The 130,172-nt window shown below is 50.0% G+C and overlaps 4 protein-coding genes across 23 annotated transcripts; 1 reads left to right on the plus strand and 3 right to left on the minus strand.

Annotated features, from left to right (window-relative positions):
- Nucleotides 1-12,453: 12,453 nt before the first annotated feature.
- LOC147341133 (uncharacterized) lies at nucleotides 12,454-24,216 on the minus strand. Its single transcript, XM_086387155.1, has 10 exons — nucleotides 24,190-24,216; nucleotides 22,912-23,064; nucleotides 22,221-22,403; nucleotides 21,601-21,655; nucleotides 21,418-21,482; nucleotides 20,733-20,787; nucleotides 20,316-20,474; nucleotides 20,000-20,114; nucleotides 17,659-19,652; nucleotides 12,454-13,363 (listed from the first exon to the last, which is right to left on the minus strand). The coding sequence occupies exons 1-7, from the start codon at nucleotides 24,214-24,216 to the stop codon at nucleotides 20,398-20,400; spliced, it is 615 nt and encodes a 204-aa protein (XP_086243281.1). The 3' UTR covers nucleotides 12,454-13,363; nucleotides 17,659-19,652; nucleotides 20,000-20,114; nucleotides 20,316-20,397.
- Nucleotides 22,498-32,006, plus strand: LOC147341134 (protein EOLA1-like). Of its 3 annotated transcripts, none has more exons than XM_086385942.1 (3): nucleotides 22,498-22,632; nucleotides 26,563-26,843; nucleotides 27,543-32,006. In XM_086385942.1, exons 2-3 carry the CDS (start codon nucleotides 26,591-26,593, stop codon nucleotides 27,788-27,790), a joined length of 501 nt encoding a protein of 166 aa, XP_086242068.1. In that variant the 5' UTR covers nucleotides 22,498-22,632; nucleotides 26,563-26,590; the 3' UTR covers nucleotides 27,791-32,006. The 3 variants fall into 3 exon arrangements, with proteins under 3 accessions (XP_086242068.1, XP_086242066.1, XP_086242067.1); XM_086385940.1 differs by lacking the exon at nucleotides 22,498-22,632 and adding an exon at nucleotides 22,814-23,084; XM_086385941.1 differs by lacking the exon at nucleotides 22,498-22,632 and adding an exon at nucleotides 23,109-23,402.
- A 9,627-nt stretch (nucleotides 32,007-41,633) lies between these two features.
- PNMA5 (PNMA family member 5) lies at nucleotides 41,634-43,715 on the minus strand (the record flags this gene model as incomplete). Its single annotated transcript, XM_086387156.1, is given in 1 exon segment — nucleotides 41,634-43,715. A coding segment is annotated over 1 exon segment (1,392 nt), but the record flags the coding sequence as incomplete, so codon positions are not given.
- Nucleotides 43,716-52,762: 9,047 nt separating this feature from the next.
- On the minus strand, nucleotides 52,763-120,062 carry ZNF185 (zinc finger protein 185 with LIM domain). 18 transcript variants are annotated; one of them, XM_086385947.1, is made up of 25 exons: nucleotides 120,001-120,062; nucleotides 118,872-118,935; nucleotides 99,508-99,586; nucleotides 99,243-99,366; nucleotides 98,963-99,028; nucleotides 97,183-97,224; nucleotides 97,003-97,080; nucleotides 96,404-96,493; nucleotides 95,484-95,570; nucleotides 94,705-94,788; nucleotides 94,424-94,465; nucleotides 93,099-93,173; nucleotides 87,856-87,942; nucleotides 84,604-84,708; nucleotides 82,809-82,907; nucleotides 80,349-80,444; nucleotides 79,471-79,560; nucleotides 73,101-73,295; nucleotides 67,823-68,017; nucleotides 65,317-65,427; nucleotides 64,220-64,300; nucleotides 62,143-62,214; nucleotides 61,022-61,124; nucleotides 56,230-56,328; nucleotides 52,763-55,300 (listed from the first exon to the last, which is right to left on the minus strand). In XM_086385947.1, exons 3-24 carry the CDS (start codon nucleotides 99,548-99,550, stop codon nucleotides 56,230-56,232), a joined length of 2,064 nt encoding a protein of 687 aa, XP_086242073.1. In that variant the 5' UTR covers nucleotides 99,551-99,586; nucleotides 118,872-118,935; nucleotides 120,001-120,062; the 3' UTR covers nucleotides 52,763-55,300. The 18 variants fall into 18 exon arrangements, with proteins under 18 accessions (XP_086242073.1, XP_086242071.1, XP_086242076.1 ...); XM_086385945.1 differs by lacking the exon at nucleotides 120,001-120,062 and having other exon boundaries at nucleotides 118,872-119,122; XM_086385950.1 differs by lacking the exons at nucleotides 118,872-118,935; nucleotides 120,001-120,062 and adding an exon at nucleotides 111,513-111,674 and having other exon boundaries at nucleotides 94,424-94,462; nucleotides 97,183-97,221.
- Nucleotides 120,063-130,172: the final 10,110 nt, after the last annotated feature.

Raw genomic sequence — 130,172 nt, forward strand, 5'->3', positions numbered from 1 at the left:
ACATCCTTAGCGTTGTTCTGAGTAGTCACTGAGAGGACCTCAACCTCTGACATGCTCAACAGCAGGCTGAAAGTAATGAGAAAGGGCTTAGGGTCAGCGGGCTTAGCAGAAGCTTTACTGCACACCGAGGGCAGCTTGCCTTGTTCCTCAGAAAGCTGTCTCTCTCATAGTCGCTTGGACTCCTATTCAGAAGTAACCCCCAACTGCACCCCCATGGACCATGAAAACTTCACAGCAGGTATTAGAGCAGCCCCATAAGGAAACATGCGGCTCAGGCACAAGACAACTTATTAAAACCGCTCCACCCTGATGCAAACACACCTACCCATCATGGAGATGTGATGCAAGAGTGCAGGCTAAGCAAAACCAATAATGACATGGTGGGAGGAGAGGAGGGAAAAGGTGAGATGCATGGAGAGAGTAACAAAGAAATTTACAATACCACATGTAAAACAGATAGCCAATGGGAATTTGCTGTATGACTCAGGGAACTCAAACAGGGGCTTTGCAGCAGACTGAAGGATGAAATGAGGAAGGAGATGGGAGGGAGGTCTGGGAGTGAGGAGACATGGGTGTACCTATGGCTGATTCTTGTTGATGTATGACAGAAAACCACAAAATTCTATAAAGCAATTATCCTTCATTTTTAAGTTTTTTCCAAAAAGCCAATAAGTACTGAAAAGATTGGGCTTTGGTGTTTATAGAAGAAAAAATGCAGCATAGTTGATTTGATGCCAAGGCATTTCCACAAGGTAGGACTTTAGAATACCCTTTCCTGCAGTGAGAGGCTCCAGGGTTCACCAGTCGATGAACCATTTACCACCTTACCACAGAAAGAATTGGATGCAGTGTTGTTGTTTAGTCACTAAGTCATGTCTGACTCTTTTGCAACCCCATCGACTGTAGCCAACCAGGCTCCTCTATCCATGGAATTCTCCAGGCAAGAATAATGGAGTGGGTTGCTATTACATTTTCCAGGTGATCTTCCTGACCTAGGGACTGAACCCGAGTCTCCTGCATTGGCAGTCAGATTCTTTACCATTGAGCCATAGAGAAAGCCCCAATGCAGTATATCATCTTGTTAAATTAGAAACCACAGCAGCATCTTGAAATATGGACATTTCACATCCACACAGAGGTGGCTAAAAGGCAGGTGGGCCTAGTTTTGTTTCCCCAAGAATCACACCCTAAAATAAGAATTCTATAGCAAGTAGTTTCCTTGGGAGATGTGCTTTGCAGAGGAAGGATGGAGACCTTCCATAGAGATAGGAAGGGAGCCAAGAAAAGGTGCATTTCAAGAAAGATTAGGGGAGCTTAATCCTGCTGGAGAACTCTGCAAGCCTCTGGAGAGTTATCTGAGTTATCATGTTTGAGGATGAGGGAGCTGGGTTATTTATACTCCAGTTCATATGGGTCATGAAGCATCAATTCAGTGACATTTTCAATCTGCCCGAAGCACTGACAAAGTAGGTTTCAGGCATGAGGAAATAACCTCCACAGCACTGACGAGATGCTGGCAGTTTAATGTCTGGCTGGTGTGTGCCACAGTCATGAGGCAGAGGGGACATGGGCAGGATCTGCCACACAGGTCTTCCTCAGAAAATCTCCCAAATATTAGGCCATGAGACAGAGTTTTTAGGCAAACATGCTGTTTCTCCCAAAGTTTATTTTTCTCCCATTTCCTTCAAGCAGATCCCCATTTCCCTTTTTCTATAGTTACATCAGTAGGAAGAGACAAAGGTCCAAAAGAAGAAGCAGGTATTAGATTGCCAGGGCTGCCAGAACAATGTGTCACAGACTGGGTACCATGCACAAGAGGAATTCATTTTCTTTTTTAAAAAATAATTTCATTTTATTTTTTTCTTACTGTTCTGGGTCTTTGTTGCTGCACAGGCTTTTCTGTAGTTGTGGTGAGCAGCGGTTACTCTCTAGCTGTGGTGCACAAGCTTCTCATTGTGGTGGCTTCTCTTGCTGCAGAGTATTGGTTCTAGGGCACACAACTTACAACAGTTTTGCCTCCCAGGTTCTACAGCACAGGCTCAACAGTTGTGGTGCAGAGGGTAGTTGCTTCGTGGCATGTAGGATCTTCTTAGATCAGGGATCGAACCTTTGTCTTCTGCATTAGCAGGCAGGTTTTGTACTACTGAGCTACCAGGAAAGCCCCAGAAATTCATTTTCTGACAGTTCTGAAGCTGGAAGTCCAAGATTAAGGTGTCAGCAGGTCAGGTTTATCCTGAAGCCTCTCTCCTTGGCTTGTAGATGGTGGTCTCCATCCTGAATCTTCAGATGGCACCTTCTCAGTGCATGCCTAACCCTGTGTGACTTTATGTCTCCAAACTTCCTCTTCTTATAAGAACCACATTCAGAATGAATTAGGGCCTACTCATATGACCTCATAACAAACACCCTCTTCCAACAACACAAGAGAAGACTCTATACATGGACATCAACAGATGGTCAACACCGAATCAGATTGATTATATTTTTTGCAGCCAAAGATGGAGAAGCTCTATACAGTCAGCAAAAACAAGACCAGGAGCTAACTGTGGCTCAGACCATGAACTCCTTATTGCCAAATTCAGACTTAATTTGAAGAAAGCAGGGAAAACCATTAGACCATTCAGGTATGACCTAAATCAAATCCCTTATGATTATACAGTGGAAGTGAGAAATAGATTTAAGGGCCTAGATCTGATAGATAGAGTGCCTGATGAACTATGGAATGAGGTTCGTGACATTGTACAGGAGACAGGGACCAAGACCGTTCCCATAGAAAAAAAATGCAAAAAAAGCAAAATGGCTGTCTGGGGAGGCCTTACAAATAGCTGTGAAAAGAAGAGAAGCGAAAAGCAAAGGAGAAAAGGAAAGATATAAACATCAAGAAGAGATGGCAAGAATACACAGAAGAACTGTACAAAAAAGATCTTCATGACCCAGATAATCACGATGGTGTGATCACTGACCTAGAGCCAGACATCGTGGAATGTGAAGTCAACGGGGCCTTAGAAAGCATCACTATGAACAAAGCTAGTGGAGGTGACGGAATTCCAGTTGAGCTATTCCAAATCCTGAAAGATGATGCTGTGAAAGTGCTGCACTCAGTATGCCAGCAAATTTGGAAAACTCAGCAGTGGCCACAGGACTGGAAAAGGTCAGTTTTCATTCCAATCCCAAAGAAAGGCAATGCCAAAGAATGCTCAAACTACTGCACAATTGCACTCATCTCACACGCTAGTGAAGTAATGCTCAAAATTCTCCAAGCCAGGCTTCAGCAATATGTGAACCGTGAACTTCCTGAAGTTCAAGCTGGTTTTAGAAAAGGCAGAGGAACCAGAGATCAAATTGCCAACATCCGCTGGATCATAGAAAAAGCAAGAGAGTTCCAGAAAAACATCTATTTCTGCTTTATTGACTATGCCAAAGCCTTTGACTGTGTGGATCACAATAAACTGTGGAAAATTCTGAAAGAGATGGGAATACCAGACCACCTGATCTGCCTCTTGAGAAACTTGTATGCAGGTCAGGAAGGAACAGTTAGAACTGGACATGGAACAACAGACTAGTTACAAATAGGAAAAGGTCTTTGTCAAGGCTGTATATTGTCACCCTGTTTATTTAACTTATATGCAGAGTACATCATGAGAAACGCTGGACTGGAAGAAACACAAGCTGGAATCAAGATTGCCAGGAGAAATATCAATAACCTCAGATATGCAGATGACACCACCCTTATGGCAGAAAGTGAAGAGGAACTCAAAAGCCTCTTGATGAAAGTGAAAGTGGAGAGTGAAAAAGTTGGCTTAAAGCTCAACATTCAGAAAATGAAGATCATGGCATCCAGTCCCACCACTTCATGGGAAATAGATGGGGAAACAGTGGAAACAGTGTCAGACTTTATTTTTCCGGGTTCCAAAATCACTGCAGATGGTGACTGCAGCCATGAAATTAAAAGATGCTTACTCCTTGGAAGGAAAGTTATGACCAACCTAGATAGCATGTTCAAAAGCAGAGACATTACTTTGCCAACAAAGGTTCGTCTAGTCAAGGCTATGGTTTTTCCTGTGGTCATGTATGGATGTGAGAGTCAGACTGTGAAGAAGGCTGAGCGCCGAAGAATTGATGCTTTTGAACTGTGATGTTGGAGAAGACTCTTGAGAGTCCCTTGGACTGCAAGGAGGTCCAACCAGTCCATTCCAAAGATCAGCCCTGGGATTTCTTTGGAAGGAATGATGCTAAAGCTGAAACTCCAATACTTTGGCCACCTCATGTGAAGAGTTGACTCAATGGAAAAGACTCTGATGCTGGGAGGGATTGAGGGCAAGAGGAGAAGGGGACGACAGAGGATGAGATGGCTGGATGGCATCACTGACTCAATGGATGTGAGTCTCAGTGAACTCCAGGAGTTGGTGATGGACAGGGAGGCCTGGCGTGCTGCGGTTTATGGGGTCGCAAAGAGTCGGACACGACTGAGTGACTGATCTGATCTGATCTGATCCCTGATTACCTTTTAAAGACCCTATCTTCAAGCAGAAGCACATTCTGAAATGCTGCAGTTAGGGCCTCAGAATGTGAATTTGGAGAGGTGCAGAAAATTCAGCCTATGACAGAGAATAATGAGTATATTCATCACTTAGATTTGTAAAATTTCTGTTAAGAAGGAAAGCAGTGTTTTAACCATGCTCAAGCAAATCATTACAGGCAAAAAATGAATAGGTGGAACGTTAACCGCTGTTTTAATTTGGAAGAGACATTTCATGAATTCCTTGGGATCTCAGTTCAGGATGTGAGGATCACCTGCAGTAAGATCAGCCTTGACTTTCAGTATATCTTAGCTCTATTGTATTAAATCCTGAAATGCAGAAATGGCAAGGACCTAACAGAAGCAGAAGAGATTAAGAAGAGTTGGCAAGAATACACAGAAGAACTATACAAAAAGGGTCTTCATGACCCAGATAATCACGATGGTGTGATCACTCACCTAAAGTCAGACATCGTGGAATTTGAAGTGAAGTGGGCCTTAGGAAGCATCACTACAAACAAAGCTAGTGGAGGTGACGGAATTCCAGCGGAGTTATTTCAATCTTAAAAAATAATGCTTTGAAAGTGCTGCACTCAATATGCCAGCAGATGTGAAAAACTCAGCAGTGGCTACAAGACTGGAAAAGGTCAGTTTTCATTCCAATCCCAAAGAAGGGCAATGCCAAAGAATGTTCAAACTACTGCACAATTGCACTCATCTCACAGGCTAGCAAAGTAATGCTCAAAATTCTCAGAATCCTTCAAGCTAGGCTTCAACAGTATGTGAACTGAGAACTTCCATATGTTCAAGCTGGATTCAGAAAAGTCTGGAATCAGAGATCAAATGGCCAACACTTGCTGGATCATAGAAAAAGCAAGAGAATTCCAGACAAAAACATTTACTTCTGCTTCACAGACCATGTTATAAAGCCTTTGACTGTGTGGATCACAACAACTGTGGAAAATTCTTAAAGAGATGGGACTACCTGACCACCTTCTTTGCTTCCTGAGAAACCTGGATGCAGGTCAAGAAGCAACAGTTAGAATTCAACATTGAACAAGACTGGTTCAAAATTGGGAAAGGAGTATATCAAGGCTGTATATTGTCACCCTGCTTATTTAACTTCTGTGGAGTGTACATCATGTGAAATACTGGGCTGGATGAAGCAAGAGCTTAAATCAAGATTGCCAGGGGAAATATCAATAACCTCAGATATGCAGATGATACCACCCTTGTGGCAGAATTCGGGGCAAGACCAATCGAGGGAGGGAGCAAAATGAAAGGGAGAGGGCTGGTGCTTGAGGAACCCACAGGCCATGGGAAGCTCTAAGTCTTTGCACTGCAGGCCACAGGGACAGAGCAGAGGGCCCCAGCAGGGAGCCTGTGGGCATTAGGTCTACAAGTGATTCACCAGCAGTGAGGTGCTGCTGTGGGGCCTCACCCCTGGGACTCAGGGGACTTGCTCAGGCCCGGCTGCAGGCAGTGGGGATGGGGAACCCAGGTTGGATGCTTTCCTGCCTCTCATGGTCTCTGCCAGGCACACACACATACGTACACACACAGAGACAAGTGCCACGTGCAGGCCTGGACCCGCCTCTGCCTCTCAGAGCACAAATGGAGACTGAGGCCCAGAGTGATGGTCAGGCACCTTGGGCCACAATCTCCCAGCCCAGGGACCCTCACTATCCCTCTGAAGAAACCTCAGCATCACCCCCCCTCCAACCCCTGCAGCAACTGGTTCAACAGAAAACAAAGGAGCACAACCCAGCTAAATTCCAGGGCAGCACGAGGGGCCATGCAGGCAACACGGGGCAGGACGTCATTTGCACGAGATCACTCCGTGGCCGAAATTTTCCCCATCCTGCAGCCAAACCTGGATCTGGGTGGGGCTCAACTGCAGCCTCTGCTCCAGCAGCTCCCATCAGGCCACGTCCTCCCAGTTCCAGTGCCTGATGTGGACAGCTAGGGTACAGTGCCAGGTCCGCATATCACTGGCAGCCACAGCATCTCCAGGGTCTTGACACCATTTAAGACGAAACCCGTGTAAGGCTGTGGTAAGGACAGACAGCCTAACTTCATCTCCCAGGGCTCCTTGGGCCTCACGTGGCTGCAGAAACACAGAACCACAAAGATCAGGAGCCTGACACAGAGGCCTCCAAGCTCACAGTCCTGTGCCAGAGCTCAGCACAAAATGCCTGAGCATCTTCCAAGCCTGCTGACACAGAATGATGGGTGGTCACAGAGGCCTGGCTCTTTCCATCCGTCTCCATGCAGTCCACTGACAGGGGGGTAGTGACCCAGAGGACCCGTCCATCACATGGAGTTTGTGGGGAGGTCAGCAAGGAGGGCAGGACAGCAGGAGGCAGGAGGTGAGATGCAAGACAGAGGGCACTGAAACCCGGGGTGCACTGAGGAGGGAGAGTGGGTCCCCTGGCTTCACAGTGCAGTGGCCAGGTTCTGGTCCTCTCCAAGCACACACAGGCACAGTCCTGGGCTTGGCTTCCCCCACCCCTGGCCCCCACTCCACCCCTCAACTCCCGGGCGTCTTCCCTGCCCATGCTCTGCAGATCCCCAGTCTTAGCCCTGGGCTGCTGAGGGCAGATCCATGCTAACCAATCTGGCCTCGGCCCTGGGGCTGCCCTAGACCTCACACGGCCCTGCCAGGTGTCTTCTCCACGCCGTTGGGAGCCCCCTTCCTCCCAGCCCTTCCCACACCATGGCCTCCACTGTCAGCAGATGCCCCGCCTCTGCCCAGAGCCTAGAGAAAGAACAAAGGAGAGCAGGAAACTCTAGGATGGGCATGCTCCTGTCTTCACCAGGGTCTGGGACAGCACCATGCCGGGATCCCAGAATTCAAACCTCAAATAACCCGCTAAGTTATTGTCACCTCGTTCAATTGCCAAGGAGGCGCCGAGGCATAGAGAGATAGCCCATGACTGCAGGGAACCTGACCACAACCACCCCATCCTCACTTCTTTCCTTGTACCTAGAGGGGGGTCCCTGTTCACTGGAGGGGGTTGGAGGTGGAGGAGCAGAACCACGGGCCTGAACCTCAGCAGGGTCTCAGCACCTCGCAGGGAGCCTCCGTTTCCACATGGCTGTGAGGACAGGGACACGGTCCCAGAGGTGCCCAGCACAGAGCTTCTCGGGCCTTCCCTTCCCCGAGCACAGTAAAGCCATGGTTCTCACAGGCGCACAAGGCTCCATGTTATCTCACTCCTACCCTGGAGGCCTGCTCTCCTTGCCCGTGGATTCACCTCCAGTAGCCATGACGGCCATCCTTCCATCCTTGGAACATTCCAGTCTGTTCCTACCTCAGAGCCTTTGTAGGGTGTGAGGAGGCACATCACATCCCCTCGGATTCAGGTGCTGGAGACTCAATCCCAAGTAACCTTACAGTCAATGGAAGGGTCTTCACAGAGCTGATGGAGGTCAAGTGAGCTCATTAGGATGGACCCTCCTCTAACAGGATGGCTGTCCCCATACAAAGGACACAGTTAGAGACAGACAGGGACATAGGAGAACTCAGGTGAAGAGGAAGACAGAGCTCTCTCCAAGCCCAGGCATGCCCACCATGGCCAGCAACGCCCTGAAAGTGAGGGGGAAGAGATGGGACAGACTCTCCCCACAGCCCTCACGAGAGGCAATGTCAGCTGACACCTTGACCTCAGCTACCAGGCTCCTGAACCAACACGGTTCATAGGTTGAGTCACCCAGCCTGTGGGGCCCTGACACGACTGCTGGAAAATGAAGACAGAGGGTCAGCCCTGTCTGGACATCTCTCCGCAGGGGCAAGGGGGTGTGGGGGGATGACTTCTCCATTCCCAGCACCTGGGCACTCTCCTCCACGTCTTCACATCTTCATGCGTCTGTTTATACCCTTATATGGTGTCTGTTTACACCTCCCAGTGTCGGGGGTCCCACAAGTTACTGAGGCTTCACTCCTGATGGAAAGGAAAGGAAAGGAAAACTCATTCTGCCAATACAGCCACTCAACGTGACCAGAACTCACTGACTGAAGAACCATGCAGGAGGAGGCCTGGGGCACAGGGCAGACACTTGAAGTGCTGACACACACCAGCAAACAGCGTTCTGCAAAGGCTCCCCTGTGTCCACTCCCCCAACCACAGGCAAGGGCGCCATTTTCGCACACACTGGCTGCCCCCAAACACCATCATCCGACTGAACTTCTGTTCACCTGCTGGGTGACAAAGGGTCACCCTCTTCACTGGGTGAACACAGCACTATGTTCACTTCAGCCTCTCACCTCTTGTCTTCATACCGCGCAGAGGCATGGTAAATTTGAGTATTCCTGGAAGCTATTGCAATACAGGATGGCTAGGAATAACTTGAATGTATATAGAATTGGTTGGGAGCCCCTAAAATATGTTTCCCCAAATCCAAACTACCTTATCCTGATTTAATCTCCCCTTAGCCAGATTCCCAATATGCCCATGGTCACTGTATAGCCACCCAATACAAGAGCAAGAGGGATGGAGGCACCAGAATGGACACAGAGATGCCCTGAGCCAACTGTGGCTAAACCACCTTTCGATGATTTTACAAACCAGACGACTGGCATATACCATAATGCTAGGGCCGCTTCCAGACCTGGGAACGCCAATGACTCTGAAGCTTAAACTTAAACTTCATTAGCTTTGCTGTTCATCTCTGTCTTATCCAGAGACTTGCAGAAGGGAAACAAAACACTGAGAAAACCCTTGGGACTCAGATAACAAGGCAGAAGGCAGGAAGGTACCTAACCAGAAGCAAGGATAAGGCAATCAGGACAAATTCCAGATAACCAGAATGCAAAAGTAAGTGGGAGTGTGGGTCTTCTCTGGTGGTCTAGTGGTTAAGACTCCTCGCTTCCACTGCAGTGGACATGGGTTCAATTTCTGGCCAGGGAACTAAGTTTCCACATGTCTCACAGAAGGGCCAAAAGAAATAAGTAAAAATTGAAAAGACATCTACATTTACTGAGGGCTCAAAAAATAAAAAAATAAAAAGTACCTGGGAGTGAGTGACTAGCATGTGACCTAAGGAATGGAAAGACAGCCTGAGCTGGGACAACACACAAGGACCCAATGTATGGAGCTGTTTTTCTTCCATGGCTGAGGTGAGAAACCTGGCATGACGTTGGATCAACACTGAGTGGTAGGAAGAGGAAGCAGTTCAGGGGAGGCGGGTTTTTTGAACCAGCATCAGAGAAGAACCATGCCAGGCCAGCACAGCATCGAGTCAAGTAAGGCAGAAACCAAAGACAACCCTCTGAGTCTGTCAACACTGAATTCCCGGGTGGTACAGTCATAGAAACTAATGTGTGCTGAGCTTGAAAGGACCTCCTATGTCCCATGTTCCAGGCCCCACCATCTATGGGGACAGGGAGCAGGTCACAAGTGCTAGAGTCAGGACTGGCCCCTTGGGGGTGGACTCCTATCTCGCTACCATCCACACCCCACCCACTCTGCAGTGTGCCACTCAGAGCCCGCCTCCCTCTTCTCACAGGGAGAGGCATCCTAGAACTTCAGATGTTTCTACAGAGAGTGGTCCTGCATCCAATGAGATTACTGACATACTTGCCTTGCTTACCTGCCTCACACGCACTGATGCCTGGGCAGGGCCCATCTCATCACCTGCCGAATCCACAGTGGTACAGCAGAGTTGATGAGTGTTAAGTGACTCGAAGCCAACAGCCAGCACCTAGTAAGTGCCTGCTCTGCAGAGGCAGCTCTGGAGAAAGTACCAAGGTAAACTGGATGGGGTCTTTATCCTCAGAGGGTTTGTGGTGTAGCTGGGGTAAAAGTTCATGGACACACGTGCGTGCATGCACACACACACACACACACAGAGAAACCACCCAAGGTAAACTTTCACAAAAAGAATACTGTAGAGAGGGTTCTGGAAGGTTGTGGGGAGGAAGGAATGGTCCTGAAGTCAGCCTCGGAGGCTTCAGGAGGACACAGGAAGTGAGCAGGGAGGGATCTTCTGTGAGCAGCAGTGTGGAGTGCTGGGTACCTGGAGAGTCAGGCTGTGGGAGTGGAGGCACAGCCATGACCATTGAGGAGGCAGGGGGAAGTGCTGCTGCAAGAAAGGGAGGAAGGCCTGCAGTGGGGGTCAGAGCCCCAAGAAGCATGGAGGGCAAAGGCTGATCCTGGGCCCAGAACTGTTTTCATTGACCTCATTTGACAGACAGGCAAGATGATGCCAGAGAGTTGCAGGCACTCAAACACGAAGTTGTGGGAGTCAGGGGTTGGTTCCGGGAAACCTGTGTTTTAGGATTTATGGTTATGCTACTAGGGTGGCCTGGGTGGCAGGGGCTTGAGAGGGATTAGAAATCTGCCTGTGTCATGCCACCAAGGGCTCTGGGTTTAAGAGAGCTCAAGAAGCACTGGGCAAGCAGGATATTCTTCCAGAAACTTCTTAAGGATTCTATCTGAGACTCCTCTACTCCTAACTGAAGATTTTAAGCCAGGGGGAACTAAGTGGGAGAGGGGTGGCTGGGAAAAGAGACTCTCATGCTTCATTGAAGGCGTACAAGGAAGGTTCAGGCACAGGCCCTCCACATGTACCTGAGGTGACCCAAACGCTCTGGGGATGTCATTGGAAGGCAAAGCACTCTAGATTGGTACCATAGACACACACTGAGCTCCATGGCCCCCACGCCACCATCCCTGGCATCCCTCCTCAGAGATTCCAGATTCTAGGAGTTGAGCCTTTCTTAAGGCCCCTTGTGTGGTCTGCCTGTCTGGGGCTTGTCAAAAAGTTCCCCATATTCTCCACCCTTGTAGACCCAATGCCAGGCACCAAAGAGGTGCTCACACACCAGACAATGAGGGGATTATTGAAGGAAAGAAGGTGACCGGTGGCCACTGACAGAGCTATTGATGGACCAGTCGCCATACTGTCAGCGTCTGGAGGAGGGGGTGGTTGGGCACACTCCATCTGGGCTTCCCAGGTGCCTGATGCTAAAGAAGCCCATTGACAAGTCCTGGGAACACACATCCCCTAGACTGTTCTCTTCACTGACTGACCACCAAAAGAACACCTCTGTGTTTAGATCCAGCCTCCCTGGTGTTCAGTCTCACCTTGCTTCCTCAGATGGTGCACATGCCACCTCCACCCTCATGGGAAAGTGGTCATCCTTCTTAATCAAGGGCTCAGGCAAAGCCACTGAGCACACACTGTTCTCCTGCCATATTCCACAAAGGATACCTGACATTTCAACACACTGGCTACTCTAGCAACTGGGCTTTTGTCTCCTTGCTAAAGTGAGTTCTCCACCTTAGCCATGAAGTTACTGAATTGAAACAAAGATTGACAAGCTAAGCATGATGGTCTGTCAAAGCAGCCGGTCTTCTGGATACACACCAGAGGAGTCCCAACAGAGTGCAGAAGACAGAACACTCTACCAACTCTGAACCTGGAGCACTCAACTAAGCAATGGACAGAAAGAATGAAGGCCACTTACATGAAGGTATCTTTCTAGATGCCACATCATTAAGATTATCAAGAAAGCAGATGCCAGACACACCAACAGCTATCCACAATTCTGAACCTTCACTTAGACATACAGTGTGGAGACAGGCCTCAGCCAGAGTCTGAAAGCAAGTCACTTGTTTCTGTCAAAAATTCCCTTAGAAGTGTCCATTAGCTTACCTTGTGGCTCAGATGGTAAAGAATCTGCCTGCAATGCAGAAGACCCAGGTTCTGTCCCTGGGTCAGGAAGATCCCCTGGAGAAAGGAATGGCTACCCACTCCAGTATTCTTGCCTGGGAAATTCCATGGACAGAGAAGCCTGGCAGATTGCACTCCATGGGGTTGCAGAGAGTGGACACGACTCATCAACTAACACTTTTGCTATGATCCAGACTACAACCAAACCAAAGTGCAACTCTTCTTAACAAAGTGCAACAGCTTCTTAACCCAAACTGTGTTCTTCAGAAAATATTTTACAGATATTTCAGACACTCACAGATCAGATCAGATCAGATAAGTCACTCAGTCGTGTCCGACTCTTTGCGACCCCATGAATCGCAGCACGTCAGGCCTCCCTGTCCATCACCAACTCCCGGAGTTCACTCAGACTCACGTCCATCGAGTCAGAGATGCCATCCAGCCATCTCATCCTCTGTCGTCCCCTTCTCCTCCTGCCCTCAATCCCTCCCAGCATCAGAGTCTTTTCCAATGAGTCAACTCTTCGCATGAGCTGGCCAAAGTATTGGAGTTTCAGCTTTAGCATCATTCCTTCCAAAGAAATCCCAGGGCTGATCTCCTTTGGAATGGACTGGCTGGACCTCCTTGCAGTCCAAGGGGCTCTCAAGAGTCTTCTCCAACACCACAGTTCAAAAGCATCAATTCTTCAGCACTCAGCCTTCTTCACAGTCCAACTCTCAGATCCATACATGACCACTGGAAAAACCATAGCCTTGACTAGACGAACTTTTGTTGGCAAAGTAATGGCTCTGTTTTTGAATATGCTGTCTAGGTTGGTCATAACTTTCCTTCCAAGGAGTAAGCATCTTTTAATTTCATGGCTGCAGTCACCATCTGCAGTGATTTTGGAACCCAGAAAAATAAAGTCTGACACTGTTTCCACTGTTTCCCCATCTATTTCCCATGAAGTGGTGGGACCAGATGCCATGATCTTCGTTTTCTGAATGTTGAGCTTTAAGCCAACTTTTTCACTCTCCTCTTTCACTTTCATCAAGAGGCTTTTGAGTTCCTCTTCACTTTCTGCCATAAGGGTGCTGTCATCTGCATATCTGAGGTTACTGATATTTCTCCCGGCAATCTTGATTCCAGCTTGTGTTTCTTCCAGTCCAGCGTTTCTCATGATGTACTCTGCATATAAGTTAAATAAACAGGGTGACAATATACAGACACTCACAGTTGAGAAACAAATACTTTCTGTCTCTTTCCTATCCCAGGTCAATTTTCACATCTGTATAGTTGAGGATTTTGCCCTTAATAGAAACATTCCTGCAACAGATTTTTTTTTTTAAGACACAATCAGAATAACAGTAAGAACTCCAAATCAAAGGATGTGAAAGGTCAAAGGCAGTCTGTGATCAGACCCTTGCTTTTCAAAATGCTATCCCTGGACCAGACACTTAGGCATCAATTGGGATCTGATCAGAAGCACAGAATCTCAGGTCCACCTCAGAACATGTGAATCATAAGCCACATTTGACAAGATCACTGAGGGATCTGAATGCACACTGAAATCTGAGATCTATGTCACTGGTTTTCAAACTGTGTTCTGTGGAACACTTTGGGGGGCCTCTATGAGGAGTGGGCCAGGAAGAGATTAGGAAGAAGGGGGACAGACCCTGAGCCCCAGTGGTAGACATCATGATGTCCAAGGTTGTGCCCTGGAAAAGCCCTGTGACATGAGTGGCATTTTGTGCTACCTGGTTTTCAACAGAGGAGAGACACACCCAGAGATAGCAAGTGCCAAGGCTATGCAATAAAAGAAGAACTGACATCCAAACCCAGGTCCCTGGATCCCAAAGCCCAGGCTCTGGATCATGTCATTCGCATCATGAGCACAAACAGGCAGCCCCTCTGTGTGCCCTATGCACTGGCCCAGCCTATGAGCTACATGGACACACATCCACTCACAAAAGGAGCAATCCACCCTCACAGACTGGTGAGATACAAATAATTGGCTTCTGTGCCAATGCCTGAGCTCGTCCTATAAGCTCAAGGCATGGAACTTGCAAATTCGGTTGCTATATCTTTATGGTAATGACACTTAAGAATTCATTTTAATATCCATTGCAATGTATCTGACATCTCCATGCCTTGGGAAAGTTAGAAAGATTAAGAAGGCAGAAATGGTCAGAGGAGGAACAGGAAAAGATACACTTTATAATATATTGACACATTAGGTTTGGCACCTCATTTTTATATTCATACCCTCCAAGCACTGCCTGGAGCTTTCTGCCATGGAAACTCTTATTACTAACGACCTTTAATTAAAACTGGAGCTTAAAAAAAAAAAAAGAAAAGAAAAGACAATCCAATCAAAAAATGGTCAGAACACCTGAATAGACATTTCTTCAAAGAAGACACAGATGGCCAAAAGGTACATGAAAGATGCTCAACATTCTTAATTATTAGACAAATACAAATCAAAACTCCAATGAAGTATCACCTTACACTGGAAAGAATGGCCACCATCACAAAATCTATGAAGAATAAATTCTGGAGATGATGCAGAGAAAAGGGAACCCTTGTACACTGTTGATGGAAAAGTAAATTGGTACACTCAATATGAAGAACAGTATGGAGGGTCCTAAAACAACTACAAACAACTACCATATGACCCAGCAATCCCACTCCTGAATATATACCTGGAAAAGACAAAAACTCTAGTTTGAAAAGATACATGCATCCCAGTGTTCATTGCAGCACTATTTACAATAGCCAATATATGGAAGCAATGTAAATGTCCCTCAACAGATAAATGGATAAAGAAGATGTGGTATACACACACACACAAGACTACTACTCAGCTACGAAATATAATGAAGTAATACCATTTGTGGAACATGGGTGGACCGAGAGATTATCATACTAAATGGAGTATGTCAGAAAGAGAAAGACAGATATTCTATGACATCACTTATCGATGGAATCTAAAAAGATGATACAAATGAAATTAGTTGCAAGGCAGTAACAGACTCTTTGGAGAAGGCAATGGCACCCCACTCTAGTACTCTCGCCTGGAAAATACCATGGGTGGAGGAGCCTGGTAGGCTGCAGTCCATGTGGTCGCTAAGAGTCGGACATGACTGAGCGACTTCACTTTCACTTTTCACTTTCATGCATTGGAGAAGGAAATGGCAACCCACTCCAGTGCTCTTGCTTGGAGAATCTCAGGGATGGGGGAGCCTTGTGGGCTGCCATCTATGGGGTTGCACAGAGTCGGACACGACTGAAGCGATTTAGCAGTAGCAGCAGCAGCAGCAACAGACTCATTAAATAAACTTTTGGTTACCAGAGGGAAAAAGAAGGGGAAGGGATAAATTAGGAGTTTGGAATTAATAGATACACACTACTGTGTATAAAATAGTACTACTGTCATGCTGGAGAAGACTCTTGAGAGTCCCGTGGACAGCAAGGAGACCAAGCCAGTCAATTCTACAGAAATCAAGCCTGAATATTCATTGGAAGGACTGATGCTAAAGCTGAAGCTCCAATATTTTGACCACCTGATGTGAAGAGGCAACTTACTGGAAAAGACCCTGATGCTGGGAAAGACTGAAGACAGAAGAGGGTGCTAGAGAATGAGAGGATTGGATGGCATCACCAACACAATGGACGTGAGTTTGAGCAAACTCTGGGGGAGAGTGAAAGACAGGGAAACCTGGTGTGCTGCAGTCCATGGGGTCACAAAGTTGGACACGACTGAGCAACTGAACAACAATGTATAAAATGCATAAATAAGGTCCTACTGTATAGAACAGGGAACTATACTCAATATCTGCAATAATCTATAATGGAAAAGAACCCAGAAGTGTTATGTATATCAGAAACAGACACTACATTGTTAATCCACTATGTGAAAGTGAAGTCACTCAGTCGTGTCCAATTCTTTGCGACCCCATGAACTATGCAGTATACAGTTCATGGAATTCTCCAGGCCAGAATACGGAGTGGGTAGCCCTTTCCTTCTCCAGGGGAAGATCTCCAGGGGATCTTCCCCACCAAGGAAGTGAACTTGGGTCTCCTGCATTGCAGGCAGATTCTTAACTGAGCTATGACGAAAGCCCTAACTATACATCAATTAAAAAAAAAAAAAAGTAAAGTTGGAAAGTGGGCCAGCAGATAGCACAACGAGCAAGCAGCACATTACTGTCAAGCCCTATTGTCATTTCAGACACAAAGCTGGCCCCTTTCCTAAAGCCTCCTCCAAGTGCCATTTGGGAACACTAGTTGGGTAATACAACAAACCAAGGCCAGCTTCCCATCTCATCTTGTCTTCACTGCCTGCACTACTTCTTCAAAGGCAGTAAGTGAGGGGCCCACATGGCTAAACTCCCCCCACCCCCAGTGGTTGAAGCTGCCACAGCTCAGGACATTAGGGAGTTGGTCTGGGCAAACCTGCACCACGTCTTCCTTCTCTGAACAATGCATCAGCAGCAGCCACTCTGCTCAGCCTGGGGGACACTAGGTGCCACAGGGGGTAAATCAACCTTCTGCTGGGGGCCAGGAATATCTGGGCCCAACACCCTCACCTCTGTGTGTGTTCATTTGCTAAGTCGTGTCCGACTCTGTGTCCCCATGGACCGCAGCATGCTAGGCTTCCCTGTCCTTCACCATCTCCCAGAGTTTGCTCAAATTCACATTCATTGAGTTGGTGATGATATCTAACCATCTCATCCTGTATTTGAGCAATAACTCTCAGAACATAAAGACCTAATGTCATCTCTCTCAATCTCTTTCTGGAGTCAGGAACAAGATTTGGAAACCTCCACACAAGCCAGGAGGTCAGCCTGCAGAAGACGGTGCCTGTGTCCAGTTCAGAGAGGACAGGTAGCAGCTGCCAGAGCCACTCATCCTGGAAAGAGCCATGCTGGTCATTGCCTGACTCACCTGTATGTCCCTCTTGTCTACCTGCTGCCTGACCCTGTCTGTGGGAGGCACACAAAGTTTTGTCCAATCACTGACTAACCAAATGACTGAATCAATGGATTCTTCTCAGGGAGAGAAGTGATGGCTTGCCTTTTAAACTACAAGTGAGAGCACTGATTAACTGTACGCAGGGTACAGGCCAGATGCCTTAGAGTTGCCTCTGAGTTGGACCCAGTCCAGCATCCCAGCCCCTTTCCCATGACCTTGATCCAGCTACAGACCTGAGCTCAGTTCCCTCCATGGGTCTGACCCTTCTGGGGGCCCTTCCACCATTTCCCAGCCAAGGAGACCCTCTTCATTACAAGACCCAGTCCAGATGGCCCTCCCAACTAAAAAGCCCTCCCTGGTCCCTTGCTGTGAGTCAGTGGTTGCTTGGGAACACTTCACGCTCCCCAATCTCTGCCTCATTGCAGGTTCTGTTCTTTACAGGTCTGTCTAGAAGATGCACTCTAGCCTCCCCACCCCCAGCCCTGAGTGATGCAGGGGTGAGTGGACACCTGATTTCCTGCACGGTGGAGGAGTTTCTTGAAGAATGGGTATCCTTGGATTTGAATGCACTTTGCCTTGTGAGGTCAGGCACCCAGACCTGCCCTCTCCCATCAGGCTGTGCTAGCAGATGTCTGGGTGGCCAGCGCACTGGAAGCAGTTCTCCTCTCCAACCCAGCAGCTGTCTGATGCAAAAGACACCAAGAGCCCCTCCCACCAAGCTGTGTGCAGGGCAGAGTATGCTGCCACCCAAGCAGAGTCACTTGGCGTCCTGTGTGTACACACAGCCACCACTCAGGCACCAATTCCTGGTGTCAATTCTCCCATTTTGTCAACAGCAATCATGAGGCCTCAGGCACTGTGAGGGCCTGACAACTGGGGCCCACTGTGGACACCTCCAATGCCTGTCTGTGCTCTGCACCTCCCAACGGGCTGGCAGGAACTGTCAGATCAGCATCACATGTGAAGGGATGCCCTGCCCGACCCTGCCTGCCCCGTCCCCCTGGTGGCCCTGGAGATGTCTGAGGAGAGGTGGCGACATGGGGCCTTGGTACAGGGTTCACATCCCCTGCCCCACTGGTTATGAGGACCCATCCTAGGGGTAGTCTGTGCGCACTCAGCCCTGAGCTCAAGGCCACAGCTCAGCTCCTAGAACTTTTGCTGGGCTGGCAGGGGGAGCGGAATTCCCTGGCAAGTGAGAAGATCCAGGCGTGTGGAACGTGGGAGGAATAGAGTGAAGTAACTTCTTTGCTTTGCTCTCTACAGGCAGATGACCAGCTCAGGGTGAAGAACAGTGAGAGCCAAGGGGGGTGGCAGGGTCTCCCCAGTAGCTGACAAAGCTTTAGGCAGTGGACAAACATCAGCCCAGGATTCGACAGGAGTGGCTGAACCTCAAAGAGACTGAATGTTCCGCCAAGGCAGGCCTGAACCGCTGGCATTGGAGGTCCTCTTGGGAAAACCTGCATCCCTGACACGAGGGCCAGGGAGACCAGGAGGCAGGGTGCAGAAGACTGGGACATCCCAGATTTCTGAACTTCTGAGGCTGCAGCAGCAGCCCACCTCCTACACTCCATTAAGAGCTGGTGTCCCCCCCGCCACCCCCAAGGGAACAAACAGGACCAGAGTCCTCCCCCACATGTGCCCTCCGTCCCAGGAAGCACAGGAGCTGGCCACTCCAATCTGCGGCAGGACCCAGAGCACTACCAGCATGAGAACCAAGGAACCATGGGAATAGCTAGTCACCTACTGCCTGGCCACCAAGCAGAGCGAAGTCACTGTGCAACACAGGCCAGGCTCAACGGGCCTCGTGGTGGAGGAGACGGACGACACCCTCCACCCTCCCGTCACCACTACCCAGGAGCTGCAGCAGAGGTCACGCAGTCACTCTGAGCAGCCAGGACCCAGGGACCATGACAAGGTCTGCCACCACCCAGGAGGCCGGACCCACAGAGCAGGGCAGGTGGTTAGTAAAATGTGGCCTCCCGGAGGTTCAAGAGGTGGGCAACTGACCAAGGTACAGTCCAAAACTACACTGAGGCCAAGGGCAGCTGCCCCAGTAAACAGGTCAAGATCCCTCGTCCAGGTTCAGGCCCTGAGCCAGTTCTCAGGTCGCACTGAGGAACAGGGACAGGGTAGGCCCCTGGTGTATGGATGCTGCTGCACCACAGCAAACAGACACAGGGATGACCCCAGCCCCTTCCAAAGGGACGTCGGGCTCTGTGTCGGTGACCCCACGTGGGGTGGTGGAACCACCAGAGGGGTGGAGGTTGCTAGACAGGGTCAACTTGACACTGACGTGACAGACACGGTTAACTCTGACTCTGCGACCACTTTGGAAGGACCCATTGTGCTGGGGTTTCTGGGCACAGGGGCTCAAGCGGTAAGGGACACAGGGCCAGTCCCGAGGATTTGTCAGTCAGTCTTGAGCTGGGAGAGCCTGGAATGCAGTATCCCCAGAGCCAGGTGCAGGGCTTAGTGAGACGTCTGTCGAGGACTCCTTCAGAACCTGGGGGAACATGTGATGTGAGGAAAAGATGGTAAGGCTGAACAGAACTCCATTGACTGAACTCCATTAAGTAAAATAGAAATGCACAGAAAATGGGCAGGGGGGTGGGGTGGGTGGGATACATGCCCCACTCATGAACTGGAAAACCTTCTCACTTCTGGTGGCACCTCACGGGTGTTCTCTGCTCCTAACTCCTCACACCCTCTCTGTGCTTGGCCAAGTTGCCACGGTGGGCACATAAGTACTCAAAGGGTAGCCAGACGGGGCTCCCACCCAGAGCTCAAGAGTCCACTCATGGAAGTCCTCTCACCATGGGTATGGGATGGCAATGCACACTCCAGTCTTACCTTCCTACTCCTTGATCTCACAAACTAAACAGTTGGATCCATTCAGTGTGCTGCAGCCTGCTGTCTGGAAGCCTCTTCCAGTGCTGGGCAGTCCAGCATTTGGGTTGTGGCCAACCTGCCCAGACAGAGGACAGTGAAGAGCACATAGACCCCAGAACTCAGGAATGATGGACACGCATAAACCAGCATCTCCCACCCGTGTGTCAAACGTGATATAAAGGCCTGTGATGTGAATGTGAGTGGGGCAGTGCCAGAGGCTCACAGAAGGTCCCCCTGGGCACTGCCCCAGCCCTTTGGCATACAGCACCCTGAGTACCGGCAGCAGAGTGGCCACCCGTGTCCACAGGTCCCATGTGTGCCGTGTCCTCTCAAAGAACTGCAGCAGAACTGAGATGAAATCAGAAACACGTCCAGTTCTCAGGCTGGCCCCTCCATTTGGGTGGTATAGAGAGGGGTGCGGACAACAGGACCTGCCCTGGGAACAGAGAGGAAATAGGTCTGGCTGACCTCCCAGAGCTACATGGCTGCCCCTGGGCTTGTCCCACGTGCAGGAGTCCAAGGCCCAGGACTAAAGCCAGGCAGGGACCAAGGGACTGACACGAATGTGAAGGAGCCCTCTCTCACGGGCAGAGTGCTGGATGCCAGGGCAGCATCACCTTGGGGACTGCTCGGCCCAGGTATGAGGGGGTGGATGGTGGCCCCCAGCAGGAGGGCCTGACAGACAAGCACTGACCTGTGGGGCACTTACGGCTCCAAGAGACCAGGTGAATACTGAGTTCATTGCTAGCCTGAAAACAGAAGAGAACGAATCTACAATACAAACACCAGGGCGGGATGAGTGCCCAGACCCCGAAAAAAGTGCCCACAACTTGGCACAGAAAGGACACATGGCTCAGCAGAGAGATGAACAACATGCATTTCAGAGAAGAAAACACATCGGCCAAGGAGGACATGAGGAAAACCGAGAATCTAGGTCGAGCCTGTCCCAGGTCAGGGTCAGTGTTGCCTGTAAACGCACAGCAGGAGGAAAGTGGAACCCTCACCAAGCCTCAGAGACCCAGGTGGGGTGGGAGGCAGCACTCCCCGTGGCTCAGTCCTCACATGTGGGCATGTGAGGAGAGCTGGGGCCAGCAGCAGGGAAGGGACAGGTGTGGAGAAACGCCACGGAGCAAGGCCTCACAGCTGCCCCCATCAGCAGCCACACTTCATAGGTGTCCAGTTCACTGGGCAAGGTCTAGTTCAAAACCAGGATTCGGGAGGATCAGCAGGATCCCACCCACCATTCACAGGACCCTCCCTAACAATCTGAAACCACTACCAGGAGGTTCTGGGGTTTCTGGAGGCAGCTGGTAACCACTTTCAGGGCGAGGAGCAGGGCACCAGCATGAGGGAGGTGGATGTGGTGATCACTCAGGTACCTGCAGTGCTGAGGCCTCAAATCCAGGAGGCAGCCTCTGCCCCTCAACTCGTGGCTGGCAGGCTTCTGTGAGGAGAGAGCAGGCTGCACACTGGAAGAGAAAGCACTGCTCCAACTCAACATTCCCATGGCAGCAGTTGTGTGGGTGCCCGGCTAATGGGAACCAGGTAGACACCAACCATACCTTCCTGGGACTTGGCGACGCTCAGGGGTCCAGACTCGTGCCCAGCAGCCACCGCCTGGGAAGAAGAGGGGGGCAAAGGTGGGCAGCAGGAAGATGTAGGGCGCCCAAAAACTCCCAGATGAGAGCGGCTGACACTCGGGCAGACAGAGAAAGGAATGTTACAGTCATGCCTGGAAGGAGGACAATAGGTTGTCAGGACAAGAGGAGCCAGTAGTCAGTCAAGGGGCAGAACTGCATGAGAAAGTGTGGGGTCCCGGATGAGCTTTGCACAGAGTGTAGGACCAGCACAGCCACCCAGAGTGCTGGGTGAGGAGGAAGGAGACCTCAGACCACCGGAAGTCCCCCAGGGCACCATGGACGGGTTGAAGCTTAAACAGGAGAGGGCTCAGCTGCACTTTCAACCCGGGACTGACAAGGATAGATGTGTGTGCTCTGTGACACAGAACCGATAGTGTGTGTAACTCCAGCTGGAGGAGGAGAGACAGCAGGGGTCCAGGAGAGTGCGGGGGCGGGGGTGAGGGGTGGGGGTTAGGCTGACAGAACTGGCCCCAGGCCGTGAAGCCTGAACTCAGCTAGTAGCAGTGGGGACAGGAAGAGGATCCTTTACTCTGATCAGGCACCTGGGAGGCTGGGGCACAGCAGGGAGAGCGGCGGTCAGGAGCAGAGTCAGGGGGCTGCCCTGGGTGGGCTGAGCCCTCAGACAAGAGGAAGAGGACAGGAAACTGTTTTGAAAGCGAAGCTTCTTTTCTATGGGACATCTCAGGTCCCAGGGGCAGCAGGAAACTGAGGATTTTCCTTCGCATCTGCAAAAAGACAGACTGTTGCTCAGCACTGGGCCAGCAGCCCCAGGGTCACTTGGAGGGGAGCCAGCCTGGGCTTTCAGCCTAGAGTTGGGGAATTCCGCCCAAAGGCTGCGCCTCTTCCCGCTTCCCTGGCCCCTGGGGTCCACCCTGAAGCTCGGATGCAGTCGCTGAGGACACTGGGTCGCGGTCACTTTGACTCTCGCCGAATCTCGCGGACTGGACGCTTATGGTACGGACTCAAAAGGGCACAGTCTGGGCTCCGCCATGGAGCTGGACAAGCCCAACCTCCGTGGGCTCCCCAGGCCCACAGCTCCATTACTGTACGCCCTGCTCCGCTCTCCCGGTGGCTCCACCCCGCTCCGCTCCGCCTCGCCCCGCCCCGCCTCGTTCTCCAGAAGCGCCTCCTTCTCCAGAAGCGCCTCCTCACCCAGGTGAGGAGGAGCTTCAGCCCCAGACTCCTCTCCCTGCTCCTCCCATCTCCCCTCCTCTTTTCCGCCCGACCGCTCACTTCCTGGTCCTCCCTCGGGTCCCGCTCCAGGCCGCAAGTCTCGAGGCTCCTCTCGGCCTGACCTTCCAGGCACCTCAGAGCGTGGCGGCTCCTATTCTGTCTCCTAGCAGACAAGGCCAGCGAGGGAAAGCGCCTTTGTTCGTACGTGCGTGTCTACGTAACTGCGTGCTTACGTGAGTACGGAAGCCATACACACCGGAAATCAGGGGCTTCAGTGTTTGTTGGCGCGACGGGACTAAGGCCAACTGGCGCCGTCCCCTGACAGCGGTCCTGGTGGCGGACTACTGTCCTGCCTGGTGGCCGCTGCCTGGCCATCCCAAAAAAGCGCCCGCGACTCGCTCTACTTGCAGGAAGGTGGGACCTGCCTCGTGTGCAGACGGTACCTCCGGGCGGGGGTTTCCAGACTCTGGGACCAGGAGCCCCTGCCAGGGGGCCGAACCGGACCTTCCGGTCCCCTTCACGGCCACAGTCCCCGCCTGCTTTCCTTCCACGTACGTGTCCTGGCGATGCCCCGGGACTCATGCGAAGATGCCAGCAGACCTGCCCTCCAGCCTCCTGCTCCTCCCCCCGGACTGTGACCTCACACGAGCCCCCCCACCCCGCCCCCTGTGAGCTCCCCACACCGGGCCCTGACCTGAATAGCTCAGCTGCTTGTACGCGTTCCCCTCCTGGTGGGGCCCAACCAGGAGTCCATGTAGGGCGGCCGACTGACTGTGCCGGCCTCCGGATCCTTCCAGAGTGGCAGTGTTAGGGGAGGAATCATTTTCTCTTCGTAGTTGCCCCAGTCTCCTGAGCTGTAAATCACCGTCACTGCTGGGGGATGGATTTCTGTGCTGACCCTTGAGGCACTGTGGGGTCCCTGTCCCAGTCACATGACAGGCCAGCTGCTGTGATGAGCAGAACCTACCCTGAGGGAACCTGCATGTGTGTTTCTCATCAGTTGGGCCTTCCTGGATCCCTGTGGTCTGAGGCCCCTGCCAAGGAGAAGAACATAGTGTCTTGTTGTCCAACATTGCTGTCTTCTCACTGGTGATTTTTTCCCTGTTCCTCTGGTCCTTGCGCAGGTGAAGACACACAGACAAGCAGGCGGAAGAGTGTTTTCACCTCTGGCCACCAAGTGGGCACCCTTTGCATCGAGTGGTGGGAAAGCTTGAGCCCCTTCTTGCTCAGGGATTCCACCCACACAGATGAGATTCAGAGGTGCCCAGGAGGAAGGGGGTGGGTTGGCTGAGACACTGAGTGGCGGAAACTGGGCAAGCCTGGGATCCAATCACATACCCCAGTACAAGACATAGCAATGGCCATGCCCCAGGGGCCAGCCAGGCTCCCTGGTAACCAAGCCAGACCCAGTGAAGAGGGTGACCCTCTGTCACCCAGCACGTCAACAGAAGTTCAGCGGGATGATGCTGCTCAGCGCTAGCCAGTGGGTGAGGACATGGCACCCTTGCCTGTGGTTGGTGAAGTGGACACAGGGGAGCCTTTGTGAAAGACCATTTGCTAGTGTGTGTCAGCACCTCAGGTGTGTGCCCTGTTCCCTGGGCCACCTCCTGCATGACTCTTCAGTCAGTGTGTGGTCATGTTGAGTGGCTGTATTGGCAGAATGAGTTTTCCCTACCCTTCCGTCAGGAGGGAAGCATCAGTAACTTGTGGGACCCCCAACACTGGGAGGTGTAAACAGACACCATATAAGGGTGAAAACAAACGCATGAAAATAGATGTGCAGACGTGGAGGAGTGTGCCCAAGGTGCTGGGAGTGGAGAAGCCATCCCCCTTGCCTCTGCAGAGAGATTCCAGACAACTGACCCTCTGGCTTAATTTGCTGGCAGTTATGTTAGGGTCACACAGGCCGGCTGGCTCAAATACGAACCGTGTTGGTTCAGGAGGCCAGCAGCCGAGGTCGAGGTGTCAGCGGAGGTTGGCTCTTGTGAGGGCTGTAGAGAGAGTCTGTCCCATCCACCCCCTCACTTCTGGGCATTGCTGGCCATGGTGGGTGTGTCTGGCCTTGAAGATCTCCGCCTTCCTCTTCACCCCAGTTCTCCTGTGTGCCTGTCTGCCTCTAAATGTGCCCTTTGTATGGGGACAGCCATCCTGTTAGAGGAGGGTCCATCCTAATGAGCTCACTTGACCTCCATCAGCTCTGTGAAGACCTTTCCTTTGTCTGTAAGGTCCTGCCAAGGTACTTGGGATTGGGACTCCAGCACCTGAATTTGAGGGGACACAATGTGACACCTCACACCCTACAAAGTCTCTGAGGTAGGAACTGACTGGAGTGTTCCAAGGATGGAAGGATGGCCTTCATGGCTACCGGGGGTGAATCCAGGGGCAAGGAGAGCAGGCCATCAGGCTACGAACCAGATCACATGGTTCCTCATGGGCCTGGGAGAATTGTGGCTCTCCTATGCTAGGGGAAGGAAAGGCCCAGAATGCCCTGGGCTGGGTGCCTCTAGGACCTTGTCCCCATCCTCATACTACTACTACTACCACTACTACTAAGTCGCTTCAGTCGTGTCCGACTCTGTGCGACCCCACAGATGGCAGCCCACCAGGCTCCACCGTCCCTGGGATTCTCCAGGCAAGAACACTGGAGTGGGTTGCCATTGCCTTCTCCAATGCATGAAAGTGAAAAGTGAAAGGGAAGTTGCTCATAGCCATGTGGAAATGGAAGCTCCCTCGGAGGTGCTGAGACTACTGAGGTTCAGGCCCATGGCTCTGATCCTCCACCTCCACTCCCCTACAGTGAACAGGGACCCCCCGCCAGGTACAAGGAAAGAAGTGAGGTTGGAGGTACGTGTAGTCAGGTCCCCTGCAGTCATGGGCTGTGACTCTGTGCCTCGGCTCCTCCTCAGGTGTCGAACAAGGTGACAGTAACATAGCAGGTAATTTGGGGTTTGAATTCTGTGATCCCTGCATGATGCCATCCCAGGCCCTGGCAAGGACAGGAAGCATGCCATTCCCAGTAGTTTCTGCTCTCCGTTCTTTCTCTAGGCTCTGGGCAAGGGCTGGGGCATCTGATGACAGTGGAGGCAGTGATGTGGGAAGGACTGGGAGGAATGTGGCTGCCAAAGGTGTGGGGAAGATACCTGGCAGGGCTGTCTGAGCTCCAGGGCACCCTAGGGCCGAGGCCAGATTGGTTAGCATGGATCTGCCCTCAGCAGCCCTGGCCTAAGATGGAGATCTCCAGAGCATGGGCAGGGATGGGGCCGGGAGCTAAGGGGTGGGGTGGTGGCTGGGGGTAGGGGAAGCTAAGCCCAAGACAGTGCCTGTCCGTGCTTTGAGAAGATTAGAGCCCAGCCACTGGGCTGTGAAACCAGGGGGCTTGCCCTCCCTCCTCGGTGCTCCCAGGGTTTCCAGTCCCTCTGTCTTGGAACTCACCACGTGCCTTTCACCATGTACCTCTCTTCCACTGCCCTGCCCTCCTTCCTGACCGCCCCACAAACTCCATATGATAGACGGGTCCTCTGGGTCACCACCGCCCTATCTGTGGACCATGTGGAGATGGATGGAAAGAGCCAGCCCTCTCTAACCCCCCAGATTCTGTGTCAGCAGGCTTGGAGGATGCTCGGGCACATGGGGCTGAGGTCCAGCCCAGGGCTGTGAGATTGCAGGCCACTGTGTCAGGCTCCTGACCTTGGTGGTTCTGTGTTTCCACAGCCACATGAGGCCCTAGGAGCCCTGGGAGATGAAGTTCGGCTGTCTGTCCTTCAGACAGCCTTATGCAGGTTTCATCTTAAACGGTGTCAAGACCCTGGAGACGCGGTGGCGGCCCGTGCTACGCGGCCACCAGCACTGTACCCTGGCAGTCCACATCGCTCGCCGGGACTGGGAAGATGCAGCTTGGCGGGAGCTGCTGGAGCAGAGGCTGGGAATGAGCCCCGCCCAGATCCAGGCCTTGCTGCGGGATGGGGACAAGTTCGGCCGCGGAGTGATTGCGGGCAAGTGACACCCTGCCCCACGCTGTCTGCATGGCCCCAATGCTGCCCTACATTGTTTTCTGTTGAACCAGCTGGTAAGCGGGGAGGGGGGAGCTGAGGTTTCTTCAGAGGAGCAGCAAGGGTCCCTTGGCTGGGAGACGATGGCCCAAGGTCCCTGACCACCAGTCTGGGCCTCAATGCCCATTTGTGCTCTGAGGCAAAGGCGGGTCCAGGTCTGTGTGTGGCACTTGTCTGTGTGTGTGTGTCCCCACGTGTGTGTCCCCAGCAGAGACCATGAGAGGCAGGAAAGCACCCAGCCTGGGTTCCCCACTGCCACTGCCTGCAGCCAGGCCTGAGCAAGTCCCCTGACTCCCCAGGGGTGAGGCCCCACAGCAATAACTCTGGTGGTGAATCGCTTCGGGACCTGATATCCACAGGTTCCTTGTCAGGGTCCTCCTGCTCTGTCCCTGTGGCCTGCAGTGGGCAGACTGAGAGCTGCCTGTGGCCTGGTGGGTTTGTGGAGCACCAGACCTCTCCCTTTCATTTCGCTCCTTCCCTCACTTGCCCTTGCCCCAAATTCCCTTTGCCAAGGTGAGCCCATCTGAAATGCTCAGCCAGAGGATTCAGTTCACTGGTTCCCTGCCGTGATACGTTTTAGTCTCTAGCAGGCGAGACTTTGAATGACCTTGTTCTCATTCTGTGTCCTGTCTTTGCACACAGGTCTCGTGGACATTGGGGACACTTTGCTGTGCCCAGAAAACCTAGATCCCGAAGAGGTGGAGGAGCTGGAGAATCAAGCCCTGTTGCCTGACCTGCGACAGAAGTACCTGACTGTGCTCACCAACCCCCGCTGGCTGCTGCAGCCCATCCCTGGAAGAGGTGGGAAGGACATCTTCCTGGTGGACATCCCCCAGCACCTGATCCCCTTTGGGCAGGAAGCCTGTCCAATCTGGGCTTTCAAAAGGTGACCAAGAGACCAGCACATGGTGACACTGTCCCGTCACCATTGCACCCTGGACATGCCTGTCTGGTTCAGTCTGAATTGGCCCCACCCTGGGGTGTTCTGCCAACTTGATGTGGGTCAGGGTGCCAGGACACCCCTCATGTGGTGTTGCTCTGGACTCAGCAAGAGTCTGCAGGAATTTGACCTTTATGATAAGATGGCATTGCCACTCGTTTTGGCCCTGCTGTGTCTGGGTGGTTGAGAGAAACGTGTTGTTGGGGAAATGCTTAGTGTTTTTCCTCTCTGTTCTGGTCCAAACTCCCCGATGTTGGAACAGTGACCAGGGGCTGATGGGGGAAGGCTGGGGACTGGGCTGTGCGTCGGCAGGTAGAGAGGCATCCAGCACGCGGAGAGGCCCACAGGCCCAGAAACAGGCCCCAAGATCGGGAGCTAGAGATGCTCAGCTGCTGATCAGAAACTTGTGGAATCGTTGGGGGACCCTTGAGCCCCTTCTGCTTCAGGGTGCAAGAATCAGGGAAAGTGACACCCCCAAGGTCAGGAGCCCGGCTGGGCCATCTGCTGAGTGGCAGGCAAGGCCAAGGGACCAGCCTGTCCTGAGCTCGGCTTGGGGGTCAGACCCTTGGCCGAGCGTGTGAAATGATGCTGCTTCAGTTGAAAAGGAACCATGGGGACCGGACTGAAGCCTGCCTGGGGTGTGGGCTTCCAACCTCATCTGGCTCACCCTGTGCCATGTGTGAATAGCATGGACAGACAGAAAGAACACAGACTAGAAGTTGTCATTCAATTTTTATTTACTGCCATGGAGTTTTGCTCTACTTTATTACAGCCAGAAATCTATTTGATTACAAGAGAGTACTTTTGAGTGTCCCTAAGAAAGGCAATGCCCAAGAATGCTCAAAAGTGAAAGTGAAGTCACTCAGCCGTGTCCGACTCTTTGCGACCCCATGGGCTGTAGCCTACCGGGCTTCTCTGTCCATGGGATTTTCCAGGCAATAGTCCTGGAGTGGATTGCCATTTCCTTCTCCAGGGGATCTTCCCAACCCAGGGATTGAACTCCGGTCTCCCTCGTTGTAGACAGACGCTTTACCATCTGAGCAAACTACTGCACAATTGCACTCATCTCACACGCTAGTGAAGTAATGCTCAAAATTCTCCAAGCCAGGCTTCAGCAATATGTGAACCATGAACTTCCAGATGTTCAAGCTGGTTTTAGAAAAGGCAGAGGAACCAGAGATCAAATTGCCAACATCTGCTGGATCATCGAAAAAGCAAGAGAGCTCCAGAAAAATATCTATTTCTGCTTTATTGACTATGCCAAAGCCTTTGACTGTGTGGATCACAATAAACTGTGGAAAATTCTGAAAGAGATGGGAATACCAGACCACCTGACTGCCTCTTGAGAAACCTATATGCAGGTCAGGAAGCAACAGTTAGAACTGGACATGGAACAACAGACTGGTCCCAAATAAGAAAAGGAGTACATCAAGGCTGTATATTGTCACCCTGCTTATTTAACTTATATGCAGAGCACATCATGAGAAATGCTTGGCTGGAAGAAGCACAAGCTGGAATCAAGATTGCTGGGAGAAATATCAATAAGCTCAGATATGCAGATGACACCACCCTTATGGCAGAAAGTGAAGAGGAACTAAAAAGCCTCTTGATGAAAGTGAAAGAGGAGAGTGAAAAAGTTGGCTTAAAGCTCAACATTCAGAAAACTAAGATCATGGCATCTAGTCCCATCACTTCATGGGAAATAGATGGGGAAACAGTGTCAGACTTTATATTTTGGGGCTCCAAAATCACTGCAGATGGTGATTGCAGCCATGAAATTAAAAGACACTTACTGCTTGGAAGGAAAATTATGACCAACCTAGATAGCATATTAAAAAGCAGAGATACTACTTTGCCAACAAAGGTCCGTCTAGTCAAGGCTATGGTTTTTCCAGTGGTCATATATGGATGTGAGAGACTGTAAAGAAAGCTGAGCGCCGAAGAATTGATGCTTTTGAACTGTGGTATTGGAGAAGACTCTTGAGAGTCCCTTGGACTGCAAGGAGATCCAACCAGTCCATCCTAAAGGAGACCAGTCCTGGGTGTTCATTGGAAGGACTGATGCTGAGGTTGAAACTCCAATACTTTGGCCACCTCATGTGAAGAGTTGACTCACTGGAAAAGACCCTGATGCTCGGAGGGATTGGGGGCAGGAGGAGAAGGGGATGACAGAAGATGAGATGGCTGGATGGCATCACCGACTCGATGCACATGAGTTTGGGTGAACTCCGGGAGTTGGTGATGGACGGGGAGGCATGACGTGCTGTGACTCATGGCATCACAAAGAGTCGGACACGACTGAGCAACTGAACTGAACTAAGGGACCTAGCAGTTCAGGGATTGGGCTTGTCCTTGAAGTGCACACAGAGGACACACTTGTAATCTGAGGACTCTCCCTGCTCCTCCTCCGCCTCAGGGGCTTCATTTGGGACCATGACTGAAAGGGCCACCATCGGGATGTAGTAGCAGATCTTGTGCAAAGCCATCACCAAATCATAATCTGGGTACTCTGGGGGGCTCTCGGGCAGTTCCCCTGTTCAATCACTTCCAGAAGTAGCTGGGGACACAGACGTGGCATTGCTGGATGTGCCCTCTCCACTGGGACCACCCTGCTCGCTGTGGAGATGGTTTCTCCCAGCCCACCTGGCTACACTGCCCATAGACCAAAGGCCAGAGAACACAAATGAGCACCAGCTGGGCATTCTGCGAGCAGGTGGCATTCCCTTCTGGACTTTCTTGCCCGCCTCTTGGGTGCACTGGTTGTGGTGGAGTCGAGGAGACTGTCTGGTTGCCACCGCTAGCTTCTTTGTCTTTGTGGTCGCTGTTGCACTGGCAGTAGGCTGAGCAGTTGTTCTGGGGTCACCTTTCCTCCAGATGTTCTGCAGGAGGAGAGGCTTGTCTCTCTGAAAATTGCAGTTGGGATAGATCTGAAAGAAATGAATCACTTTAACCATCAGGTGGGAGAAGAGCCCTTCCTTGCTGCCCTCCTCCCCACCACTATCCCAGCCTTGCCTAACTGTGGAGATGTTTCTTCATTCCTGGCAGGTTATGAGGCCCTAGCATGTCACTCCCTAGAGCTCCCCCCAGGCCATCTTCACTTGAGGTGTTACTGGCCCTCCCTGACATCAAGTGGCCCCTCAAGGTTTGGGATCACCCCTGTCTAAGAGGGGTGGTGGAACACAACACATCCTGCTTTCTCCTCTTTCCTTAACCACCCTCTCACGAGAAAAATTTTTCCTGGAAAATGAAACCCATCCAGCACTCAGCTCGTCTAGCCTAGTCTTCTCGGAAGGGCTCTACGTTACCATCATCATCTTCTTCCCTGCAGAGCAGCCCAAAGGGTGGATTTTCCTGAACTCATACAGGTTCAGTTCACTGATGAAACTCTTGATGCTGTCTGTCTCGAAGATCTGGTCCATGCCTCTGCGCTGGAGGATCTCCATCCGGAAGAGATCTTCTTCGATGACCACCATGTTTTCCTCATCGTTCCAGCACGCAGAAGTGAAGGCCGCATCCTCCACGATCCTCCAGAGCTTCCTGGGAAAGGACAGCCCGAGGATGTCTTCCTCCTTGGCCATTTTTGGGTTCAGGCCCTGTGGGGGCAGATTGTCTTGGAGGCGTCGATCTTGGCTCTCAGGTTGCTCACCCTGCTTCTCCAAAACCTCCCCTCAATCTACGTTTCAATCTGGGGAGGAATCACGGGAGTCCCCTGCTGCGGGTTCCCCATCAGTTGATAGGGCCAGCTGGGCTGCCTGTGCCTCATGGGAACTCTGACTAGCCATGGAGCCAGTCTAGCTCAGGAGGATTCTGTACCCAAGCAGTGAATGCTCAGGGCAGAAGAGCCTCAGACCAGGGTCAGGGTGCCCAATAAATACTGTCTGGAGATTCTAGAATCTGGATCGTGGGACAGGCAGCCAATTAAGGGATCTGCTTCCTTAAACGATAACAGTATTTATTTTTGAGGATGAAAGTGAGGTTCAGGAAGGGGGTCAAATATGGACTTTTGCTTTTTACTCAATTGTATCATTTAATATTATAAATATTAGATAAATGTTTGTCCAAGTAAATAAAAGGATAAATATATGTGACTTACCATTCAAGAGGGCAAACAAGACACAATACCTGTAGAATGATCCTATTTAAATAAACCATATTGTATATGCATATATTTATATGTATGAGTGTTAAAGGAATAGGCAGTTCTGAAAGGATGTTCACTGAGAGGTTGAAGTGTTCTTCTTTGTGAAGGGAAGGGGACAGAGGTGAGAGTGTGACACTATTTCTTCTCTATTCTTTCCATTGTTTGAACTGTTGAAAATACAGTTAGGGAGCATGGTAGCTGTTTTTATGTGTCAACTTGGCTAGGCTATACTGCCCAGTTGCTTGGTTAAACATGTCTCTAGATGTTGTTGTGAAGTTATTTTTACATGTGATCAACATTTAAATCAGTGGACTATAAATAGAGTATTCTCCATAATCTAAGTTGGCTGCATCCATACAGTTGAAGGCTTTAAGAGAAAAAGACAGGTCCCTCAAAGAGGAAGAAATTCTGTCTCCAAACTGCCTTTGGATTCAAGTTGTAAAACTAACTCTTCCCTGTATCTTCAGCCTACCTGCTTGCACTGAACAATTCAGAGATACAGATATAGATACAGATACGGATATAGATATGTGTGTCTGTGTGTTTCAAACACATTCATTGGAGCTGAAAAGGCCTGACTGGGAATTCCAGCTTCCTCACTTCTGTGTTCTCAACCAATTAAACTTTATAGATTTCTATTTACTTATTAGTATATACAAGGGAAATAATGGAAATAATTATTTGCATTACTCTGAAAAGTGATATAGTGTTTGCCTGGTTCATTGAGCATTATCACAACTCAGCAAATGCCATTTATTGTGATTAAAAATGTTTCTTCAGTTTTCAGGGTAGTTTTTGGCAGACAAATGCTCCTACAGAGAACAACAGGAAAACCCCATTAAAACATCATGTATTCCCACCACACACACACAAAAAAAAGATAATTATGTGATGTGACAGATGTGTTAGCTAACCTTAAGGCAGTAACACATTGCAACATATAAATGTGTAAAGTCAATACATTGTATACCTCAAACTTACATGATGTTATATGTCAATTATATCTGAATTTAAAGGAATTTTTAAAAAAGAATAATATAGGATAATGGCATGAAGGGGGACTAGGACTAATTATAAATGAGGAGGGTACCTAAAGCTCATATGCATGGTGGATTTGTTACCAAGTCCAAGCTCATGGGGCTTCAGGTGGTGCTAGTGGAAAAGAACCTGCCTGCCCATGCAGGAGATGTAAGAGACGTGGGTTCAATCACTGCGTCGAGAAGATCCCCTGGAAAAGGGCATTGAAACCCACTCCAGTATTCTTGCCTGGAGAATCCCATGGACAGAGAAGTCTGGCGGGCTACAGGCCATAGCATTGTAAACAGTAGCACGTGACTGAAGCTACTTAGCATGCACACACGCACAACAAGGTCATACTGCTAAGTACATGACAGGCCAAATAAATAGACAAAGTGTTAGAGCAAGGAATAGTGACTTTATTCAGAAAGTCAGCAGATCAAGAAAATGGTTCATTCGTATCCAAAAGAACAATTTTACCCGAGTTAGAATTCAGGCTTCTTTTATAGTAAAAGGGGAGAGTGTGGCTGGTTGTTGCAGACTTCTTGCTGCCAGGAAGACCCTGGAGGAAATGTGATAATCCCTTGTTCTTGCAGGTGTCCAGGTAGGTCAGGTCATGAAATTCCTGTAAACCTTCAATAAGACAAATGCTATTTTCTGTTCTGCAACTTTTTATCTCTGTATGAATGAAAAGTGTTATGGCTTTAAAGGTTAAGCCTGGGAGTCAGAGACTTGAGAAAAAGTCTATTATGTATTTTAGGTGATAGGCAATGTTCTTTTACTGATTGAAGAGATGAAGGTGCAGAGCCAGCATGACTAAGCACAGGCGACAGAGCACAAAGATTAGAGCTAAAGGAAGAGATCCAATACGGAATCAGGCTTGTTCTTCTCTGATACAGATTTATGGGATTTTCTACTGTTCCTTGGACTGTTGATGTACATGATACATTTTTTCCTTTGTATATATGCAATATTTTACAACAATAACATTAATAAATAGCAAACAATTATTTAAAGTATGACAGAAAATAGTTTAAAGCCATTGGAGAACTAATGAAGTGATCAGGACTTAAGGAGCCAACATGCTGGAGAAAGGAGAACCATGGAAAGATAAACTGACATTTTGCAACTTCTTTTCCTCTGGAGACATTTCCCAATTCTAGGGCACAGTGAAGGAGGCTGAGAATCCAGGCTTCATCCAGGTAGATGGCTATATCTGAGGACCAAAAAAAAACCAGTGCAGCTTTCAGTGGTCTCACAGGCCCAGAGAGACAAAATTAGAGACTTAAGGAGCCAAGGTTGCAATGAGAAAGAAGAGATGGAGGACTGAGTCTGTCACATTGTAGTCAGAAGCTAATGAGCTAAGCAGAAAGCCTTTCTAAGACAGATAATAGTATTTGTTTCATGGTAAGAAAAAGAAATAAAAGGTATTCATTATTAGAAAAGAAGTCAAACTGCTATTACCTCAAGACAACAGTTTCTATATATAAAAATCTCATGAAGTGAAAGTCATACAGTCGTGTACAAATCCCCATGGACTGAGTCCATGGAATTCTCCAGGCCAAAATACTGGAGTGGGTAGCCTTTCCCTTTTCCAGGGGATCTTCCTGACCCAGGAATCAAACCTTGGTCTCCTGCATTGCATGTGGATTCTTTACCAACTGAGCTATCAGGGAAGCCCCCAAATCCCATAGAATCTACCAGGAAAAACCTAGAAGTAATAAATGACTTTAGCAAGGTTGCAGGGTACATGTGTTAGTCGCTTAGTCATGTCCGATGCTGTGACCCCATGGACTGTAGCCTCCCAGGCTTCTCTGTCCATGGGTTTTTCCAGGCAAGAATACTGGAGTGGATTTCCATTTCCTTCTCCAGGAGGTCTTCCTGACCCAGGGATTGAACCCGGGTCTCCTGCATTTCAGGTAGATTCTTTACCATCTGAGCTATAGAGAAGTCCGGGACTTCTAAGGGATATGAGAAAGCTTTGGGAGGATGGAGATATTTATTATATTGATTGTCATGATGGTTACATGGGTGTATACAGATATCAACATTTATCAAACTGTACACTTTAAGAATGTGCATTTCAATTATACCTGAGTAAGTTCTTTTAAATAAAAAGATTAAGTGAAGAAGGAGATGGCTGACAGAGACAGAAAAAATAAATGCCTGAAGGCTCTGAAGAGGTTGGAAAATGACCACAGTGAGGAGTCTGTAATCAGAGAGTGGGACACTTGAATCACTGATGATCGAGGTGGGAGAGGGCAGTTATAGGAGATGACAACGCCTGGGAAGTGACCAGGGGAAGTGGATGACTGAGGTAGAGGTCATTTTTCTGCCTATTGCATACTCTGTTCTTTTTGCCTGAGCACAGCCTCCCTCACTCTTTGCCTGGCCAAGTCCTACTCATCCTTCATGTCTCAGCATTCCTGTCCCTTCACCAGCAGCACCTCAACTGGCATTCCTGTCCCCATCTAAGTTATGTTCTTCTCTAATGAAATCTTGTAGTACTTGCTTTTCTTAAGCACTTAGCACAATGGTTACATATGTATTTCTGCAATTCCTTCAGCAGTTCTAAGCTCCACAATGGCAGGCACAATGAGTAGTTTCAATGTCCCTTGTATCTCTAGCATCTGTGGTGATGCATTGCTGTTGTTGTTCAGTCGCTCAGTCGTGTTTGATTCTTTGCGACCCCATGGACTGCAGCATGCCAGGCTTCCCTGTCCTTCACTATCTCTTGGAGTTTGCTCTAACTCATGTCCATTGAGTCCATGATGCTATCCAACCATCTCATCCTCTGTCTCCCCCTTTTCCTCCTGCCCTCAGTCTCTCCCAGCATCAGGGTCTTTTCTAACGAGTTGGCTCTTCGCATCAGGTGACCAAAGGATTGGCACTTCAGCCTCAGCATCAGCCCTTCCAATGAATATTCAGAGTTGATTTCCTTTAGAATTGACTGGTTGGATCTCCTTGCTCTCCAGGGGACCCTCAAGAGTCTTCTCCAACACCACAGTTCAAAAGCATCAATTCTTTGGTGCTCAGCCTTCTTTATGGTCCAACTCTCACATCCATACATGACTACTGGAAAAACCATAGCTTTGCCTAGCTGACCTTTGTCAGCAAAGTAATGTCTCTGCTTTTTAATAAGCTGCATCTCTGACATTTGGGGCAATGCATGGTGAAACATACATCTTTCACATTTTCCAACTCCAGCTTGACTTCCTGAAGGACCTGAACTGACACATTTCATTTGAGGGTAGAGTGTACCTCTCCTTCTCCTCTTTCATGGCAAACGCAGGAGAAAAGCCAAAACACTTGGTGTCCCATAGTCAAGCATATGTCTCTACCAGGGCCCAGAAGCACACCAGAAGCTATTTCTAGAAAGACATATAATCTCTGATGCTGATGGCATGGCCTTCCTCCAGAACCCCAGGGACGTAGGTGGCAATTCTCTTACAGGGGCTGGCCTTGAACTTGACACTTCATCTCTGCCCATTACTGATACATCTGACACCATGAGGACTGTCATAAAAGATGGTCCACACAACTGCTTCCACTGCAGCCTGGACCTGCTGCAGGTTCCTCTCCTGCACCCCAGCTCTGAGCCTTCTGCATCATCATGTGGACTGTAGCAATAACCCTGCTGTCTTCTTTGTGGTGGAGGATTCAAGATGCAATTATTTGTCTTGCACTTTGGAGGGGACATCCTGGCATGCCTCTGATTCATTTCAGTCGTTCAGTCCTGTCCGACTCTTGGTGACCCATGAATCACAGCACGCCAGGCCTCCCTGTCCATCACCAACTCCCGGAGTTCACTCAGACTCACGTCCATTGAATCAGTGATGCCATCCAGCCATCTCATCCTCTGTCGTCCCCTTCTCCTCCTGCCCCCAATCCCTCCCAGCATCAGAGTCTTTTCCAATGAGTCAACTCTTCGCATGAGGTGACCAAAGTACTGGAGTTTCAGCTTTAGCATCATTTCTTCCAAAGAAATCCCAGGGCTGATCTCCTTCAGAATGGACTGGTTGGACCTCCTTGCAGTCCAAGGGACTCTCAAGAGTCTTCTCCAACACCACAGTTCAAAAGCATCAATTCTTCGGCACTCAGCCTTCTTCACAGTCCGACTCTCACATCCATACATGACCACAGGAAAAACCATAGCCTTGACTAGACGAACCTTTGTTGGCAAAGTAATGTCTCTGCTTTTGAATATGCTATCTAGGTTGGTCATAACTTTCCTTGCAAGGCCTCTGATTACTGAACTCCTAAAAACTTCACTGAATTGTCAGCTCCCTGGATTTTCATAGGGTTTACTTCCCATGCTCTTGAGCACGTGTCTTACAGACCCCTCTTACTCATCTTCTTCAATCGATATTATCATGTCAGTTTAACTGATCTGAGTGATGTTCTATGGGCTGTCTAGGTGATCCACATCTCTTTGTACTATGTTATGAGATTGCGTATGATGTAGGGCAGGAGAGTTAACATAGCAGTGGAGTAAACTTTAAATAGAGATGTCTGTCCATATGATTGTGAACTACTTCTCATCCTCTTCCTCTGATTGGTTGGAATAGAAAGGAATGTACTCATCAAATCAATGGCCAAATAACATGGACCTAAGGGCTTATTAATCTGCTTGAGCAATTATACCACATCCAGCACACAGCATCCACAACTGGAATTACTACTTGGTGAAGCCTGGAGTATACAGTCATTTTACAGAATTCATCCAATTTCTGCAGTCAACAGACTAGCAATGCAAATGTAGATATGATGGGGACCACCACCCCTAAATCTTTAAAAGTGGTTCTAATCTCTGTAATGTCTTCAGTGATATTGTTTGTAATTGACTCTCTTGGTTGTGTGTGTGTGCTGGGGCCGGGGGGGACGGGGTGTGAGTGGTTTGCAGTTCCATAGACTTGCACATAACTTCCACCAATGTAAAGACAATGAAAGACCACCTAAAATTTGGTTTGGATGTGGAGACCAATGAAACCCTCCCCACACACACACCCCACCCACATCAAGAAGTGAAGAAATGGTTCATTACTTCCAGAATCAAGGGTTCTGAAGAGAGCAGGACAAGCCTCTCAACCAGTTGTGAACTGACTTTTGAGATCAAGGAACAGAGAGTGGCCTGGGATTTTACCATGGAGGACAGGTGGGGCCAAAGTGAGAGTTCTCACATGTGGTTACCAGCATACATGGTTCTGATCTCCCTGTGGTGCTAAAGGAAGGAGCACCCAGGCTTTCTTCCCAGTTTACCCAGATATCACACATAAGGGGGAGAGGAAGGGCTAGCTGAAAAAGGAAAGGCCAAATTCTACCAATGATAAGGGATGGGAGTGTTACTCTTCCCTGCACTGCTGGGGCTCTGGGAAATGGAGGCCCTTAGGGCTGGAAATATGGAAATACAAACCTCAAAATGGCCTGTGCTGTGCCTGGCCTTAATTCAGGGAGAGCTTTTGCTAGAAGAAATAAAAATCAATAAGGCAGAAAAGCAGAACCTGACTGTAGAAAGGAAGACAACAGGAGGCATAACCATGTTAGATGTCTAAATAGAAGAGTTGGTGCACTTGCATAAGCATCTGGGAGGCAGGAGGTTAGATAACAAATAGGACAGTTGAAAAGGCACCTCTCACTCATGGCTGAACCGACTGCCTGAGCACCATGTCCACCAGACCAAGGCCTTAGCAGTAGTAACTACCCACAAACTGGAAGCAGTATATATTTTGATGATACAACTCGGTATATATGATGATATATATTTTGATACAACTCGGTAACCAGGGTAATCCTCTCAGTTCTCTTCTACTCACTTTCTACCACTAAAAAAGGAAAGGCGCCAGCCACTGCTCTGCAGATTGAACCACCCAAACGGTCCATCTCCCTCTTCCACCTCTTGATAACGACGTCCCCTCCCCACGGAGACCCAGCGCCATGAGTTGGCAGGTCCACTCAGGGTCCCTCAGGGTTGAAGGGTCGACTGCCCTCCCCGCGTGTCCATGGGTCCTGGCCGCGGCCAGCTCTGAAGACCAGCGTCTGGCGTCCAGAGACCACCAGGGCAACTCGCCAAACAGCCCCTTTGGATCTTTGCGGGCACCCTTCCTCTCTCCCGCCTCTGCCTGCACTGTGGTGATAGTGCACTCGGGTTCAGAGGGCCTCCGTCAGCTCTAGGCAGGTAGGACCACCCAGAACTTCCAGGCCATCGAGGGATGGGCAGCGAGAGCCCAGGGCGCCGGGATGGCCATCTCCAAGATGGGCGGCCAGGCAGAACTGTGATCCTCGCTCGCCATCTGGCGGCCGTCGTGGGAACCGCCGCCGAGGCTTCTCCGCCCAGGGCAGCCAGCCATTCGAAGCGTGGATGGTCGCATTTCCCGGTAAGCACCGCGACGCAAGGTCGCGGCTGCAGGAAATGGCGGCGCGCGCAGGCGCACAGGCGCCGGACGTAAACGCGCAACCTCACGGGGCACAAACACGCAGGCGCACGCGGGATGGCCTCACGCTCGAGAAAATGTCTCCTGAATCAGTAGTGCCTTCCACCCTGGCGACTGCACTGCTCACCGAGGGCTCTGGGGGAGCCACAGACCCCGAGTCAGCCTCTGGGCAGGAAGGGGCCATCGCTGGGCCCCTGTCTGCAGCCTCCTACTCACAGCCCTGCACCCTGCCTCCTGCCTGCTCCCAAAACACAGGACTAGTGTGGGGGAGTGGAACAGGGAGAGGGGTGCCCATGCCTCTCAGCATGCCACCCTGCCCTGGACTCAAGGTGGAGGACAGCGCTGCCAGCCTTTCCCCGCCTCTGAGGAAAGGGGGCTGTGGAACTCCTGCTGGCCCACCCTCCTTTCCTCGGGCATCACACCACCACTCCCCGACCCCCGTCCCTGGGTGCACGGAGCAGGGCTGGCCGCCATTGGCCAGCAGGAGTAGGCCTATCTCAGGAAGGTGGGCAAACACCCGGGCCCTGGAATCCTGCACCACACTCCTGACAGTGGCCTCTGATCTCACACCAGGACCTTTCTGTGGCTGGCTGGTCCTTGGGATGGCACATGTGACCTCTCTGAACCATCTGGGTGCCTGGAGCCCCCACAGAGCTGCCAGGGATCCTAGAGCCTGGCGTCCTACCTGCTGACCCTGCCCTCCCCCACATCTAACCCACTTATTCCTGGAGGCTCCCAGAGGTTCCTGAGGACTCAACCAGCCACAGTCCCTGCCCACAAATCCCTGTCACCAAGCTCCGTCCAGCCCAGGGGGCCACACAGACCATCTCGGACCCTGCCGGGACCACACTGCAGTGCTAACTCGGGGTACCAGGCCACTGTACCCCCACCTCAGGCAGCGCCTCCCCTCCACTGTCCAGAGCAGAGACGAGACAGCTGAAACTTTGAGGAAACTTTATTGAAGAGCAGCACTGACTGAAACCATTGAAGACAGGGAATGACAACACAGAGAACTACTAACGGCCACAGATCATGATCCTGGCCCCTCTTATTCTCCCAGGGTCCCTAACAAGGTGCCTGTACTGCCCCACGCAGCCGTCCTCCCTCCCCCCACACTCTCCCTTCCTGAGGGCCTCGCAGGTGGTGTCTTGCCAGGAAGGTGGGCGCTGGCAATGCCCAATCCCCTGAGGGCAGCTCCTCCCACTTGGGCCCACATGCTCTATGGTGGGCACAAGTCAGTCAAATAGCAGGGCATGCTGCACCAAGCCGAGGACACAGAATCCCGAGGAAGCACAGGGTGGCCCAGCAGAGCACAGGTCCTGGGGGCCTCCTGAAGCCCCACTGCGGCACCAATGCAGATCTTCCTTCCAGAAGTCCTGGGGTGGACGCTGGCCAAGCCCTCATCCATCCCCTACTACCCACCAGTTCCTGAGACTGGGCTAGGGTGTCTCTGCACCACAGTTGGGGGAACTGCTCAGAGAAGAACACACGCACATCTCCAGGAGAGCAAGCAAAACTGGGCCTGAATATGCACTGGGAAAGCACACGCTGAGCTGAGGACTCGGGACCACAGCGGGTAGGGCCTTGGCTGGTGCTGAAGCTAAGGGCACGTGGCAGGGCCCAGGGGTGGCTGACTGGGTAGGTGGGGACAACCAGCCCAGGTTCATGGGCACTGCAGGGCTCTGTGGGGGGTGGGAGGGGGAAATGGACGGCGGCTTGGGGGTGTGTGTTGTTGGGGAGGGGAGAGGGGACTGGGGCAGGGAGGGGTTCCTTGAGACCTGGGTCACTAGGGGGCCTACAGGGACACATCTGGACTTCCCAGGACAGGGAGCAGCCTGCCCCAGGGGATGCTGAATAGGGGTCCCCTCTGGTGGGGTGCGGGGGAGGCCCAGGCACCATGACATGGCCCTTAACGTCTCTCAGGCCAGTATGGGCAGCAGCTATTTGCAGGCACCCCTCACCTAGGCAGGTACTGCCCACTCAGGGCTGTTCCCAGTTGCAGGCTTTGGGGCTGACCTTGGCATTGGCAGCTGGTGAGTGGTACTTCTCCAGGCCAGTCCCAGGTCTCCAGTGACCAAGCACAAACCTAAGCAGAACAAAAGAACCCTCCCTCCTGCTAATGAATTCTCCTCCTCCTCTTCCTCCATCCCCCTCCTCTTCCTGAACCCCCCTCCTCCTCTTCCTCCTCCTCCCCCTTTTCCTCCTCCTTCTCCTTTTCCTCCTTTAGAACAAAAGTTTACATGCACACCCACTCACACCAAAGGCAGCTGTGGGGTACTGGCCCACCAGGTACCCAGGGCCCTATCATCTCCTCACAGTCTTTACTGTCCTTGTCCCTACAGTCCTTCCAGGCTGCAGGGGCCAGGGTAGGGGAAGACTGCTTGTAGGCTGGTGCTGGGTGCCATGGGCCTCTGGGTCCTCTGCCCTCAATTGTGGAAAGGCTCCAGGGTTCTGCCTTCTGGGGGACACCCTAGGGCAGATGATCCTGAAGACAGGCTGGATCCTGTGATCTCCCCGCCAGAGCATCTCCCGTCTGCCCCACAGCTCTTCCTTGCCAGTGCTGGCACCTTGTGGCAGAGATGGCCTCCAGAGAGGCTCCTCTAGGTCCCACGTGGCCTGGGGGACCATCAGCATCGTTAGCTCAGAGCCCACTGGGTGGGCGTTTGCAGGTGGCCAAAAGCCAGGGCCAATGCCAGAGACCCTGACTACACCTTTAGCCTCTGCTATGTTGGGGTCTCTGTCTGAGGTGCGGGCACCCCTTTTGCTGCATGTTATGGCCCCATACTTGGACCTCCCACACCTCCCTGAATTGATTTTGGCTTGGTTGGTGGAGCACCTTCTAGCTGGTAGAGGCTGAGGGGGCTGGGCCTGGCTTCCCTGCCCCTCTGCCCCATTCAAGGCTCCCACTGTTTGTGTGGACTGCCTCTTCCCCCGTTACACTTTTTCTGTTGCCTGCTAGCAGAGGGTGTGCCTGAATATGTTGAGCCTATGCTTCCTAAGCCTTGGGGTGGTTCAATGGCTCCAGCCCCTCTCTCGTTCCCCGACTCTTCTGCTGCCAGCTGAGGCCTGGGCTTTGCCGGAGGCTGGTTCTCGGCCCTAGGAAATAATGCCTGGCTGTGGCCTTCCTCCCCAGTGTCACAGCTGGAAGACAGCCACCTGCACTTCAGAAATGGGACGATCCTTTCCCGGATGGTCTGAGTGCTGCTTTCAGCAAATGACCCTGCCTGCACCATGACCTGAGGGATCAGGACATTGTCTTCTGATGCCTTTCAGACCCTTTCTGCTTGACTCTGGTTCTCCTCAGTCACTGCCATGGTGGCCTCATACTCCTCTTCATCTCGAATGAGCTTCATTAACTGCAGGAAAGTGGGCACACACTCTCACTGATCCAGTAGCTCTAGCTTGCCCCAGAGGGCAGTGGTCATGGAGGCTCGGGCTAGGATGTGTTTCAGGTGAATCGTGTCTGTGCTTCTCACTGACAGGGGGCTGTGCTGCCTGGCTTTCTGAATCAGGGTCTCTAACCATACCAAAAAACCAGAGATGTTCTCTCTAGACTTCTGGAAGGTCTCAGCTAACTGTGAGGTTCTATGGTCCTGTTTATCCCCAAAGATCTGCTTCAGGGCCTCCAGGCACTCCTCCACTGTCACAGAGTCACTGCTGGCCCTCAGCACCCACATGATGGACTGGGCAGGGCTACATAAGCTCTCCAGCAAACCCCGCCTCTTTATCTCAGACACCTGCCATAGCTGCATCATCTTAGTCACCTGCTCTAGCCAGGTTTCAAAGCTCTCTTCACCTGGGCCTGGGAGAGTGTTTCCTGAAAACATCTTGAGTTTTTGGTACCACAGGCTTTCTTTCAGAAGCTGCAAGACTGGTTGCCTGACTTGAGCGAAGCCCTCCAGCTCTGCACCCTCAGAATGAGTGCTGTACCCCAGGGTTTTGGCCACATCTACCATTCTTCAGCCCTCATCTTTTAGGAAGTACTTCAGTCTGTTGATAAATTCCTCATCTGGGCTATGGGGTTTCACCACTTCCCAGGTACCTCCCTTTCCTAGGATCCAGCTGGGCACTGTAGCATAGTTGATGGTGTCAGTCAATTCAAGGAAAACTGCCTTAGCGTGGTCTTCCCTTCTGAACATTGTGCCCAGCACCCTGTAGGTGCAGAGGGACTCTAAGCCCCTCCTCAGGGTCTCTTTAATTTCTGCCTCACTACACTCCATGGGGATCCCCATGATTAGCAAGTCCTTCCTAGGGTCCAGGTCCATTCCTCTGCACCAATCCTCCAACAGTCACAGCCATTGCTCCAAGTTTCTATGGACTGGTCTAATACTAAGGGCAGTAATTAGCTCACAAAGTGTGACAAGGAGTCAAGGAATTTTGGGTCAATGCCAACTATGAAGGCAGAATCATCTCTGTTTTCCACAGCCTATAAATGCAAATGGAATGAGAACATCATTAATGCCCACCCTCCCAACCCCCACCAAACCCCCTCCACTACCCCCCTCTCTTTTCTGGTCACAGGGATTCAGCCCCTGTTTCCCACGGCTTCCCCAATCATTTGATGGAGGGGTTTCTTTAGGCCCAGCTTCCCCCAGCTCATCCTGTCCCTGCTGACCTCCGCTTGCTGTGGGCTCCTCCTCAAAGTCCTAGGACTCTGCTGTGTGTCCTGGAGGTGCCTGTGGTGAAAAGGCCAGAGATAGAGGTAGGAGGCGGGGCCTGACAAAGCCTGTGTGTGTGTGTGTGTGTGTGTGTGTGTGTGCCCACGCCCATGCCCTGGCTCAGGGCTGTGCAATCCCGGGGCACCTGGTACCCACTTCTGTGGGGCAAAGGTTAGAGGACGAAGAGGTACAGTTCCCTTCTTTCTCAGAAAATGCCTGACAGATGAGAAAGATGACTGGAGCTCTGCACAAGGCAATGAACTGATGGGTGAAGAGATTGTGTGACAAGCTGTCATATTGCCATGGATACTGAGGACAGCATGGGCTGTGGGTTTGCATCACTGAGGGGTGTCATGTGGTAGATAAGGTTAAGGAGCAACAGGTGATGTCATTGGCCTCTAACCAAAGAAGTATCCTTTGTTGTGGGGGAGAGAAGATGGGGGGTAGGCAGCAAGGATCAAGAGCTGAAAACAGGGACCTATGGTTTCTAGATGTTTGGAAGCTAGAATCAGAGGCAGAAAAGGGACCCAAAAAGGGTCTCCAGTGCCACACTGCAGGAACAGACGACTCTGACCCTAGGTGTGACCCTATCCTGCAGACCCTGTAAAACTTGGCAGGCAACCCCACCCCTCCTGCTTTTTGCCAGGGTTACAGAGGCCTCTTCCGCCTCACAGCTGTTCACCACGCTGGTTAGGGATCCAGTGGCAGTGCAGATGCTAGAATTCTACCCATGGGCAGCACCAGACCTGCCCTCCAGCACTGTGCACAGGCAGTTCCTGGTGCTGGGGCGGTGGACACTGCTTCACTGGATCTGTTCCAGGCAAGGCCGAGGTTCTGCCTCACAAGACCCTGCTCAGGCTGTGCCAATTCTGAGTCTACAGAAGTGCTCACAAGCACTCTGGTACAGGGGTACAAGAAACTGCTCAACTGGTATTCAGCACTAGTGCAGTTAAGATTATTACTGCAGTGTACGTGCTTAGTCGTGTCCGACTCTTGCGACCCCATGGACCATAGCCCATCAGGCTCCTCTGCCTATGGGAGTTTTCAAGCAAGGATACTGGAGTGGGTTGCCATTTCCTCCTCCAGGGAGTCTTCCCAACCAAGGGATTGAACCCGCGTCTGCTTGCATCTCTGGCAGATTCTTTACTGGCTAAGCCATTGGGAAGCCCTCAATTATTATTACTCCGCCCTCAATTCCAGCCCTCTTTTAAACCTTAATCTGCCTGAAATGCAGGAGACCTGGGTTCGATCCCTGGGTTGGGAAGATCCTCTGGAGAAGAGAATGGCTACCCACTCCAGAATTCTGGCCTGGAGAATTCCATGGACTGTATAGTCCATGGGGTCGCAAAGAGTCGGACACAACTGAGCGACTTGCAGTCCCTCTGCTGCTGCTACTGCTGCTAAATCACTTCAGTTGTGTTCGACTCTGTGCGACCCCATAGACAGCAGCCCACCAGGCTCCCCCGTCCCTGGGATTTTCCAGGCGAACACTGGAGGGGGTTGCCATTTCCTTCTCAAATACACAAAGTGAAAAGTGAAAGTGAAGTCACTCAGTCGTGTCTGACTCTTAGCAACCCCATGGACTACAGCCTACCAAGTTCCTCCATCCATGGGACTCTCCAGGCAAGAGTACTACAGTCCCTCACTGGCTCTTAAACCTTGCCCCCGCTGTCAAGTCCCACCTCCACCAAAGCGCAACTGGCCTTAAGGCCCACCCCTGATGCCAAGCCTCCCTGCACGTTTGACCCAGGTAGCCACCAAGCCCCACCCTGTCCAAGTCCCACCTCCAATGAAGTCCTACCCCCAACTGAGCTCAGCCCCTGATGCCAATCCCCACCCCATGGAAGTTCAATCTTTGCCCCCACAAAGCCCCACCCCTTCTTGTGACCCAACCCCCATTCAAGTCCCATCCCTAAGGAAGCCTTGCCACTACGTAAGCCTGATCCCTGCCCCCACTCAAGCCATGTCCCCACCTCTTCCCAAGCACAATGCCTGTCCTAAGCTCCGACCTCACTCAAATCCAACTACTGTCCCAAAGCCTCTGCCTTCATTTCACTGTGGTCCCCACCCTCACCTAGGCCCACCTTCCTAAATCCCTCCACCCCTTTACACACTCTCTACCTCAAACACCCCTCATTCCAGAGCAGGAATACGTCTGACCAGTGGAAGTTGGTAGAGGCCAGGAGAGAAAGCGCTGAAGCCACTTCCCCTCCAGGGTAAGGCCCAGAGCTACCAGTCCTGACCACAATGGCTGTAAGCAGGGTTAGGCATGCAAGAGGTTTCCTTGCAATTCCGAAGCTGGTCACAATGTCTGGAAATGGCACGGTACAGGTGCATGCCAGGCCTGATAAACGGCATGGTCCTGGTGCATCAGGCCTGATATAGTGGGATCCCACTTCCAGGGGATCTTGATAAAAATGCAAGTTCTGATTCAGGAGGACTGGAGTGGGACTGAGATTCTGTGTTTCTCCTTTCTAGAAAGCTGGGTGGTTACTGAGCAAGATACTTGCAGAATCCCCTCTAAGTGTAGGTATTTCCTATGTCTGAGAAGGGGAACACAGACCTAAATATGCCTGACTTCACTAGGAAGTACTATTGAAAAGCCTGTTAAATCAATCTCCTTCCCATGCCAAGAAAAAGTGGTTACCTGCTGGTGTCAGAAAGTCACAGACCCCCAAGTGGAACATTTTACCTGAGGGATCTCATAACACAAGTCCACTGTGGCTCTGTGAAGCCCCCACTCAGCCACATGGCATTACAGGTATGATAGGTGTCACAAAAGGTGATACCATGGGAAGAGGTGTTCTGATTGCCATCCTAGAAAACAGTGGAGGTTAAGAAACATGTCTGAAAACATATTACATTATATTGGTTTCAAGTTTATAACATAAAGGTATTTGTATATGTTGCAAAATTATCACTATGATAAGTCTAGTTAACATTTATCAATGCACATAGTTTTTTTTTTCTTTCAATGAGAATTTTTAAAAATCTACCCTCTCAGCAACTTTGAAAAATACACAGTACATTACAGTTTTATTGACTATAGTCTCCATGTTGTACATTACATCCCTAGGACTTATTTATCTTACATTTATGTTTATGTGTGTGTATGTGTATATAATATGTCCTACCCTGATGGTATTACCGAATTAGATTATGAAAGCCCTTCAAGAAGCTCCGTTATGATTGGTTTAGAGATAAAGTGCTTTTTATGAATTGAACACTCTTAAAGTTCTCAGAAATTAATGAAAGTGAATTTACTCTCACACAACTTTATTTTAGCAGTAATTATGTTTTATATATATTACGTCAGCCTTAAAGATAGTTTACAAGATCTTTTGCTAACTTAAAACTTGACACTTAAACTAAAATAACTATACAAGATGTGCTTCATTAAGTACACTAAAGCCTTTGACTGTATGCTGCTGCTGCTAAGTCGCTTCCATCGTGTCCGACTCTATACGACCCCCATAGACGGCTGCCCACCAGGCTCCTCCGTCCATGGGATTTTCCAGGCAAGAGTACTGGAGTGGGGTGTATGGATCACAACAAATTGTGGAAAATTCTTCAGGTGATGGGAATGGCAAACTACCTTACCTGCCTCCTGAGAAACCTGTATGCAGGTCAAGAAGCAATAGTTAGAACCGGTCATGGAATAACAGACTGGTTCCAAATTAGAAAAGAAATATGTCATGGCTGTATACTGTCACCCTGATTATTTAACTTATATGCAGAATACATCATGCAAAATGCCAGGATGGATGAATCACAAGTTGGAATCAAGATTACCAGGAGAAATATCAATAACCTTAGGTATGCAGATGACACCACTCAAATAGCAGAAAGTGAATAGAGCTTAAAGGGCCTCTTGTTGAAGGTGAAAGAGGAGAGTGAAAAAGCTGGCTTAAAATTCAGCATTCAAAAAACTAAGATCATGGCATCCAGTACCATCACTTCATGGCAAATAGAAGGGGAAAAAATAGAAACCATGATTTTATTTTCTTGGGCTCCAAAATCATTGTGGATGGTGAGTGCAGCCATGAAATTAAAAGACGTTTGTTCTTTGGAAGGAAAGCTATGATAAACCTAGACAGCATATTAAAAAGCAGAGATATTGCTTTGCTGACAGAGGTCCATATAGTCAAATCTATGGTTTTTCTGATCTTCCCTGTAGCTCAAACCGTAAAGAATCTGCCTGCAACACAGGAAACCTGGGCTCAATTCCTGGATTGGAAAGATCCTCTGGAGAAGGGAATGACAATCCACGCCAGTATTCTTGCCTGGAGAATCCCATAGACAGAGGATCCCGGCAGGCTACAGCCTGTGGGATCACAAAGAGTCAGACACAACTGAGTGACTAACACTATTACTACTATGGTTTTTCCTGTAGTCATGTACGGATGTGAGAGCTGGACCATAAAGAAGGCTGAGCACCAAATAATTGATTCTTTCAAACTGTGGTGTGGAGAAGCCTCTTGAGAGTCCTTTGCACTGCAAGATAAAACCAGTCAATCCTAAAGGAAATCAACCCTAAATATTCATTGGAAGGACTGATGCTGAAGCTTCAGTACTTTGGCCACCTGATGCAAAGGGCCAACTGATTGGAAAGGACCGTTATGCTGGGAAAGATTGAGGGCAGTAGAAGAAGGGGGCAACAGAGGATAAGATGGTTGGATGGCATCACCAACTCAATAGACATGAGTTTGAGCAAACTCTGGGGGATAGTGAAGGACAGGGCAGTCTGGCATGCTGCAGTTCATGGGGTTACAAAGAGTCAGACACAACCTAGGATTGAACAACAACAAACAGTGTAGTGTTATCAATCATAATTCTAGTTATCTTTTTAAATGTTGCACGCCACAGAAACAACCAAATTTCCTTGTCAGTTGCATTATTTTTGTGTTGAACTCTCATCAGATCTTTAACTATGGCATTTTAAATCTTTTCTCTTGCACTTATGCTTCCCCAAAAGCGCTTGCAATCACCTACAGGCCACAATGCTTTATCTTCAATAAAAAGGGACTGTCTCGGACCCTCAGGTAAAGGACTTTGCCAAATGTTCTGAGGCACAAGTTTCTGATGTCATTACTTAAATAACTTTGAAATCCTATTTCTTCAGTGAGCCAGAGTTTCCAGAACTCTAGGGTATAAGCTGATAGATTATGAGACTGCTAACCCGAGACTGAGCAAAACAAGAATTAATTACATAGGACTTAATGAACTGATTAAGGAAGATTATGGGTTTTGTTTGGAACATTGCTGTTGCTTTCATGCTCTATATTCTGGATACAAGAAATGCTTTCTCATTTATCTTAAGCTACCTGTAACTCTTAATAATATAGTAGGCACCCAGAGGAGCAGGTCAGCAGACAGGAGTTCCTGGGCAGTGGGGGATGGGATGAGGAGGGAACACAGGGAGCACTCATGAGTGAAGCTGTGTTCAGAGGATGTTCAGAGAAAAAAGAATCCTGCAGATGTCATTAGATAATAGGCCTGGCACACAAGGTGCTTCTTGGGCTACAGCACTGTGCAGAAGGTGTTCAGTGTGTACAGTGAGGAAGGCCTGGTGTGGGGATTTTTCATGGGACAGATGGCATGGTGCAGAAGCCACTCACAGGCAGGGTATACAGTGCAGAGGAAGGCTGGGTGGAGACAGCATTAACAGGGTAGCCCATCAGAAAAGCAGTGCCACTCTTTCCTAAGCAGGAAGGGTTGAGAACAGGAAATCAGTGGCTTTCACAACCAGTAGAAGGTTGGAGCAGTGAAGGGGAGGGAGGCTGCTGCTGATACACTAGGAAAAAGTCCCCAGTGATTTCAGCTGCAGGCAGGACTGTCATGGATGATTCTCAGGAGGTTTCCCAGAAGTCACTGGGAAAGAAACCGGGTATAACCTCTTTCTGAGACTCCTTAGTGCCCAGTGCTGCTGCTGGAGAATAAGGGCTTCTTCTTCTCTCAAAGTACTCTAGTAGCTGGATAATCAAACCTGGAGGTGCTTTGATGAGGGATTATAGAACACGTAGTTCCAAGGACTATCCCATATATTGAGTAGAAAATGTACAAAGGGGCAGAGATGTGGCCTAGCTGCTAACAGCCAATCCAGCACAGTCCAACTCTTTGACCACTCATCATCCATAATACTCTTCTCTCCATGATTTTCTTCCAAATGATAACAGTAGCAATACCATGCTTCTGCTTAGCATGATGCAACCATTCCTCATACAGGTGAATGCACTTCTGTCTTCTCCAGGAAGGCGGGACGGCAAAAGTCCCATTAGATACACTCTCATTCTCTGGGGGATGTCTGTTCCTTCTCTAGTTCTGCCATAATTACACTTTGATATACTGTACTATATAGGTTAAATTATATTTAAGTATCACCCACACAATTCAAACACAGCATTTGGAAATGGGAGGAATAAAAAATAATGGGCATGAGATTCAACAATATAATAACAAAGCAAGACAAAGTATGTGTAGCTTCTATAGTTGTTATTTGGGCAACTGGCCATGAGGTCATACTCAGTATTTATAATTTCCTTTTTCCACTAGCACTTCAGTTCCCTATGACCTCATCTAGATGATTGTGGTTGTTTATGTGGTGGTAATATACAAATCTTTATTCCTAACCAATCTGATCCCTTACTGGTCCTGCCTGCATGAGTCATTATAGTCATCCATTACATTATATTATTGGATATGGGAACACTACGAGACACTTTCATATTTTTCTCCTAGGTTCCAAATATTGTCCTTCTTGCCTCCATGGTGTAGTAGTAACTCCATTCCCCCTCAATAATCAGGAGCAGTCAGCCAGCGGGTAAAATAACACCTGTCTTTTTGATTCAGTGCCAAGAGGGGCCCCAAATGACCGGGTGGCAATCTCAACTTTGAATTCAATATAACCACTGTTGGGTCCCCGGTGGAAGATTTCCTCCACTGGGAAATTCATGGGGAAAAAATATTGTGCAGAAAAACAGGACAAGAGGAATGTGTTGTGTGGAAATTCACAGGTGGACTACCTTCATAAGTAGAGTCCCCCAGAGGACCCCAAGTGGGATGTATCAGTTGGGGAAGGAAGAATAGCAAAGGCTGAGTATGGGGATAAAGTGGCTTGCTAGGAACCTGCTCTGCTGAGTCATTTTTCAAAATAACACTACCCTATTTGGGCGGAGTTGGGGGTGATTGTGTCACTTACTATCACCAATAGAGTCCTAGAAATATCTGGTTAGGAGCTATTGTTATAGTTCTTTTCCTTTGAATTGGTAAAGCATCTTCTTCATTTCCCAGTGGTACTCATGTAGCAAAGATGGTGGCTGAGGTTGCGGTGAGAATGTAGCTACAAGGATACTCGTTCAATATCTACTGAATACTGGATCCCAATGTCCCTACTCAGTAGTGGAGGGATTTCTCTGTCATGTCTTCTATCTTTGAGCTGATTTCCTAATCAACCCTTTTTGGCCCCAGGTGGGATCAAGACATAGATGGCATGTAAATTATATTTTCGGGTACAAAACTTGGAAGCATGGACCACCTGATATGCAGAATAGCTGTTCAACAGGATTCTGACAGCCTTGGCCACTGGCCCTAATGAACAAGACGAAAAGTCTTTCCTGTTGGTACACATCTGGAGGAATGGGTTGGGATGTGTGGTTGAGGGGGCACCTTTGAGGAGGGTGTTTGAGAGATGTCTATTCAGAATTACTGCCAGAGTTGATGGGAACAGAGGTGTTTAAATGGGAAGAGTTGACAGAGGAAGAATCCAATAAGCATATTTATGTATTTTAGGGGCTAGCATACAAGAGAGGGACTATAGATATCAGTGGATGATAGTTAAAGGAAACAGGTTATAACTCAACTGAGGAATGCATTTCCAGAGACAGAATGGGCTTGTAAGGGACTGTGCTCCTGGTGATTGCAAGTACTCAATAAGGATGAAGCAGCCACCTATCAGCAATGAAAGGATGGGCCCAAAAGAATAAAACATTACTCATTAAGATCTGACAGGTCTTAAAAAAAAAAAAAAATCTGACAGGTCTATTGAATAGGAAGGAACTCCAAAAGGGAGGGGGGATATATGTATATGTATAGCTGATTCACTTTGCTGTAAAGCACAAACTAACACAACACTGTAAAGCAACTGCTGCTGCTGCTGCTGCTGCTAAGTCGCTTCAGTTGTGTCTGACTCTGTGTGACCCCATAGACGGCAGCCCACCAGGCTCCCCCATCCCTGGGATTCTCCAGGCAAGAACACTGGAGTGGGTTGCCATTTCCTTCTCCAATGCATGAAAGTGAAAAGTGAAAGTGAAGTCGCTCAGTCGTGTCCGACTCCTAGCGGCCCCATGGACTGCAGCCTGCCAGGCTCCTCTGTCCATGGGATTTTCCAGGCAAGAGTACTGGAGTGGGGTGCCATCGCCTTCTCCTACATTCCAATAAAATTAAATTTTTTAAAAAGAGATCTGACAGGTCTAGAATTGCACACCTCCAGTGCATGTATAGTTTCTAGATAATGCTGGGTTTTTTTTTTTTTTTTTTGCTCTTTATATTTGATACTTCTTAAAAGTATTTATTTGATTTTGTAAAGAGAATGGCTTCAAGTAATAGGAGAAAATTAATCACACAGCCCAATACACCAAGTTATTACACTTAAAAAAGGAAACCTTAACATTTACACATGAAGTATCTCACCATTTATTATGTTTGTGTACATTACCGTGAGTCAAGCAAGTATGATTAAAAATTCTAGGCAACTAAAAACAAGGCAAGTGTAATGCAACCACTTTTTTCCATGTCTGCAGAATTTTGAGCCATTTTAACCATGAAAGAGATTTTTTCAGATTGAAATCAGTATCTTGCACATTGGTTCTAAAACTCCCTTAAAGGCAGAGTGTATCTTGAAGGTGGGGAAGCCAGCCTATCTTGGACCTCTTTCCCTTTCACTAATTCATTCAGCACCTATGTGTCAATCCCCACCATGTGCCAAGTCCCTGGCTGAGAGCTAGTCTTGAGGAAAACCAGCTCATATTTTGTGTCAGTACATGGCATGCTGTGCCAGTGTTCCCCTCCAGAGCAAATCTGATGCACATCAAGGCAAATAAATTGAATGCTCTTCTCTGATCATTTTGCAAGAACAAGTCCACCATCCAATGTGCACAGGGCTCATAAACTGGACAGAAATAGAGAGACATTTTCTAATTAAATCATGAGAAGGGGTGGTCCCAAAATGGTGGAAGAATAGGACAGGGAGACCACTTTCTCCCCCACAGGCTCATCAAAAAAAAAAAAAGATTATTTGAATGTGGAGAAACATCCACAAAACAACTTCTGAACACCAGCAGAGGACACCAGACAACCCAATCTCTTTGAAATAAAGAGAAAAGGCCATTAAAAAAAGGCCAATCATTAAAAATGATTTAATCAGAAAAACTGTCAGTTTGTCCTTTTCTGGAACTTACACAGTGAAAGTGAAAGTCGCTCAGTCTCATTCTACTCTTTGTGACCCCATGGACTACACAGTCCATAGAATTCTCTAGGCCAGAATACTGGAGTGGGTAGCCTTTCCCTTGTCCAGGGGATCTTCCTAACCCAGGGATCAAACTCAGGGCCTCCCGCATTGCAGGCAGATTCTTTACCAGCTGAGCCATAGGGGAAGCCCAAGAATATTGGAGTGTGTGACCTATCCCTTCTCCAGTGGATCTTCCTGACCCAGGAATCAAACGGTTCTCCTGCATTGCAGGCATATTTTTTACCAACTGAGCCACCAGGGAAGCCCAATTTACACAGTAATCCTGGTCCCAAAGGTGGAGGAGCCCAGTTGCATGGGCCTACATCTGTCCAGCAGGCCAACAGGAGTCCCTGTTCCAAGTTCCTGGGGTCTTGGTAGTTGCTGTTAGCTTGGGACAGAGTCTGGACTGGAAAATGGGATGTCACTGAGGGCCTTGTGCTCAGATCAGTGAGCCCACTGGAGCTTCCCCTGGGTCAACAAGCTCTTCTTTGGGAAGATCTGTGAGTCAAATCTCTTCCCAGCTAAGATTATTGCAGTTCAGAAGTGTTTTCATGGAAAAGGTGGGTGAGTGGGGCCAGCTTGGCTCTTCTTGTATTTTACCCAGGATGCCCAGAGGAGGAGTACAACTTCCCACCTGCCTCTCTTTGTAAAAGTGTGCCTCAGGGAAGGTCTGAGGGGGGCAGGTTCCCCAGGAGGACTAGGTAACCTCCACACAGGCTCAGGACTATGGCTACAGTTACTGGAGAGACACAGCAATGGTTCTGACCACTTATCTTAGCCTCAATATCCTCATTTGCAAACTGGGGAGAAGAATACCCTCTTCACAAGATTAGAACGGGGATTAATGTCATCACTCTGTTATAATGCCTGCTATGTAGTAAGGCCTCAAGAACGCTAGCTGATTTCCCCCCTTCATAATCTTGCTGGAGTCTATACACTCTAAGACCTACTTTAGGGGATCTTTGTGTAAAGTTTAGGCGTTGGAAACTGAGATCAAAGGTATCAATCAGCTATCAAAATTCAGACACAGATGTCCATTTGGTCAGTAGGCTCTTCAGAATTACATCATAGAGAATTTAAACCTAATGTGTAAACTTTCTAATACATGCCCACATACTTACGGGGAAGAACTCAGCTATACTGAAAGGTAGGTAGGAGGAGGTAACTAAAATCTGCTATGTAACTCAATTCGAAGCAACGAACTAGTTGCAAAAGGATATGGAAAGTTCAAAAACTATATATGGCAAATAGACAAGCTAAACATTAGCCTATGTCGATCCCTAGCATTCAGTGTATGCAATTTACCCACCAGGGATCGTCGACATTCTTTAACCTGGCCCCTAAGAAGCTTCAGGGGGGTCTCCTTCTGCTTTAAAGTCCCAAAGGCACACTTAGGCCACCTAAACTCATCAGGAAGCTGACCGGTCTTAGGGAAGTCAAAACAGAATTATGGTTCAACACTCTTTGCTTGAACCTGAAGTAAGATCATGGATGGGAAGTACTTTTTCAGCTATAAAAAAGGTACACACAAAAGGATTATCATAAGATCATCAAGATACGATACTGGATGTAAGAAAGTTCAACTTAAGAAGGGCAAAAACATGAACAAATCAAAAGCATGAGGAAGGAAGTGAGGGAAGAAGAGCCAGCAACTTGGGGCAACTGGGGATAGTCAAACTTGTCCAGGAGTCATCACTTTCTTCTCAGCCTGCAGGAAGTAAAAGAAAATAGAAGTATCCATGATATTGGAAACACACACCCAATCCAATGAGCAGTCAGAGGATCTTGGGGAGGGTGACTGCTCCAGGCATGGGAAGTAATAGTCCAGATCAATGTGTCTTCTGGAGAAAAGGCAGAACAGGCTCATAGGTGGTGGAGGGCCTGGTTGCTACCCATTCCCATTGCCTTCAAGAGAGATACTCTGTCCTGTGCTTCTAGTTGAATAGGTGCTAAGGAGGAGGGGCTGCCAGGATCACCAGTCCCCATGAAGCTCAGACATTGGGGTCAATTCCACTGGTTTTTAGCAGGCAAACCTGTGTTCAAGCAGAGTTGACAATGTGGACCGGAAGATTCCCAAGCACCAGGACAGCACCATCACTTCCCACACATGCTCACTTATCCTGGCCTTTACCTGCTGCTGGTCCCCAGCTAAATATCCTGTTTTATTGAATATCTTGGCTGTTGAGTCCTGATCTGATGCTATCTGAGCAATGGTGGAGGCAGCCCAGGGGACTGTATCAGAGAAGCTGAATCTGAAGTCCTGGGTTGAGGTCCTGGTTGTACCATCTACAAGCTAAGTGCTTCTCCATGTCCTTTTCCTTTAGGTCTTTACTTCCTTGTCCCTAGATGGGCCAATAACCTAGCAGGGAAGCTAGGGGGCTTAGGTGAGGTGCTGCATGGAAGGTGCTCCTTGAGAGGAAGAGACAGTGGCTTCTGCAGCTTGGAAATGTCCATGGGAAAGGTCTTAATCTGTACCACCTAAGACTTCAAAGTGTCACAGGGCATAGGGACACAAGGACTCAGGCACCCTGAACATAAAGGCTAGGAGAAATAGCAGTACCTCAGGTCAAGACTCAGGGAGACACTAGGGCACATTTCTTCCCCCTAGTAAATTTCCTGCTGCTTGGCAACACCCACCTAGAACAGCTTCTCATAGCATTTCTCACAGTGGATGGTATCACGGTGAATGAAGATCTGATCCAGAAGCTCACCCATTGGTTTACTGCAAATCCCACACTGAAAGAGAAAACAAGCTAGAGGTCAACATACAAGTGCAACAATCTAACTAAGTGGAGTGGGAAGGCACCAAGCTGATGTCACATCCTGGACTTTGAAGCAGACAATTTAAAAATGGCATAAACGGAGACAAATCCCAAACAAAAACAAAAGCAACAGTAAAACAGTAAAACAAAAACAAAAACTAACAGGCAGAATGATCACATGGTCGTTAGGAGCCCAGGTTTCAGAATTGGGCCTGAGTTTGAACCCTAAATCGACTGCTCCTTAGCTGGCTGAGCTTGGGTGAGTTACTGAGGCTCTCTTTCCTCATCTATTGGAGAGCTTCAATTGTGATGTTGAAAGTGAAAGGAAGGTGATATGAAGGCGCAGTGAGAGGGAAGGTGATTTCAGCAGTCCAGCCCCTCTGGCCTGCCTCTCCAGCCAACTTCTAAAGGATGAAATGGCTATCCATCTGCTGCAGCCCCTCCTGTTCTGAGAGGTTAGAGCAGAGGGGCCTGCAGACAGTCTCAAATAAGAGGAGACCAAAAATGACCCCATATGTCTGGGGCTCCAGCTATCTCCAGGCACACCCTGGACAAGCCTTCTGCTTCCAGCTGAATGTAGTGGAGATCAGCTGCTAGGATCCCTAAGTCCCTCTGCTTATTCTCACCTAGCACCTCTCTGACGTCTTTCTTCTTCTACTTTTCAGTTCCTGTCTCCTGGCCACTTTTTCACTGTAAATTAATGAGCCCTCTGTCATTTTAGTTACTGTAGGCCAGAGCTTGAACCTCAACTTAGCCAACTAGTGGTGGTGATGCATTTAGAGAATAACCTCTGCAAACAGAAAAAAAAAAAAAAATCAACAACCCTGGCTTGCAACGTGCCTCACGCTGTGGAGAACAAGGAGTCTAAAAGGCTGTTATGATGCTGTGGACATTAAGTGTCCTCTCTTTATTCCTAAACGTAGCAATACAAACTAGTGTTTTAAAATGTTATGCCAATCTAACAGAGGTAAGATAAACCTCTGATAAAGGACAGTGACAGATGAATTTATACAGATGAACCTGAGCAGTGGAATGGCATTTCCTGGGAGGCCATAGAGTACAGCTAGGACAACATTCACTCTGATTTTGGAGCCAGGATTTTGACCCTCAGTTCTGAGCAGCTCTGTGATCTTGTGAAAGTGATATCCTTTCCACCTCTGTGCTCATGGTCCCCAGGAGTGGGTCTCAGGCACCCTGCCCACATTCTAAGAATTTTCCAAGAATACCAGGTCTCACTGTTTTGCCACAATTCTAAGTTTCCCTGCCCTGTGTGCGACCCAGTCAGGCAAGTTTAAAATTCCTGCTACTGTGGGCCTCCTCCTCCCATGCCTTTCAGCCTCCTGCTGGCCTCTTCATTCGTATTCCCTCTGCACACATGATGGATACCTGTTCAGCCACCTGGAAAATACCCCTGGACACGTCTTCATCTCTGACTCCAGACCCACCTCCCTCACAAAGCCTTCCCTGGATGCCCACCCACTCCAACTGTACCTTTCCTCTAACACTGGGCTCTGTGGCACCAAATGTGCCAAGAGTTGCTTAAGTAATTCTGCTGTGTTTAACAGGGGTGCTCTGTGACTAAGGTATATAAATAAAAGTTGAAAAAATACTCTGGGATTTTTTATTTAACATTCTTTCCCTCTGTTAGTCAAGTTCTAATTATATAACATGGTATTATTAACTACAGACACTGTGCCGTGTAGATCTCTAGAACTAACCCATCTTGCGAACCTGACAGTCTATCCTTTGACCATCACCTCCCTGTTTCACCTCCTCCCCAAGCTCCTAGCAACCACTGTTCTACTCTCTTCTAAGGATTTTGCTATTTTAGATTCCTCGTATAAGTGGTACTAAGAAGTGTTTGCCCTTCTCTGTCTGGCTTACTTTGCTTAGCACAATGTCCTACAGTTTCATCCATGTTGCTGCAAATGACAGGACTTCCTTCTGTCTGTAAAGGCTGGATCATATCCCATCTTAATGTATATACCACATTTTCTTATCCATCAGTCACTGCATATTTAGATTGCTTCCATGTTTTGACTATTGTTGAAAATGCTGCAGTGAACAGACAGTTCAGAGACTGCTTTGAGATCCTGATTTCAATTCCTTTGTGTATATACATAGACGTGGGATTGCTGGATCATAGCATAGCCCTATTTCTAATATTATGCTTGACTTGGTGGTAGGATAATGCTGGATTCATAAAATGAGTTTGGAAGTGTTCTTTCTTCTATTTTTGGAAGAGTTTTAAAGGATTGGTATTATTTTTTCTTTAAATATTTGTTAGAATTGCCTGTGAAGACCTGGCCCTGAGTTTTTCTTTCTTGAGAGGTGCTTGGTTACTGATTTAATCAATTTATTATTGGTCTCTCCAAGCTTTCAATTTCTTCTTGGTTCCATCTTAGTATGTTTCTAGGAACGCATCCATTTCTTCCCAGTTATCCAATTTATTGGTATTTAATTGTTGATAACTATTTCTAATAACCTTTCACTTAAGTCCAGGAATCATGAAAACAGACTGGTCTTTGCCAAACCACATGTCACAGTCTCTGTCTGCACCTCTACTCTTGAGTTAACTCTGCATCTGCGCAGACAGAAGGGCTTCCAACACCTAGCATTTTGTTCCTTTCCTCCAATGTTCTGGGCCCCTTTCTACCTCAGCCGCTGCTCTGGCCAGACTCTCTGTGGACCAGCAGCCTCAGTATTGTCTGGACTTCTTAGACAAACCAATTCTCAGGTCCCACCCAGATGTACTGAGTTAGAAACCTTGCTGGGGCCCAGCACTCTGTCTTAAGAAGCCCTTCAGGGGATAGTGAAGTATGAGTCACATGCTCCAGTGTGAGAACTGCTGCTCTAGAATTCATCACAACCAATAAGTCATTCACCCATCTCCTTGACTTCCATGTCCTCCAACTCACTCAGATAGTCTCTGCCATTGGCTTACTGTTATTGTTCCCTTGAGCACAGACTAAACCATGCCAACTCACCTGGCATAGCCTCTGCCCCAGTAAATGCTAGTGTCCCTGTTTCACCTCTGTGACTGATTGTGGCTAGGGAACAACACACTACATGCTAACTGGTCTCCAAAGGATTGCACAAGTCCTCCCCTCAAGCAGGCTCTGCAGAGCCCATCCACCCTCCTTGTCTCTGAGACAATTTTCAAATCCTCCCCTTTCTTCTCAAGTGTCCAGCACTCCTCCCCACCCCTCAAAGGTGATCCTTTCATCATTCACTGAGAAAAACAGAGGCAACTAGTGAAGAAGTTCCTCATTCTTCCACCCACCAACCTGGGAACCTCTCCATAATAATGACCCACAGATTCAGCCTTTTCTGTCCCTGCCATGTGTTAACTGGTGCCCATCTTTCTCTCCTCCAGATGTACATCAGGATCACCATCAGCATCCATGTCTCCTGCATCATCAGTGTCTGCTTGTGACTCTTACCACTCCCATCAGCATAAACCCGTGCCTGGCACCTCTGCCCCACTGTCCACTTGCACTGCTCTCTTATAAAGCCAACCCATCAGGAGAGTGTTTCAGAGTGACTCTGTCCATTCCCACATGAACCCACTCCAGTCAGGCTTCTATCCCCATCACTCCACCAAAACTGTTTCAACTGAGGTCATCAACGATCACCATGCTGCAAAATTCAAGGGCAGTCCTCAGGCTTCATCCCATTCAATCTTTCAGCGCCACTGACACTGTGACCACTGGACTTTCTGTAGAAACTGTGTCACTTGGGGCATTATATTCTGTGTGACTTCTCATCCTCCTCTGTAGACCCCCTCCTCTTCCCAACCTCTAAACGCTAGAAAGACACAAGGGCTCAGTGTCAGCCCCCATCCCCACCTACACACACCCTAGATGATTTCATCAGCCCTGGCCTTTCCCTGGAACACAAACACACATATCCATATGACCACAGGTGCTCCCTATATAGCTCTCCCTGAAATTTCACTCATCTACACCTCCCCTTTGCTCAAACCTGCTCCCCTCCAGTATTTCCCTTCTCAGTAAAAGCCAGCACTATCCTTTCAGGTAACAGCTCGGCCCCAAACTTTGGAGTATCCTTTGACTCCTCTCATTTTTTCACACCCCACAAACTGCCAGCTCTATTTTCAAACAGTATCCCCAATCCAGCCACCATCTTGACATCTGCCATGCCAACTCCCTAATCAAGTGACTGTTTTGTTTTCTCTAGCTTCAGTCAGACATTGTGTTTCTACCACCCAAACCCTCTAGTAGGTTCCAGCTTCATTTAGAATGAAATCTAAAGTCTCTCTGTGTCCTCCAACACCTACATGATCCAGTTCTTCGGCATCCTTGTGACTTTATCTCCTACCACTAATCTCTTACTCATGCTGTTCAGGCCATGTGAGCTAAAATACTCCATGCTCCTGCCCCCAAGGCCTTTGCACTTGCTGGTCCTCTGTTGGGAATAGTCTTTCCCCATAAGACTGATTTTGTTTCCCTCACAGTATTCAGCACATAGAATTGCCAACATTCATTAAATCCTTTAGACTTGAGAGCTCACTCAGCTCCCACTTCTGCAAAGCCCCCGAGATGGAGCATGAGCATTCAGAATCAAGCCTTCTCCATACTCTCTGAACCCAAAAGGAATCCCCAGCTCTGGATGATGTTCTCGGCAACACCACCCCTCTTCCTTACCTTAAAGCAATAGTCATGGCAGCAGATGCCAAGGTGTTCTAAGGTGATCTTTGGACAGTCTCGGATCTCCCGGTTGCAGTAAGTACAGATCCCGCCACTTGTTCTGGAAAATGAAAAAGAAGAATCCACAGTCAGGCTGGTATGCAAACTACTGATGTGATGCAGCCAGACTCTGTTCTTTGATGCAGGCAGCCTGACATCTTTACCTGTGGTGTGCAGCTGGCCATGTCTAGCCTTGGGCCACACTGGACCTCAGCCCATTGTAGACCCTCACACTGTTTCCAGAAACCAGTCACATATCTTCACCCTACTCTCTATCATACACGTGGACACTGCAATGTGATTCTTATTCCAGGCAGCTTGCTTCTCCCTGTCCCCCTACCAAACATATCTGCATGGTGGGCTGTTCCCCTCTAGAACGGGAAGACCCATGTCTTCTCCTACAGGAGACATGTCCTTGTATGCCCTACCCGGCTCCCTGTCTTGACGACCCTTCTGTTCATGCCTGGGACACTGGGTCCTGCCTGGAATATCACAGGGACAGCAAGGACCCAAGGACTATCATGATGTCAGTGTGGCTGTGGAGCCTGCTGGGACCTAATACTGGAGTCCTAGATACCGACTTGTAGATTGAGTATCTCCCCAGTTCCAGGATTTCTGCCTTTGTTCCTGGAGTCACCCCTGCTTTTCCCCCTCAGACAGAACTTGCTGAACGTCCCTGCCTGTCCTGCTGCTGGCCCAGGGCTCAGTTTCTTGACACTGTTGCTAAAGACTCCTGCCCTCATCACAGCTCTGTTCCTCGCTCGTATTTTACCACCACCAGTTCCAGCTCACAGTTAGAAGGCAGAGCAGTCAGGGCCCTGGGGTTCGTCCTAGCTCTGTCACTGATTCACTGTGTTTGCCTTCTGGTCTTAGCTGGATTCAAAGGCTTTGGTTGCCACAAGTGTGACACCTAGATGAGGGACGCATGCCCTGTGCTGTGTGGTATGACACATCATATCTGGAAATGGATCAGAAGTAGCAAAGCAGTAGACAAAAGCAAATGGACTTAATGGCTACATCTCCCTCAGCTGCTTCTCATCTGTAGACCTGTGTGCTCCCTGGTAACACAGCAGACTTACCTCTCAGAGTATGGAGTACCATCATATGGGAGTTTCTCCTCCATGTTGCATGAGTCCTCATTGCTGCCAATGCTGCAGGGAGTGTTATGGGAGAGAGGAGGGCAAAAAATGGGAGGCAGATCACTACTGCAGTCATTAGTGGAGAATGCTTTTCTGATTAACCCTGTGGCCACAAGCTGAGACGTGACTGCCTGACTTGCCATCGTCTGTTATGCTAAATGGTAGGGGAAGCTTTAAACTTGGTGCCACCAAGGCATAATTCTTGCAGAGAAGATCCCTTGCCTTGGGGACAAAGAAGACCTGCCATGATGAGGAAGATGACAAGTGTGTGGCTAGGATTCTGGAGGCTGTGCATACCAGAACTGTCACTTTCACTGACCAGGGGGAAAGGACCATGGCTTTTCTCCTCACATATATACCTGGGTTATAATGTGACAGTCACCAGAAGCCCACTTACAGCAGAAATCAGATACTAAGAATAGGAACAAAAAAGGAAGGAAACATTCCAATATAATACCTGTGCTTGAGTTACAGAGTGTGATTCAGGGTGGCTTTTTTTTTTTTCTTTTTATGTCTTTATTTTTCAATAATATGACTTCTTACATAAAAACTAATGATTAAAAACTATTTCCAAGGAAGGAAAACTAGCTACAAGCTCTAGGACATGCTTTGGTGAAGCTTCCATTCTCATAGGAGCTGTGCGATGACCTCCTGAGGTAAGTGACCTGGCTAAGGTCAAGCTTGCAGTAAAAGGAGTGAACTAGAATTTCATCCCAGGTTTTGATTTCTTTTGAGCACTAAGCTTATTTCTAAACCTCCTGGAATGTAAAGCAAAGGGGGGAAATACATTGAACTACACAATTCTAAGTGTCCAATTAAACAAAGTACTGGTGAGACTGGAAGAAGAAATACCAGATGGACAGTGTTCACAGAGGCAAAGATAGCTCTCTTGAGGGTGCTGGAGGTTTATAACAGTAAACAGTATTTCTCATATTGAAACCTCCCTGAAAAGTCTATAGAGACAGAAAATAGTGGTGGCCAAGGGCTGTGGCTGGTGGTGTGTGTGTCAGGTGGGAGGAGGGGGAGAGTTGCTAATGGGTCTGCAGTTCCCTTTTTGGGTGATAAAAATTTCTGTAATTGGATAGCTTTGATGATCTCACAACATTGTGGATGTACCAAAAATGACTGGGCTGTACACTTTAAAGAGTGAATTTTATGATATATGAATTATATTTCAAAAAAGCTACTGGGGAAAAATCATTCTAAGGAGTTACAAATGAAGAAACTGTGACTCATAAAAGTTGACCATCTTGCCCAAAATGACCTAACAAATGAGGGTTGTGTGTGTACTTGAACTTGATCCCTATGCCCATGCTCATCATTCCATAGAAGCAGTGAAAGCTGGCCTGGAATCTCCAGAGGCCGAATCCTGAAATAAAGCCAGGATGTTCCTTTCTGTTACTAAAATCCTAACCCCAGAAGTGAGGGGATGTGTCATTTTCAAAAATTCCCAGGAGGACACTGTCTCAGTGTGGGTTAGTTTTTAGCTCAGGTGGCACAGAGGTAGACTTCAATACAACATCAGGAAGCAAGCAAAGAGAAGATGAGTGAAAAGTTATGCATGTATCTGTGTGAATACACACAGTCAAATGTGTGTTCAAATGAAGCAAACGGGCATGCTGGAAGGAGCATGGGATCTGAAGAGAGGAGCTCTGAGTTCTGGAAGGATAGAATTAACTAGACGGTTCTTAAGGGCCTCAACAGCTCTATCAAGAGTGATACTCTCAGGATTTCACAAAAAGAAAGCTTGTAGTCTACTGAGAAAGATAGGTAGAAATGGATGAGGCTGCAAGTGGAGCATAGGATGAAGTAACGATAAAAGAGGAGCACAAGACATCAAGTTAGGTAGAACAGCTGGAAAGATATATCATGTCCATGGGCAATTAAATCATCCACCTATACGATAAATGAAGGTACTCGGGCCATGTACTTAGTGAGGTACTGGGGATGCAGGAATGAGAACAACACAGGGCCTGGCAGGAGAAGGCCATGATATGAAAGATCTGGGACTTCTTACCTGCCATAGAATGAAGACAGTGGCTTCCTGGAAGATACCTCACCAGCATTCACATACTCCTTCACAAAGAGAATCCCTTTGCTGTAGAAAAAGCATAACAGAACAGAAATAGGTATACTGGAAGATTTCAGGGGACTGGGCCTGATCTAAAGTAGGGATCCAGGGCAGGGAGAACCCCCATTTAGTGGACTTGGGCTGAAATCAAAGCTCATGGGTATAGCCGGCTGTGTGCAGATTTGAGAATGCTAGAAAGAGGCTCCCTACAGCCAGTGGTGGTACACTACCCTCCTGAGACTTCAGTCCAGTAGATTTTCTATCCTCCTCTCTCACCACATTTTGTTTCCCTTTTGTCTGGGACTGAGGTTGCCTATAAGCCTCAATCCTAGATTTTCAAATCTCTACCTGCAATCTAATCTCCCCCTTCTCTCCCTTCTCACCCATGGAGTTCCGGAGGTCAAGAAGTTGCCTCACCCTGGACAAGCCACTGGCATCATTGGAAACAAGGTCTATTTCATGATAGACTCATAATGACCCCAAATTTGGCCCCATTTCCATGCTCTGCACTCCAGCCTGCTGGCTTGATGGCAGTAGAGGCTCCTCTGATCTCTCCTACACACACACACACACACACACACACACACACACACACACCCCTACCTCACTCAGCCTCCTTGCTATGACTCCCTTCCTGAACTCTAACATGGCATGGGGGCCAGGAGCAGAGGTGAGGCAGTAGGTATGTGCCTCTTCTCACAACAGATATCACGAGAGAAAGAGATGACATAGGCCCTGGCCTCAGAGGTATTTCTTTGGCCTTTTCAAGCATGTTCCCCAAGAAACACTAGCAAGGTCAAAAGGATAGCAGAGCCCTAGAAAGTGACACATCAGCTTCTCACTGGGAGACTCCATGCAGGCCTCCACATAGGAGTTTATACTAGGGGAACCTGGGCTACACTCTGTGGCCCCTTGACCAGCAGGCTGCTGGGAATTGCAGTAGGCACTAGAACTAGTGTCAAGGAAGTAGCATGAGACAAAAGCTGAGTCCTTTAGCTCCAGGGAATAGCCCAGAGAACATCTCCCAGATGGTCTCTTCTTACCTGGTTGAGTTGGGCTCCAGTTCACTTGGGGAGGCTGGCATGTGAATAGGATGCTGCTCAGGAGGGGCAGGGCTGGGAACAGAGACCATACAGCTCGAGGGGTTTCTCATCCTGAAACAAGTGAAGGGAGGGGCAAGTACATCAACAATGAGAACTGATGTGTTGCAGAGTCACACAGGGTTATCAGGGGTTAATGCCAAAACTGCCATGTCAAGGAGTTTAAAAGAATGCCAAGGTTTTTTAAACAAACTTTGAAGATCACTGAGCTTCTGTTCTCTGAGGCTCCTGAAATCAATGGGTAGAAGCACTCATTTTGTAAGTCAGAGGCAAGACCCCAGCCTTCAAGCATGTGCCCATAACTACTCCTACAGCCAAGGGCCTTGGCCTGTGATTCACTTGGTTATAGCATAGCTATAGGGCTAGCACAGACTTGACAAACAGCCCCTTCCTGGAATGAGCTCCCTGCCCCCTTCCTCCAGTGAAGTCTCTGGAGAATACAAAGCTGAGGAAGAGAGGGACAAATTAATTTAGGCATCACCAAGGAAGAGATGTGGATGGACCTTATTCTGGAAGTCACCTGCCATAAGAAGAGGAAGAAAACTTATGGGTATAATGGTTTTACTGAATCTCAACCCCTTGGTATAACACACAACCCTTGGCCTGGAATTGGACCTCCTAGCCAGCTCACAAGGTGTTTTTCTGGCCAGGCCATTACTTGCTTTTATTCTGCCCGTTCCTGGATCAGCAGTCCCATACCAAAAGCTGCTGCAGCTGCCTGCCTATTACAGTTCAGGGAATTCTTTTAGGTTCCATCCCTGAGCCTTCCCCATTTGTGCCATCATCTCATGTCAACTCCCTGTCTTAACACTCTCAGCCCAGCTTTATGGGAACATACTACCCTGGGTTAATTCTGGCTTCTCTCCAACATGGTGCCACTCAGATCATGTCTGAGTTTGTGGCTTCATCCACCTGCCCTAGCCTCTGGGATACCACCCCTTTGCCAGAGAATCCAGTGCACAGGACTTCAACTAGTTTAAGAGTGGGGATTGTAGGGAACAATCATGATCTAGCACCTGCCCAGATCCCAAGCCCCATCTTTAGGGATTATGTCATGTGCACCTGACCTCTCTGGTACATTTGCACACAACACAACCTTCTCCTCTGGGAAGCCCTTCCAGGGTACCTGCCTTCTCACCCCAGGCTGGATGAGGTTCCCTGCCTCAATGTGCCCAGTCACCCTGTGCTGGTTCTATATCACTCTAGGACACAGGAATGCACCATGGAGACTGGAGGAGGTGGACTAGCTGGGAGGGGAAGCCCCATGGGAACCTGGAAAGACAGGTGGGGGGATAAAGTACAAAATCAGACAGTGGAAAGAAGACTGAGTACAAGAGGAAGGAAACAGCATCCATTTCTGACTGAGCAGCTAGCAAGTGTCTGGCATCCACTTATCCACACCCAACACAATAGTTCAGGTGACAAAAGAGCTGCAGCAGCAAGGAGACCTGAAGGATAAGACGAGCCAGTTTATCAAAAATGGAGAGGCTGCAGATATGACACGGTGATTAGCAACACAGACCCTGGGCTGACTGTGTTTTAATCCCTATTAGGCCACTGCCTGGTTGGACGACTACTGGCCAGCTATTCAACCTACTTCTGCCTCAGTTTCTTATCTGTAGAACAGATAATAATAGCACTTCTCCCATATGGTTGGTGTGAGAATTAAGTGAGTACACATAAAGCATCAGAAGGATGCCTGCACATTCTCAGCTCGAAGCAAATGCTAATGGCTATTACTGTGTTGTTACTGCTGTAGTAGTCGGTCATTGGTTCACTGTGTGTTTCATGAGGGTGGGGATAGAGGACTGGCCATTTTGTTTGCTATCTACAGCTGGCTCACATGGAGTATATAGGCTCTTCTGTCCATGGAATACCCCAGGCAAGAGTACTGGAGTGGGTTGCCATTCCCTTCTCCAGGGGATCTTCCCGACCCAGGGATTGCACCTAAGTTGCCTACACTGCAAGCAGACTTTTTACCGTCTGAGCTACCAGGGAAGTTCATTTGTATATCATTTCCCAAACTTGTGGCCACTCTGGGGAAAGATCTCTGGGGAGCTAAGGAACATGGATATGTTGCCATGCAAGGCCATCCTGGTGGCTGTGGCAGTGGAAGAATTTATTCACATTATAACACACTTTCCTCAGAAATCTTCCACCCCCATGAGTGGCAAAGGCACTCTGTACCCCTCTGTCAACTCAGGTCTTCATGCTCTAAACGGCTGTCAGGCTTGGTGTAACAGATTTGATGCTGTGGCTTCAAACTCAAGCCCACAGAGACCTACCCCTGGTATGCTCATTGCTGGTCAGCTTCACAAGGACTCCTAGCCAATCACACCTGCAGAAGGTAACGGGCATGACTAGTGTTAGGATTTGCTTTGGGGTGTGTCCTCTGACAAAACTCCAGTTCAGGCAGGCTAGCAGGAGCCCGGCACAGAGTAGCCCTTACCTGTTGGCTGGGCTGTCCACTTCCAGGCGCTGCTCAGGATTTCCGGGGCTGCTCTGCTCTGAGGTGCTGGGGTCTGTGCACTGCTGGGCGGGTACAGCTGGGTCTCCTTGATCATCTTGCAGGACTCCAGGCCTCCCCTGCCATGCCTCTCCCACCTTGGTAACCACATTCTTCTCCTCAAAAACAACCAAGGTGCTGAGGAAGAATGAGTCCTTGGTCATCCACTGCACACCCATATCCCCTCCTGTGACCATAGCAGGCTCCTCTCCTGGGGGTGGGGGGTTGGGGGGCACATAAGAGCCTGGCATGGCCCCCACCTCAGGGAGCATTCATGTTCTCCTCAGGAGGATCCCAGCACCACTGCTCCCCTCCCATCGCAAACACAGTCCCCAAGAACACCTGATGACTTCAGGTCAGTTCAGTCGCTCATTTGTGTCCGACTCTTTGTGACCCCATAGACTGCAGCACACCAAGCTTCCCTGTCCATCACCAACTCCTGGAGCTTACTCAAACTCATGTCCATGAAGTCAGTGATGCCATTCAACCATCTCATCCTCTGTCATCCCCTTCTCCTCCTGCCTTCAATCTTTCCCAGAATCAGGGTCTTTTCCAATGAGTCAGTTTATCTCATCAGGTGGCCAAAGTACTGGAGTTTCAGTTTCAGCATCAGTCCTTCCAATGAACATTCAGGGCTGATTTTCTTTAGGATGAACTGGTTTGATCTCCTTGCAGTCCAAGGGACTCTCAAGAGTCTTCTCCAGCACCACAGTTCAAAGCATCAACTCTTCAGCGCTCAACTTTCTGTATAGTCCAACTCTCATATCCATACATGACTACTGGAAATGACTACTGATGACCTCAATGATGTTTTAAAAGACAAAGACCTCTCTTGGCTGGAAACAGTGGCATTTCTGTCCCCTTCGTCCTGTTACCATCGCTCCTTTCTCCAAATTTCCCCAGTCCCAGTTCACCTGTCCTGCTTAAATAGTCCCAAGCCATCCTGTCTTCTCCCCAGGCTGAGGTGCTCAGAATGCCTGTACACAAAAATCCAGCAGGGCACCAGCTCTCTGGCAAGAGGCTTCTCCCCTCAGCTGCTTTGGCTGGCTGTGTGTGTTAGTAGCTCAGTCATATCTGACTCTTTGCGACACCATGAACTGTAGCCCACCAGGCTTCTCTGTCTATGGAATTCTCCAGACAAGAATACTGGAGTGGATTGCCATTCCTTTCTCCAGAGGATCTTCCTGACCCATGGATGGAACTGTGGTCTCCTGCATCACAGGCAGATTCTTTACTGTTTGAGCTACAGGGACGTCCTGTTTTGGCTGGCTGGGGGGCGGGGGTAGGAGGGCAAAGGAGTGGGAAGAGAATCATTGGGGCTCGCTACATTCTCAAACAGACTGATGACCCTGCAATGCGGGGGGAAGGGCCATGAAAACCAAAAGGCTTCTGAGCATGCCCAACAGGTGAGGCTCAACCCATTGGTGATCCTTGCTTGCCATCTGCTGGCTAACATGGGAAAAGCCCAGAATAAGCCCTGCCAAAGCTGAGCACGCCTAGGACAGCCATTTTATTTATTTATAGTCGTATTTCACGACGGACATCGCGGTCAGAGCTCTCAGTTGCAGAAAATGGCGGCTGTTGCAGGCGCACACCTGCCAAACTCCACTGAGCATGAGCCCGAGGCACATGCACAGGCTCAGGCACAGACGTACCATTGTTGCCCGTTTGTTGATCGCAGTTAGGATCTCCTTGTCTTTTTTATTGCCAAGCCGTCACAGTTATTTCTAACGAAGTAATAGCATTTTTATTTTCCCCCCACACATGAAAATTATGGGGTGAGGGTCTGCTTGCAGGTCACAAATTGCTCTCAGGATGTAACTCCGACTGCCCTTCCCATCCCTAGTCTGACCAAGTAGCTGCCACTACACTTCCCATCACTAAGTCTGCGGATGGAAGTGGGATAAAAGCAGAAGCATGGGCTAATAACTTAGACGGCCCGTTTAAGGCAAACAAAAAGGTCTTTCTTAACTTCAAATACCCCACCCCACTCCGACTCCACGGCTTCTCTCCCCCCTGCAACAGCCAAGCTTCTTGAAAGAGCTGGGTGCACTAGCTCTTCTCACTTCTTCATTCCCATCTCCCTGTCAACTCTCCACAGAACCTACTATTGCTTCCCAATATCCCAAACTATCTATGATTAAGGACTTCTCTTCCCCTAAGTGTCTAGGACAAATATATTGCCTTCTAGGTCCTGCCTTCACTGGCAGTGAGCTCTCCATGGTCACAAAGCATAAAAACAACATGCTGAAAAACCTAATTGGAAATGTTCTAGATATTTTGTCCAGGTAGATAACTTTTAAGGTACCCCAACTGACTAGTTTCTCCTTGGTCCCTCACCCAAAATTTAGTCTACAGTCTCCATAAGATTATATATTAGGGCAAAAAAATTTAAAGCCTCCTGTACAAATATTAGCAGGAAGCTTTAGCCTTTGTGTTGAGCAGGTGACCTCAACTTGTCCCATCTGCCAGAAACAGAATTCTGATAAAAATATAAAGTGTGGCAAAAAGGAGAACCAGCTCTTATACAAACCAATGAGTCTTTACTTTGTGTTTATACCTGACACATGGTTGAAATTTTAGAATTAAAGCCATAAGATCTCCATTTATGTCTATCTGAACATTTATGTACACGTGTATGTTATATATGTGTAATATCTTTTTACTTTTGAATAGAATTACCAAGTAAACTTACAAGATCACTTATCCTTTATTCCAGTTCACTTAGGGATAAATACTTATATAAATTAAATATTTCTAAAACTCAATAAAATTTTTCTAGTACTTGGAATGTACAGAAGAAAAAGTATTCTTTTATAAGAATTTTTTATAAACATGAATTTTTAAAAAATTCAAATTCAAAGAATTTAGGTAAATCCTTGGCAAACAAAGCTAATCTAATATTGTTAATTTAATAAAAACAGCTGTCTTGTGAGTTGTATATTTGTATTTTATACTGTACAATATACAATATATTTTATATTATATAAATTACATGAGAAGCATCAATCCAATAATAATAATGCAGAGCATTTCCTAAATTTAATGGGTAAAATGTTAATTACATAAATATTTCAGAAATCATATAAAATTCTTAGAGATTTATCAGTGCCCTCACTGTCCATGATATGCTTTTATTTTTCGGAGTCCCAGTGCTGCCCTGAATTGCCTGATGTTAGAAAACAACAGCACAATGTTATCAGTCATAATTTCAATTATTTTTACAATGTTAATTTGGTTGCAATTTTACTTTTTAAAATTTAAATTCAGGTATTCTAAGCCAGTGGGTTTCTACTGGAAATTTTTATCACTTACGTATAGAATTTTTTTAATATACACATGTTCAAGACCTTTTCCTTCAATGGCAATTTGATTTCACTCATCTCCCAAATCTCATGATTTTAAATATGTTCTTACTACCATGTCTGTTCCTTCACTGGCTTGAAGCTTTCGCTTTTAAAAGGGCCATTGCAACTACTGCTGCTAAACTTTTGTTGGAACAAGTACTCCCTCATGAGGAATTCTGATTCTTTCAAGTAACTGAGGAATAAATTTCACCAGTTAAGTCATCCAAGAAATCCAAGGTCTTCCTTTATACCTCAAGTTACACTGTCTTTGTTATACTCAGGCATCAGGAATGACAGAGCTATAAAATTATTCAGTTCAGTTCAGTTGCTCAGTACTGTCTGACTCTGTGACCCCATGGATTGCAGCACACCAGGCTTCCCTGTCTATCACCAACTCCCAGAGCTTGCTCAAACTCATGTTCATCGAGTCAGTGATGCCATCCAACCATCTCATCCTCTCCCATCCCCTTCTCCTCCTGCCTTCAATCCTTCCCAGCATCGGGGTCTTTTCCAATGAGTCAGTTCGTCTCATCATGTGACCCAAGTATTGGAGCCTCAATTCAGCATCAGTCCTTCCAATGAATATTCAGGACTGATTTCCTTTAGGATGGACTGGTTTGATCTCCTTCCTATCCAAAGGACTCTCAAGAGGCTTCTTCAGCACTCAGCCTTCTTTATGGTCCAGCTCTTACATCCATATATGACTACTGGAAAAATCATAACCATGACTAGATGGGCCTTTATCAGCAAAGCAATGTCTCTGCTTTTTAAGACACTGTCTATGTTTATCGTAGCTTTTCTTCCAAGGAGCAAGTGTCTTTTAATTTCATGGCTGCAGTCACTATCCACAGTGATTTCGGAGCTCAAGAAAATAAAGTCTGCCACTATTTTCCTTTTTTACTGATCTATTTGCCATGAAGTCATGGGATTGGATGCCGTGATCTTAGTATTTTCAATGTTGAGCTTTAATTTTTTATTTTATCTGTCTCTGCAATAGGAGCCACAGCTACTGTTCCCTGTTTCCTGGGTTGGTGAAACACTCCTGTGTTCCCTTCTAGCATTTCGCTCTTGCTTGGATCTGCAGAAGTGATAAGTGCTTTCATTTGCTCTCCATGAAGTTTCCAAGCAATACAAACCTGTAGTGTTTCAACCATCTGTCAGCACATCCATAAGCTTTATAGGGCATGAATGTAATGTTCAGCCAGGCAGATGCCATCAGGAAAGCCTTGACTTGAACACCTCACACCCACACCACAAGGTCATCTCTAGTGACAATTACACTTGCCCTGTCACTCATGCATACCACATACCAACACATCACCAATCATAATCCCGCCCCCACCTTTACTGCTAGTATCAGGGCACCTCTCTAAATATGCTTGCACTCTCCTGTTTTCTCCCTGTCACTGTGACCTTCTCTCTCTGCTCCACCTTGATGTACTCTTTCACAGTCACCCCTTACCCTCATCCTTTCTAATTCTCTGACAGAGCCTTTTTACACGCATATATCATCCTCATCTTACCTGGGACCACCCTCACCCTGACCTGTGGTGCTCCTATACTCTGGGAGACCTCCTTCCTCCTCCACACATAAGAAATTAGCCAGAGTTTCTTACCTCTGGGAACAGATGACTGCTCCCATCACAGGCTCCATCTCAGTTCCTTCTGCCAAAGGAAGCCACTTGACACTGCTCCATGCCTGGGACTCACCATTCTAACTGCATTCACCAGGCAGGAGCCTGAGTATCTAGGTGTGCAATGTGCCAGGCACTGGCATGGATGTGGGGCAAAAGTGGGTCCTACCTTGGTCATGGCCCATGACAAAACTCCAGTTCAGGCAGGCTAGCAGGAGCCTGGCACAGAGTAGCTCTTACCTGTTGGCTGGGCTATCCACTTCCAGGCGCTGCTCAGGATTTCCGGGGCTGCTCTGCTCTGAGGTGCTGGGGTCTGTGCACTGCTGGGTGGGTACAGCTGGGTCTCCTTGATCATCTTGCAGGACTCGGGGCCTCCCCTGCCATGCCTCTCCCACCTTGGTAACCACATTCTTCTCCTCAAAAACAACCAAGGTGCTGAGGAAGAATGAGTCCTTGATCATCCACTGCACATCCATATCCCCTCCTATGACCACAGCAGGCTCCTCTCCCAGAGAGGGTGGGGAAGGAGCCTGGCATGGCCCCCACGTCAGGGAGTGCTCATGTCCTCCTCAGGAGGACCCCAGCACCGCTGCTCCCCTCCAACTGACAAAGGCTGTCCCTGTATAAGATGAAGCCTGAGCCCAGATGCTTTTGCCACCCTCTGAATCCAGCAAGGAGGTAGTGGCCTCCCAGCTGTCCTCAGTATCAAGTTCTTTGGGAGATCTTCCATCCTTCCTGGCCTGACATCACCGTATACTTGCACTTCCCTCCCATCACCATCATCCTGGCATGCTTCCAAGGGCCTTGTACTCATCATTGGTGCCTCCTCCACATCCTGTGTGATGGTGCTGGTGCCTGATGGCCTCAGGCACCAAAGATGTCATACGCCCACTAGGCCAGTGGCCAAGACTGAGTCAGGTTATTGAGAACATGAGCCTAGCCTTCCAGAAAATTACTATCTAGTTCACCATCACCTTGATCCTGGTCCATCCTGAACTCAACCCTGCCAATCAGCAGCCTCCCTCCAACTGCTGATGACTATATTGGGAGGCTATATTAGGGCAAGAAGATCATACCACCAGCTACCTCCAGCCTTGGGGCTCTTTATTCATGGAAGTTAACTGCATAGTAGACAGACTCACTGCCTTCAAGCTGGAATAACAAGAGGAACGGAACTCATAACTTTTGGAAAGTATGCTCTTCTCCAATAGTGCCACTCCCTTAGCCAGCAGAATACCCTGACACACTCATCCCATTATGACTTATAGGCTTGAGTCAATGACAAACCAAAAAGGCCTAAAGAGCATGTTTCCTGACTCTAGAAGCCCTGAGCTAGCTTTCAGTTGAGTTTAGTTCAGTCTCTCAGTTGTGTCTGACTCTTTGTGACCCATGGACTGCAGCACACCAGGCTTCCCTGTCTATCACCAACTCCCAGAGCTTGCTCAAACTCATGTCCATCAAGTTGATGATGCCATCCAACCGTTTCATCCTCTGCCATCCCCTTCTCTTCCTGCCTTCAATCTTTCCCAGCATCAGGGTCTTTTCAAATGAGTCAGTTCTTCACATCAGGTGGCCAAAGTATTGGAGCCTCAGCTTCAGCATCAGTCCTTCCAGTGAATATTCAGGACTGATTTCCTTCAGGATTGACTGGTTTGATCTCCTTGCAGTGCAAGGGACTCTCAAGAGTCTTCTCCAACACCACAGTTCAAAAGCATGAATTCTTCAGCACTCAGCTTTCTTTATAGTCCAACTCACATCCATACACGACTACTGGAAAAACCATAGCTTTGACTATAAGGACCTTTGTCAGCAAAGTAATGTCTCTGCTTTTTAATATGCTGTCTAGGTTGGTCTTAGCTTTTCTTCCAAGGAGCAAGCATATTTTCATTTCATGGCTGCAGTCACCATCTGCAGTGATTTTGGAGACCAAAAAACAGTGTCTCGCTGTTTCCATTGTTTCCCCATCTATTTGCCATGAAGTGATGGGACCAGATACCATGATCTTAGTTTTTTGAATGTTGAGTTTTAAGCCAGCTTTTTCACTCTCCTCTTTCATTTTCATCAAGAGGCTCTTTAGTTCTCAGTATTCTTGCCTTGAGAACCCCATGAGCTAACTTTACTTAATCAGAGTCCTGTACCAACCCATAGCTCCAGTAGAATTATGATGATAGAAGTTATCCTCACCAAGTTTGTGAATAAAGCCAAGATTCTCAGCAAAGAGCAATTTGAATGTCCACTGTGGCACAGGGACAAGTAGATGAAGGGACAAGTAGATGAATAAAGCTGCTTTGCCCTAGGCCTCAGAGCAGAGTCATTACAATTATAGAAGGTATAACCCACCTGACCCATGAAAAATAAATTTTAGTAAAACAGTCACAAGAAGTCTTGCTGAGCAATATAACAACCCAGAAGTCCTCCTGGCCCCTAATAAATTGCCTAGAAGTCAAGTGTTTAGAGATAGTAAAGGTATTATAATACTTCTGGCTGTAATTAGATCAAAAATCTGGAAGCCTAGTCCAGCTACTGCCAACCGTGGACACAGTCATATTCTTTACATAGAAAACAACAGCTCCTTCCACTCTTGGTACCTCCATTAGACTCTTCCAATGATTGACAGCAGTTGTCCACAGTGAATACACGTGCTTAAAGTTCACATGTTCCTAATGCAGAGAGAACATAAATCTGAAAAGCCCAGACTTGCAACACAGAGGAAAACAGCATATGCTTTAGATGTAAAGTCTAATGACAAAAATTTACTGGGGAACGGGTGAGCGACTCTGTGTCTTATTAAATGAAATCAGGCCAATAAACCTGGAAAAGAGGAGCAGAGGCCAGCATTCCCCATGTCCTTAAATAGTTCTGGTGGAAAGAGGTATTCCTCTGGGGCTGGTTATTTAGCTTTAACTTTTAATAAAACGAGACTCCAACATGTATGTAGTACTTTGTGCCAGGAAATGACCTGCACACAAAACCATTTAACCCTCACAACAGCCCTGCCTGGTATGATGTATTTTTGCCACTATTCTACAGGTAAGGCAACTGAAGCACAGAGATGAGTAAGATACCCAAAGCCACACAGCAAGTAAGGGACAGAGCTTACATTAGAGCCCAGGCACAGGAGTACATGCTCACTACACTATACCACCTCTTCCTGCACCTGTCATATACCGTGATGAACAAAAACCAAAGTCAGATTAGCGCAGTTCTTCAACTTTAGGACAAAGGCACTGCTGTGCAGATTGGACCACCCAACCTGTTCACCTCCCTCCTTGACTTCTTGATAATGACGTCCTCTCCCCACGGAGCCCCAGCACCCTGAGCTGGCAGGTCGACCCAGGGTCCCTCGGGGTTGAAGGGTCGAGCCGCCCTCCCCTCGTGTCCATGGGTCCTGGCCGCGGCCAGCTCTGAAGACCAGCGTCTGGCGTCCAGAGACCTCCAGGGCAGCTCGCCAAACAGCCCCTTTGGATCTTTGCGGCCACCCAGCTCCCTTCCTCTCTCCTGCCTCCGCCTGCACTGTGGTGATGGTGCAATCGGGTTCAGGGGGCCTGGGTCAACTCCATGCGGGCGGGACCGCCCAGATCCTCCAGGCCATCGGGGGATGGGCAGTGAGCCCAAAGCGCCAAGACGGGCGGCCAGGCAGAACTGTGATCCTCGAGCGCCATCTGGCGGCGTTTGCGAGAACCGCCGCCAAGGTTTCTCTCGCCCAGGGTAGCCATTTCGAAGCGTGGACTGTCGCATTTCCCGATATGCACCGCGACGCGAGCATACGGCCGCAGGACATGGCGGCGCGCGCAGGCGCACAGGAGCTGGACGTATACGCTCACCTCCCCCCCTACCCCCCGCGGGGCACGCACGCACAGGCGCACACAGGAAGGCCTCGCGCTGGCCTAGAGCCAAAGGTGTGCAGGTGTGCGCATGTGCAGGCGTATACGTTCTGCGCCCACTGCTCAGATACCTGCAGCGAAGGTGGGGAGTGTGTGCGCCGTTTTTTTTTTTTTTTTCCAGACCGTATCTTCTGACTTTCCGTAGAGTTCAGCTTTAGGACAGCGTTTGTCAACCTCACCATTATTGAAATTTTGGACTGGATAACTGTGATGGGAGCTGTCCTGCGCACTGTCGGCCATTGGGCAGCATCCCTGGTCTCCACCTACTACTTGCCAGTAACACCCTTTCCCATTTGTGGCAATCAACAGTGTCTCCAAACATCGCTAAGTGACTCGGGGGTTGGAGGTGGGGGAGATGCCCCATGTTCAGAACCACTATCCTAGAACAATAAAGTCTAAATCTCTGCATGGTTTCTGGATACTTAAAAAAACAAAAACTTCCCAGGTGGTTATCAAGTGCAGCTAGATTTGTGAAACACTGATCAATTTTGATTTTGCAAACTTTTAAGCAGAGTAAAGTAGTTGCAAACCTGTGCTCTAGAGTTAGTCACTCAGTCATGTCTGACTCTTTGCGACCCCATGGACTATAGCCGGCCAGGCTCTTCTGTCCACGAATTTCTCCAGGCAAGAATACTGGAATGGGTTGCCATTCCCTCCTCCAGGGTATCTTCCAGACCCAAGAATTGAACCTGGGTCTCCTGCATTGCAGGCAGATTCTTTACACTGAGCCACAAGGGAAGCCCAGAGTTAGCCCTATCTGAGCTCTACTGTTAGCTCTGCTCTTCACAGGAGTCGTCTGTTTCCTCCACTGTCAAATTGCATAGCAAGAAGCAAGATCCTTCCCTAGGTTTGAGGAATATTACATAAGATAATGGATAATTCAAGCTGATGTCTAAACCCCACCCCAGACATGTGCCACTATGGCCCAGGAGAGCTCACCAATATGCTACAAAATAACCACACTTTACCAGCTCTAGCACATGTGCCTTAGGCAGACAGTCCATACAAAGCCCACAGGGGCTTTTTCAATTCCCGCACATGTGCCCTTGATGTGCAGGTGGATCCTCAAGTAACATTAGGCATCCAGGAGTCCATTGAGAGTTCATAAATATTCTATACATACATACATACATCTATACATACATACATATATCTATCTATGCATACATACATGATTATAACAGACTGAATTATGGGAAAGAATGTGTGATAGAGCCTGTTGTTATGCAACTTCCAACTGTCAATCAAAACTGTCAGTCCATGCTGGCCTAGGTGAATATGTAAAAGCCCTCTGTCTTGAAAAAGCCCTGTACTTCATCATTCTGTTGCCAGTGCCTCTCTTGGGTTGGCCTATGTCTCAGTTGAGGTGTACTTTCTGTTTTTTCCTTAATAAACTTTCTTTTGCCATGGGTAAGACCTCAGATTCTTCTTTGGTTCCTTACCAAGAACCGAGGCCCACAGGAGGGTCCTCTTTAACCCTCCTCAAATCTGGTAACAGGTGTCAGTTTTTGTTTTCACTCTGTTAACTTTCAGTGCAATTCAAAACATAAAAAAGTCACATAATAGGGCCTCATACCTTAGAGATCTGTTGCCAACCCAACCCCCAGCATTGTGGTTTATATAGGGGTGACAAATGTAAAAAAAAAAAAAGTAGCTGTAATGAGGTGTGACATTGCAGGAATTCACTCACTTTTTAAACACCTAAATCAGACAACGTCCCTCTCTGGCTTAAAAATTGAAATAAGATTCAGTCTCCCTCTCATGGCTTATCAGGGCCCAGTTCCATCTGTGATCCCCCTCACCAGGTTGGCTCCAGCTACTTGATGCTTTGGAACCTGCTAAGTGTGTTCCCACAGCAGAGTTTTTTAGTTTATGTTTCCCCATCTCCAGTTCTTTTCTCCTTGCTCTTCCTAGAGTTGTTGGTTCCTTCTCCTCCTTAGAGGAGCTCTCCTGAGTCATTGCCCCACTCCACTCATCTAAGTAGTACCCTCCTCGCCACCATTACTCTCTTATCTTAGCAACCTGGTTATTTCTTTCAGAGCACTGTTCTTCCCAGGAGTCACAGAGATGTGACTTCTAGTCCTTTGTTCTTCATTATAATTAGGTGCAAAGCTCACGATTGTGGGGAGGACTGTATGAGAAACTAAGTACAGGTCTGTGCACACAGGAGTTTCCCCAAAGTGAAGTGGCTGTTGTGATTATTAATGATATCTGGTACTAAAGGCCAGTCATCCCATGCCTACTGTAGTGACAAGCCTGTTCCACACTCAGCTACATGCAGTGACAAGTAAATACCAGGTTGTTTGGAGTCTTATGTATATACTGTTCCCTTTGCTTGGAGGATTCCTATTCACCTTTCAAAATTCAGCTCAAAATCACCTGTTGCACAAGGCTGTGTTTGGCCCCACTTACCCTATTCCAGTATGGGCTGGGTTTTGTCTGTATGTCCCAACCTCCAGGACAGGGCAGGTGCCATCCAAGTGAGTGCTGACCAAAAGAGTGGGTGACTTCCTGATAATGGAGGACTTCCTGGCTAGATGCAACAAGGTGTACTGGGAGGCTCTGTGGCCTCGGAGGCACAGGCCAGAGGTTTGTAGCTGGAGCTTCAGCCCTCGCCACATCCCTTTGGCTAGTAGGCATCACTGATCTCACCTTCCCAGCCAAGGGCTAATGCACACCTGAGCTGTGTCTCTCCACCACAGAAGCACTGTTGGCTGATGCCTTACCCCTTTGGATTTGTCTCCATATCCTCCAGGTCTGCCAGGCTGTTGCTCTTCCTGTTGGCCAGGACAGCAGAGGCCGAAATAGCATCAGAGCTGAGGGAGGAAGCACACAGGCCTGCTGAAGCCTCAGACCAAAGAAGACTGGGGGCCCGGGTCTTCCCTATCCTGGCTGCATTCTCCTGGGAAAGGGGGACCTACGTGTGCCAATAAAGGCTGCTGTGAGTTAGAGCATCCTGTGAGCCTTGGCTGTGGCCTTAACACTCCAGTTCAAGACTAAGCACTGGTCATGACCAGCTTGGAATCCCTAGGGAAGTGTCCTGCTAGTTTTGGGTTCCAGCATCTTTGCATGACTTACATTTCCTGGGGCTCTGTGGAAATCCAGAAAGACCTTTACTTACTAAATGTTCCACAAATCCATAGCAAAATGGCTTCTCTCCACTGGTGGACTGGTAGATCAAATAGGGCAGAGAAGAGTGCAGCCTGGGAATGTACAACCTCTTCCCATTGCACCTTTGCACCTCCCCAGCCACCTCCAAAAGCTCCTTGGGACTGAGCCCTCTACTGGTTGTCCCTGGGATTCTTCCCCTTGAGTACTCTAGAGCAGGGTCTCTTTCTAAGCTCCACCTTCCAATGTGTTCTTCTCTGCCACCTCAGCTTGAGTCCCTGTGGCTATGTGCTAAGTTGTCTGGGTCACCTGACTTATCACCTGTACCTCCTCTCCCACTGCCCCCAGTGGGTGGGCTATGTCAGGGCCCCTTCTAGGCTTCCTGTCCTGTGGTGATTGCCTGATGTGAAGATGTCATAGAGCTGAGAAGTGCGAGGGGGAACCTAAGGTGCCAGCGGCAAAGAGGTTGATCATTGGGCAGTTGGCCCACCCTTACCTGGTGGTTGCTGGTGCAAGCTTGAGAGGTTGTGAGTTGGCACTGGGCACCTCCTGATCATCCAGGAGAGGGGTGAAGCCAGCAGGTGAGCACGGCCTGTGGAAGGAGGCCAAGCCTGGTCTTGGTTCAGGACTTTGTGTCTTTATGTCTACTTCCCCCAAGAGAGTGGCTTCTGAAATTGGGTGATAACTGTGTCTGCCTCATATGTTTTCTGAGAACAGCGTGTGCACATGTATGCTAAGTCGCCCAGTCATGTTTGACTCTTTGTGACCCCATGAGCTGCAGCACACGAAGCCTCCCTCAGTTCAGTTCAGGTCACTCACTCAGTCGTGTCTGACCCTCTGTGACCCCATGGACTGCAGCACACCAGGCTTCCCTGTCCATCACCAACTCCCGGAGCTTGCTCAAACTCATGTCCATCAAGTAGGTGATGCCATCCAACCATCTCATCCTCTGTCATCCCCTTCTCCTGCCTTCACTCTTTTCCAGCATCACCCTGTCCCTCACCATCTACTGAAGTTTGCCCAATTTCATGCCCATTGCATTGGTGATGCCATCCAGCCATCTCATCTTCTGATGCCCTCTTCTCCTTCTGCACTCAATGTTTCTCCTTCTGCCCTCAATCTTTCCCAGCATCAGGCTCTTTTTTAATGAGTTGGCTGTTCACATCAGGTGACCAAAATACTGGAGCTTCAGCTTCAGCATCAGTCTGGGCCCTAACATGTGCTAAAATGCTCCCATGATTATTACTGGGCCCTGTGGCTATCTGCAGAAGCTGCAACCGTTTGCAGTATGTCTGTGCCCGTCAATTTGATAACAGATTCAGTGGGTGCTGTCTTATGCAGCCTTCCCAGGTGTAGGCTGAGTTCTCTGTCTCTGCATGAATCACAGCACTCCGCAAAGTTAGGGCTCATGGAGCACCTGGTCACCTGTACTAGCCTGCACACTCCACCCAATCACCCACCATAATCACTGAATTAATTTATTAAGTAAACTCAGGAAAATGAACGGAAAGGGAGAGTGCTTTTTTGTTCATGACAAACAACTTTTTCTCTGGAAAGATCATAGAAGCAAGTCTCTTAACAGTCATTGTCAAAATAACTATAAAAGAGACAGTGTAAAACACTGCATTAAAAGTCATAAAAATCTATAAGATTCTTCAAATAATTCTGCAAGTTAATATGAGCTTCAGCTTCATTTTAAGGAAACTGAAAACAGAAATCAAAGACTTCAATTTGTCACGGGGCATGCACAAGAAGGATGATCTGGATAAATATCCGAAGATGAAGTAATCAAGAACCAAGTCCAGTAATGTTAGACCAGAGAATGGAGTCAACCTGCAGGACCGTGCTGGCCAGCACTGTGACACTGGCTGCAGGTGTGGGGCTCTTGCACAGCCCTCCCCACTAGGGGAAGCTCAGAGAACCAAGGCCCTGGCCCCATGGGCTTTCCTGGCACCAGAGGCACCAGCCTGCCATCCTCTTCCCAGGTGGGCTTGTGCTCCTGATTTGGAAGTGGGGGTCAGGGTTCAGGCATCAGTTGCAAACTAGTAACCATAGGGAGGGCAGCAGCTCCTGGTGGGCTCGGACAAGTAGGGGCAACTGAGGGGACCAGCTGGGAAAGCAGAGGAGTCCCTCCTTGGACAGACTGCTGTGGGGCAGGGGTGCTGGCTGGCAAATGCTTTAGAGGCTCTCTGCAGGCATCACTTTCGCCATTCCTCTCTGGCCATCTTCTCTGAACCATGAGGGCTGTAGTACAGCTTGGAGCTGAACTATCTCTGCCAACATCTTCACACCTGGACCTTTCTCCCCAGGAAGAGTTATGCTTGGTTTGAAACCACTTGGGGACAGGTGCGACTTTGCCACTCCACAAATCACCTGAGAAAATGGGCCCTGACTCCATCCAAGTCCAAGAAGTCAGAGCCCAGGTGGATACACTCATCTCCCACTTTTTCTCTCTGGCCACTGCTCTTCCATTCACTGAACCTGAGAGTAGAGCTGGCCAGAGAAGAAAGGTGGGGGTAGGGAGGAGGCTTTGGGGCTTCTGGAAGGGAAGGGAAAAAGCAGAGATGAAGGACTTCCTTCTAGCTTGCCCTTAGAGCTCAGCCAAGAAGCAAGAAGGCAGTGATTCACCCATCATTCTCTCCTTGCCACAGATCAACCTAGCTCCCCATGTCTACCTTGTGCCTCCTTGGGAGGAACTTGAGAGCCAGTGGAAGAGAGTAGGAGAAGAAGCAAGATTCAAGGAGAGGTAAATCTCGAGAGTGGAAAGTCCAGGGACAAAGGATGTGGTGGCGGTGGGAATGCTGGAGATGGGGGAAGCAGTGGGCAGGACTATGGAAAATGAGCAGTGCCCTGCCCCCAGCAACCCAAGCAGCTGTGGACACTTGACCCTGGACTGTCACCAGGAACATGAAAGAATCAGCAACTTGGGGCCACTGGCTTCCCCAGGGTAGCTCACCCTCCTCTCCCAGAGCTGACGTCTGCTCCAACCAAGTCTTCATCTGGGGAGCCCATGGCTTCCGATCCCATGTTGCCATCACTTGACTGTGCAATTGATCTGGATGGGAAAATAAACATTTGCTGATTTAATGGGTTTTGATTTCATGTAAATTTGATTTAATGTAATTTAATGATTTAATGTAAATTTGATTTGATGTAATTTAATTCAGTTCAGTTCAGTTCAGTCGCTCAGTCATGTCCGACTCATTGTGACCCCATGAACCACAGCACGCCAGGCCTCCCTGTCCATCACCAACTCCCGGAGTCCACCCAAACCCATGTCCATTGAATCGGTGATGCCATGCAACCATCTCATCCTCTGTCATCCCCTTCTCCTCCTGCCCTCAATCTTGCCTAGCATCAGGGTGTTTTCCAATGAGTCAGCTCTTCGCATCAGGTGGACAAAGTATTGGACTTTCAGTTTCAACATCAGTACTTCCCATGGACACCCAGGACTGATCTCCTTTAGGATGGACTGGTTGGATCTCCTTACAGTTCAAGAGACTCTCAAGTGTCTTCTCCAACACCACAGTTCAAAAGCATCAATTCTTTGGTGGTCAGCTTTCCTTATAGTCCAACTCTCACATCCATGCATGACCACTGGAAAAATGGGCTTTAATTTTACTTAAATTAACATAAAGTAATTTAATTTAATGTGCTTCCCTTGTGGCTCAGCTGGTCAAGAATCTACCTGCAATGCAGTAGACCTGGGTTCAATCCCTGGGTTGGGAAGATTCCCTGGAGAAGGGAAAGGATACCCACTCCAGTATTCTGGCCTGCAGAATTCCATGGACTACATAGTCCATGGGGTTGCAAAGAGTCAGACACGACTGAGCGACCTTCACTTTCAGGCATCCTGAGAGCAGTCCTCAAGGACCAGAAGCCCAGGCCTTCAGTTGCCATGCTGTACTGTTTCAACGGAAGCCAGGATGATACCAGCACTATTTTAGCTTTCATCCCAAACCTGATGGGCTGGGAACAAGAGTGGAGCCAAGAAACAGAGCAAGGGGGCACAATGGGAGGTGGGCAGGGGGATGACCACCAGAACAAAGGGCAAAACGGTTGGGGCCACTAATAAACCACAGAGCCCAGGGCTGAGGTTCCACAATAAGAAGACAATGGCAGGTGGACAAGCCTGTAGGCTCTTCTCCATTACTAGCTACAAGCTTCTCACTGAGGACATGCCCAACTCTCAGTCCCTGCCCACTACACCCAGGCTTCCCTGGTCGGGCTTCAGGGAGAGGTGAGTTGGATGGTTACATGATGCTGGGCAAAACCAGCCCCTCTGGACTCATCATTCCATGATATCATTCTGCCTCCCATCCCTGCACCCCGTCCACATCTCCCTTTGTCCACAGGCCACCCTGGAAGTCCCTGTGGGATGCTCTGCAAGGGCCCACGCATCCTTTGATCACTGACTTCCCTAAACCTCCAGCTCAGTGGCCTTGCTTGCCATGGCTGTCCACAGGGTTGCTTTCCATAGAGTAAAGGCACAATGAGGTTGGACTGAGGGCTGGGATTGTGGTGGCCTGGCCTACAGTTTTGTCCAAGTGGCTCCCTGAGGGATCTTGGTGGAGGCCTACCCTTCTCCAGGCCTTATGCATTTCTTCATTCATTCTTTCACCAGATATTCATTGTGGACCTGCACCCCAGACACTGGGGACACAGTGAGAAATGGAACAGCCCTGGTCCCAACTCCATCCACTGACCTTGGAGGGGGGGCCACATGGCCTCTGGTCCCTGCACTGAATTACCTTTCAGAGTCTGCATCAGGGCTCCTGAAGGCTCCTTCATTAGTCAAGTTTCTTTTGGGCTCTCTGGGGTGAGGGACCTCTTTGTCTTTGGAACCTGAGGAAGACCTATAGTGGAAAGAAACAGAAGTTAAGCACCCACACTTAAGTGGGGGCAGCTACCTCATCCCCAAATTCTAACTTTCTCCAAAGAGCTTAAATCCTGATGTTGCAGGATTGGCTAATTATAAAAATCTACTAACAACTAATATTGATTGACAGTCAGACCCCATTCTCATGACTCTGCGTGCATTACTCACATCAACCCCACAACATGGTCACTGTTCTTATCCATGCCCACTTTCCAGATGAGCAAACTGAGGCACAGAGGACTTGGAGTGACTTGCCCCAAGTTCCACAAGTAACAAGAAGAAGAGCTGAGATTTGAACCCAAGCAGTCTGGCTTCTTCAGAGTTTTGGGCTATAATCTTCTATGGGGTAAAATTGATCCTACCCTCTTGATTCAAACTTCCTGTATTCTCTCTGAGGTCATCAGGGAGTCTTATGGTGCCAACCCCAACAGAAACACTCCCGTCATTGTGACCATTCAGGACCACTGACCCAGTGGGTAACTTCCACCTTTTCTCCCCCATCCATCCATCATGACTCTGTGTCACTGCTTCCTACTTGCCTTGCCACACCTTCCTTATCTCTTCCACCTATTTCTCCTCTTCTGCCCATTAAATGTTGGTGTTTCTGGCATTCCTCACCATCTGCATGCTTTGCCACTGACCTTGGTCACCTCCTCTGCTCCCATGGTGTCAACTGTCATTCTGAAGCCAATGACATCTGCCTTTTCCCACTTCTCCATATACCCACTACTTCCTGGACTGGCCCTCAGGAAGCTCACCCTCAACATAGCCAGAACTGACCACCCTCCCCGGCTGCCTCCAGAGGAATGATCAGGCAGCCACCACCTCCACAATATGGTCTGTGCTCAGTTTGCTGGCTCCTCTCTCCTCGAGCCTCTTGACATTGTACCCCATGTAAACATCAAACTTGAACCCCATTATTTCCACTCTCATCCCTCTGCATAGAACATGGAAATCTCTTGGACCCTGACCTCTCTCCCAGCGCTCAACCACAAACTCTGAAAGGCCTCCTGGTAAGGTCATCATAAATAGTAATTTGTAAAGTACTAAGTATAGCATCCCACACTGCCCTCTACCCCTAGCCCCACTACTGTAGTGAGTTATGGAGCAATAAGTGTGGGGTGGGAGTCAGGCAGGTTAGGTGGGAATTGTGGATCTGCCTGCTCTCGACCATGGGACTTGGAAGTTACTGAACTATTCAGGGTCTCAGTTTTCTCATCTGTAAAATGGACACAGTGATTGCATCTACATCCTACATGGGGACATGGGCTTGGCTGTTTAGGGCAGGGCAGGGCTTAGTGAATTCGAGTAAGAGTTTTCCCTCTTTCTTCCTTTTCTCCAACTTGATTTTCTGTTGGAAAGTGGGAGGGGGCACTCCAGGGGATCTCAATGGGCTGTTATAGCTTTGTCACTTTCAGACAAAATGCCAGAGGCCTTATGGGGCACACAGTGCAGACCTTCCTCAGAGACAGCCTGGCTTCCTTCTGTGTCTCTCAGGGTCACTTTGCCCTTGTTTCCCAGGTACTGGTCACCTTAAGGAAACCAGTGAAGCAGCTTCCAGTGTTGCCATATTAAAGACATTGTCACACTGGGTAATTCTCAATTATTCCAGCAATAAATGCTACTGCGGTCCTGTTCTGGGACAGGCTCTGGGCTCTCCAGGAACTTGGGGTTCTTGGGGCAGAGCCATCTGTGTGTGGACAATCGTGACTCTGTGTAGAAGACTCTCTGTGTGAGCTCAGCATGGAAAGCCCTTCACAGAAAGACACACAGGTGAAGGAGGTGCAGCAGATGGGAGACATCCTGGCTGAGACTGAACAGTGCAAATGGGAAGGGCATCCCCGGCAGAGCCTACAACCTGCACAGCCAGGTGGGGCTGGGGAAGGCTGGAAGGCAAGGTCCAGGGAGGAGGGTATATAAGGGGAGCCACGAGGGGGTGGATGGGCCCCATCAGGCAAGGTAGAGTTCAGGCTGCAGAGCCTAAAAGGAAGCGGGTGTTGCAGGGATTTCCCCCAGGCCTGGCAGAGGACTACTGCTGCCCTTTAGAAATGGCACCCAGGTAGAAATATGAAGATTCTGGGATGGGATGAGTGATAGAGGAGGCCTGGCCCCAGGGAAGGGAGTAGGGACAGAAATATCTCTAAAACAGAATGGACAGGACTCAGTGCCTGACTGGGCCTGGGGTGTAGAGAGGGGGGACCAAAGAAGAGAGTCAAGGGACCCACAGATCCATCAGGAGTCATTTTGGATGTCAGTTCCTCCAGGAAGCCTTCCTTAAGCACCCCCACCACCATGCGGGTGAGAGGCCCTTGCTTGGAGCTCCCACTGCCCCAAGGATTAGCCTGAGTGTCCAGTCTGGCCTCCCTCCCCAGACCTTGGCCTCATGAGATGGGGTCCCAATCTGTCTGCTTCATTGCAGCCTCCCAGGTGCTGGCATGGAGGCAGGTGAGTAGCTAAATAAGCAGGAGTCAAAGTGCCACAGAGAAGCGCAGAAGTCTCCCTCCCTTCACGGGTCTCCCCTCCCTGCTCAGATTTCCAATTGCTCCCACCTCAGCTTTGCTGGACACATCCCCCCACCCCCCAGCCCTGCCTGCATGTTACCTGACTGTCTGCCCCCTATCTCCAAGTAAGCCTGAGTCCACTGTGCTCCCTGCTGGTTGTGCACCTCCCTGACCTGCCCCCACTCCTGAACTGTTGAGGCTGATCCAGTGACCTCAGCCCCAGTCACACACAACTGCCTTAGTGGCCTGGTGGGGGGAGCGGGGCTCCACAAAGCCCAGATGCCTACCCAGTACAGCTGGCTGCTCCCATCCTCAGGGCCCAGCAGGGTGAGCCATCACTTCCAGGGGCTCCTGGCACATGGCTAGGTCGGCATCTCTGGCCTGACCTCACATATGTCTGTGTCTGCCTCCCCCCAACCAGGCAGACAGTCAGTGACTCTAGACAGGGCATCCCCAGGGCTGCGTCTGTTCTCCCATGGAACCAAGTGCTTGCTCCCAGGAGTTCTGGAGGGAAATGGGATGGGGCAAAGAATCCAGGTTGCTTATTTCTCCCACCAACCAGCCCGCAGACCTCATCACTTGCAGCCTGGCCCTGCTGCTCGCATCTCTAGAATCATGTGTACCTTATTCCTTCCAGGTGTGGGGCCACCAGGTGGAGTCCTGCCCCGGGTGTTGTGATCTGCAGGCGGACAGTCTCCTCACCTCTTGCACTGCAGCCAAAAGAGAGAGGTAGAGAGTTGCTGGTAAGAAAGGCCTCCCCTTCTCCATCTGTGCTGGGGGTCCCAGGGTGTCCTCTCTCAGGAGCGTCCTGGCTAGTGCAGTGGGACACCCAGACCTTGGCCCTCCCTTTGTTTCTCTTGTCTCCTCTTTGGACTTGAGTCTTCTTGGTGCCGCAGCTGAGCTTGGGCCACTGACCTCCACGTCCCAGAGGAAGGGGACCAAAGGACCTCTTAGCAGTCTCGTATTCTTAATCCCAGCCTCCTTCAGACACAGTGAGGGGCCTTCTGGGTACAGAGGTGAGCCCTGTCAGTGGCTGCACTGCAGCATCCAAAGTGGCAGTTTGTGAGTTCATGGGCTGATGGGAACACATGGTGAGCAAGATGCTCAGGAAACCTACACACCAAATCTGGAGTGACAGCCAGTGAAAGGGGAGACTCAGGGCTTGAAGGTCAGAGAGCAGGTGCACATGAGCTAGAGCCCAGGCAGGATCAGACATTCTCAGCCCTCAGAAGGTCCCTTTTAGTGTTCCCTTGCTCAGAGCCTGGTTGAGAGTGACTGCACACAGCCCTCCAATTCCACTGGATTTTGTGTCCCCACTGCAGGGCCTGACACCCAAGAGGATCTGGCTGTGCTGATGGTTAGGGCTGGAGAGAATCTAGAACGTTCTGGCTTTGTGGGGTTCCTCTTCACTCCAGTCAGGACACCTATCAGGTCCACATTACAGCCACTCACTCCTTCCTTTGGTTGTTCCTGGCCACTGGAGTACAGGTAGGGGTGAGTCCCAGGCCTGCCCTAGTGAAGCCCCCGGCCCAGCAGGACACAGGATGAGGGCCAAGTGGCATGGGCACTGACACAAGTCACCTGTAAGGCCATGCCCAAATCAAGCCCCAAAGGCACCTGGAAAGTTCCATGGAGGAGTAGCTCAGCCCAAACTCACTGGAGGGAGACAGAGGAAGGAGTGAGGAGGTAGAGGCCGGCAGGGCTCTTAAAGACAGAGACTAGATCGACTGTGGCAAAGAAAGTCCACAAGATGTGCTTGAGGCAGAGGTGGGGCCTTGACATGATCAGGCACGTCAGAAAGGACACTCGGGGGTCCCAGGAGGAGGAGGGGTGCGTGTGGGGCAGGATGGAGACAGGGAGCCCCTGGAGGGAAGGTCAGTGAGCTGCTAATCTCTGTACCTTCTGGACACTGAGATGACGAGAGGAAATGGAAGGGCTGCGGTGGACAGGGCTTCTCTACACACGAAAGCCCAGAGGGGACCTGGTGCACATGGGTAGCTCTGATCTCAGTCCATCTCCATTCGTGATGACCATGAAGACAGCCTGTTGCTCCTTTGTACCACGGAGCAGGGACACGTTCCACTGTCCCTGGGGATGTCACAGGCAAGTAAAGCATACCTTCTCCCTGGCATTTCTAGTTCTGTCAGACAGGAAACAGGAACCAAGCGCTGTCCCAGCTGGCGCCTTTTCCTCAACGCTTGCCTCCTGAGCAATTTTGACTTAAAGGCTCAGCCCCCACGGGTCCTGCATTGTGTCCATCCTAAAAGATGTGCTAAAGCCCCTGGTATCTGTGAATGTGACCTTATTTGGAAATAGTGTCTTTGCAGAGGTAAATATTTACAATGAGATTGTATTGGAGTAGAGCAGGTGCCTTATAGAAAGGGGACAAATACACAGAGGGAAAACAGCCATGTGATGGCAGAAGCAAATGTCGGAGTGATGCATCTACACGCTAAGAGGTGCCAAGGACTGAAGCTGAGAGAAAGGCCTGGAACAGACTCTACTCCAGAGCCTTCAGAGGAGCAACTTGCCCTGCTGACACCTTCCTTGATTTAGGACTTCTGGCCTCTAGAACTCTGAAAGTACGCATTTCTGTTGTTTAATCCACCCAGTTTCTGGAACCCTTTCACGGAAGCCCCAGCAAATTCACACGGGGGCCTTCCAGCCTCTCCTCCTCTGCAGCCAGCAGCCTCGCCCCTCTCCAGACCCTCAACCACCCACAGCTTTAGTTCAATCTGAAGGGGTCGGCCAGGTTGAGAGCTGCTGGAGGCCAGAAGCTCTTATCCAGTGAGGCTGAAGCTGCAGGTGGGAATGCAAGTGGCCTGTGCCAAAGGACTCATCCAGCTAAAAGAGGGGGAGAAGTCAGGGAGGAAGGACAGAGGAACTCCTCCTCTGCCTCCCATGGTGGCATTTGCCTCTGACACCAGTAGAGGGCAATATTGGCCATTTCATTTGATGATGGACTTCCTGGTGGCTCAGACAGTAAAGCGTCTGCCTGCAATGCAGGAGAGCCAGTTCGATCCCTGGGTCAGGAAGATCCCCTGGAGACAGAAATGGCAACCCACTCCCGTACTCTTGCCTGGAGAATTCCATGGAAAGAGGAGTCTGGCGGGCTACAGTCCATGGGGTTGCAAACAGTCGGACATGACTGAGCGACTTCACTTTCTTTCACTTTCTTTCCGCAGCTCAAGAAGCACCCAACCGTACCAGCACCAAGGCACTGCACAAAGGACTTCACATGCATTATCCCATTTAGTCTTTTGGACAGCCTCTGGAGGTAGGTATCACTGCTCCCTATTGCTCCCTATTTTACATATGAGGACCCTGAAGCACAGAGAGACTTAATCAAGGCTACACAGCCCATAGAGGGCAATGCAAGGGTTTTGCCTTGTACCAGAAGCTGTGCTCTTACTGACGGCTCCTTAGTTCCTCTGCCAGGCAGCATGCTGGGGCCCAGCCTCATCTGATCAGGTGAAGCAGAGAGGCAAGAAAGCTTGAGCAGTGCTGTGATGGGGGCAGCAGCCAGGCCTGGGGCTCTCACACAGGCTAGTGTCTCTGAGAGGGGGTATCCGAGAAAGTGCACTTTGGAAGGTGAGCAGGAGTTATCTTTCACATCAAGAATGGGGAAATGAGATGAACCCAAGAAACTAGGCCACATGGTGCATGGAGGCAGGGCCACTGCCACAGGTGGGCTGTTGAGGTGGAGAGGGAAAAGGATGGAGGAGATGATGGAGATGGGAGCTCAGATTTGGACACTTGGTACTGAGGGGCCTTTGGGGCACCCAGGCAGGTCAGGGGTCCAGAGCAGGATGGTGCATCCTGCTGTGGCACTCTTTCTGTTCCCCTGTAGGGTTTGGCGCCTAAGACGGGGGTTCCCCTCCTAGTTGGCCACAAACCAGCTATTTTGGTTCAATCCCTGTTCCCCAGTGGTCTGGGCTCCTTCAGGGATACAACCAGGCCTGGAATTCTAGATAAGTAGCAGGCAGGAGCCAGGCGTGGGGGGCTGATGGTGACCCCCTGAGTCACTGCAGGGCCTCATGGGGGTAGCATCAGACAGGAAGGCTGCCTGGGACCAGCCAGCAGTTCATGGGGAAGCTACCTTGTGGTTTGCAAACACTAACGGAAGAGCCTTCCTGACCGACCATACCGCATACTTATGGTGGGGGACTTGGTTATGGCGGCCCGCCCAAGACAGCCAGCCGCTTTGCTGTGACAGCCAGATGGTGGGTAGTAAACATCCAAAGGAGCTTTCTGGAATAAATGTTAAAATGCCTGTCAATTGATAGCACAACCTAGTTCTCCTTCTCTGTGCTTTAAGAAAGCATGTGAAACCAACGTTAATTGCTTTTTTTTTTTTTTTTTTCCAAAACAGAAATTAAGGAGATCCCTGGGTTGGGGATCCTGGAGAAGAGAATGGTTATCCACTCCAGTATTCTGGCCTGGAGAATTCCATGGACTGTATAGTCCATGGGGTCACAAGAGTCAGACACGACTGAGAGATTGTCTCTTTCACTTTTCAGAAATGTGCTTTGTTTTTGGTAAATTGTGTCCCCTCCAAAATTTATATATTTACATCCTAATCCCCAGTACCTCAGAATGTGAGCTTATTTGGAATAAGGATGTTTCAGATATAATTAAGATGAAGTCACACTGGAGTAGGGTGGCTCCTAGTCTAATATGACTAATGTCCTCATAAAAAGAGGCGGTCAGGACACAGACACACTGAGGAAGACCTTGTGAAGAAATTCAGGGAGAAGACAGCCATTTATACACCAAATAGAGAGGTCTTAGTAGAAATCAACCCTACTGACATCTTGATTACAAACTTCCAGCCTCCAGAACTGGGAGACAATACATTTGGCTATTTGTGTCAACCAGTTTGTGACCCTTTGTTCCAGCAATGCTGGCATACTAAGCCCCTGTATTCCATTAGTCACCATGTCCCATCAATGCTACCTCGTGAAGAGCTCTTAAATTTTCCTGTTCCTCTGGCTGTGACCTGCGGCTGGCCTTGAACTCCTGCAGTTTTCTCTCTCCTCCACCAGTCTGGGCTGTAGCAGGTTATCATATCTCTCTCCTGGCACAGAAGAGGTGGCCCCAAGGACCAAGGTCACATACAAATGGTTGAGGGGCTTGAGTCAAGGAGGGGCGTGTGGACATGCAGTGGCATTACAAGACCCATAACAGCCCCAGGGGCAGTGGCGTTCTCACAGGACTTAGCATGATTCAGCTCAGAGTACAAAGAGGTATTGATTGCCTTTTGCCTGCAGACAAAAGAGAGCACCATTATCTGCCCAACACTCTAGGGCTCAGAAATCAGGGCAAATCAGAGCCCTGCCTGGAGTGAGATCACCCGCACTCAGACTGTCCCTGCCCTGTCACCCCAATGCCAGAGCTTCCCATCTCATGGGCTCATGGGCCAGACCCAATTCCTGGCACCCACCTGGGCTCAGCATGAGCTCCACCCAAATGGCCCGTGACACCTTGGTTCTGCCCCTGTCTGCACTGGCAAAGAAGGAGGGGGAGGACAGCGTTGGCAGGGTGAACTTGACCAACTTACAGGAAAGCCTTAGACGAGTACCCTGGCTGCAGACCACCTCACATCCCACAGTTGGCCACTACAGTGCTCAGTGGTGCAAGGGTTAAGTTGACACAGATAAGCACCAGACAGACAAGACTGAAGCACTCTCTCCCAGAAGACCAGGCTGTTTTGTTCCTTTAAACCTCAGGACATCTAGCCAGACAGGCCCTTACTGATTTCAGTGTCCCATCCTGTCACTGGGCACATGGGGACACTGACCCTGAGGCCCTGTAGGGAGGTGACCTGGCAGTCACCAGCCATGGGCAGAGGTGAGCAATTGATTACCTGCTTGAGCCAGCAAGGAATCTCGACAGAGCAGGTGGGTCCTGGCTTTTCTCAGAAGACCCATCCTCAACCACCCTTTGGGAAAGAGAGAAACAGATGCACTTGGGGCCTGAATGACATGCTTTCTTTCAGTCATGTTGGTGGCTGAGTGACTGCAGTTTGGGATAAGGACAGGACACGGGGTTGAGTAGTGTCCTGCCAAAATTCATGTCTGCCTGGAGCCTGGCAACGTGATCTTATTTGGAAATAGTCTTTGCAATCAATTTGTCATCAAGTTACAGTGAGGTCATACTGGGATAGAGTGAGCCCTAAATGCAACAACTGGTGTCCTTGTAAAAGGGAAACTTGGACACAGACACACAGAGAAAAGAAGGTGTTGTGACAGTGGAGGCAGAGGTAGGAGTGATGTGTCTACAAGGCAAGGACTGCCAGTGACACCAGAAGCTGGGAGAAAGGCCTGGGACAGCTCTATGAGGTTCCTGAGGCTGCCATGACAAAGTACTCCCTAATCTTGGTGGGAACTTGTCTCTAAGATCATGCTGGCTGTATTCTGGTCAGCATTTTTGGTCTTCCCACCTCTGAGTCTCTGCACAGCTGGGCCCTCTGCCTGGAACACTTGGCATGCCAAGTTCCCCTTGTTTTTCAGTCCTCAGCTTGTCATATATGTCTTCCCTCTCTATCCAACAGACTAGCCCTAAATTCAGCTTTCCAGAAGTATTTTTTCCCCTGTCCTCCCCAAGTACTCTCCTCTCCCAGAAGATACCCTGTCCCCTCACTCAGCAGCAGGACTGATGTCCTGATCGTGGCCCACTGGCTCTTGTTCAGCCTTTAGGACCCATCTCCAATGTCATGGTCACTCCCAAGGGCCTGGTCAGGCAGGGGTTCTCAATTACCCCTCCTGCCAAGGCATTGTCCAGCCAACCCATGGTAGGATGGGAAGGAGTGCAAAGGAACAACTGCTTGCTTCCCTGGTACCTACTCTTGCTGCAAAACCCCAGAGGCCAGTGTGCAAAACCCCAGTGTTTCCAAGAAACACTACAGCTCCATCTTGGGTCAGGGACCTGGTCCTATTGGCCACTGGCAAATGGAAGTTTCTTGTCACCAGCCGTGTTCTCTGAACCAGGCTCCTGCTTATGCAGCGTTGCTTGCCAGGGTCTTCTGTGACACCATGGCCAACCATGGGCTTCCTTGGCTTCAAAACAGAAGCCACCAACTCTGCACAACTCCCTCTGCACAGGGACAGCAACTGCATCCCCCCGGCACCCACTCTCTGCACACTCCACCCCTATGAGTGCAGGAGCTTCCCTCCCTTTGCCCACACTTACCTCTTGGCAATGAACGGGGCTAGTGTCTCCTGGGCAGGGCTGCTGAAGGAGACAGAAAGGTGACATGTTCACAGAAGCCACAGACACGTGACATCATCCCCAGCACCCTACCTGCCCTGATGGCAGCAGCCAGACCTCTCAGGTTTCCAGAAAGTACACGTGGGGTCCCTGTAAACCCACTGTCACAGGCAGAGGAAGAGCAGAACCCTGAGGGGAAAGGACCTGGCCCAGAGTATGGAGCAGGTGGGTAGCCCTGCTGGGTCCCCTGCTGAGCTGCTCACCCAGCGTTCTTCTTGGCCGCTGACAGGACATAGGAGTGCTCCCGGGGAGCTGTCTTCCTCACCACACTGCTGGCAGCCTCGGACCTGGGGTGGCACAGAGAGGGGGCAGCTAATGGATGAGGCAGGGCAGCTACTCAGGAAGCAAAAGAAAGCTTTAATGACCTGCCTGAGAGCCCACACTTAGCTGGCTGCACAGTGGGAAATCAATGCCCGGCACCCTGGCCCTGGAGCTCTTAGCTCTTCCCTCTACTACTGTTGACTCTGCCCTTAGCATTGCCCGTCTGTTGGGCCTTCAGCATGGGGGCCTTCGGTGCATTTCCAATGTCAAGGACAGGCCAGCAGATGTTGGCACTGGGGGGCAACAGGCTGAGGTTGAGGCCTAGCTGTGCCCAAGCACCCAGGCCTCACTTTGGGACAAAGGGCATGGGCCCCTCTAGAGCCTGGCCCTGTCCCCAGCCATATGCAGGTGGCTTGTCCCTGGGCACCAGGCACTGCCTACTTTGGTCCAATTTGCTCAGAACCCTTTTGAACAAACTGATAGAGAAATTGCTCGTTACCTCGGTTCTGCCCTCATAGAAAGTTCCTTAGAGGGGGCCCCCGGGCAGGCCCAGCACTGAGTGGGTGGTTCAGGGACTCCAGGAATGCTCCCTGTTGCTGGCGGCCACCCTCCGCCAACAGACAAGACAGATGCTCCATATGTCATGCACGACCCCTGTCTCCCCGGGCGGTGGAGACTTGGGCCCTGCCCTGTCCGTGGGACACCCATCAGGCACCATTACCTCCGTTTCTGCTCATCAGAAGAGAAGCGCACCTCCTCCTCTTCAGCAGCTCTTGATGCTGAGCTGCGCCTGATGTTGTAGGGGGCCCTGGTGTGCGGGATTGAAGATGCTGCCAGTCATGGCCCCTCCTCCCTCGACCACCCTCACACCATTCTCTGTCATGCCCTCTGCAGCTTGGCCTCCTAACTTATAAGAACAACAACATGTGTTAGCCTGGCTGCCCCTGGACTCTGTTCAAGCCACTCCTTCCTCTTGGAAAGCTAGGCTTGCTATCCCTCCCTGTTCCCACTCTTACTGTCCCCCAAGACCCAGTTCAAGCCTCATTCCCTTCTGCAGAGAGATTCCCTAGTTGCTCCATGTCAATGGGTGATGACAGGGGACAAGCAAGATGTTGGGCCCCTGGGAATGCAGGCACAATCCACATCTGTCCAGACCCCGCCCTGCTGGGTCCACAGGAGGGGGTCTTGTGTGGGGCCACATTGGGAGCTCCAAGGGGGACCCCAAAGATTGACATACAAGAAGCAACCCACATTTAGTTACAAAGTGCCCATAGCTGACAGGCTGCCAGGGCCAGCAGCATGCTTGGACTCATCAGGTGCTAGGCCAGCCCGGCCCAGTCCAGGAAATAGTCAGGGCCATGACCCAAGACACTTTCTCTAGACCCACCAGCTCCTTCCGCAAGCTTCCTACAGCCCCTGCTTTGCCTGAGATCAGAAGTATAAGGTGTACAATGTCCAACTTTCTGGGGCTTGCCACCCTCTGGTGGGGTCCAGGCCCCAGTGGCAACTGGCAAGGAGGTCAGAGTGGCAGGACAGCAGTCTGCATTGTGCTCAGAGGCAAGCAGGCAGCTGCCCTCAGCGGGCCCCATGTTTGGGCCCTGGGAAAAGGGAACCAAGTTGGGTCTGCGATTGCCTACTCACAGCTTCTTGTAATCCTCCGTGGTCATCTTGTAGCCAGAGGAGAAGGGGCGGGGAGGGCCAGTGGGAGCTGCTTTCCCCAGACTGGCCATGCTAGAGAGACAAGGAGTTTTCAGGTGTGTGCCTGCAGGCCCCCTCTTGCTTCCACATTTGCCTACATGGCCCAGCAGGCACATGGCAGGTGGACAAGTAAGTGCTGGTGCCCTTTCTTCTTTGCTCTAAGCCCTGCCAGATACCCAGGACATGTGCACCACCCTGAGCAGGGCCACCCTCTTGCCATAGACAGGCCCAGCCCCCTTGGTCCTGCTTTTCTGACACCAGGTTCAGCCTGTTGTCAGCCTGTTGAGAAGATGGCGGCCCAAAGCACACAACTCAGCATAGCTGATCAGCAAGTCTGGGCTCTGCACAGCCTCTTCCCTGTGACTCTGTCCTGGTGACCCTGTACCACGACTGGCACAAGGACAAGGGCACTGGTTGTGTGGTCCAGGGCCATTCCTTACACAGGAAGAGACCTGACACCTGACACCTACCACCCACTCAGTGACAGGCAGTGGACTCCCATACCTCCCACTGGACAACTGGCCAGCACCCTGTGGACACACCTTTTTGGAGCTCCATTGGCCTTGGGGAAGTGCTGGTGAGGCTGGGACGAGCTGTCCACAGGCTTGGTGAACACTCCGCTGAAAGAGAGTCCAGGAGAAGCAGCCTGGTGAGCCCCCTGGGAGAAGCCAGGGCCATGTGGGTAGGCATGGGGAGGCGGGCGGGCTCCTGCAGTCACCTACCGGATGATATAGCCTGTGGGAGCCCTCGTGCTCAGGGGCCTGCTGAGGGAAAAGAAGGTAGGATGTGAACTGAAGTCTCATAGGTGGGCCCAGGCTGCCTGATGACAGTAAAGGGGGTGGGCTGGTGGGTATCCCAGTGTGGTCAGAACAAGGGCAGCAAGAGGCCCTGGTTGCTTCTCAAGGCAGCCAGCCATATCTGCATCCCTAGCCAGGGTGCCTGTTCTGGTCTGCCTGTCTCCCTCATGCTTCCCAGGAAAGGCTAATTCTTCTGGGCCCTGGCTCACAGCGGTGCCCAGGAAGGTATGTTCCATGGCTGGGCATGAACACAGAGGTATTCCATCCAAAGTCAGGTTTCTCCCTGTTCTGCCAGGCCCCAGTGCTCCCCTGAGCAGGTGTTCTTCTGAGATGGATGACAACACTCCCTACCTGTACCCTCAGAGCTGACCCAGCTCAGGCTGGAGGCTCTATGGTCAGAGCCTGGGGGCTGAAGCCATGTCAGGTAGAAACCCTAACCTGATCTGATGCCCCACTCTGCCCAGTACTCTCCAGGAAGACTCATGAGGGCCCAAGGGGTGGAGCCCAGGCAGGAGCCAGAGAAGGCCTGCTATCCTTTACCTCCCATTCTGCTCCAGTCTCCCTCCTCCAGCTGGTGGAATGCCTTCACTCCCTGCCTGGGGAGCAGGGAGTACTCAGAGGAGTCCGGTGAGGGATGTGGGCAGGGAAGATTAGGCTGGAGTAGCGTGGGATGGTCTTAAGACCACCCCTTTAAAGGGACCCACATGGGCAGGTGGCAGGGGCACTGCCCTCCATCCCCACAACTCACTTGGGCTGGGAGCAGAGCAAAAAATGTCCCTTATCCCATGTGTTTTCCAAACATACTTCCAAACCAAAGCCCAAGCTGAGAACTGCACCCCCAAAGTAAACATACCCCACAATGAGCAGATTATCTTTGAACTATGCTCAGGCCCTTGCCAACTGCCAACTGCTATCACAATCGGCAAGTCTATCTTTTAAGCTCATCTCTCTACTTGGGTCAGGCCCCTTTACCCTACTAGGATGTCAGTTCCCTGAGGAAAGGGTTGTGTTCTCTGTGCCCAGTACAGGACCTGGTAGGTGACAGGTGCTGAGTCATTGAGAGATTCTGGGCAAGGCCACTGTGACCAGAGGCAGCCCGTTGGGCTAGCACTGAACTTGGACCCCACCCTTCCAGCTGTGGCCACTGTCCTCAACTGCCAACTGCTGTCTCTTTGGAACAAGGATCAAGACTGAATTTAGTGCCCCCACCCCCCCGCCAACCTCAACCTAATTCCCTACCCCCTAATGCTAAACCCCTACTTCTTAGGAGTAGTTCCCCCTGATCTGGGCAGGATGTGCTGACACTTCAGAACCACCCTGGACACCTCTATGCAAAAGTCCTTGAAATAGAGAGGAGAGCCAGCTGTCAAAACATGTCATCTTGAACTTGGAGTCTGCCCTGGCACTCTGATTACCTATGCAACAGAGTCATGTGTGACTCTTTAAGGCCCCAGAGGATCTCAGAGACATTGTCTGCACCCCTTTGGGGGTGTTCAGTGACAATTTTGGTCTCAGTTCACAGCTGAAGTCACGGAGGTGTAGCTGGAGAGGCAGCTGGCCCCAGGGGACCTGCATCCAGTCATCCCTGTGCTCCTTTTCCCAGGAAGTGGAAAATCCGTCCCTCCAGTGGAGGTCAAAGGCCTCCCTGCCCCCCGAAGACTGCAGTGTGGGCCCACCCACCTGCCATCTGGGCAGCACCTCTCACCTGGCCTTCGGGACCTCCCCAGCTGATGCAAGCGAGGTGGCATGAGTCCAGCCGGAGGGCAGCTCACTGAGCAAAGAGGGAACACAAAAGGGGACTGCCACATGTACCTCAGGAACTTGGCCCACCATTCCCATTGCACCTTCTCCTTCCCCGGCCCGCGTCCACATTGCACACTCTGGCACAGGGCCTTTCCCACCCTGGGACTGGTTTAATGTAACCCATGGAGTGCCATCCAAGACCCAGCCTGTCGCTGCTGGCCCTCCCAGCCTCCCAGACTTACAGGGTGCGGCCCTCCGATTCATCCTGTTTGGTGATCCAGCTCTTGTCCCCCTTAAGCGTGGTGCGAACCTTCATCTGCTTGAGGACAGTATTGCGCTCCTCCTCGCCTGCTGGGAGAGGCTTCCCTGGCGGTGGCAAGGCCAGGCAGCCTCAGCAGGGGCGCTCCACCTCAGGGCCCCAAGGCCTGCTTGCAGCCCTCCCCATACACTGCTCTCACTCTGCTACTTTGTGTCCAAGTCCAGGCCCAGGGGGCACCCAGACCTCACCTTTGCTGCTTCCTCCAAGAGCTGAGATGCTCATGGTGTTCATTGTGAACGTCTCTTCTCAGTAGATTCAACAGGGCTCCTGGGGGCAAAGGCAAGCACACGGTTTGTTACTTATCGTATTTATAATGGCTCATCACCATAAGGTCCTTGGCACACTGAGACCTTCCAGACTGTCCTCTGGGCATGGGGAAGCCAGAGCTGGTGAAGTCTGGCCAAAAGGCCCCTCTGGGCAGCACATCCTACATCTGCCCAGGGCCACTCACCTTGGGGAACGCATGGCCTGTCTGTTGGGGAGATGGCTGAGACAGGCAGGCCACCAACTCTCTTAGAGAACTCTGATGGCCAGACTCCTGCCTGGTGAGTGTTGGCAGCAGTGGTCAACACTAGTGGATCCAGAAGGAGGAATGGGGAAGGATAGAGGCTGGGGGACAGTCTCTTTGGGGTTGGGCTGTCTCTCTCACTCCTTAGTGGCCATCTGACAGACCTTGAATGGGTCATCTAACCTCTCCCTCTGACTTGTCTCATTGTCCTCATTTATAAAATGGAAATTAAAAAAAAAAAAAAAAAGTCCACCTTTCAGGACTGCTGTGAGAACAGAAGACACCAATATTCTTGCAACTGCCCAGCACAACCTAGCACAGTGATCATAGTGACTCTCAGCCTGTCCTTAGTCAGCATGGCCTGGCGGTGTCAGCCCTGTGTAGCTCAAGGGTAGGCTCTGTGTCCAATGGGCAAGCCCTTGGGCACCAGGTGAGGTGTCCTGTGCTCTGATTTCTCTTCCTAACTTTGTCTTCTAGCCTCATTTTTGCCTCTCTGCCCCTGAGGCAAGTGCTGCCCTTCCGTGGCCTGTGAGGGCCTCCCAGGTCCAGGAGGGGCTGGAGAAGGGAAGCCAGCTCTCCAGGATGGAACTGACAGAAGATGGCTTAAGTCAAAGCACTGACCCACCACAGCCTGTCCCTTGGGCCTCAGGAGAGGGGCAGGAGGCTTCGGTGAGTGGTCATGACAGTAAGCAGGGCTCCTGGCTCTGCCCACACAGTCCTAGGCACAAGGGTCTCCCTATTAGAGGCCCGCCATCTTCTGGGCCCCTGTAGGGCCAGGGCCTGAGCAGTTGGGCCATGCTGCTAGCTGGCAAGTCCAGGACATGTTTTCACGGAGGTCAGGGGCACATTAAAATGGGCAGGGCAGGGCAGGGCGCCAAGAGCAAACCAAATTTGCCATGTCAGCAAGGGCTGGATTTCCCATAAACTGTACTGACGGAGCAGCCAAGGAGGCCTGAGCCTGCTGCATGCCAGGAACGGCACCTCATCACTGCGAGTGGGAGCCCTGCATGCCCAGCCCTGCACTAAGGTTGCCACGTCACAGCTCACTCCAGAGGAGATCCTAGGACCACAATGCCCACTGGCCCATCCCAGCAGCCCCTGGAGCAGCCCATTGAGCCGCCTGAGATCTTGGTCTCAGGCTGGTGACTGACTGACAGGCCTTGCGGGGGGTGGGCCCTTACCTCTTCTGGGCCTCAGCTCAGGACCTCCCACTACTTGGTTGGAAACTCACCAGTTTCCCCTTGACAAGCCTCTTGGTCACGCTGCCTAGAAGTTTTCTGTCAAATCAGAACCAAACAAGCCACTTACTTCCCAAATCAGGGCAGGTGCAGGCACATGCCCAATGATACAGGCAGAGGGGCCACCAGGGACTCCCAGGCCAAAGTGGCAGGGGCACTCACAAGAGCCCACGACAAGGGAGTGGAGCTTGGTAGGTCCTGCTCCAGACTCCATCTTCACAGTTTCTTGTCCTACCTCATCAGGCAAAGACCAGGATGGATGTTTTGTCTCAGAAGTCAAAAGTCTTTTTTGATGGGACTATAAATTTGAGTCAGGAAGAAAAATCTTCTCATGGGAGTGAAGATGGCAGCTCTTTATGACACGGAGACTTTTAGGTGATGAGTCCCAGCCAGATGGACACACACCTGAGGTCTGAATCCGTGTCCCAGTTAGTTAGCTTCTCCCTCCACTTTACCACTCCCCTCACACCTACAGTTCACAGGCCACAGTCACTACCAGCTGCCATCTGTGCTTTCTTCTGGCAGCACTCACTGCCCCCTGATTCTTCTTGGCCCACATCAGCCCTCGCTTCTCACTCAGCTTCTGCTGGCTCCCTACCATCTCTAAGACTGGGGGAAAACTCCCCTGACCCAGTCACTCTTCTCACTTCAATGTCAACACTGTGCTCCAAGTGGACCATACGCCTCAGCATCCCTGGGAGCTGACCTTGCCAGGTCAGTCCCCTCCTGCCACCCCCTGCCCCCTGCCCCCATTTATGCCACTGGACTAGAGGTTGGCGGGGGTCATGCTCCTGACTTACACAATATCACCACCAGTCTTCTGACCCAGTTCTCCTCTCAGACCTACCATCCCTTCCCTTAGTCTGACCCATCTCAGAACTCAACCCATACTGCAGACAGGGGCAGCTTTGCAGGATTGGGTGTGGACCACTCAAGAGGGCTCTTTCCTGGAAGGCTCTCAAACAGGGTTGGCCGGCGGATCAGTCAGGGCATCATTTTGGAGGACAAGTCTCACTGTGTACTGAAAGCCTCAGAGAGGGCAAGGCCATTGATCCAGCCATTCCCTTCATAGCAACCTCTCTTAAGGAGACAAGCACATAAGTAGAACTCAGTATACAAGAGGGTGTCATCTCAGTGTTGAACATGATGGCGAAAATTTGGTGATAATACAAATTCCCAATAGTTGTCTTTAAACATATGATCTACCGTTCAAGCAAATAGTAGGCAGCCATTACAAATGATATTGATATATGCTATATTTAACAAACTTTCATGTATATTGGTTTCTATATATTATTAGGTGAAAGGCAGCTTTTAAAACAATATCTGTAGGATGTGTTCATTTCCTTAAACTATATTTATATAAAAATGCACAGGAAAAGAGACATCTAAAGAATGTATACAAAACCATTTTACTCCTCTGTATATGATCATCTTCCACACCCCATCCTGCAAAGCTGTCCCTGTCTGCATTATGGGTTGAGTTCTCAGATAGGTCAGACATGCACATGGCAGGAGACACACTCCTAGAAGCTCAAAACCACAAGGACACAGTAGGACAGAAGGAGCACACTTTGCAGACACAGGCTCTGACACCGGGGCAACCCGCCTGCAGTAAGTATGCCATCCTCCTGCTTCACTATGAGCAAACTCAGCTGGGGGAGGTTGGGCAAGTGGCTCCAGGCCACACTTCCAACACTTTCAGAGGGTGGTGGACCCAGCTAGAACCTAAGCACCCAGCTGTGGCTGCACAGTAGCCCTGCTGACCCCAGGTACGACATCACAGAGCCTGGGGTCCAGGTGGCCAGGCACCAGTATGGTTCTGGCTACACAGAGGAGACCTAGAACTTGGATCAGCCATGCACATGGTGTCTGCCTGGCCTCTCAGCCTCATGACTGACTCCAAGCCCCAGACCCCAGCATCCTCTCCAAAGTGGGCAGCCAACGCCCTGCAGCCCCAGCCTCTACCCTTTCCATGTCCAACACACCAAGGTCTCTCATGGCCAGGGCTTGCACTTGAATTCAAGAAGACATGGGAAGAAACTGTTCTAACTGCAGACCCATGCACCTCCCGACTTACCCCATGCAGAAGGTAGAGAACAAGACAAGATGGATGCCACATCACCCAAAGCCTCAACCTCCAGCCACCTTCAAAAGGCAGAATTCCCGCCTGATCAGGCCTTCAAGTCTTCTTCCTTTTCTGGGCACATGGGCTTCTTCCAAACTCTTCTAGGCTCTCCTGGCCCATGAGTCCCACTCTCTGAGCCTCATCTGTGAAGTGGTGCTGAGCCACCAAACCTGTGGCAGGACACCCCCAAGCCAGATGATGTGCCCCTCCCTGTAATTTGGTGCCAGCTCTATCCCATGCCATGGCTTGGTATCTGGATGCTAATGGGTGTCCTCACTGTGCACCTTTTCAGGACGACAGCCTGAATCTACCTTGATAGGGAGATGGCTTCTCATTTCTTAGGAAGTGTCACATCACCCTGCCCAAGTGCCTATCTTGGGCCACCAAAGGAATGGGTGGCTTCCCTACCACCTTTCATCCTCTCTCTCAGTTCCACTAGGCAGGACCCTTTTCCTTGCTAAATCCAACCAAGGCCCTACATCCGGACTTGTCCCAGGGCAGCTCTGGACTAAGTGCAAGTCCTCCTGAGCAAGTCAGGCCACCCTCCATGCCCTTTACTCCCTTCTTCCTCCCTCTTCCATTCGCCTGCACTTGTCTCTTGGGGCAGGCTGGGGCAGTGTCCCTGGCATGGCTGGCTGAGAGAGTCAGGACAGGCTCTCTCTGACGCGGGTAGCTGCCCCCCACCTTCCTCCCAGCTGCTGCAGCCTCGCAAGGTCGCCTGGCAATCTCCCAGGAAAAGAGCTTCTGGCCTTGACTGGATAGAGAAAAGTGAAGAGCCAATGAGGGGGGTATGCGGAGCCTGTGGTCCCAGGCACAGTGAGCCCAGAGGCATCTGAGGCCATCAGCGAGTGCAGTCAGAGCTGAGGCAGAGGAGCTGGTGAAGGCAGACTAGTGGCAGGGAGGGACCTTGGAGAGCTGGCAGACAAGGACACCAGTGCTTGGCTGATGTATGAGGAGACAGAGATGGAGAGAGAAACAGCAGGAGGAAGGGTCACCCCGTCACCCCACAGGCACACGCTCTGCCTCCAAGATGAGAAAACTAACTGGGGGAAAGTTTTCTGGAATTACCAACCTGCCTGACTCCCCATGTCATGTCTACCCACTCTCCCAAGCAGGCGTCTGTGTCTCCACCCTTGACAAAAGGCCTTGACCTTCAGCCCAGGCAGCGCCTCTCACAGGAGTCCTCATGTCCCCCTGGGGTCCCTCTGTGCTGTTGCTGCCCCCACACTCTTCCTTGGTGCTCCCTGGCCCATCTAGGATGGGCTGCCTTCTTCCAGACAATGGGAAGAACACCATGGTGGGGGCAAGGCGGTGGGGCTCACATGAAGGTCGACAGCAGGCTGAGTGACTGTCCTTCTCCCACCCTGGGCGGCAGGTGCTGGGTACCAGGCAGGGACCTCCCAGGTGAACTGGGAGGGAAGAGGAACAAAACACCTTCAGCCTTGCCTTCCAGGAGCTGCAGCCAGAGGGCACAGGAGTTGGGGCTTCTCTGCATGTGTATGTGCTGGACTCTGGCCACCATGAGCAAGCATGAGTGGGTGCACGACTGGCAGGGGAGCGAGGGGCAGGCCTTCCTCCCAGAGAGGAGTTGGGACACTCTGCAGCCAGGGAGCTGACAGGAGGTCCAGCCGTGTTTCCGCATGTGTATGGACCTTTTGCAGGGCCCCATCTCTGGCTGGCAAGGATCAGACACAATGCAGTCTCTTGGCACCAGAGTCCTTGGCTCAGCTCCAGGCAGACACGTTAGGCACGGCTCAGAAATCAAGAGTGAGGAAGCAGTGGGACAGGGCAATAGGGCATAGCTGACCGTGACCCATGCAGCCAAGCCCAGTGACTGAAAACAGATGTGACAGGGACATCTGGAAGAAGTCACTGAGGCCTTGGGCCACCCAGTGCAGGGGATGGTTGCTGGGCCAACTTGAGGCAGTGTTTTAGTAAAGCTCTGTCTGTGAGCATTTTTATGGGGCTCTGGCTCCCCCACCATTGGATAAAGGTGTCGTGACTAAACCATGGAGAAACAAAACCTGCAAGGAGGACCCCGGCTGTCACACCTGTTTCCTCTGGCCCTCTTATGACAAACTGCTTGAGGATCCAGTCAGCTCCCCTGACCAGAGTCCTTCCATGCCTACCTCCTGGCTGAATTCAACCTGGGGGCCGCCACCCTCAGTGAGAAGGGGAGATAGGGAGGTGGGGAGGACACCTGTGCATGATCCTTGAGGCTGAGCAACAGCTCAACACACAAGAAGACTGGCCCTGCCGATGGGGGATATGGGCCCAGGGGTGGGGCTGGTACTCAAGTACTCCATGAATAAGAGCCTCCAGGGGTCCCAGCATTGGGGAACAGGCTCAAAGAAAAGTCCCTGTGCCTTATAGCCACCTCCCATAAGAGACAGCTGGGTCCTCTTTGGCTGTGTTTAAAGCAAATGCCTCCGAGCTTTAAGATGAGGATTCACCTTTGTGTATGAATGCCTGTGAGAGACCCCTCTCAAGGTCCTTCAGGGTAATGATGTGTCCCAGGGGACAGGTGACAACAAGGTAGTCAAAGCCCACCTGCTGGAGAGCCCTGCCTCTAGCCAAGGGGCTTCCTTAGCGAGCTTCCCTCTGCAGGCGGCCCAGCAGCCCTGAGCCTGAAGGGAGGAGCAGCAGAAGCAGAAGCTGACAGGACACTGACTTCACAGCAGAGGCACACCTGCTCTCTTCCAACTCACCTGCAAAGGAAGGAGCAAGAGACACAGAGTCCAAGTCCCATGGTGTCAGAAAAAATCACTAGACCCATCTCTTACCCTGTCTGGCTGAGGATGAAGCCCGGGTCTCAAAGCACTCCCAGACCCCTGCGCCTGTCCATGAGGGGGCGGCACCGGTTTCAGTGAAGCTCATAACCAGGGCCATAGCCTCCCATTCTTCCTTGGCAGCATCCCTTGAGGTCAAAGGCCCAGCACCCTAGCGAGGACCTGCACCCAGACAAACAATGCTGAGGCCCCAGGCAGGATGTGGAAGGGAGCAGGAAGGGGGCTGGGGATCCCTGTTTGGTTATCCTCATCCGGTCCTTTTCTCAATGCACAAGCTTGGCCGAGTATCGAAGTTTGGACCCCGGTCAACTTAAGCCGCCACTGGGTCAGCTGACCTGATTCTCCAAGCCAAAAGGGGTGGAATGATCAAACATCCCATTTGTGAGACAGTCTCCCGAGACCAGCTCTCAGGAACGAGGACATCCTGATTCCCGGTCCCGGGAGCTGGCAAGAGGACAGTCAGCAGAAAGGTTGTTTTCCTCCAAGGGTTCCTGGGATCCAGAGATTCTCAGCAGCAGTTCAGGGGGAAGGGGCCCCTCAGAGGCCTTCCAGATTGATGGCTGAGCAGCTGGGTCATGTCCAAGCCCCTCAGTCGGCTAAGCAGCACACAGCTCCCAGGAGCCCTGGCCAGCCTCTTTGCCCTGTGCGAGCAGCAGAGCAGAGTGCCTTGCCGGCCCATGATGCTCCCATCCTAGGCCTCATGCCTGGAAGCCAAGGAGTGGCAGGAAGGAAGCACATCACGTGGAAAAGAGCTGGAGAAGACTTGGGTTGCAGAGGGGGAAAATGTAATATGGAAAAAAAATGCATGGACTGGGGGGAATATTTGTAAATGTGCTTTACAGGTAAATGACTTCTGCATGAAAGTCTGGAATTTTACCTCCCCTCATTCCACCCCTCAACACACCAGAATATAGACTTCTTGGCGTCAGCACCAGAAGGGCCCGGGGAGGCAGATGTCTGAGGCTGGCCAGCTCCCTCCAGGAGGTGGGGAGTTCAAGCCCCAGTAGGACACAACCACCTGGCCACCCATCACTTTTGTGCCCCTTTTCTAGCTCTCAGGGACTTCCCTGGTGGCTCAGATGGTAAAACGTCCGCCTGCAATGCGGGAGACCTGGGTTCGATTCCTGGGTCAGGAAGATCCCCTGGAGAAGGAAATGGCAATCCACTCCAGCACTCTTACCTGGAAAATCCCATGGACGGAGGAGCCTGATAGGCTATGGTCCATGGGGTGGCAAAGAGTCGGACATGACTGAGCGACTTCACTTTCACTTTCACTTTCTAGCTCTCAGCAGGCTGGATATAAGCAACTGCTCTGGGCAACTGGGCTATTGAAGAGGTGGCTTGGCATCAAGGACCAGCAAGGGCTTCTGGGCAGGACCCTCTGAGATGTCTCTGTGGAGGCCAGGGGGCTGGGCAGAACCAACATGCCGGGGACCCTTTGCCAGAGCCACTGACAAGAGCTACCCCAGTGTGGCCACCTCCCCTGCTGAGCCTCCCAGCACACACTCCAGGTGTCTCTGCAGCCTGGAACCAAGGTGGTCTTCAGTTCATTCCAGTGGGGCCCAAGGACAGTCAAGGGAGTTGAAAGGGACCCAGGGGTCATCAGAGCCCACTTCCACCCCAACAAACTCTTTCCACCCCAGGAACACCCCTGCACCCTTACTCCTGCCACCCATTCAGCCTCTGCTAGAGCAGGTACAGTGACAGGGAAGTCCTCTCCAGTTGCCCCTGGTCATGGAGATCACGAGTGAGGCTGTCATCTGCCTTCCCAGCCCCCTCCTTCCTCACTCTTGTCCACTGCAGATCCCGACTTCCCAAATTTTCATTTACGGCCACATTTTCATTTATCCCATAAGGCTTATTCAGAAAGTTGAAGCCTGACCCAGTGCCGGGCAGACAGACAGGGGCCTAGAACAGCACTGCGTTTCCCTAGAAGGTGCCTTTGGCTCGGGTCTTTCTGAAAAAAATGAAAGAATGAGTAGGAGCTCGCTGGGCAGAAGTAATGAGGCAAGTCCTGGTTTTGCATTTTGTTTTAGTTCAATCTTAAACCAGGCCCTGCCTGATATGAGCATTTGTACCCGGGATACCTGTTCTGGTGGTAGGAATCCTCAGGCCTGCTCAGTGGGAAACTGACCGAGTCATCAGAAAGTCGTGTGCTGAGCCAACAATCCCAGGGACCAGATCAAGGGGCCACACAGAGCACCCGCGGTGCACCCACGATGCAGCCAGGGACTGCCAGGGACAACAAGCAGCAGTGGTGGGGGGCCTACACACCATTGCTCCCAGAGGCCAGGCCTCCTCTCAGACCCAGGCTGTGGCCACAGAGCCACCTTGGCTGCCACCACCTCTTGCAGTGGGTTGTGAGCACCCTCCCCACAGGAAAAGTGGCCTCTAGGTCCCTCTGGCATCTAGGTCTCCCAGGACGTGTGCTTAAGTTGTAGGTTCCGGCTCCCCTAATTCCTTATAGAGTTTGAGAATGACACCCCTTGGGCCACTGGTCCTTTCATTGTCCAGCCGGTCCCACCTCCTGGCCCTGCTGTGGCCCCTGGAAGGTGACAGTCACACAACTGCTCCCACATCAGCGTCCCCCTTCCTGAAGAAAATGACCAGAAATGTTCACAGTGGGGGATCCAGATAGGGGGTGGTCTTGGTACCATTCTTACCACTTTTCTGTGAGCTTTTGATTACTCCAAGATAAAAGTTAAAAACTCGAGTGAAAATCGTCAAAGAAAGCAAATCAGATGCTAGTTAGTAGGCATCCAGAAATGACCAAGAATGAAGTGTACTGTGGCAAATCACTTAACTGTGGGTGCACACAATATGTGCATCGTTGGCACAGACTAGCAGGGATTTTAAAATGGTTTCTCCTCGGGTGGAGAAGCCATATCCCTTCCAACCTGGCCTCAACCTCACTCCTGGTGACCATGGCTCCTGGAGGAGGATATGGTGACCCTGGCTCCACTGACAGCTCTGAAAACACAGTGCTCCTGGCTTCAGCCTCCCTTCTGGACAGGTGACACGGGGCCTCCAGAGCTTTCATGATGTGCTCAGGTTTGCACAACTAGACTGTGTCCAAGCTGGGGTCTTAACCCTGTCTGGTCTCCCAGCCGCTTTCCTACCACTCGACTGTAAAGGTGCCTGCGTGTCCCATCACACACCCTATGACCACCAGTCAACCTCTTTTGAGGGTCACTTTCAGGCACGCAGGTCTCTGGGTGGCTGCCCTTGTCCTGGCATAGGTCAGCTCTCTGCAAGTGCAGCAGGAAGGAATGAAGAATCCCTGATGGATCCCAAACTTCAGGACCCAAAGACCTGGGGCACCATATGGGTTGCTGCTCAGGACTCTGGAACCATGGAAAGCAGCTCTCCTCTCCCTCAACCACACTCCTGTCTGATGCCAGGGGCAGGGGCTGGCAGTTGGGGCAGCCTCATTCAGCAAGCAGAAAGCAAGCGGGTATTACGCATGAGCTGGCACCTTATGGGCTGTGGCCTGAAGCAAGATCCAGTCCAAAGGGATCAGTCAGCCATGGAGGCTGAGTGGAGAAGGGAGACAGCAGGCTTCCAGCTTCCAGAGTGCATTGGGCCAGATTTGAATTTTTTCTTGGCATCAACTGAGGGCAGTTCGGGGACCAGGTGCCGATGCCTACCATGGGCAGGTCCCAGGCCCACTGCTGGGGGCCTAGACTCTCTGTCCCACTGAATCCTAGGCCACAGGGGTGCTAAGCAGAAGCACAAAGCAGGCTGGAGGCCGAGGTGAAGCACTGGCTGCTCCTGGGATCAGTGCCCTCAGGTTGGGGCACTCAGTCTGGAATTTGGCTCAAGTTGAGAAGGAAGGGAGGTGGACAATTTCAAAGAATGCGCAGGCCTTGACTGGGCAGTTCCTGAGCTCCTTCTGCTGCTTCCAAGTCCTCCTCCTCCAGGAAGTATTTTCTGATCCTCCCAGCCAGGCCTGCTCCCCTATCCCAGGCTCCCACAGCCCCTGGTGGTAATGCTACTCAGGGCGGCAGCCCTCAGTGTGGTCGTGGTCCACCTCTGTCACTGAGTTGTATGTGTCCAGAGGGTACAAACGAACAGATCTGAGCACTTGCTATGTGCCTGGCCCTGTGCTTGGCGCCTCACATCAGCTCCCCCGGTTGAATACAGAGGCCCCAGCAAGGTCCTGGCTTCTGAAGGCACAAGGGCTAGGTCTGGGAACTGATGGACAGTGAGGGTAGGGTAGGTGAGATGGTTCTGCTCCTTCCTATCCTGGGGTGGTCCGGGGTGATGAGGTGAACAGCACAAGTGCCAGGGCCAACCTGCAGGCTGGCTCCTGGTCTATGCATCTATGTCCTGGCCCCTTCCTTTGAAGTAGTAAGCAGGGCCTCTGAACTAGTCTCTGAGCTGCCCCTGATTTTTCAGATGCGGCAGTGGAGACCCTGGGAAGGTAGGGCACTATTCCACCCCCACCTTCCACCACAGCTCTAAGTGAGCTGGTAATGACGAGTGGGAATGCAGAGCTCCTCCCAACTGTCCAGGCCTGTTGGCCCATGGGGCCCTGTTTTCTGTTCCCAGCCAGGTACCACGATCAGAAGTCCACAAGGCCATGAGGCCCAGGTGGGACTGGGTCCAGGTGCCAGGGGTCTGGACCACCTCTGGGTGGGTTGTGAGAGGCTCTCTCTCAGGGTTTGCTGAGTGGTCCTGAGATGTGGCTATGTGGCCTTCCACAGTGTGAAGACCAAGTGCAAATGGCTCAGTGTGAGCACAATTCCTATGGCAAAGCCCTGGCACACTTACCACTGACCTCATGTGAGCCCCCAGCAGCCCTGGGTGGGAGGCAACCAGGCATCTTACCCTCTTGGACACCCCCTGCTCAGAAGTAGCAGAGTAGGCAGAGGAGTTGAGTTTTTAGTCTCTTTCCAAGGCAGGGGTATCACTGTGCCTTTCCAAAGAGGACAAGGCTTTTGGCTCCCTTGCCCCTGAAACAATCCAGCCACAGAGCCTGCTCATGGCAGATCCTGTTGATAACACCCAGCGGCGCTTGATTCGGCGCCTTAGGTCTGAGCAGCTACCTTCCCAGTGGCCCTTCAGGAGACTGCCTGGTGCCCAGCACACACTCATCACAAGTAACTGGTGAGCCTCCTGGTCTGGGCATCAGGGTGAGCCAGACTCTGGGTCTTGGTTTTCTCATCTACAAAATGGACACAGGGAGAACTAGCTGATCTCAGATTCCCTTATTCCCCCGGCCTGCAATCAACTCGCAGAGCACCCTGGCCCCAGGCCATTTACTAACAATCACACCCTCTCTAGCAGAAAGAGGGTGGGCCAGGCCAGCCTTAGGTGCCTGTCTTCTTAGTCTCTTCACTCACAGCGAAATCAGAAAACTAAGTATCGTCCCTCAGCCGGCAGAATCCCTTAGAGAGAGTGAAGATTATGGATGGGGAAACTGAGGCCCCAAGTCGTCGCTGTCACCCGGCTGGGCTCTGCCCGAGTTTCCCTCCACCACGGACTCTGCCGGCCGCGTCGACGGCGGACGGCGACTCGACAGCCCTACCTGGCACAGGTGCCTGGCTCGCGGGACGGGCGTAGGGTCCGGCGGGCTTGGGGCGCGGGCTCCCTCCGGTGGGCAGCGCCGGCCTGGCCGGGCTGGGGAGAGGACGCGGGGCGCGGGACGCGGTGGGGAGCAAGCGGGCCGGCGAGGAGGCGCGGACTGGGCTCCGCCCTCAGGAGAACAAACAGGTTTTCTCCTGCGCCCAGAGCCTCGCCCCTCGCCCCTCCTCTCGGCCGGCCCCCTTCCTCTGCCCTCTCCTGGGGTAGGTAGATGCGCCTGGCACATTCCGGACATTCCCCCGCCAGGGTCCTCGGCCCACAGGCAGCTTCTCGCCACCACCCCCCCCCCCCCCACCCCGGGGCCGCTGGAGAAATCAAGGCCGGGGCTTCCCGCACCGAGCCCAGAGCTAGCTCCCGAAGGCTCGGCCGCGGTGGAAAACTTCCAGGCAAATTCCTCCGCACTCGCGGCCCCCGAGTTGGGAGGCCGCCGCCACGTGATGGGGCCGGGCTGCCCAGTTGCGCCCCAGCCCGCTCCCGGCCCGATCTGGCCCCGGATCGGGGCGATGACTTGCGCAGATGCTGCGGGTTCATTCTGTGGAGAGCTACTGTTCCTAGATCCATTTTACAGATGGAGATACCAGACAGGGGTGGGGAGGGGGACTGGGGGCTGTCGGCTCAGATCATGCAGGAAGTCCCGGAGGCTGGAAAGGAGAGGAAAGGCAGAGAGCCTACTACCCGGCGGCGCCTGAGTTCTCACGCTGGGAAACCCTCCTGGGAAACTTGGGGTTCCAAAGGCACTGCAGCGAACACCCTGTCCGCCTAGCCAGGGCATCCCCGCAGACTCCGTGGGGGGACACAGCCAGATCCAGAGGTCCAGTGCGGTTTCATGAGTGTCATTCATTCATTCCTGCTTTTTGTGTACTTGTGTCATTGTTATGCTTGCTGAGTACTAGTGACAGTGAAGGCACTGGGCTAGGGGCTAGGATGGACTGAGTGTCAGAAGAAGCCCCTACCCTTACCTGTGGGGCTTCTCTCTCCAAGAGACCACAAAGAATTGGCAAGGAGATGGTCTATGAGGATGAGAGCATCCAAACCATGGAGCAACGCGTTCTCCTTCAACAAACAGTGCTGAATCTAGGTCCCAAGGGTCCTCCAATCCATCTGCTTCTCTCCACGCCCACTGCCGCCACCCTAGTCCAAGCCTCTTCATTGTTTTCCCTGCCTCTGGTCTTGCCTTCCTCCCCATCCAGTCTCCACACAGAAGTCAGTCGAGGACTTTGCACATGGCTCCAAAGCTGCCTGTAGCTCTTTGATGGCTTCCCATTGCTCTCAAGATAAAAGGCAACCTCTTTAAGGGGCTCAATGATTTGGCTGCAGACCCAGCCACTCTCTTCCCTTGGTTCAATGTATTCCAGCCACACTCACCTCCTTCCGATTTTTGAATACATCCTGTCTCCTTGACACTTTTACTCCTGGTGCTCAGACTCCCTAGAATGTCTTTTGTCCCCTTGTCTGCTTAGTGAGCTCTTAGTCATTGTTCAAAACTTTCCTCAAGTGTTTGTAAATTCTCTCCTGACTGCACGGGTCACCCAGGCAAGTAGATCACTTCCTTGTCCATGCTTCCCCAGTTCCCTCTGACTGCATCAATCAAGCATAATGGCTGTCACCTTTTATTGTTCTAGATGGTGAGCTTGGGGAGGGCAGGGCCCTGTCTGAGTCATCACTGGGACATGGAAACCAACATGGGGGGTTGGGGAGGATTGGGAGGTGATCAACACTCAGGAAGCTGTCCTTGCTCTTCTCGGGCTTTATCAGGCAGAGAGGAAGTGGCCCTATATCTGAGTGAATATATGTGTGGGGTATGGGAGTAGGGATTATATCTAAAGTATAAAGTCACTTCAGCTCATCTGCATCTCTTGCCAACAAATGTTTCTCTGCTTCCAGTCTGGGGACCAGCATCTAATACCTCCCTGCCCCTGATCTCAGGTTGCTGGTCACCATGGATTTGACTTGGCATCCTAGCTCCTAAAGATGATACTCACTATATGTCCTTGGATATGTCTCACCCCCTCTCTGGGTCCCCTTACCCTTCCAGAGCCCCTTACTTAAAGAGGCAGAAGGTAGAGGTCAGAGGGATGCAGTAGATATAAGGATGAGAAAGAGGGTGGCCCCCCCCTCTCGAAGGTCACCAGCAGGAAATGGAAAGCTCACTCCAGAGAGCACAAGCGAGAGTGGTGTCCAAAGCCAACAATGGCCAGTGAGCAAGGGCTGCCTGGGGCTGGGTTGCCCCAGGGCCTCACAGCTCTTCCTACATACCAGGTGATTCAGCCCCCACTGGGTCAGTCCCACCATGACAGCACCAGCCAGAGGGATTGGCCTTTCCTTAACTCCTCCCTCCTTGCCAGGCTGCCAGGCCCTGCAGCTGATCTTGCCTGCAAACGAGTTTGACTCGAAAGGTGACTGCCTTGCCCTACCTTGCCCTGCCCTGCCCACCTGCTCACTGTGCCAATGGAGCCCCCCCTACCCCCACCAGGGCCACCCCCAGCCATCTCAGCCAGGCTTCGAGGCCCTTGCCAACTTCATCAGCCTCCTCTTTGACTCCTTGCTCTCGGTCATGTGGACCCAGACACACTGAGTGCTCTTGTCCCACCAGGGCCCTGCACAAGATGTCTCCTTGCTGGTAAACTGCCATCCATTCTTAGCCAGAACACTGGGTCCTTCGTGAACTTCCCCTTGGATTAGAGCTGGAGGGCCAAGACTCTGGTGGCTCCTGGTTGCCCCCAGACTGGGCTCTACCCCTGCCTGGCTTGAGCTTGGCCCTGTCCCTTTCTACTCTCAGCTCCTCTTGTGCCTTGACCACCATCTCTAGCTCCAAGGCTGACCAGCCCTCCAGGCTCTGGCAGAGTCCTCCTGGAGTCCCCCAGCTCAAGTAGTCTCCCCACAGCAAGACCTTGCTCTGAGGATAAAAGTGCTGCCTCTAACACTGATGGGCTGGAGGGTGCAGCCAGTCTGGGCTGCCTGGAAGAGGCAGCAGTGGGCAAGTGGTGACCCCCTATGCTGAGGGGAGCCAGGAACCAGGAGCAGGCAATGGAGGCGAGTTCTTTGGGAAGCAAGCAGATGACAGGGGGACAGGCGGCAGTCTGGAAGGAAGTGGCCAGCAGGGCTCATCGGCTCCAGGAGCCCATTCAGGTCTCCAGGGCTGGGAACAGAACCCAGGCAAGCCAGTCTAGCCCAAGATTTCCCAGGTAAGGGAGGGGGACGACGGGTAGGGCCTGACAGTTTTCAGGCTGAAGTTGAACCTGAAAACAACCAAAACCAGCCCAGGCAGAGTGTCCTCACACCAGAAGGTACTGGAGACCCATGCCAGATCCAAACCCTGCCATGGTGCAGATGGGGAAACAGGTCCAGAGAGGGATGGACCATAGCCCACAGGGGCCACACAGCCATTCTGAGACAGAAATAGGACTAAAACTTGGGCTCCGGTTGCTGTGGATGGAACCCCCATCCAGTTGGGGTTCTCAGGTTCACATGTGAGTAGGGCTGGGCTCCTGTTTGCACCCTAATCCCCCCCTGCCCTCCCTCTTTCTAGGGCCTGCCTTGACACCTCATCCTCCTAAGCTCTTCAACCAGTTTCCACTTGTTGGGTGACTCCACTGGTTCCAAGCAGGGTGGGTCCCCTCATGACAGGGGTCCCCAGGCGTGGTTGTAGCCACAGTGGCCCCTATGGAGCCCCAAACCTTCAGGCCCGGCCTCTGAGTCTATAACCAGCTCTCCATGTGGCTGGGAGCAAGACCCTGCCTTCTGGGTATTGCCTGTGAGGCCCCTGCACTGCCCTTGACCTGCACTGCAGGCTTAGGGGCTGGGCCCCTCCAGTGTGTGACATACACACTTATTCTTAATCATCAAATGCCCCATTTAGGACCTCCTTTCCCCACCACACTGCCACCTGCACCCAGATCTGGTGGGGAAGGCAGACCAGTTCAGGTTCATGGTGCAGAATCCACGCCCAAGCAGTTCCTGCCCTGTAGACAGTGCCTCACCTCTGGGAGCAGAGAGGTTGTACAGGCAGGCCTCCTCGGCCGCGTGCACATCTCCCACCCCTGCAGGCTGAACTCCCCCGCTACCTTTTGAAACTAGTACTTCGAAGAAGCCCAGGAAACACTCCGCAATCCGTCTTGGCCTCTGTGACCTGATGCCCGGAACACAGACTGCCTTTTGTCTCTGGCTGTGAAGCAGCCCCAGGCCAGGCCTCCAGAGCACGAGTGCACAAGCTGAGCCAAGGCCTCACTGGCAGATAATCCCCACATGCCCTGAAGAATGGCTTTTTGCTGCTTTAAAAATCATCCACAGATCGGAAAAATAATGTTCTAATTGGAAAACCTTCCCGCCATGGTTTTCCGGAGTTTTAGTACAGTTGGCCGGCAAGGAGGCTCCTGGGAGGAGGAGGAAGGGAAGTCATGAGGAGGAGACAGTGGGCAGGCTGCCCAGTGCCCCCTCGTCCCCAGAGCTCAGCTGCTCTCAGCAAGGGGCCATGCCTGGGAGATCTGGGGGCTGTCTGGTCCTCCTGGGCTGGGGCCCAAGCCCTGCTTCCCCCCAGAGACCCCACTGCTGCCCCAGAAGCAGCCCAGGTCCCTGGACTATCTGGCAGGCCTGGTGCCCGCTGAGCGTGGTGATCACAGGCCAAGAAGAGGAAAGGTGTGAAAGCTACCACCTGATCAAGAAACAGGAAGGTTCCCTCCACCTGGGTGGGGCCCTGGGCTGGGAGACCTAGCGGGGCATGCAGGATGCACAGGAAAAGTGACTCCTGAACAGCTGGATCCATCCAGCAAGGGAGGATGCTCTCGCTCAGGGGCCCTGCTAAGCCTGGCTTGGCTAAACCACTAGTGGGAGGAGCTGAGGCCACAGCAACCTGAAGGTTTGTCAAGCTCCAAGAATTGCTGATTTGTTCCTTCACTAGGGGCCGTGCCCACCTGGGAAGGGGAAATGCAGGAGAGCCAAGTTACTATGACTCACCTTAGTTTTTCCAGAAACCTCCCTGGGTGCCTAGCTGCCTTGATTTCCTCAAGGGGAGCAGCCTTCGAGAGATTGGGGGTGGAGAGGGATAGTTCAGCGGCCTCCTCGTCCATCTGGGCAGACCACCCTCTCCTTGTGGAGGAAAGGGAATCACAGCAGCCTGAACTTGGAGACTATGAACTTGCCACATCGCTTTAGGCTCCCTGGCATTGTACCCTCCTTCATGCCCCTTTCTTCCCCCCTTGTGACCTTTAGGACTGCTGCTCCCACACCAGCATACCTCTAGAGCTCCACTGGCTACTTATTCGACCCCATGGACTGCAGCCTACCAGGCTCCTCCATCCATGGGGTTTTCCAGGCAAGAGTACTGGAATGGGGTGCCATTGCCTTCTCCATACTTATGATTATTTCAATTTAAATGTATTGCAGTGAGATAAAATTGAGCTTTAGTTCCTCAGTCACAAGAATCATATTTAGCCCCATGTGGCCATGGGCTCCTGTAACAGACAGCACAGATAGACAAGAATTCATCCCTGCAGCAAGTTCTGTCATATATCAGCAGTCTAGCTGCATCACTTCTCCTTAAAAGGAAGCTCTCAACTTCCCTCTTAACTGAGCCTGAGGTCCCTCCACTAAGTGAGGTCCCCCCACAACCTCAGCCAAGGGAGGCATTCCCTTCTCCCACACGCCACTTACTTCGAGAAGACTAGTCTGTCTTTGGATGAACACCTCTCCTCCTTTGAGGCTCAAGCGAATATTCAGGCAAGTGTTTGCACAGGACACATTGTTCTTTTCCACCCAGATCTCACTGCACGTGAGAAGGTGACTGGGAGAATTGGAAGGGTGTGCAATGGTGTGGAGCAGTGAGTGTGGGACTTCAGCATCCCTGCCAGTGGACCATCCATCCTCCTCAGGCCTCACAGTTCTTCAACCCCAACATCACTGAAGAATCTGTCAGTGATGCCCTACAGGGGCAACCTACATCTTGTTATCACCTCTGAAGCCTGTATTGCAAGGCTTCCAATTTCTGACCCCTGTCTCCTCTCTTTCCAGTGGGCTTGTTCACATTAGTTCTACTTCCTGATGAGACGTATAGTCAGTTCTCTTTCCAGCTCATGGGGATCTCCTGTCTGTTGGTCTGCGTTCTTCCCATCTGTTAGCTCTTTCCTCCCTTCCTGGCCCTCTCTGTCCAGCATAGAGTCAATGGCCCATCAGTTTAACACCTCTTTTGTTAACATCTGAATTTCCCTTGTTCCACAGACCCTCTGTCACCTTCACTTGACACTCAGATCTGGACAAGTTTAAACATCTGCTTTCTTCCTGTCCACCCCAAGGTGATGACGGTGCTGGCAAAGGTCATATAACTGCAGAATGGTGCCAATATCCATTTCTGGATCGTAATCCTTCTCACCTCTGTGAGGGCTTCCATCTTTGTAATTGTCCCTTTCTTTTCTGCATCATAAGAAGGTCCAGTTTATTTGGAGCATATCCATCAATGTTAAAAAAAAAAAAAAGAAGAAGGAAAGTCGTCTCACTTGACCCTGCTCTCAGCTCCACTTAGTCTCTTTTCTCTGCTCCTCTACTGAGCAAAACTCCACGAAAGAGTCGTCTACATGGGCTGTCTCTGCTTCTCATTCCCTCATAAACCCAATCCCGTCAGGATTTCAACCCTACTGCTTCCTTAAAATCGTTCTTGTCAAGGTTACCAGTGATTCTTCATGTTGCCAAACCCAGTGCTCACATCTCTGCCTTCACTTAACCTCTTAACCACAGTTGATCATTCCTTCATGCCAGAACAACATTCATCCTTTGGTTTCCCTGACTCTCCACTTCCCCAAGTGTATTGAAGGTTAGGAGCACAAACTCTGGAACTGGACTGTGTGGGTACAAATCCTGGCTGTGCCAATTAATAGCTGTGTGACCTTGGGCAAGTCACTTGCCACCTCTAGGTTTTCACCTGTATGAAGGAGGTGAGAATACCAGCATCTACCTCTTGGGGTCGTTGTGAAGGTTACATTGGTAACAGAGAGTGCTGAGAATAGAGCTTGTTATATTGAGAGACACTCAATGAAACCACCACATGGGTGCTGATGGGGTTTGAGACACGCTACCAGCAAACATGACATGTTGAATATTTTAAGATGAGGGAGTTTGAGAAAATGGCAGAAACAAGAAGGTCTCTCTGACCTTCCCTACACTCCCACCTTTCTCCTGGAAGCAGTTCATAAGACTCTCAGGTGAGAGGTGCCCTCCTGATACCTGGACAAAAGGAGCATCCTTATCTCTAAGACAGGGATAAGGCCAAGAAGAATCCAAACAAAGAGGCTTTGCTAAGTTCCCCTGAACTTACTGCACTTTGCTCAAAACTCTTCACCCTATCTTGGCTTTGCATGACTTTCCGTTCTCCATCAAACCTAGAAAAAAAACACCCAGAATTAACCACTTCTTCAGGTCTTCATTTTTTTATGAAGGCTCTCAACCTTATATTAAATAAATGGGTACTCTTTCTCTTGTCAGTCTAATTTTCAGATCTAGCCAGGGATTCCTACAGTGTCCAAGGGTTGACTGAAACTAAACACATCAAAAAAAAAAAAAAAAAAACTCCACACCCCTCAAACTTCTCTTCTCTTAGGTCTTCCCCATCAGTGGCACCTCCCAGCTGTGCATGCCCAAAGGCCCAGGCACCTGGCCCTCATCTCCTATATCCAATCAATCAGCAAGTCCTGATTATGGCTCTACTTCCAAAATATACCCAGAGCCTGATCACTTCTTCCTGCTTCCATTGCCACCAGCCTCCTAGTCCAAGCCATCACCCTTGATCCCCCCGCCCCCATCACGGTCTTCTGGCTTCCACTCTTGCCCCATTACATCTATTGTCCCCCTGTATTGTCAGTCTGGTGACTTCACTCACCCAGCTGTCCAAGCTGGAAATCGGGGTACCCTCTGAGACTTCTCTTTCCCTGTCACCCTCCAGGTCTGATGCCTGTTGTGGTTCCAACCTCTTCTCCCAACTTCCAAGCTCCAGGTTCCCATCACACTGGACTTCTTACTGATCTTCACAGAAACCTTGTTCTCTGTCTCCAAGCCTTGGTGTTGACTGAGGTCCCCCTGCCCTGGTTAACTCCTACTCTGCACACACCTCTAGCAGGAAGTTGTCCCTAACCATGTCTCTTCCTGGGCTGCCCTTCAGTCCCAGCACTCATTACCCTACAGAATCACTGTCTTCTGTCTCCTCCTTTCCTCTTGGATGTAGGAAACATGTCTTATGCTTGCCTGCTCACTCAAGCACTGGTAGGGTTCCTGAGTGGTCACAAACGAAATATTTGCCAAATGAATGAAAGAAGGAATAAAAGTTCATGTCAAATGTGATATATTATCAAGCAATACACTGACTTTTCAAATCAGGGATTAAAATTGTATCACTCAGTAGATGACATTGGAACTACTAGTCCTGTGGAAAAACAAGCTGGATTTCCTACCTCAAAATCCGCACTGAAGTAAACTCCAGATGGCTCAGAAATGTCATGTAAAAAAAAAAAAAAAAAGTGAAACCATAAAAGTACTAGAAGGAATCCTGGGATGGGGACAGCCTTTCTAAGTATGTCATGAAAACCAGGAACCATAAAAGAAAAGAGAGAAATTAAAAACTTCTGTATGCCAAAACCCATCATAACTGTCATTAGACAAATGACAAACAAGGAAGACTTATTTGAACTGCATGTGACAGCAAAAGACTTAGTCTTCAAAAAATAAAAACGGGCTCCTTTCAAAGCCAGCAATAGGAAACATAGGCCAGCAAAGAAGGGAACAGACAATTCACAAAACAAGGTTTGCGGGAGCCCCATTAACATGCGAAGGAAATGCAAATACAGTCTCAGAGAAGTTAAAGTTACATTGGATCTGCAAAACCCAGGGTTATCCGAGGTGTGGTAAAATGGTCATCCTTAGCCTCAAGGGTCCTAGAGGTGGGAGGATGAATTGTAACTTTTGTAGAAATATGTAACAAGAACTATGAGGACTCCCTTTGACCTAGCAATACCAACATTTAAAATTCTTTTTGGGAATTCCCTGGCAGTCCAGTGGTTAGGACTCTGTGCTTCCACTGCAGGGGACATGGGTTCGATCCCTGGTCAGGGAACTAAGACCCTGAAAACCACGTGGTGTGGCCAAAACAAACCAAAAATTGAATCACCATGCTGTATGCCTCAAACTAACATGACATTGTAAATCAACTCTGCTTCAATAAGCTTACTTTTCAAAAATTAAAAACATCTTTTTATCATCTGATATCAATAAAGTGGTATATATGTATATTATATAAAATGTGATGGATATAAACATCTGCCAACCAGCCAGCACCATTATCTATGACTTTTGTCCTGATACTCAGGATGACCTGTCCTGGCTTGGGCTCTTGACCCCATATCCTATCACCTACTCTGGCCTGCTAATGTTTTTTCTACCTTTTACTTGGGTCATCAATTATTTCCACTTGGTTGGATCATTTTGATCAAAATGCAAGCTACTCTTCATTTATTTCCCTCCTCCATTTCTCAGTAGCAACCATGAAGAGAAGAACCTACACTTTCTCTTACTCCTCTTCTTCCCTTCTATCTCATGGACAGCACTTAACAGAAATGGCTCTTTTTAAAACCAGTGCTCTCCATCTTGCTATGTCCAGTGGTCAGCTTTCATTCTAATTTTACTGGATATGTTAGCATCATTGGATACAGGAGTCACTCCTTCTGGAAACGCTTTACTCTTGATTGACCCTTTCTCATTGTCTCCACTCTTTCCAACCTCCTCACTTTGGAAGTTACCAGGACTCAGTCCTTGAAACTCTTCTCAATGATATTCTTTATTATGGTGATTTCTATTCATCTTGCCATCTTGTGTCTTTAAACACCATCAGAAGGCTGATAACTCCCAAACTTACATCTCCAACTCAGGACTTTCCCCTTAATTTCAGATTCCTATATCCCAAGGCCTATTCAATGCACATTGATTAGGCATTGTATTTGGTGACCCAAATCAAACTCCTTATCAGCCCTTCCAAACCTGTTCCTCCCACAGCTGTCCCCACCAAAGCTGGGGCTACCGAGATCTGGCCACTTCTCCTCATCTCTACTATTTGGTGAGCTTCTGATTGTTGTGCCATTAAGAACAAGGCTGCTCTGGAATTCTTGTACACATCTCCTGATCACATGGACAAGAGATTCTTGAGGTGAGTGGTTCTCAAACTTCCGTGGGCTTCAGAATCCCCTGGAGGGCTTGTTAAAATGAAGAGAGCTGGACCTCACCCCCAGAGATCCCAGTTTGATTAGGAATGTATTGGCATTTCTAACAAGATCCCAGGTGACACTCATTATATAAGTTATATAAGTGAAAGTGTTAGTCGCTCAGTCATGTCTGACTCTTTGCAACCCCATGGACTGTAGCCTGCCAGGTTCCTCTGTCCATGGAATTCTCCAGGCAAGAATACTGGAGTGGGTTGCCATTCCCTTCTCCAGGGGATCTTTCCGACCCAGGGGTTGAACTAGGGTCTCCCATATTGCAGGTGGACTCTTTATCATCTGAGCCACCAGAGAAGCCCAATGCTCATGCTATGCTATGCTAAGTGCTAAGTCACTTCAGTCGTTTCCGACTCTGTGCAATCCCATAGATGGCAGCCCACCAGGCTCCCCCGTCCCTGGGATTCTCTAGGCAAGAACACTGGAGTGGGTTGCCGTTTCCTTCTCCAATGCACGAAAGTGAAAAGTGAAAGTGAAGTCGCTCAGTTGTGTCTGACCCTCAGCGACCCCATGGACTGCAGCCTTCCAGGCTCCTCCATCCATGGGATTTTCCAGGCAAGAGTACTGGAGTGGGGTGCCATTGCCTTCTCCAAATGCTCATGCTACTGGTGGGGAAATCACACTTGGATATTCAGAGCTCTAGGGTGTATTATACCCAAGAGTAGAAATGCTGGGTCCTAGGATATGGGCATGTTTGACCTCACAATAGAACAGCGTTTTTCCTTTGGGTCAGCAGTGGGCAAGAGCACCCAGTACTCCACATTCTGGCCAAGACTTGACGTGGTCAGAGGCCTTACAGTTGTCAATGCAATGGACACAGAGGTGTTACCATTGCCAATACAATGGTTTTGAGTTACTGGCATTTATCTTCAGGTGGCAATTACGTGCAGTTGGGAGAGAGAACATGAGTACAAGCACACTCATTGCAATGTTATTTTTGATATTAAAAAGCTGGTAACAATGTAGGTTTCCATCATATGTACATTCAAAGTTTATAACAGGATAATATGAAGCTGATTGAGATGATGATTATAGGTCTGTAGATATGAACATGGAAGATGTCTATATTGTTGAACAAGAGGGAGAAAGCAGTTTCCATGAGATACATGAGAGCGTGTATAGTGTGAGTTCATTTCTATAAAAGTGTCTGAATGCATTGAGAAACACTTTGGAAACACTTGGTATGTCTAGGAGATGGATTTTGAGTTACCTTGACTTTCTTTTTTTCTGTGTGTATTTTCTGCAATGCTTGATTTATTTTAAAATGTGCATCTGCTTTTTGTTTAAAAAAGTGATTTTCAACAACTACATCATTATATTTCTGTTTGTATATGCTATAAAGTATCTAGAAGGTTTCACATGAAAGATCAGAATGGCTGTCTCTAGGCAGTGGGTTTGTGTGGGCTGAGTGGGAACGTACTTTAAGTTTTCTTTTTATTCCATTCTGTACTCTTTGAATTTTTATGGCAGTGCATTACTTTCATAATTAAAAAAAAAAAAACACTAATAAAAACAAAAAAGAAAAGAGATCTATTCTTACCACACAAGCAAACCCTGCCAGCCCCTGCCTCTACTAGCCCAGCCCAGCCCACCTAGCCATGCTGAGGTCCCAGTGACTTCACAAAGAGCCCACTCAAGTTGTGCCAGGCTGCCTCTGGCCTGAGAGCTTTCAAGCTGTGGGGCCAGGGCCAGTTGGTGGGCTGCCCAGGAGAGAGTTCCTCCTTCTGGGTGCTGCCTTAAGGCCAGCCATGTATCACTTCCAGAAAGTGGGGACTCCCCCACTGTCTGTGTTGGAAGGACAGGACAGCCCCTCAGAGGGCCCACAGAGAAACCATTAACACAGCCAAGGAAGTGAGTGACTGTAGAGGCATGGGGACAAGCTCCAATAGTGAACAGCCTGTGTCTCTAATGAAGTGCTTTTCAGTCCATAAAGGTCAGACCGAGGAAGAAATAAAGTCTACAAGATGAGAATGGCGTAGAAACATTGAACATGGGAGCATCTACAACACATGTGGATGGCAGAATCAGGGGTCACCTGGAATGAAGAATGAATTAATTTGATCTAAAACAAAAAAGATCCTCTGGAGAAAGGAATGGCTACCCACTCCAGTATTCTTGCCTGGGAAATCCCATGGACAGAGGAGCCTGGCGGGCTACAGTTCATGGTGTTGCAAAGAGTTGGACACGACTGAGCGATTAACACTTTCAAAACAAAAAAAGACTTCACACAGCAGGGACTGGATGAACAATGGATGCTTTTTCCTCACGGTAGCTCCTCTGAGCTGTTGGCCACTGCCTTGGCAACACACGTGGCTCAGGTTCTTCCTGGGCCACATCACATGGCAGTCACATGGTTTGCCTCTGCCTCCCCCATGGCCCATGAGCTCTAGAAAGGAGAAACTGGCTCCCATTCATAACCCTCCTCTTCACAACAGGCATGGGCCATTATTAAGTGCTCAGTAAGTGTTGGGTCAACAGAATGGGATCACCTCCAGTATAGCAACAAAATGCAGATGCCACTTTGCAAACGCTCATTTTCAAAATTCAAAGCAGAGTCACAGCTGAATGTGTCCCGGCATCACGTTCCCACCATCAGGGAGTGGCTTGGCAGAGGCAGCACTTTCTTGAACATATACTATCTCTGTAATAGAACAGCCATACAGCACACAAACCATGTGGGAGTTCACCGTGCCCCTCCCCTCCCCTCCCCCACCTGGAACGGCCTTAGCAGTCCTTGCATGATGACTGCTTTTGGACACTCTTAACACTTGTGTGAAAGAAAGAAAGTGAAGTCGCTCAGTCGCGTCCAACTCTTTGCGACCCTATGGACTGTAGCCCACCAGGCTCCTATGTCCATGGGGATTCCCCAGGCAAGAATATTGGAGTGGGTTGCCATTTCCTTCTCCAGGGGATCTTCCCGACTCAGGGATCGAACCCAACAGGTGTGTGAGAATAGTACTTGTTCACAAGTAGAAGCCCAGTAAATACTTGGTATGTTTAGAAAACAGGTTAGATTGTGCTTTTAAAGGATGGGAGAGGGCAGGGAGGCTCAAGAGGGAGGGGATATATATATATATATATATATATATATATATATATATATAATTATGACTGATTTGTGTTGTTGTGTAGCAGAAACCAACACAACATTGTAAAACAATTTTTCTCCAATTAAAAGTAAATTAAAAAAATAAAAAGTTACATCTTAAAAGTCTCTGTATGAGTTCATCCCAGAAGGTGCTCCCTGAGCCTCTTCCCCCGCCCTCTCCCTGTGATACAGGACAGGCTTCAGGGGAGGACAAAGCTGCCTAAGAGGCTTAACAAGTCACTGGGTCCTGAGGCGAGAACTAGAGCTGGAGGGAGGAAGATCCACTGGGATGGTGTGGGAGCCAGTGGGGAGGGGGCAGAGCGTTGCCGGGGCGGGGGGCAGGAGGGGGGAAGTGAAAGAGATGGTCCTGGGAAGATGACTGGAGGGAAGCCTGACCTCAAGTAAGGAGGAGGCAGAGGCAGCAGGTGATATCACGTCTCCCTGGGGTGGTAGAGAGCTCCTTTGGGTCACAGGTCTGGGCCCCTGGAGGCACCCACAAGGGACATGGGCTGCTCTGTGGGTATTTGGAAAAAAAGCGACAGAGGGAGAAAGGGAAGGAAGTAGGAAATCTCCTGTCAATAAAATGGCACCATCATCAAGGTTCTTTGAAGTTTGTTCCCTAGAGGTAAAAGTTGGACTCACAGTTTTTCCAAGATGAATGTCTTTATTCTTCTATGATATTCCCCTAGGGGAATAGGTGGGGGAGGAAGACGGGGGAGCCTGTGTTCCAGAATAATAGAAGGAACAGATAAGAATCTCAAATGCCAGGAATCAACCATAATGTGGGGATGCAGTGGAGAGGGGGCTGGGAGGGGGGCTCCTGGTCCAGGAACTGGGGGAGGAGAGGCAGAGATCAGGGAAATGGCGTGGGCAGGCTGCCCTCCCTATGAAATCAAGACTCCACATAAAGCTAAGTAAACGTGGAGTCACGTTTGTCCATCTTCTATTAGCTCATCTTGTGGCCACTTTGATGCAGGTTTGTTGCAGCAGCCAAAACATTCCTATGTGGCTGGGATAGACTTCATCTGATCTTCCCCTGGCCTCACTCCCAGCTTCATCAAGGGAGGCCCCTAACCAGCCCTGTCCTCCCAGTGTTCAGAGGAGTTGAACTGTTGGGTTCATCCACAAAGAGAGGGGCAGGTGTTTACTGACATTAGAAGAAGAAATGGGCTGAGCCCAGAGGGAGCTTGGGTTGGGAATGAGAGAGACACAGAGAGGCTGCCCACTTGCTTCAGTTACTTGCACACATCGTTTATTCAAGAATTACAGAAGCCTCATGAAACAACTGAGGAAGGAAGTTGGGGTAGGAATCACTCTTCAGGAGTGCCCTTCTGAGGGTCAGGGAATGAAACTTGTTTGGGAGGTAGTGAGACTGAGGGCCTGTGTGGCAGCCAAGTGGAGGAAACAAACTGACATGGGATAGTACGGGGCTGGGGCTCAGAGGGACTGTGCAGGGTGGAGTCCAAGCATGTGGGGGCAGAGGTAGCTCACAATGGCCACTGGAGGCCACAGAGAACATTGCATCCTCTGGCAGCATAGGAAGGGTTCCGTGTAGACTAACGGAGGCCAGTGAGGAGCCCTGCTCAGCTTAACCAAAAGGGAGGTCCCATGAGTAAAGAGCCTGTGAAGAAAGGGTCAGAGATCAGGCATCAGCAGTCACATTTGTCAAGGCTCATCTAGTGGCCAGGAGCAGAATAAGCAAGATAGCCAGAGCAGAGGGGAACAGGATGCCTGCGGCTCTCTCCTGCTTGCTTCCAGGGCTGTCTGCACACGACTGATTTGTTCCCACTAAGAGCTTGAGCTCTTCTACCCCCGGCAGACAGTGAAATGTGAGGCATTAAGGGCCCTCACAGTCTAGGGGCATCCGCCAGCTGTGGGAGCCAGGTACCCTCCACTGTCATGTACAAAAGGTACATACAGGCCTTGTCATTATCACCAGCCACTGCCACAGCCCCTCCCCACCCCTACTCCTCTCCCCTCTTCGGGAAAGAAATAGCAGGGGCTTGCCTGCCCATCCATGACAGGGGACTGGCAGTGGACATGCTCCCAAAGAACCCTTAAAAGAGCTCACAACACCTCCCCGCTCCATGAAAGAGCCAGTGTCCCTTAATTTTCCTGAAGACAATACAGTGGCAGGAGGGTCTAAGAGCAGCCATAGTCTCAGGGAGGCTGCACTGGGTGGGAGGCAGGGAGGGGAGAGTCAAATCCAGTTTGAGATTGACATTTCAATAACCAGAAAGGAGACACTTTTGAAACCTGCCCTCTGAGGACAATACTATGATTATCCCCATTTTACAGATGAGGAGACTGAGGTCCAAGTTTGCACAGCTAGTGAGTGTGGGAGCTGGGATTTGAGCCTGGGTTGTCTCCAGGGCCTGAACTCCTAACTTGCACATCTACCACCTCACTGGGTTCAGATTGGGGAAAAGAAATTCCCTTGGGGGTCTTACCTCCCTTCTTTCTGTCAGTTTCTAAGGGGGCTTTCTTCCTTTGGCCAAAATTAAATTATCTGAATCATGAAGCTTGTAAATATATGAAGCTAATGCAACCTGCTACTTATGCCAGAGTTTAAACATCAGTGCAAAATGCCACATTTGAAAGAAAGCATGTGTTTGACTCTTAGCAGGATATTTCTAGAAAGATCAGGGAGTGACTTGAATTTGGGCACCAGCCTCCAGCCAAGTTCTCCATGGGTGTCTGTGTTTGGTGAGGGGGCAGCTCCTTGTGGGTCTGAGCAGGGCAGAGCTTCTGCCCTGGCCCCTAGGTTGCCTGAAAAATGCCCACCCTCATTCCCCACTGACTGCTGCCAGCACACATTAGGTGTCTCGCCTGAAGGTCAGAGGAGCTGTGACCCTTTCCGCCCCCTTTAGGCTATGGCCCAGGACACTTAGGTCATTTGGCCAAGGCCACACAGGTGACGAGTGGCTGACTCTGGACAGCAATCTGAGGCAGCTAGAACCCTTCAGGAAAGTGTCTGCTGGATCCAAAGACGTTACCCCAGGAGATACAGCTGCCTGGCTCTGGAAGCAATCAAAGGCACAGTACACACGTGTGGACGCAACTTGATATTTGACAGATTCTACTTCTCCTCTCAGTGAAAGTGAAAGTCGCTCAGTGGTGTCTGACTCTTTGCGACCACAAGGACTACAGAGTCCATGGGATTCTCCAGGTCAAAACACTGGAGTGGATAGCCTTTCACTTCTCCAGGGGATCTTCCCAATCCAGGGATTGAACCCAGGTCTCCTGCATTGCAAGTGGATTCTTTACCAGCTGAGCCACAAGGGAAGCCCAAGGGCACTGGAGTGGGTAGCCTATCCCTTCTCCAGCGGATCTTCCCCACCCAGGAATGGAACCAGGGTCTCCTGCATTGCAGGCGGATTTTTTACTAACTGAGCTATGAGGGCTCAAAGTTTGTCTTGAGAGGAGCCTATCTAGAGCTGCAGGGAACCATATGCAGAGCTCCTAATTTTTAGCTTAGAGATGAGATCTGACAATTCACATTTTTAACAAATAACTCCAGAGACTCGGGTGTGCTCCAAAGACTGAGAACAGCGGCTCCCAAGGCAGGTGTGCAGGTGGCCTGGGGAAATCTCAGGAAGTGATCCAGGCCAGCTCGTCAGGCTTAGGTCCTGGGGCATGAAGGTCACTGAAGGATGTGCATTGATTTCGAATTCATTTCATTAGAAAGTTTGACTGTTGGTGTAATGTTTACTCCTCAAATTGAATTTCATCATTTACAGACATATGAGTTGTCCCTGTAAGATGCCAGCATGCTTGGTCAGGATATAGGATTCTTTGACTGTGGTCACTTGGCTAATATTTTGCTGACTGTGTATGGGTGTGTCTGTGTGTTTATTGTAAGCAGAATTAGTTTATTTTCCTTTTCCATTCTATTATTAGGGAGTCGTCCTTCTTTTCCTAGTGTCTGGAAAGTATTGTTTTTGTCAGACTGGAATCATTTCTTTGGATGGTTGATAGAGTTCACTACTGAAATCATCTTTGCCTGCAAGTTTTGTGTTGGGGAGGGGCTAGTGTATCAGTCAGGGTTCAACCAGAATCAGTAGGAGATGTATAAAGAGATGTAGTGTCAGGAATTGAGGGCTGGCTAGGAAGCCTAGAATCTGTAGCACAGGCTGTGAGGAAGGACGGGCTAGAACTTTCTGGCAGGAGCTGAAGCTCTGCTCTTAGGGGTTTTCAATGGATTGAATCAGGCCCACCCAGATTATCCAGGATAATCTCCTTTAAAGTCTATTGATTATGGGCTTTAATCACATTTATAAAATACATTCACAGCAACAACTAGAAGGGTGACTGAGTAACAGGGTACTATAGCCTAGTCAAGTTGGCACATAAAATCAGCCATCATGGGGTGGGGGAACTTTTAAATGCTCATCCCATTGTTAAACAGTTATAAGACTATTTGGACTTTTCTAAGTTGCATTATTTCTATGAATTGTATTTTATTTCAAAGTTTCTGTTTTTGCTCATAACTTCTTATTATCATTTAAAGTTCATAGCATTTATAATTAGTCTCTATTCCATTCCTGTACCTTTCTTCTTTCTTGATTAATCTCACCGAAGTTTTGCTACTTTTCAAACAATAAAATATTGGTTTTGTTCACCCTCTGTATTGATTTTCTTTTTCATTAATTTCTGTATCTTCATTCATTCATTTTTTGGCGGGGGCAGTTATTTTCCTCTTCTTTTTCTAATTTCTTGAGAGGGATACTTAGCTCATTAATGTTAGCCTTTTCTTTTATAACCACACACATTTGTGGCTAATATTTTCCCCTAAGCACAACCTTGACTGTAGCCCACAAATTTTGATATATAGTATTTTCTCTATCAAAACATTCAATATATTTTGAACTTTCTATTATGATATTTTGACCTATAGTTATATAGAAGCATGTTGCTTCATTTCCAAACAGGATGTGGGTGAAAATGTCAAGATAGGAATTTGGGAGTAACATTATTCAACTCATAGCCCTTGATAGTGGTTGGGATATACTTTTATATCCTCTTTCCCTGGCCCCTACTCCCAGCTTCGATAAGGGTCAGAGAAATATACATATTCAACTTTAGTAGACAAGGTCAAATAGTCTTCTAAAGTTCTTGTACCCATCAAGCCTCCCTCCAGCCATGCATGAGAGTTCTAGTTGCCGTCACATCCTTGACAACATTTGGCATTCTGTTTTATAAAAATTCTAGATCAGTTCAGTTCAGTCACTCAGTTATGTCCAACTCTTTGCGACCCCATGGACTGCAGCAC

The sequence above is a fragment of the Bos grunniens genome, chromosome X, assembly GCF_055505025.1.
Source record: "Bos grunniens cultivar Pamir isolate PY7600 chromosome X, Bosgru_T2T1.0, whole genome shotgun sequence".
In the NCBI taxonomy this organism is placed as follows: domain Eukaryota; kingdom Metazoa; phylum Chordata; class Mammalia; order Artiodactyla; family Bovidae; genus Bos; species Bos grunniens.

Coding starts and splice junctions, on each gene's coding strand:
- LOC147341134 (XM_086385942.1), top strand. CDS start 26,591: ATGAAGTTCGGCTGTCTGTCCTTCAGACAGCCTTATGCAGGTTTCATC. Junction 26,844..27,542: donor CGGCCGCGGAGTGATTGCGG/GCAAGTGACACC, acceptor CTTTGCACACAG/GTCTCGTGGACATTGGGGAC.
- ZNF185 (XM_086385947.1), bottom strand. CDS start 99,550: ATGAACACCATGAGCATCTCAGCTCTTGGAGGAAGCAGCAAAG. Junction 80,445..82,808: donor GTCAGCTCTGGGAGAGGAGG/GTGAGCTACCCT, acceptor CTCCTTCCACAG/GCCGTGCTCACCTGCTGGCT. Junction 68,018..73,100: donor GTGGATAGCCCAGCCAACAG/GTAAGAGCTACT, acceptor ATTCTTCCTCAG/CACCTTGGTTGTTTTTGAGG.
- LOC147341133 (XM_086387155.1), bottom strand. CDS start 24,216: ATGGCCATTGCTATGTCTTGTACTGGG. Junction 23,065..24,189: donor TTGCTATGTCTTGTACTGGG/GTATGTGATTGG, acceptor GCAGTTACGTAG/ACACGCACGTACGAACAAAG. Junction 20,475..20,732: donor GAGCCGTAAGTGCCCCACAG/GTCAGTGCTTGT, acceptor CTCTGTTCCCAG/GGCAGGTCCTGTTGTCCGCA.